Source organism: Trichinella spiralis (genome assembly GCF_000181795.1).
Source record: "Trichinella spiralis strain ISS 195 chromosome Unknown Scfld4, whole genome shotgun sequence".
Lineage (NCBI taxonomy): Eukaryota > Metazoa > Nematoda > Enoplea > Trichinellida > Trichinellidae > Trichinella > Trichinella spiralis.
In genome coordinates this window covers 10,517,698-10,652,678 of record NW_003526943.1, presented here as the reverse complement: position 1 = coordinate 10,652,678, position 134,981 = coordinate 10,517,698, and the positions used below count along the sequence as shown (strand labels likewise).

The 134,981-nt window shown below is 31.3% G+C and overlaps 34 protein-coding genes across 34 annotated transcripts in view; 13 read left to right on the top strand and 21 right to left on the bottom strand.

The window, feature by feature from the left end:
- The window catches only part of Tsp_06321 (hypothetical protein), a 765-nt gene extending 110 nt beyond the window's left edge, over positions 1-655 (bottom strand). The window contains exon 1 of the mRNA XM_003378378.1: positions 577-655. Within this exon, the coding sequence (XP_003378426.1) occupies positions 577-655 (79 nt within the window). The remainder of the gene's footprint in view (positions 1-576) is intronic.
- A 42-nt stretch (positions 656-697) lies between these two features.
- On the bottom strand, positions 698-1,376 carry Tsp_06322 (conserved hypothetical protein). Its single transcript, XM_003378377.1, has 3 exons — positions 1,308-1,376; positions 915-1,198; positions 698-878 (listed from the first exon to the last, which is right to left on the bottom strand). The coding sequence occupies exons 1-3, from the start codon at positions 1,374-1,376 to the stop codon at positions 698-700; spliced, it is 534 nt and encodes a 177-aa protein (XP_003378425.1).
- Positions 1,377-1,551: 175 nt separating this feature from the next.
- On the bottom strand, positions 1,552-3,277 carry Tsp_06323 (hypothetical protein). The gene is made up of 3 exons (XM_003378376.1): positions 3,222-3,277; positions 2,483-2,576; positions 1,552-1,722 (listed from the first exon to the last, which is right to left on the bottom strand). Exons 1-3 carry the CDS (start codon positions 3,275-3,277, stop codon positions 1,552-1,554), a joined length of 321 nt encoding a protein of 106 aa, XP_003378424.1.
- A 1,182-nt stretch (positions 3,278-4,459) lies between these two features.
- On the top strand, positions 4,460-4,935 carry Tsp_06324 (hypothetical protein). The gene is made up of 2 exons (XM_003378375.1): positions 4,460-4,566; positions 4,641-4,935. Exons 1-2 carry the CDS (start codon positions 4,460-4,462, stop codon positions 4,933-4,935), a joined length of 402 nt encoding a protein of 133 aa, XP_003378423.1.
- A 625-nt stretch (positions 4,936-5,560) lies between these two features.
- Positions 5,561-7,730, bottom strand: Tsp_06325 (enoyl-coa hydratase FadB1x). Its single transcript, XM_003378374.1, has 9 exons — positions 7,615-7,730; positions 7,445-7,554; positions 6,613-6,694; positions 6,413-6,540; positions 6,200-6,299; positions 6,017-6,121; positions 5,824-5,943; positions 5,683-5,750; positions 5,561-5,626 (listed from the first exon to the last, which is right to left on the bottom strand). The coding sequence occupies exons 1-9, from the start codon at positions 7,712-7,714 to the stop codon at positions 5,561-5,563; spliced, it is 879 nt and encodes a 292-aa protein (XP_003378422.1). The 5' UTR covers positions 7,715-7,730.
- Positions 7,731-9,749: 2,019 nt separating this feature from the next.
- Positions 9,750-10,234, bottom strand: Tsp_06326 (conserved hypothetical protein). Its single transcript, XM_003378373.1, has 2 exons — positions 10,164-10,234; positions 9,750-9,984 (listed from the first exon to the last, which is right to left on the bottom strand). Exons 1-2 carry the CDS (start codon positions 10,232-10,234, stop codon positions 9,750-9,752), a joined length of 306 nt encoding a protein of 101 aa, XP_003378421.1.
- Positions 10,235-11,698: 1,464 nt separating this feature from the next.
- Tsp_06327 (TRAP240 family protein) lies at positions 11,699-19,882 on the top strand. The gene is made up of 15 exons (XM_003378372.1): positions 11,699-11,831; positions 11,945-12,029; positions 12,837-12,929; positions 13,002-13,920; positions 14,110-14,215; positions 14,549-14,725; positions 14,788-14,927; positions 14,991-15,108; positions 15,259-15,607; positions 15,671-15,994; positions 16,058-16,463; positions 16,740-17,766; positions 17,872-19,130; positions 19,208-19,414; positions 19,469-19,882. The coding sequence occupies exons 1-15, from the start codon at positions 11,699-11,701 to the stop codon at positions 19,880-19,882; spliced, it is 5,757 nt and encodes a 1,918-aa protein (XP_003378420.1).
- Positions 19,883-21,009: 1,127 nt separating this feature from the next.
- Tsp_06328 (hypothetical protein) lies at positions 21,010-21,633 on the bottom strand. Its single transcript, XM_003378371.1, has 2 exons — positions 21,538-21,633; positions 21,010-21,126 (listed from the first exon to the last, which is right to left on the bottom strand). The coding sequence occupies exons 1-2, from the start codon at positions 21,631-21,633 to the stop codon at positions 21,010-21,012; spliced, it is 213 nt and encodes a 70-aa protein (XP_003378419.1).
- A 1,413-nt stretch (positions 21,634-23,046) lies between these two features.
- Positions 23,047-26,533, bottom strand: Tsp_06329 (putative E3 SUMO-protein ligase PIAS2). The gene is made up of 13 exons (XM_003378370.1): positions 26,499-26,533; positions 26,341-26,420; positions 26,094-26,190; positions 25,850-25,994; positions 25,646-25,783; positions 25,483-25,588; positions 25,303-25,367; positions 24,995-25,164; positions 24,726-24,859; positions 24,412-24,480; positions 24,032-24,147; positions 23,847-23,991; positions 23,047-23,747 (listed from the first exon to the last, which is right to left on the bottom strand). The coding sequence occupies exons 1-13, from the start codon at positions 26,531-26,533 to the stop codon at positions 23,047-23,049; spliced, it is 2,001 nt and encodes a 666-aa protein (XP_003378418.1).
- Positions 26,534-28,992: 2,459 nt separating this feature from the next.
- Tsp_06330 (conserved hypothetical protein) lies at positions 28,993-29,386 on the top strand. Its single transcript, XM_003378369.1, has 2 exons — positions 28,993-29,238; positions 29,303-29,386. Exons 1-2 carry the CDS (start codon positions 28,993-28,995, stop codon positions 29,384-29,386), a joined length of 330 nt encoding a protein of 109 aa, XP_003378417.1.
- Positions 29,387-30,679: 1,293 nt separating this feature from the next.
- On the bottom strand, positions 30,680-33,855 carry Tsp_06331 (CD36 family protein). The gene is given in 11 exon segments (XM_003378368.1): positions 30,680-30,716; positions 30,793-30,990; positions 31,053-31,126; positions 31,268-31,386; positions 31,440-31,657; positions 31,722-31,791; positions 31,851-31,981; positions 32,000-32,211; positions 33,287-33,434; positions 33,502-33,662; positions 33,739-33,855. The coding sequence occupies 11 exon segments, from the start codon at positions 33,853-33,855 to the stop codon at positions 30,680-30,682; spliced, it is 1,485 nt and encodes a 494-aa protein (XP_003378416.1).
- Positions 33,856-36,691: 2,836 nt separating this feature from the next.
- On the bottom strand, positions 36,692-37,496 carry Tsp_06332 (putative ribosomal protein L14p/L23e). Its single transcript, XM_003378367.1, has 3 exons — positions 37,489-37,496; positions 37,341-37,410; positions 36,692-37,105 (listed from the first exon to the last, which is right to left on the bottom strand). Exons 1-3 carry the CDS (start codon positions 37,494-37,496, stop codon positions 36,692-36,694), a joined length of 492 nt encoding a protein of 163 aa, XP_003378415.1.
- Positions 37,497-37,814: 318 nt separating this feature from the next.
- On the top strand, positions 37,815-39,812 carry Tsp_06333 (signal recognition particle receptor subunit alpha). The gene has a single exon (XM_003378366.1). The coding sequence runs from the start codon at positions 37,815-37,817 to the stop codon at positions 39,810-39,812; it is 1,998 nt and encodes a 665-aa protein (XP_003378414.1).
- Positions 39,813-40,019: 207 nt separating this feature from the next.
- Positions 40,020-40,234, bottom strand: Tsp_06334 (conserved hypothetical protein). Its single transcript, XM_003378365.1, has 2 exons — positions 40,129-40,234; positions 40,020-40,075 (listed from the first exon to the last, which is right to left on the bottom strand). Exons 1-2 carry the CDS (start codon positions 40,232-40,234, stop codon positions 40,020-40,022), a joined length of 162 nt encoding a protein of 53 aa, XP_003378413.1.
- Positions 40,235-41,209: 975 nt separating this feature from the next.
- Positions 41,210-41,868, bottom strand: Tsp_06335 (macrophage migration inhibitory factor). Its single transcript, XM_003378364.1, has 3 exons — positions 41,753-41,868; positions 41,522-41,694; positions 41,210-41,474 (listed from the first exon to the last, which is right to left on the bottom strand). The coding sequence occupies exons 1-3, from the start codon at positions 41,858-41,860 to the stop codon at positions 41,411-41,413; spliced, it is 345 nt and encodes a 114-aa protein (XP_003378412.1). The 5' UTR covers positions 41,861-41,868; the 3' UTR covers positions 41,210-41,410.
- Positions 41,869-42,107: 239 nt separating this feature from the next.
- Tsp_06336 (macrophage migration inhibitory factor) lies at positions 42,108-42,617 on the bottom strand. Its single transcript, XM_003378363.1, has 2 exons — positions 42,478-42,617; positions 42,108-42,174 (listed from the first exon to the last, which is right to left on the bottom strand). Exons 1-2 carry the CDS (start codon positions 42,615-42,617, stop codon positions 42,108-42,110), a joined length of 207 nt encoding a protein of 68 aa, XP_003378411.1.
- Positions 42,618-43,734: 1,117 nt separating this feature from the next.
- Tsp_06338 (putative metallo-beta-lactamase domain protein) lies at positions 43,735-46,993 on the bottom strand. The gene is made up of 11 exons (XM_003378362.1): positions 46,966-46,993; positions 46,314-46,411; positions 46,117-46,190; positions 45,942-46,053; positions 45,764-45,880; positions 45,057-45,350; positions 44,906-45,001; positions 44,593-44,805; positions 44,359-44,521; positions 43,979-44,288; positions 43,735-43,918 (listed from the first exon to the last, which is right to left on the bottom strand). The coding sequence occupies exons 1-11, from the start codon at positions 46,991-46,993 to the stop codon at positions 43,735-43,737; spliced, it is 1,689 nt and encodes a 562-aa protein (XP_003378410.1).
- Tsp_06337 (cystathionine beta-lyase) lies at positions 46,924-51,520 on the top strand. The gene is made up of 11 exons (XM_003378361.1): positions 46,924-46,944; positions 47,691-47,751; positions 48,702-48,850; positions 49,718-49,821; positions 49,880-50,093; positions 50,220-50,351; positions 50,405-50,462; positions 50,536-50,613; positions 50,918-51,192; positions 51,244-51,296; positions 51,367-51,520. The coding sequence occupies exons 1-11, from the start codon at positions 46,924-46,926 to the stop codon at positions 51,518-51,520; spliced, it is 1,299 nt and encodes a 432-aa protein (XP_003378409.1).
- Positions 51,521-57,611: 6,091 nt separating this feature from the next.
- On the top strand, positions 57,612-58,715 carry Tsp_06339 (hypothetical protein). The gene has a single exon (XM_003378360.1). It carries the CDS (start codon positions 57,612-57,614, stop codon positions 58,713-58,715), a length of 1,104 nt encoding a protein of 367 aa, XP_003378408.1.
- A 4,270-nt stretch (positions 58,716-62,985) lies between these two features.
- On the top strand, positions 62,986-63,819 carry Tsp_06340 (hypothetical protein). Its single transcript, XM_003378359.1, has 3 exons — positions 62,986-63,042; positions 63,521-63,597; positions 63,621-63,819. The coding sequence occupies exons 1-3, from the start codon at positions 62,986-62,988 to the stop codon at positions 63,817-63,819; spliced, it is 333 nt and encodes a 110-aa protein (XP_003378407.1).
- A 5,279-nt stretch (positions 63,820-69,098) lies between these two features.
- On the bottom strand, positions 69,099-73,492 carry Tsp_06341 (conserved hypothetical protein). Its single transcript, XM_003378358.1, has 3 exons — positions 73,386-73,492; positions 71,133-71,249; positions 69,099-69,186 (listed from the first exon to the last, which is right to left on the bottom strand). Exons 1-3 carry the CDS (start codon positions 73,490-73,492, stop codon positions 69,099-69,101), a joined length of 312 nt encoding a protein of 103 aa, XP_003378406.1.
- Positions 73,493-74,795: 1,303 nt separating this feature from the next.
- On the bottom strand, positions 74,796-78,662 carry Tsp_06342 (conserved hypothetical protein). Its single transcript, XM_003378357.1, has 4 exons — positions 78,610-78,662; positions 77,974-77,995; positions 77,504-77,518; positions 74,796-75,011 (listed from the first exon to the last, which is right to left on the bottom strand). The coding sequence occupies exons 1-4, from the start codon at positions 78,660-78,662 to the stop codon at positions 74,796-74,798; spliced, it is 306 nt and encodes a 101-aa protein (XP_003378405.1).
- Positions 78,663-81,435: 2,773 nt separating this feature from the next.
- On the bottom strand, positions 81,436-83,568 carry Tsp_06343 (hypothetical protein). Its single transcript, XM_003378356.1, has 2 exons — positions 83,394-83,568; positions 81,436-82,229 (listed from the first exon to the last, which is right to left on the bottom strand). The coding sequence occupies exons 1-2, from the start codon at positions 83,566-83,568 to the stop codon at positions 81,436-81,438; spliced, it is 969 nt and encodes a 322-aa protein (XP_003378404.1).
- Positions 83,569-87,224: 3,656 nt separating this feature from the next.
- On the top strand, positions 87,225-88,420 carry Tsp_06344 (conserved hypothetical protein). Its single transcript, XM_003378355.1, has 3 exons — positions 87,225-87,249; positions 87,917-88,089; positions 88,142-88,420. Exons 1-3 carry the CDS (start codon positions 87,225-87,227, stop codon positions 88,418-88,420), a joined length of 477 nt encoding a protein of 158 aa, XP_003378403.1.
- Positions 88,421-88,665: 245 nt separating this feature from the next.
- On the bottom strand, positions 88,666-94,557 carry Tsp_06345 (conserved hypothetical protein). The gene is made up of 10 exons (XM_003378354.1): positions 94,526-94,557; positions 94,415-94,460; positions 93,222-93,369; positions 92,300-92,835; positions 92,140-92,275; positions 90,380-90,680; positions 90,021-90,160; positions 89,705-89,932; positions 89,462-89,638; positions 88,666-88,748 (listed from the first exon to the last, which is right to left on the bottom strand). The coding sequence occupies exons 1-10, from the start codon at positions 94,555-94,557 to the stop codon at positions 88,666-88,668; spliced, it is 1,827 nt and encodes a 608-aa protein (XP_003378402.1).
- An 8,195-nt stretch (positions 94,558-102,752) lies between these two features.
- Positions 102,753-107,387, top strand: Tsp_06346 (angel protein). Its single transcript, XM_003378353.1, has 5 exons — positions 102,753-102,956; positions 103,198-103,357; positions 103,886-104,121; positions 106,135-106,171; positions 106,273-107,387. The coding sequence occupies exons 1-5, from the start codon at positions 102,753-102,755 to the stop codon at positions 107,385-107,387; spliced, it is 1,752 nt and encodes a 583-aa protein (XP_003378401.1).
- A 760-nt stretch (positions 107,388-108,147) lies between these two features.
- On the top strand, positions 108,148-112,160 carry Tsp_06347 (ankyrin repeat-containing domain protein). The gene is made up of 10 exons (XM_003378352.1): positions 108,148-108,336; positions 108,398-108,584; positions 108,655-108,870; positions 109,529-109,718; positions 109,784-109,937; positions 110,165-110,317; positions 110,393-110,475; positions 111,215-111,324; positions 111,382-111,755; positions 112,056-112,160. Exons 1-10 carry the CDS (start codon positions 108,148-108,150, stop codon positions 112,158-112,160), a joined length of 1,761 nt encoding a protein of 586 aa, XP_003378400.1.
- Positions 112,161-112,530: 370 nt separating this feature from the next.
- Tsp_06348 (putative pre-mRNA-splicing factor ATP-dependent RNA helicase mog-4) lies at positions 112,531-115,472 on the bottom strand. The gene is made up of 11 exons (XM_003378351.1): positions 115,368-115,472; positions 115,168-115,296; positions 115,029-115,109; positions 114,554-114,959; positions 114,089-114,471; positions 113,962-114,046; positions 113,420-113,699; positions 113,187-113,349; positions 112,965-113,126; positions 112,761-112,907; positions 112,531-112,662 (listed from the first exon to the last, which is right to left on the bottom strand). Exons 1-11 carry the CDS (start codon positions 115,470-115,472, stop codon positions 112,531-112,533), a joined length of 2,073 nt encoding a protein of 690 aa, XP_003378399.1.
- A 75-nt stretch (positions 115,473-115,547) lies between these two features.
- On the bottom strand, positions 115,548-116,263 carry Tsp_06349 (putative pre-mRNA-splicing factor ATP-dependent RNA helicase DHX16). Its single transcript, XM_003378350.1, has 2 exons — positions 116,105-116,263; positions 115,548-115,724 (listed from the first exon to the last, which is right to left on the bottom strand). The coding sequence occupies exons 1-2, from the start codon at positions 116,261-116,263 to the stop codon at positions 115,548-115,550; spliced, it is 336 nt and encodes a 111-aa protein (XP_003378398.1).
- A 150-nt stretch (positions 116,264-116,413) lies between these two features.
- Tsp_06350 (putative pre-mRNA-splicing factor ATP-dependent RNA helicase DHX16) lies at positions 116,414-116,925 on the bottom strand. Its single transcript, XM_003378349.1, has 2 exons — positions 116,513-116,925; positions 116,414-116,483 (listed from the first exon to the last, which is right to left on the bottom strand). The coding sequence occupies exons 1-2, from the start codon at positions 116,923-116,925 to the stop codon at positions 116,414-116,416; spliced, it is 483 nt and encodes a 160-aa protein (XP_003378397.1).
- A 984-nt stretch (positions 116,926-117,909) lies between these two features.
- Positions 117,910-119,515, top strand: Tsp_06351 (hypothetical protein). The gene is made up of 6 exons (XM_003378348.1): positions 117,910-117,939; positions 118,308-118,328; positions 118,514-118,600; positions 118,864-119,042; positions 119,104-119,242; positions 119,321-119,515. Exons 1-6 carry the CDS (start codon positions 117,910-117,912, stop codon positions 119,513-119,515), a joined length of 651 nt encoding a protein of 216 aa, XP_003378396.1.
- A 293-nt stretch (positions 119,516-119,808) lies between these two features.
- On the top strand, positions 119,809-121,631 carry Tsp_06352 (putative transforming acidic coiled-coil-containing protein 3). The gene is made up of 7 exons (XM_003378347.1): positions 119,809-119,865; positions 119,921-120,013; positions 120,086-120,192; positions 120,258-120,378; positions 120,804-120,935; positions 121,115-121,225; positions 121,491-121,631. Exons 1-7 carry the CDS (start codon positions 119,809-119,811, stop codon positions 121,629-121,631), a joined length of 762 nt encoding a protein of 253 aa, XP_003378395.1.
- A 2,998-nt stretch (positions 121,632-124,629) lies between these two features.
- Tsp_06353 (phosphatidylinositol-5-phosphate 4-kinase type-2 beta) lies at positions 124,630-128,937 on the top strand. Its single transcript, XM_003378346.1, has 9 exons — positions 124,630-124,774; positions 125,198-125,295; positions 125,367-125,463; positions 127,297-127,452; positions 127,516-127,662; positions 127,736-127,774; positions 127,899-128,012; positions 128,084-128,384; positions 128,453-128,937. The coding sequence occupies exons 1-9, from the start codon at positions 124,655-124,657 to the stop codon at positions 128,677-128,679; spliced, it is 1,299 nt and encodes a 432-aa protein (XP_003378394.1). The 5' UTR covers positions 124,630-124,654; the 3' UTR covers positions 128,680-128,937.
- Positions 128,938-131,908: 2,971 nt separating this feature from the next.
- Tsp_06354a (putative integrase core domain protein) overlaps positions 131,909-134,981 on the bottom strand; it is a gene marked incomplete at its 5' end in the record, with an annotated part of 5,405 nt that continues 2,332 nt past the window's right edge. Inside the window, 4 exons of the mRNA XM_003378345.1 lie at positions 131,909-131,913; positions 132,055-132,136; positions 132,182-132,241; positions 133,703-134,981. The exon at positions 133,703-134,981 is cut by the window's right edge and continues 2,332 nt beyond it. Coding sequence (XP_003378393.1) covers positions 131,909-131,913; positions 132,055-132,136; positions 132,182-132,241; positions 133,703-134,981 — 1,426 coding nt within the window. The remainder of the gene's footprint in view (positions 131,914-132,054; positions 132,137-132,181; positions 132,242-133,702) is intronic.

Here is a 134,981-nt window from a genome sequence, read left to right as displayed (position 1 = left end):
CGTTGACGAATCAGATCGATCAAAATGAAATTTTTAGCCGCCCTGCGTTGCTAGGCACGGCTGTTTTGCTAGCTAGTGTAAGTAGTAAGCAGTAAGTGTGGTGTGGTGGGTTGTTCATGCAGTTTGATTGACATTGCGCAGAAAGGCGAGTCCAGCTTTTGAGATGTGTTCGAGCACGCGTCACATAGCATTCAGTTTCGAAAGTAAAGAAACGAAAAATTATAAGAAATTTTCAAAAAAAAAGCACGAGTTTTCTTGTTGTTTGTCTCCGGTGATATTTGAGTGTTTGTGTACGTGTGTGTGCGTGCATTATGTTTTCTAGAAAGCGCCTCAACTTCATGTTCAGAGCTGGATATGCAACGACGACGACAATGACGTCAGCAGGCCGCTTGGAGCGCTATTCCAGCTTTAATTTTATCAACCGTTAACGATTTTCGTTTCGATCGACAACCGGCCATTAGCACCGCTACGTCTGAATCCTCTTTTCAATAATTTTTTTCCTTTTTGTCAAACAACTCTCATTGGTTGACAAAACTCTTGGTTGGCCAATCAACACCTGCCGCCCTCGCGCTTTACCTTCTGTCAACTGGTTGCCAAGCGAAAATTTCTGCTCATTTCTAACCAAAGCCAGTGAATGTTGTTGTGGACGTGACATCTGAGTTCTGAAAGAAAGTTTTTATTATATTTGAAATATGTTTTATACAATTTGAATATTTGTCGTCAATGCATGTGTATTAATGTGAACAGCTTTTTTGATTTTATTCACTAGGATGATGTTCCTCAGTTGCGTGATTTTCAATTTGCTCAACAGATGGATTGCATGTTGCCGTGTGTGTGGAAAATTGATCCTGCTTTCGGCTTGAGGTCGATAAGCGAGACTGGAATGAATGAGCAATTGAAACGTTTTCAAAAACTTGCTAATGCAAGCGAGAAGAGAGAAGTTGATATTATTCGACCAGAATGTATTTATTGCTGTTATTTGGAAGAAGGCCTTTTGCCTGGCGCCTGGAACTTTCGTCTCAGCCTTAGATTTTGACAAGGTGAGCAAAGTTTCAGGTGTGTCGGCGAACAGGCAATATCGACTTAGAAAGAAAATCTTCGTGTCATGCTCATTCGTTTGCTTATTGGTAAGATGAAACTCAACTGTCGTCTGTTGTGTTGTTGTCGTTGTTGCTGTTTGCCCAATACTGTCCTTATGCTCTGGCGATCAGTTGTCAAGATCTTTTTTGTGTAACCTTGGCTGTTGTTTACTTTGCCTTTCACTCTCTGCTTTTCCAAAAGTATACACGACGAATAAAAAAGTAAACCGGGTCAGAATAGTAGTATTCAACACCATCGGGGCCAAGTGTTTCCGTTTTCTTTAACATTGTCTCCATCTTTGTTATTTCTTCTCAACCAAACCAGAAGTACAGACAACAACGACAACGACAACAATTATTACTATATTATCATTCAGAAATGGCTGGATAATATTTAAAAATCAATCATCAAAGAAAAATACAATCGAAAAAGACGAAGTGAATAGTGATAGCTGAATTGAAAATTGCTCATTCATTGCTTGCCATGAGTAATACAGTGCTTGTTGTTCGTTGGAAATCCTATGAAAAGAAGCGTGCAGCGTGTTGTTGACTTTGCTGATTGCTTGTGAATCGAGTTCCGTCGGCGTAGGCAAACTGCCGCTTTGGCCGAATCAATTTGCACGTCGATTTCAGACCGCTTTGTCTACAACTACAAAGATTTGCTCACCATTCGCAGGTCTGTTTCTCCGAGAAACGCTTCAAAAGCACCAATTATACTACACACGAATTAATCAGGTTACATGTCATTTTAAAAGCAAAAATATTAAAATAAAAAAAAATTCCATTCTAATACTTTTCTGTGCATGATCGCGATGTATTGGCTTAAGCAGAAGCAATTTATCAAATCAATAAACAAGGATTGCTCAAAATTACCATAACAACGATCAAAAAATATCCTGATCGAAAGAAGAATAGTGATCGACTTTGTAATCAAATATAGAAAATAATGGAGAATTTTATGCTCAATTGTAAGCACAACTGCATACATACAATTGTCGAACTTGCTAAAACTGTGCGAATCAATTTATCGAACAACAGAAATTTTTGAATGTCTACTGTTTGATTTTTAAGTTCAACAGAAATACTGTAGAAAAAGTTTTTTAGTCAGATATTTATGGAAAAAATTGTGCAATTTATTTGACAAAACACTATTTTAGCTATATGAATTTCACTGCAATAATTGTAAAATTTAGAGTTTTCAAACGAAATCTAAATTATGCAACTTATAATTATGTTTAATAAGCATTAAACACTAATCTGTAATTGATTCAACTAAATAAATGCATCAGAAATTAAATTATTTTTAAGTAATAATTGAATATATTTTGAATATTAAAAATGTTTTTGAAATGATTTTACGCAGTGAAATGAACTTTAATTATATTTTTTGTAGTCACAGTAACCCAAATAGTCGTAGCTGTTAATTGTTTTTTTGTCTTGCTTTGCTTGCTGTTTTCTCTTTTGACAGTAGTAATCTGTTGTAGATAAACTGACCAGCTGAATTAGTATTTTAAATATTATTTATTTAGCTTCATTATTCTCAAATTTAATATATTACATAGTATTACATAAATCAAACAAATACAGTAATATATTTCATTATATGCAATGTAAGTAACGTAATGTAATTTAATTTAATTTAATTTAATGAATTTAATTATTTGTTTTCAATTAATCTTTATTAATCTTTTTGAAATGATCTTTCTTAATAAATAATGTTTATTTTAATTGTTAAAAGCGTGATTGTGTTGTATGTAATGCTGACATATTTACATGTTGAAATTGTATGTTTGTCATTTTCCATATAGCTTTAAATAAACGTCTTTATTTTCTAGTCTGAATAGACAATATTTTAAAGTGAATTTATTTATACTTTTACTGACAAAATGTTGAATATTATGTTTGTTTTTTAGATAAAATGAGTGATACGAGTTCGCTGCACAGAAGAATATATGCAGTATTGAAAACATTTTTAAATGGTGCGACTGAACAGGAATTGACATCAGAATTTAAATACTTTGCTGGATACGATATTCCATTTGAAAATTATGGTTTTACGTCACTAACAGATTTTATGGCTACTGCACCGAATTTATATCAGATAAAATGGTATAAGATTTTTATTTCATAAAAATTTCAAACAATGCAGTAGATGAACAGTCATCATAATATAAATTGTTATAATGCAACTGAAGCATACCTTTTTTTATTAGTTTGTTATTTTTTTTAGTGTATTTTTGAAAATTTTAATTAAGGAATAAAATTTGTCTATGTAAATATATGAAATTCATTAGTACAATTTGTTCTCAACTGTTGTTTAACTGAGTTAACGTTTTTTCTGTAATTTATTTTGATTATATTAAAAGCATGGTATAAAATGAAAATAAAATTTAAGATTTATAATTTAGCGATGGATGATTTTGATTTATTTTTTTAAATAATGTATGTAGCATTGATGATGATGATGATGGTGATTAAAATTGAACAGTGAACTTAAACAGAATATTGAAATGCTTTTACAAAAAATCTTGTACATGTAGACAGTTGTGCATTTTTTGAGGACAGTTTATTTGTTTGAAAAATTTCTTTTAGTGATGTTGAAGGTTCGCTGTTGTACATTGCGAAGTCTGATGGACAGTCTTCATTAGTGGAAAATATCGTGAACCGAGAACGATGTAAAGATTATTATAAGAGAAGCCAATATTGGTATTTCAAAATTTTATAATAAATTTTTAATCATTTATTTGTTTTTAATTTTCAGCTGTGATTATGCACCACCGAAAAGGAATGCAAATGCGGCCAGTAGACCATCTGAAAGAGCAATTACTGAAACTGAAACTAATCCGATTGAACAACTAGAAGAACAGCAGTCGTTTTTTTAATGTTACTTTACGCTGAAGATGTTACACATAAAAAGTTTGTATTTTAGGCAACTCAGTTTGATTCCGGACAACAGTACCGTGGCCACCATTAAAAAAATGGGACCATCGGATGTATTTAGTGTTTTGAGGGAAATGAAGAAGTATTGATTTTAAAATTAAATTTAAATTTTTTTTAAACAGAGCATATATATATATATATTTGTTGTTTTCAGTTTTAGAGAGACTTTCTCATATGCCGATTTGGGCCACTATATTCATCCATATGAAATGCAGATCCGATGTTATGCCACTTTTCAGACTCAGTTTCCAGCCTCTATTCTTCACATTGAAACTCCATCATTATTTTCTTTGTTTCCGAGAAGTTTTGACAATGAAAGATGTTGTATGACACAGACACTGTTTGAATCAGTTGCCCATATGGATCCAGTTTTTATGGTTTATTTATTAATTTTTTTGATTTAGGTGATTTTAATTATCAGTATTTTTTTTGGATTTAGAATGAAATTTATTGTGGAAAATTGTATGCCGTTATGTGCAGAGAAATGCTTTGTCGTTGTGGTCTGCATGCGTGCAATGCAAGTACGTCGTGTTATCGTGGACTTTGCGTAGGAAAATTAGAAGGCAGCAGGGTGATGTTTCGTTTGATCGACTTTGGTTGTATAGTTACCGTTAGCTTCAGTTTTGTACGTCAACTTCCGGTGGAATTTGAATCGATGATGGCTTTGAGCATCGACTGCAAATTGGACGGTCTGGGGGTATCCAGTGACGATGGAAAATGGACTGATGGAACGATCAATTATGTGAAAAATGCACTTCGTGATAAATTATTCAACGCCATTGTCAAGCAGCAGTATTTTGCCGAATCCGACTTTGGATTTCTTCTGCCATTTATGAGTGTTGTTTTAAAAAGTGACGACGATTCTTTGGAAATTAATTCGAATCTGGTCGAAAAAGGTTTTGCTTCTATCCTGTGAATTTTGGGAAGGTAAAATTTGAAATCTATTATTATTATTATTATTATTCAGCTTAAATAACAGTAGATTAGAGTCCGGTGAATGATTTATGCCATGTAGATATTTATTTATCAGAATAAAAATGAATTCTTTTCAATTGTAATTGTTCGATCCGACAAATTTTTGGCGTTTAACGAATAATAATAATTAATAATAACATTCTGTTAATCTAGTGAGCAAACATGCTGCATAAAAAATGTAAATAAGATTTTTCCCTTCAATTATCGATTATATAAATAAATAACACATAATGAATAACTGTAAAAATGAATGTTACACAAATTTATATGCCAATATTATTTTATTGAATAATTCTTATTGCACTGTAAGCGTACTCTATATTTTTCATCATTGAAATGCAAGCTTGACAGACTGAAAAATCACTTTGGTTAGAAAATTGAACTGCCTGACAGCGTGAATTGAAATAGAAAAACTTGAATCTCTTAATCTAACTGCAACCAAATTCGCCAAGCTAGTGCCATTCAATTTCCAAATTTTCACTACCCAAAATAATCACAATTCTTTTAATGACGAGGTATGCAAGCGAGATTTATGCTAATTTAAATAAAAGAAGTGTAGGTGCTTTTTAAGAACCGGTGAATTGTGGTTTTCGTTTCTTCAAAAATGCATCCATTCCTTCTTTTTGATCTTCCTGAAAAATGGAATGCATAAAAAAAGTTAACCATCATCAGTTTATCATTTTTTCACCGTTGCAAATGTAGAGTTGAACAAATGACGTTCAAAGTCCAAACCGTCTTTCAGTGATGTTTCGAATGCTAAATAATATTTGAACATTCACAACTTTATTTTCATTTTATATTTTTTAGTGAACTTTATTTTCATGCTCACCTTTTTGAATTGATTTTTTAGCAATTGATACAATAATTGGTGATAATTTTCCAATACGTTGAGCTGTGGCAATTGCTTCATTGAGTACATTTTCAACTGGATAAACTTTGCTCACCAAACCTAAATGAATGCTGTAACGTATACCGCTACGACTAATAATAATAGCTCAATATATATATATATATATATATACCAGCCGCTTTCGCTTCATTTGCATTAATTCTTGCCCCACTAAGAATCATTTCCATAGCCAAAGATTTCCCTACGGCTCGAATTAATCTCTGAGTTCCACCAGCTCCTGAAGATAAAAAACAAAAATGCAATGAATAAAAAGCAAATAAAATACATTAAATTAAAAAATATTCACAATACAAACCTGGTATGGTACCGATGGTGACTTCAGGTTGACCAAATTGAGCATTTTCAGCCGCATAAACAATGTCACACATCATTGCCAATTCACATCCACCTCCAAGCTGAGAAAAAAAAATAATAATAAAAAACATCGCAATTCAAAATTATATCTACATATTTCATGAAGTAAAATGGTTAAATAAGCTTCGTTGAAATATAAACGTGCAAAACTCACCGCATAACCGCGAACAGCTGCAATGATCGGTTTTTTAAATTCTGAAACAGAATTCCACACATCCAAAGCGGTATTCTTGAAAGCATCGGAAAAGTGAAGATTTTTCATTTCATCAATATCAGCACCAGCTTCAATTATAAACTTGAATTAAACACAACAACAACAACAACAAAGTATAATAATATAATATTTTACACTACCAGAGAATGCTTTATCAGATCCGGTAATGACGACAGCTTTGATGGCTGGGTCATTTTGAAAGCCTTCCAATGCACAAGCGATCTAAATTATAGTCAATTTATAATAAGTTGTACTAAATTGTCACTTTAAGCAGTTAACACTGAAAATTTAATTCAAATGTAAGTTATTTTAGTGGAATTTCCACTAAAAAGTCGAAATGAACATGAAAATCAATTACTATACTGTTAAGATGTCTTAAAAACTTACAAGTTAAACAATAGCCATCAGCAAAATAACAATATAAATGTAGAAGATTATGATCTGCTATGTGAAAGTAATGACTCTAATGAACAATTGTAAGTGATATCAATAACAGTGATATCTATTAACAGATATTTTAATCGTGTTGCTGTAAAAATAAATTTGACTGCTAAAAATGTATTTTATACAAATTAATATACAAGTATGTGAAATTATTAACCATTACTGTAAAAACCTGTTTTCAGATATTATTATGTTGATTAGTAATCATTATGAAATTTTTATCTTACTCAACTTCAAATATTATGAAAAATTTCCTAAAGTTGTTTAAATTTTCATTAATCATGCCAAAATGTCAGTCTTATTAGTTATTCGAAAAATAGCTCCGTTTCGTTGACAAATTAATGCAAATATTGCTAAATGAGTAAAATTTGAAAAATAGCATTGCACTGCTTTGCATGAATACGTTGCTGATTTATGAAAAGATAACAGAAACAACGTTCAGCAAAAAGCAGTAGGCTGCAACAGTTTTCGATGTTAACAAATTGTGGAAATAATGAAATTTCAGTTGAAACAAAAATGAAAGCTCACTTCAGCAAACAACGGTTTGCAAAGTGCATTCAATTGCTTCGGTCGATTTAACTGAACGAGTCCAACATTTGATTCTTCTCCAACTATATCGCATTTTATGAAGGAATAATCTAAATATGCAAGCTGCAAGCAAAGAAATGCACAATGAAAGAGAAAACTTTTAAGCTGACTTGATGTGAATGTAGACCTTTTCAGTTGGATTGACATCGCCGTTTTGACAATACAGGAAAGATTTCTTGATACTGCCAGAGACTTATGAATGGCAAACATGTTCGAAAAACTATCTGTAATGTTTTTTGAAAATTCACATTTGTCACGATGCAATTAAAATGCAATAAGCGCTAAATTTCACGGTTAAACATCTCGATATTCAAAAAATGTAACGAAAAAAATACAAAAGCAAAAAATAAAAAAAATGGGTGGATTTTGAAAAATTCCGTGTGACGTTTTGATAATGCAATTCACACAAAGTGAAATTGTGCAGCTGACGTAGCACCCTTCCAACTTTTAATTATGTGAAGGTAACTTCTACAGTACGATCTGGCGAATATTTATCGATATATTAATCGTTATCACTGATTTATCGTTGTGTTGCAATTTTCCCTACTGTCAATTGAAGTTATTTGATTTTAGACTGTTTCAAGCACGTGATAACATTGCGTAAAGTAAAAAAGTTAAAAATAATGCAAACAATTGTGTAAATATTTTATTTATTGAATAAAAATTGCCAGCGATTTAATTAGGTTACACTGATGATAATTTACTGCTAAAGTAGCACTGTTTGTCTACGTGAACAGGTAGGTAGAAGAATGAAATTGAAAATATGATAACGTAAAATATAAATACTTTTATTAAAAAAAAACTTTGCACAAATAATATGAGTAAATTCATTTATGCTGTCATAATTTCATCACTTAAACCATACGGTCAAAATATTACAGTAATCTATTCTGTAATAGGTCAGAGGTGACAGGTTAATAAAACAAACGCACAGTTCGTATAATTGTACGAAATTATAAATGGATATAAATATGTGCATTAATTTCTGGAGCATTTTGAATTTCACATTTGAAAATAATTTTGCATTTTGAACCGTTTTGTAGAGTTACCTTGATTGTCATTTATTATGGTAAGCCTCTGAATTTCGCCCTGCGTATGGTCGCTAATTAAGTTTTTAGCAAGAAAGTGGAGATTATGATGTGCTTTAGTTCTCCACATTCGAAAACGTCTGCTCTGTGAAATGTCACATGTAAATTTAAATTCTACCAATGGCGCTTCTCTGGAGGATTGCCATACGAACGTTTTTGTACTTGTAAGTAATTGTTTTTGATTTAATTTATCTAATGTGCATAAAGTGGTCTTTGATTTGTGAAATTTTTTAAAAAAATATTTTCCACTTGTCTACTTCGAATGTGTTATTTGTGTGGGCGATACAGCTGTATTTTGTTTCAATTTTACTTTGCCGCTTTCGCGTAGAAATTTGTTCCGTCGAATTGAAAAGGAAAATGATTCTTTTACAATATTCGCAGTGGTGTGTTGAAAAATTTCAACGTTGAATTTATGAGTAAAATGCGCAACATTTTTGATCTTGGTGATCAAAATTTGATGACTTCCAAATTGTACCAGGCACGAGTGTAGTAAACTTGTCTTCATGTGATTTGTTTATCACAGCTACATCGTGTCGCGTGTTTCTGATGCTTTTATGTCTAATCTGTTGATGCAAATGTAGAATGTGGAGAAATTGTGCGTCTAATATAGGTGCGAAATATAGTTGAGAGCTTTACAATGGGGCAAGTGTAAATTTTTCAAATCTGTTTACCGCTTCTTGCTTGAACACAACACTGTGTGTGGTGGTTTGATTCAGCCATATAGCAGCTTTCTATACGACATCTGTACATCTGCTTAATGATTGCTGTCAGTTATGATGAGTCTCAGCAGTCGTCAGCGCAAATGTCTGAATAATTTTTTTTAATTGTAATCACGTGCCAGTTTATCGATAACTTTGTCTGCTTTGTTATTATTGTTTATTGAATGTATTTTCTGCTTTTCCTTCTCTGGGTGGAAGTTTGTCAATGTTACAATCATCAGTTTATATTTGTTTTTTTTTTTCATCCCGGAAGAAATTGATCATCATCATTGCTATTATTATTATTATTTTCACTGTACTGTGAGTGGGTGGAAATATTTAAATTTGTTGTTGTTTTTAATGTCGTCGTTATTGATGTTTATTTATTTACTTATTAATAATGTACAGTAGACTGAATTTAACTTGACGACAGATCGTTAAAGCCGTTCTCTTGGTAAATTAACGAACGGCCGTTTCGGTGTGTTCTTGGCCACATGTAACCCCGTTTTTCACGTCAACCTGCACTGCCTGCACACTGGCCTGTTTAGATAATGCTTTTCCAATTTTCCCGCTAGTAGTATTAGTGGTGGTGATGGTGGTGGTGGTGGTGATGGTGATGGCGGTGTATTGGCGTGCAATTTTCCTGTTTTCTTCACTCATCTCAATCACGCGCCATTTTTGCTCGACTTCATACCTTGAGGGTCATTGAACAACGAATTAATTTCAATATTACTTTATTTAATTTAAATGAATGTTTATTTTTTAATTTTAATTTTAATTCAATTATTGTTATCCAATCACAAAAATTCAAATACGCATCTTCGTGTTGTTGTAGCTTTTTTTTTAAAAAAAAATATTTCGTGCAAAACAAACAGTACAGAAAGTATGAAGATCACCTTCAACTTTGATAGACGAAAATGTTGTTGTTGTTTTCTGCAGTGCATATTTTCATTGTATGTGTGCCAGCTTTTTTTTGTCTCGTGGATTCACTCAGTGCTTAATCATCCGCTTCTAGCTGTTGCATATTTGCAACATCTTCTGGCCACCTTCGCGATTTGTTTGCTAAAAAAGCAAATAAATGTACGTTAGAAGATTGTTTTTTTGTTTGTTTGTTTTTTTCGGTTGAAAAAATTTCCCTTTTATTATTAATATTGTTTACAAAGAGATGGATGATTGCAGAATTGAAAATTTTTAATTCAATCCGCGAATCTTCCAAAGTAAACAGTTCTCTCGTCTATACTGACGTTGGGTCATTTGTTTGTTTGTTTGTTTGTTTGAAATGAAAATTTCTTTTTTATTGTGAATACAGCTGATTGTCAGTTTATATTTGTGTACTGTTTTTAAATTTAATATTTTTTTTCATATTATTAATAAAATGCTATAAAACGTTAATGTTCTTTTTGCAAAGGTTTATCAGATTTGCTTGTGCTTTTATTTTTATTGATCTCTCCGGTGTTTGGCGTTGCGAGATCATCGAGTTCAGTGTTGCTTAGTGCAGTGCAATTAATAATTGTTCGAATGAATGAGCTTGCAAATTTAGCCGCGTCGGGGATTTTTATAGCAACATACTGCCTATTATTGTTGATAATTATTTTTTCACCAGCCACCTATGCATGAAAAAGCACCTGTAAATTGTTTTCTGAATTGTGTTGGAATTTGCATGTTTTTATTTTTCATGTTTATGATGAACAGCAGCCGTGTGTATATTTTGCATGCTGAATTTGACATTTAATATGCTCAGATGATCTTCTATTGATGTATTTATTTTTTCTTAACAAAAATAAACGAACATTTTTCATAAATTTGTAATTTGTTGTTTACGTTGGATTATGATGAATGAGATTCTAATATATAAACTGAAATGAGTATGATTGTTTAATTGTTTGCGAATTAATTTTTATAATAAATTGTAGTTTTCGTCCTATTTTGTTTTTCTTCAATTGTTCAAATTTTAATAATTTTGAAAGCATTTCATTAACTGTTGTGCAATAATCAACATTGTTGGTTGCATTGATTGCATCGTACGTGAAAAGTGGCACGGCCAATTGTGAAATTTTATTTGTTGGCAAAGTTGTAAAATAATTTGTGAATATGTCTTTTTTTTCTATTGCTTATGTTGTGAAATGATAGAGTGTAATTTCAAGAATGAAGAAGGAAGAAAAGTTAAAAGGTTCATTTTATTGAATAATTTCACATATTAAACAGATTAAGCAGTGTTAAAAATATTTTCTATGCGTGTGAGAAGTTTATAATTGAATTAAAATTCAAAAAATCCAATAAGCTGTATGGAAAAACAAAATACTGCATATATAGAGGATGAAATTGAATTTAGACCGAATTAAACGGGCTGAAGTGGTGCCGCTGGTGTTGTAGCAATTCGTCCATTGTGTACGCTGATATTCCCGATGATGCCGTACTGTGCGGTTATGGACGTTGCGTTACGCAGGGATTTTTGTGCGTCTGGAGACGTGCACCACCAGTGCACTCGTCGAACAGAGTCGATTTGCGTCTGGCTGTCGAAAAAGAGCTTTGGATATTTTGGTACGGCGATGAGCCGGATTGGGCTTTACTTTGTACAGGTCTTACAAGTGAGTGTTATTATTAATATTTGTTATTATTATTATTATTATATATTAAATCATGTATTTTTTTAGAAATCGAAGAAGGTTCTTGGGAAAAAGGAGTCGAATATGAAACACGTACAATGCTTTTCAAAGCATTGCACAATCAGATTGACAGGTAAATTTTCATATTTTTTAACATTAAACAGAAACCGATGTTGCATTGATGTTAAATTATTTTAATTTTCTTCCATTTGCTGCCGTTCAAGTAAACTTGAATGAGAAGTAATTTGTGAAAGTAACAGAAATTTTGTCTAATCTGTTATGTAAATTATCCGAAGCTGTCAGTCTAGTTAATCACGGTTGGTGGTATTTTGTATTCTGTATTTTTTTCGTTGAAATTACTAGCTGCATGAACTGGCATTTTTATCTTTGAGCTGGTAAAGCTGGTGTCTACGAAAATATAAATAAAACGGTTGCTGAATTTTTCTTTGATTTGAGAAAAATGCAAGAACATTCTTCATGGCAAGGCAGTTTCAAATTCTTTGCCACATTTCAATCATTTTACATCACTGTCGTTGTTAATCAATAATTTTTCAACCAGCTGAATAAACAGACCAACGATAGGCGTGATCAAATAAATATTTAGTACTTTGCAAATTTGCTGCTGTGTATTCAAATTTTTAATTTTTATTTCCATTTGAAATGTGTAAAATAATGCTAATAATCGCTGGAAACATCTCATGCATACTTTTAATTGAAAGCTGTACTTGAAGATTAAACAAAGAAATGTACATCTACTACGTATATAATTAATAACGATAATTGTAGATTGTGAGAAAATCAGTTGACAAATAATCATTGTAAAATGTATTTTGATAATTGCAATAATTTGTTCTTCATTGTAAATATACTTTAATGTTGGCAAATTTGTGTTTATTTTTGTTTTAAATCCATTCCTTAGCATATATTTTCCATTTTGCAGGGTATTATTAAATGCAAATTTTTTGCGATTCGGAAACTGGTATGTAAATCCACTGAATTATCCCAAGACGAAAAACAAATCCAACCGTCCAAAGTAGGATTGAGTTCTCCTCTTTTGTTCTTAAATTTATTTCATTATTCATTCATTTGATTATTAAATTTTCAGATATGTGATTGCGTTTTCTTTGTCATTTTTTGTTCACGGTGAAAATAATGTTTGCGTTACGGTATCCGTGCAGAGGCATGTGCCGGTTTATCGACTTTGTCGTCAGTTGATGTTGGCAAACCGCAAGCTGCCGGTATTGTTGTCGCCGTGGTCGTTGAGCGGTGAGCTTGTTTTCGACCCGGACAAAGCGTCGGAGCCTGGCGAAAGCCAATTTCAGCAGCAGCTTTGGAAGGACTGGTGCAGATTTTACGCTTCGTTGGATAGTGGTGGCGCCGAGTCGACGACGGGCGTTGGCTCTGGGTCGCCGTTCAAAGAGGCGAACAGCAGCAGCAGCACCACCACGACCACCGCCGACAAGCTTCCCAAGATGATGGATGTGTTCGTGTGCGGCGTGCGTTTGAAAGTGCCCACACGATTCGTATGCGTGGTCGACCCTGACAACGTGGCGACCAGTCCACAGCAGCCTGGTAGCTTGTTAGCCGGCTTCAGGCAGTGGTTGTGCGAAAAGACGATGGAAAATTTGATGTGCCACCAGCGGAGGCAGAGCGGGCCGACGTCGCCGAGCGCCGGTGAATCCGATTCCTTCGGCTTGGCCGGCTCGTGGAACATCGTCGACCCTGGTCAGCGGGAACGTTGCTGTTGCAGTGTGGGTCAGTCGACGAGTTGTTGTGGCACCGGTGCCGCCGGTTCGGTTCGGTTCGCATCCAAATGCAAGTCGTCCGACGTGTCTCCCAAACGAGTTGGCTGTTTCCACAGGCGTGTTGCCGCCAGTCGGAAGTTGATGACGTCAGCCGGCTTGGATGGGTCGTCGACCGCGGCCGGAGATGACGATGACCAACAGCACCAGACCATGGTTGAGGAAGCGGGAACGTCGACCACGTCGGCGTTGCTCAACTCCACTACAACTGCAACAGCAACAGTAACTGCTACTGCTGCTAGTACTGCTTCTGCTGCTGCTCCCGTCGCTTCCGCAGTCTGTAGTTCAGCGTCCATGACGTCGTCAACGATGTTTTTGGACCATTGTTCTGCAGATGTGGTTGATTGCAACGTTGCAGTTGAGCCAAAGTCGAAAATGCGTCGATCGGTCGAACAATCTGAGCTGTTGCAGCAGCAGCAAACACCGGATCCGTTGGTCATACCCCCAAAGTATACTGGTCTGGAGTCGATTGAGGTGGACCAACGGTTATTGAGCATGAAACGGCGTTATAATGTCAGTACGAATTACGACACCGACGGCGAATTGCAGTTGATGAAATTGTCATTCTCACGATATCATTCTCATCACCAGGAGCAGATACATCTACTACATATACCGCAGCAGCAGCAGCAGCAACAACAACAACAACAACAACAGCAACAGCAGCAGAATCAATCGAACAGTTTTATTAGTCGAGTATCGTCGTCATCAGTGAAAAATTTCGGCAAACCGACGGATCAATTTACGGAAAAATTTTATCGTGCTTTGACCAGTTATTCGTGGTGCCAGGCGATGGAGACGAACCGAAAGCGTCGGTTTTTTGTTCAAAATGTCTTATTATTATTCTCAGAGGCAGTGTTGAACTGTCGTTCAATTGCACCGGTTGGACAGAGGCATTTGGCCCAATCCAACGCCAGACAAGTGGAAAAAATTTACGGGTACAAAAATAAGAATAAACGAAAAGATAATACGACAAATGATCATGATCGAACCGATGATGTACTAAGTGGTGACATGTGTAAAAGAGGTAAACCAGTGAACAGCGAATAATTATTATTCTATTATGAAATTTTATTCTGTATTTCGTAGAAGAAGAGAAAGCTTGTGTGAAATCAGACGCTGAATTCCAGTTGACTGACGACAGTTCTGCAATTGTTCATCATCAGATGATGGAAGAAGGACCATCGCCGAGTTCAGGAATCAGTGATTGTGAAAATGAAATACACGCGGTATAATTTTCACATTTTTGCAAGGGAATTTGAAAAAAAAATACTTTCATTTTTTTGTTTCAGTTTTTATCACCACCGCCAAGTTTGGGTACTGAAGAAGAAAGATTGAATGCAACCGAGAAAATTGTTGCGGTGAAGATGGACGCGACCAATCAGAACAACGAGCATGCTAATAGCAGCAGTAGCAACAACAACAACAACAACAACAACAATAATAATAATAACAGCAGCACCACCACCACGAGCAATAGCAACAACGTAGCTGTATTGAGTTGTAGTCAGCGTTCAAGTGCTAGTTCGGCATATCCTTCATCGACGCAAGTGGTTGCAGTCGCTGGTGCGGTGGTTGACCATCTGGGCATAATCTACCCGACGCCACCGTCGCAGGAGGCGTTGCAGCAGCTATCTCCGGAAAGCCATGCCGGCACCGGCACCACCGCTGTTGCCGGCACTCAAACCGGCGCTTGTTCCAGTGGATCATATGGACAGGGTTCAACAATGAAGGCGGCAAGCTATCTATCGGGCTGTCGTGATTGTAAAGATGCTCCTGAAGTTCAGGTTGTCATTCCATACATGCTGGCGTCGGAGTTTTTTGGGGCGGTTCCGGCTTCGTCGCGTCGGTCGGCGGTTCGATTCGAAAAGATACTCTGTTACAAGCCGAGCAGGCTCCTGCCGGCGTTGTATCACCATCACCACCACCACCACCACCACCACCATCACCATCACCATCACCAGTCTGCCAGCGTCAGTCACTTGGCATCGTTGCCCACATACGGACTGGCCGCTATTCCTCATCACTCTTGGTCGAACTGTGGCTCTTTCGGGTCATGGTTTGGTTCGTCGTCGGTGCGTCTAGGCTCACAGGCGTCCATTGGTCTCGATTCGTCGTCTTCCGCAACTGGTCGGTCGATTATTTCAGCGCCGGCTTCGGTACGTTCCGTAGCTGAACCGTCTCCAGTGAACAACAATCCTCCGTCAGTTTCGTCGCCTCATTTTGTACGGACACCTCGTACTCCTGGTATGGAATTGGCCAGTCCGATGTCGAATGCATCGTCAGCATATGCAAAGTATAGTTTGTTTGCAGTTTAAATTGTTGTTTTTTTTTGTTAACATTATTGTTATCGATTTAGGAATCTCAGCAGTATTGAACCTGCGAGTTCAGTGCTGCATCCCGAGGGTCACAGTCTCGTGATGATGTTGCTGCTGAGTGACACGTTTGTGCATCTGTATCGAGACAGTAATTTCGACTCTTGTCCACTGTGCGTGTGCAATATGAACATACGCGGTTTGGAGATGGGCCACTACGTCAGTCTGCGCAGATGCGACGACAACATGAGCGTGCTGTACCATTCGTCGGCCCGGAACACGTTCACTAACAAATGCACTTGCGGCTTCAGCGCCAGCCGGCATCGCTATTTGAGTTACAAATCCGGCGTGTTCTACGAAGACGAAGACGACGCTACCGGAGCCGTGTGGGAACGTCTGACCGCTTCCCACTTGGAAACGGTGCCATTTTCTCGCGAAATTGTCGAACTGGTTCGTCACCAGAGCCTTCTGCAAGATCTCACTTGTTCGTTGATGCTTTTCCGGACGTCGCCGTTCGGCTGCTTGAACGCAGAGGCGTCAGGGGCCATCGGTGGCGGTGGTGGTGGCGGCGGCGGCGGCGGCGGCGGTTCCTTGTCGACGTCGTTGTTATCCGTGACGTCGTCTTCTTGGTCGATGTTCGACGATGTGGAAAAGAACATCCCCCTCGGCTTGCCGAACGTCGTCTACAATGCCGTGGAGTTGCGGGATTTCACTGAACTGTGCCAGTTGGCGTTGGAACAGTCGATGCTGTCGCTCGACTGTAACAACGTCGCTTTGTACGTGGAACAGGTGCCGGCTGCTAAACGATCGGCGACGTCGTCGTACATCAACGGCTGGGGCTACGCGAAAACTGTCGAACCGTCCAACAGTCTGGAAACGATGGCTTTGTTGAGATCTCTGCTGCCGTTGTTGCAAGAATCATTGCAAAAGCCTCGCGGCTTGTGGCAGGCTAAGCACAGCGTCGAGGGTCCGCTGACGTGGCGTCAGTTGCACCGGAAATGCACCCACCGGCCCGGTAGCAACGGTCGCGAAGACCTCAGCGGTCCCGAACCGATACCCGAACTGTTGGTCTGTTCGGATCGCGACTGGATTCAAGTGAGTCCGTTCAGCATCCGCCTTTGGGACCGGATGTGCTTGGAGCCGTTCACCCAACCCAAAGATGTCGCGTTCATAGCCGTTGTGCCGGATACCCAGTATGTTGTGCGCAAGGCGAGGGGCTTTTTTCGCGAACTCAGTCGCACCTACGAAGGCATGCGTCTCGGTCGCCACTGCCCAATCACTCGCGTCTTGAAGGACGGCATCATGCGTGTGGGCAAGACGCACGCCAAGCAGTTGGACCAGAAGCCGGTCGACCCTTGGTTCGACCGTTTCGAGAGTGCGTCCGACGGGCGCAGTATAATCGGTGCAAAGTTGAAGCTTTACGCTCAGGTATGTCGACATTATCTGGCGCCGCACATTTTCTCCCCAGTCTGGAACGCGTTCGATAGGTCGATATTTCGCGAAATTGGTCGCGAATGTCCAGCCTCTACTCCAACCACAACTTGTACCTCTTCTTCATTATCGAATGTTGATTCTGTTGGCACTGCTGTGTCATCCCAGTCGGCAGAGCTTGCGAATACTACTATCAGTGCTAGTGGTAGTGGTGCTAGTTGTGTTTCTGCCGGAACTACTGGAATGACAACAACCACTACTACTGCCACTGCAGTTACTACTGCTGTTGCGGATTCTTCCTCTTCAACAGCCATATCGTATGGTTTGAACAGCAACAACAACAGCAATACTAATAATAGTTCCAATAATAGCATGAATATGATGAATACTAGCAGTAGCAACAACAGCAACGACAGTCGTATGTCAGAGAGCAGCGCTAATGGCAACGATAATAATGGACTGTTGTCGCCGACATCTGACGGACCGAATTTTCCACACGTTGTAGTGATTTATTTGGTGAATCCGTTCAACTTTGGTCCTGACGATCAACATGTGAGAGATTTGAATCGTCTGGTCACTACTGGTTTGTTTCGCTGCTATTTGGAAATATTGCAAGAAGTGCCGGCTACGTTTCGTAGCAGCATGCAGTTGCAGATTATCCCGTTGCAAACTGTACTGGACACGTCGCTGTTGGATGATTGGGAATTGCAGCAGAACGGAATTGTGGACGAGGATCGTCGATTGAAGTCAATACCCAGAGCAGCGGTGAACAGCAATAGTAGCAACGTCGGCGGCGGCATTGGTCAGCAACGAGTGCCGCTCAGCTCGTCGACACACCTTCGTTCGTTGGCGTTGAACGTGTTCATGCAAATTCGAAGTGTTGCCTATTCTTGCTTGCACAGTTGTTTGCCAAAAGTGATGACCGGCTTCGGACCAGCGGCCAGCAGGCACGAGCTGTTGCGACGGAAGCAGAATTCGGCTGGCTTCAGACTCTTCTCAGCTCCGGTCGTGCTGGCACCGATCCAAGATCGTACCAGCTGCTTGAACGGTACCACTGGTTCCAATGGTTCCTTTGGATCCAGTTCGTCGAATTCCGCTTCGAGCTTTTGTGGTGGTGGCAGTGAATCGCGCGATGACCACGGTCAGGTGTTGTTCCTCGCCTACTGTTTGTCAGCCAAGCAACAGTGGCTCCTGTGCACGGTCACTGATCAGCAGGGAGCTGTGCTCGACAGCTGTGTCATAAACATGATGTTGAACAATCGACACAACGTCGTGAAGAGGGAGCTAATTTGGAGCGCGCTGCGGCGCTTGTGGGACTACGTCGTTGGCATACTGGCATCCAGTTGTCGACCCTGGCGTATTGTCATTGGTAGGCTTGGTCGTCTTGGCCATGAAGAACTGAAAGCGTGGGCGCATTTGCTCAGCAAGAGTCAACTGCGAAGCACCAGTCGCTTGCTGCGTGAACAGTGCGCAGTTTGCCAGCCGATGCCGACAATCTTCGAAACACCAGCCATATTGTCAGCATGTTTGATCAGCACCGAGCTGGATCCGAACATGCGGATTTTTCCAGACTCGTTTGTGCACGACGATCGGTTCGGTCAAGGTGCCAAACAGTGTCCACTTTCTTCACCAGAAGATGTTTCCAGTTCTCACATTATGGTCTTTCCTACATCAGCTTTGATACAGGTTTTTTCTTCTTAATTTATTTAAAAAAAAACTTTCCATCATTTTTATTCGATAATTTCTAATTCTGATCGATTCAGATCAGTCAGTGTTGCATCATGACCGGCGGTCTACCAGGTGCAGATGAGACGGATGGTGATTTCGAAAGTATTTGGAAAGATTTGATGATCAGTCCAGAAGGTGACGGTCTTGAATCAGGATTGAACGACATATTTGGTAGTATGAGTGAAGCGAATTTGATGAATGACAGTACTGTCGGCTTTGATGCCAATTCTTCACATACTCGGGTATGTCGTACAAGTTAGCTGGTTAGTTTTGAAAATTCAAATTTATTGTTTAAGGGACTTGGTATATCTGAATCTTCAGATGAGAGTATACAGTTGCAACCCTTGGCTTTGGGATTTTTAGTATCTACGGCACCGACAGGTCCTGTTCCAGAGTGGTTCTGGACAGTAAGACCGTCAGCCAGGGATTTGCTTCCGGTTCATTTGCGTTCAGCGCTTCACATACACACGTCTGGGGTGCAGCAAAGCGACGATCATTTGTTGGCCGGCGGCGCCAACCGGAGCACTTCGGGGACTGTACATCCGCTTGACTCTAGCTTGACGACAGATGTACTACGTTACGTGCTGGAAACGTACAACGCGTTGTCTTGGTTATGTTTAGACTTTAGAACCGGCGATCGTGTTAGCTGTTTTCCGTTGCACATCCAAGCTTTGTCAAGACTTTACCGCGCCATGGATGCTTTACTATGAATGAATGGATGGATGAATGTTGAAGCGTTTGTTCTTTTAAATTCTCCAATCGGACGCGGCAATGTTCAATGAAGCATCCAATTGAAGAGAAACTGAACATTCATTTTGTATGTAAATCGATTCCAGTTGTTATTGTTGTTCCAGTTATACATACATATATATATATATATATATATACATATAAGTGAATATATATATATATATGTTTGTCTATCTATCTATATACATTTTCCTCCCTTTTTTTCTTCATTGGAGACATGCAAGGATGCTGTCATTCATTTGACAATTATTTAATAATTAATTTTTAAGTATTGTTTGTTTTGATTGAAATGATTTGGTCAACAACGAACGCGGTGCATGCGCCGCACACACGCATATAATGCATACATTTATACGTACACACGATTACACGTCAGTGGCAGCAAAAAAATAATTTAATAATAATCATAACAAGCTCTATTTCATTCACATTATTCAGTGTATTGTGGTGACGTTCGTTTCAATTTGTACAAATATCGACGACGGGTGCGGCTGGACCATCAGGCCGACGTTGCTTATTTTTGCATATTTATTGATTTGCTTGTTTGTTTGTTTTTTCTTTTCAAAAATGCATTTCCATGTGTCATCCACCACCGAAAGCTTCTAGTAAAACGGCGGGTTATTTTCAATTTTTTATCCAATAATAATAATAATAATTAGTAGTAGTAGTAGTAGTAATTTTTGTTTTTGATTTCTGAACGTCGTCGGTCTCGTTGGTTTAATTGAATATGTTCAACTTGTTGCGCAGTTGCTCTTTTGCTTTTCCATTTTTTTTCTCCGTTTGCTGAGTATAGAAAAAAATGTTGATTTTGTACTGTGTTGTTATTTCATTTTTGTACCTTTTGAAACATTACTTTAGCCGTATTTTCTTTCATCTTTATTCTGTTTCCGATGACGATTTCGATGATGATGCTAATTATAATTATTATAATTTATAGCAAAAACAGTCTTATGAAAATGTACGTACATCTCTTCCCCCTGCCTCATCAGTTTTTTCAACTTCTTACCTACTCAGTCATTTGTTTCATGCAGTATCTTCTTTTTGCCGCTGACATATATCATTTTGTTCTCTTTCCCACGTTGAGCGCTCAAAATAAAAGGGCGATGCTGTTGCTTGCAGTGTTGTATAATTTTTGTTTTTCACACTCTACCACAAAGCCCTTGTACACTTTAAGCGCAAAAAGAACTGTTGAAATGCTGTTTAACTGAAAAATGCCAACAACAACTAAACTATATTACATTTTTATTTGTTAATTATTATTATTATTATTATTATTATTATTATTATTATTATTATTATTATTATTATTATTATTATTATTTTACAAATTAACTTGTTTTTATTTGTGATTTTTATTCTGTACTTAAAAATACTTTTCTATTCTATTCTAAATGCCTGTAAAGCAGTGGTTCCAAAAGTGGGGTCCAAGGACCACTGGGGATTCATGGAAGCATTGCTGGGGTTTCACGGAAGCATTTTCAGATGTCCATCCCTTCACTTTATTTAATTTCAATTGAAATTGCTAAGAACTGTTTGGCATAACGTCGATGCTTCATTTACACATTCAGTTCATTCCATTCAATACAACAACTACTCTGGTTCCAAGTCCCCTTACCGTACTCTCCCCTGTTTTCCTGCACTCAAATGAACTGTAAGGGGTCCACGGTAACATGAGGGTTACCGAAAGGGTCCATGGCCAGTTATAAAGCATACTGGAAAATATCCATTATTCGCTCTAATAATAATATCCTGCTTGCATAAATTTGCATTTTTTTATTTGCTCAATTTTGATCATCTTACTTCTTTGTTCCCACCCACCTTAACGTCTAAAATCTCTTTTTGCAACTGAACTTTAAGCAAACTTTTTCAACTAACGGATGAAGAAATATGAAGGATAAAATTACTGAAAATTGCTAGGCTATAAGGTCGGTCATTGAAGCCCTCAGTCAATCTCCTCACAGTTTTTTTATTTCAACGTGTCTGATTGGCTTCTCTGGCATGTTTTTTGTTCATTGAATTTTTCTCAATATTTCAAATTCTTCTTTTTTGATATTTATTCTTTCTTATACACATATAAATAGTATATATTAATTTATTTATACATTTTTTTCCGAATAATGACGGGAAATTCATGTTCACTTTACTGGTTTTTTGAACAATGCCATTTGTTGATTTTTCGCTTCTGCCTTGTATTTAATTAAGATGATATCATTTGATTCAGTTTGGTAGAAACTGTAGATTAGTGAATTTTTGTTTTACAAATTTTAATAAAAATCAGTATCATACATTTTTAGGTTACTTTATATGTTGTTTTTTGAGCATTTATTTTTTTGATATTTCTTTAATTTACATACACTTGATGCTGATAATTTTAATAACTGATTAATCTTTATTTATTTTGAGCCTTTGTTAGGTTCGTTACAGGTATATTTTACAAACAATAATACTTTCATTTTCACAAGATTGTGTGTGTTCATTGTTATTTATTTCAGTGCAAATCTTCAAAATGCTAATATAACATTTGTAAATATGCAAAATTATAATTTGTAAATATGCAATATGCCTTACTCAAGCCTTTCATACTGCTAAATACAGTTAGAGCACAGTGAACACGTATCATTCATTCATGTTTGTGCGCTTTAGATGATAAATAAGATAGATCGTCCGTAGACCGTGTAAGCATGGAAAAACGTTGTTTATGTTATTGAAAATTAATGAACTGTATGCGTCGGCTGGGAAATATAAAATACAGAAGAAAATTCAAAGTTCCTCTGTGATAGAGGTATACTGACATCGATTGCTTGAGGCTGAACGCTCACCTACTTTGGAGCGAATTCCACAAAGTCATTCGTATATGTTTTTCTGGTTTTTTACATTTATTTCATCTTGTTGTTTCTTCAGCTTTCTTCTGCTCAGATACCAACTAACTAGACACTCCACTTGGAGTAAAGTAAAAATGGAGTTTTTTTCACTTCATCCAACAGTTTATTCATAAAATAAAAAACGTCTGAAAATAATTCCAAGTGAATACAAAAAATAAAAGTGAACAAAAAATATTATTATTAAAAGAAAAAAATATTCAATAAAATGTGCTCCAGATCTACGTGAACTACGTTTCCAATTTTTATGGCCAAAAATATGGATTACGCGGTGGGTGGTGATACTGTGCACAAGGAGGATATCTGAAATCGGTCATTCCAGGTCTGATGTATCCGTTCCATTGTTCGCCGATAAATGGATTTCTCGGCTGTAGACGACAAGAATTCATCTGATCATAATTAAATGAATTGAAAGGTTGAAAATTGTTCACGTAGGAATCATACGGTGAATAGGGCTGCCAAGTTTCCGAAAGTGGGTATCTTTGATTGGCAAAATGATTCGCTTCATAAAGGTTCGTCGGCCTGAACGACGGATTCATCATCGGATGCTGCTGTCTGTGGTAAAATTCACGATCATGAAAACGCAAATTGGCCCCTGGATCATTAGGAAAAGAATTTTGAAAATTCCACTGATTTCCCCAGATGTCCACAGGATGCTGGTTGCTAGATACACTGCATGATGAATTGAATTCTGCACGAGGATTGCGCAACTGATACTGCCTGCTATTCGTATAATTATTATTCGATGAAATATTCACATTTTTTTGGGCAGCAATCATGCATGTGGATCTTGTCGGGTTCACCCGGTTGACAGTTTCAGCTAATAATTCAACTGTAGGCTTATTGTTCAAAATATCTAATAGTGGTTTTTCTGAAGTTTTCTCGCCGTTCACTGGCTTGCTGTCCAGTGTGAATGTGTTGCTTTGATTTTCGTTCAAATGTTCACCTAAATCCAGTTAAATAGACATTATTCTCAACTACAGCTACATAAGAAGCATGAAATTAACATCAACAATGGAATGTAATGACAATAATTTGAAATTACGTTCATTATTTTCAGCAGCACCAACAACGGCTGCAGCTTCAGGCGGCACACTTTCTTCAGTTTTAATTTCCACTAACGCTACAACAGTACAAAAGTACACTGTTGCAAATAAATGCAAAATTGCTTCGGAAAAAAGTAATGATAACTATGAAATCAGATGAAACAATAATTTTACATTTATCAACATCTGCTGAGGTAGAATTTTTCAAAATTTCTAAACGTGGAATTTTCAATTTTGCATCTGTATATGCTTTTGATTCAGTTTCACCATCATCAGGGCATGTTCTTCTGAGAGAGTTTTCTAAAAGAACAAAAAGATCAATATTGAAATATATGGAAATATTACACATAAAATTAAATATCACAGAATTATTAAGTAAAATATCAAACAAATTAAAGTGAATTAATAAAAATAAAAGCACCATTTCTCTTGCATAGCGCTTCAGTTCTTTATTGTTTCTGTTTCTTAAAATAGATGACAATTGTTGCTTAAAATTAAAATGAAAATCAAGAAACATTTTGTTTGGCAAAATTTGTTTGTGCAAAAAATAAAAAGCTGACTTACTAATTGTAGCACCTTTTTCACATTTTCCATCATTGGATGGAATTGGTTCGACAGTGAGATCTACAATTTCTAAAATATATTGCCATTTATAATAAATAAGTAATTATGTGAAAATTTCCAATCCCAAAACATGTGCGTCAATGCTAATATTTAAAAGAACAAAAAGAAAAATCAGCTAATAAGAATAAGTAAGTATAATTGTTAAATTAATCAATTAAAAAAAGAATATCCACAACAATGTCAATGCTTTGCAGTATAAACTGAATTGAAAAACATGTTTTAATGCAGACTTTATGCAAAAAGATCAATTTTACCATTGATTTGTGCAGAAGTTCCACTATTCAACATTGGAGCTAAATTCAAGGGTGCTGGTTTCCAAGTGCCGTCGTTGAATACGAACACGTCAACTACATTTTCAGCTGTACACTTCAGAATATCCAATGTGAACCTAGATGTACATCATCAAGATAAGATATTAATGCATTAAAATTTGTCTTCTGCATTGTAAATGTAAAATAATTGAAAATTATGCAGAGGAAGATAGGTACTGGGCAATAAATAAATAAATAAATAAATAAATCACATCTCATACAGATCAATGCATAAAAATTTTCGATGCACCACTCGGCGACATATGGGGCATCTTAAATACACTTTGCCTTTGGAGAGTTGTAAAAAGTTGTCTACATCGAAACACTGTGGATGAGTACATTTCATTGAACGACAAGGATAAATCAAACGCTTCCTGGATAACTAAAATCATTTAAAAAGAAAAAGATAAAAATTACAAATTATAACTCATCAAAATAGCTTCCCTAATAAAGTATTTAATAATAAAAAATTGAACAAATCAAAAAAAAAACAATGTAATATTTCATATAAAAAACTTACTGGACATAAAAGAGAAATTTGAATTGATGTAGGCAAAATATCACCGTCAACACAGTTCTTGAACACTGAAAAATAAATAATAACACAAACAATTGCAATAAATAAATATTTGAAATGAACACAATTTTCATGTAAAAATTAAAAATACATATATATATAACATCAATTTGAAATACTCACTCAATTTAAGCGTATCATTTGGGAAAAATCGATGTTGAGTGACAATAATATTCCGCAGATTTTCGGCATTTTCATATCGCAACAGTTCAACAGTAAAATAATAATTCTAAAAAATGTCGATTAAAACTTTTATTAATTTGATAAAAAAAAAGGAATATTATACTTTGTATTCGGCATTCACAGTTGGCCAACTGAATTGCAAAACGTGAACCGCCTTGGACAAATCCAAAAAGCAGGTAATATCAATAGGCTCTTTGCGTCGCCCAACAGGCAGAGCGGTTAATTCAGAACGAACGCACAGCTTTGAAAAAAAAAATTTTTTTAATTATAATTTGTTTTTTCTGAATGTATCAAAATTAATAATTACTGGCAGCTTAACCATCTTCCCGTCGCAGAGAATTTTAATGTTCAACGGAACAGTATCCCAAGCGTAACCTGGGGAAAATAAGGTGGCCAAACGAAGCATCACTACCGCGCGCGGTGTGTATGCATCGCTTGCACCAGCAGGTCCGCTAAAAGTTTTGAAAATACATTTTTTTTAAATTTTGATCATAAAAAAAGTGACAGATCAAAAATGAAATTTCAAAAATTCTTACTATATCTCCAACAACTTTTGGACCCCTTTCTTGGTTGCAAATGACACTTCTCCCACACATTCACAAGCTAATTTGTTATGCTTGGCATGGCAGGGGCAAGAATTGGAATGAGCTTAAAAAAGAGAAATTAAAAATTTTAATGCTAAACATGCATTTATAAATTCATATCAACTTTTCCATTCTCAACATGAATATGTTATATATGTATAAATTTTCCTTGGAGAAAAGTGTTGAATGTAAATAAATAACTAAAAACACTTACGAAGATTTTGCAGTTCAACCAAATCGCCAACAAAGTGAAAATTGTGCAGTTCATTATTCTTTGGTATTTTATTTCTATCTCTGAAACAATGAAAAAAGTAACATCATTTCCAGTTTTCTGAATACAACTCCAAAATTGAAACAAATCAATAAAATTACCCTTCAACATAAATTTGCATATTATATAGAGACATCTCTCTCTCTCTATATATATATACTTGTCTGTTTATCGAACTCTCTCTGAAATTCCCCTTTGCTTATCGTAGGCTTCAATTATTAAAACATGCAATAATAATTGGAAAAACTTTGAAACAAATTTTTATCGTAAATCGTAAACAAACCAAAACTATCATACATATTATAATAATCGGCAATGAGTACAGTAATACCATTATCAAAATAATTCATTTTTTGAAAATAAAAAACTGTACAATTACAATTTTTCATCTATTTTTTCCTCCAAAAGTGCAAAACTGTTTTGAAAATTATACAAAAATACTTGTATAACATCTCATATTATCTTATAAGTTGGTATTATTATGTTATTTGAAATTTCAAATTCAATGAGCACAAATAATAAAATGGAAAACTCTGAACCGTAGAACTTTCTCCTGCAACAAACTATCAAATGTATTGAAAATCAAATTTCATTTCCATTTCAACGTCGATGAAACCGTTTCAATTAATATGTAAGTGTACTTTTAGGGTTTGTTTGATTTATTTTACAAAATCGCCTTAATTGATTCATTTTATACATTTATTACTAAATACATTGATTTTGATTAATCGAATAAATTGCAAGTAATATTTATTCAACTGCAACTTCAAGAAAGCACCATTACTATTACAATAACAAAAAAATAACAATAAATGAGATTTATTTTAGATCAAAAAATTAAATAATTTTCTTTATAAAAAATTAACGAATACCAAATAAATAAATATATATATATATATTTCCAATTAAAAAGGTAAAAATACTTTTATAAAAACAAATTTGAATCAAAATTTTAGAGGCATTTCTGATTGAATTTAAATAAAAACATCTTTTCAAATCGCATACATCCAGACAAATAATATACTGCTTCTTGAATACAGGTGGATAAATAATGACAATTATAATTACTAATAATTGCGCAAATACTCACCTTGAGATACTGCAGGCCATAATTGATGAGAAACAGACGTTTTTGTCAGTGCAATCAATTTGTCAACAAAAGTGTAAACGAACAAGGCTCTTTTGAGGCACGTGTCAAGACTTCATTTGATTATTAATTGCAATTAGGTTTAAACTGAAAATTACTGTAAGTTGCGCAAATGAATAAAAGAAAATAATGCAATTAAAGTGCAGATAATTTCTATTTACAAAAACATTATCAAAAGCATATTATTATTATTTTTGTATTTACACATTCTCATATATTAATTTTTTTGTTTGCATATTTTCATTTTTTAATTTTTTTTGTTGAAGTAGAAAATGTATTTTTTTGATATGTGCATAGTTTTCAAATGTTGAATATCGTTCCATATTTTTAGCTTAAATATCTGTTTTTTCTTAATGCTTATTTTCACAAATTGGAAATTTCTCGAAAATAAAAATGCTCATGAATTTTGAAAAATCCACTGCTGAAATTAAAGCCGATTTGTTTTCACATTCGTGGTGATCATTTGTGATTTTTATTCGTCACTTGTGTCAAAATTTTTTTGAAAGTTTTTGATTTAAATTAAAAATTAAATAGAAATTAAGATGAAACGTTTCTTAAACATGAAAAATTTACATTGCTGTTATAGTTGAATTTTTTTCAAAACTTTTTTTAATAAAACAAAATATAAAATATAGCAATCAATATTATTTGTACTACATAAATAAGATTAATTTTTTTAAATAAAATGATACTTTTTAAAATAATTGTTTCAATATAAATTACATTAAAAAATATTCAGTAATTTGTATAGCAAACAGATTGTTTTTTTTTGTTATCTTGAATCAAATTTAGCAGTAAAATAAAATAATTATAATTTGCTAAAAGCGTTTGTCTTATTAAATGTAATTTCAAAAATAATTTTACCTACGAGTAGGGTCAATTTTATACAATATTCATGTACAATCTTCATGTATATTTTGAAATTGCTTTTTGAAGTATGTAAAATTCGAATGGAAATTTGGATAATTTTTCTTTAAAAGTAAGCATTTTTAATTTAAAATTAGATGCACTTGCATATAAATGTAAGTCTATATGTGCGTGCTTATGTGAATAATGCAATAACGAATTCTTTTTGAATATTTGCCACAACAGCTAGCAAATGGAATGTAAAAGAAATTAGCAGATTTAACGCTACGTATATAAAATGGAAATTTTTCATTTTGCTAATTGGTATCAAACGAGCAGGTTGTAGTTAATAGTTGCTAATTTTAGCAGAATAAATTTACGTAAAGATAAAAATCAAAGTTTTGTAAATTTATTTTCAGCCCATTATGTAAAAGAATATAGTTCCAAAATTTTAAACCAGCTGCACTGGAGTAAGTACAAAAATATTAAATCAGTCGCTTAATATTTGACGTGCACGTACAGTCCAATTATGTGTACATGTATATAAGTTGATTGATTTTATTCATCGAAAACAAAAATTATTCATCGTCAATCCATTCTTCATGAATTGCATTTTAAAAATTTTCGTTGCCGTTTCACTTTGCTCTTCTGCACTGTATGCAGATCAATCAGTATTTAATATACATGAAGATGATGACGTGGAAATGCTAGTGCAACAATATGTAAAGACCATGAATAGTGGAGCTGTTAATGCACTTCTGGTCAGCTTGGATGATGCCAAGGTTCGAATAAAGGGAAGACATGCCGTCTATGATGTAACTTTTACTGTAGAAATAAAAGAATGTGAGGTAAGAAAAATATTGCACGCTTGGAAAATTATTCATTTTTTTAAAAAAATATTCTCATATTTAGGGAATTATCTGCTCAGTAGAGGAAAAAGTTTGCCAAGGCGACCTCAGCCATGCCAAATACAACAATTTCATCGTCTGTGCATGATCGATCAATCATTTGTCTGTGCCAGACTCTGAAGTTCAAAAATTAGACATTTCACTTAAATTATTTTCATAATAATAATAACAATAATAATAATGTGGTCATTAGATAAAACATTTGAAAAATATCTACAAGAATTCCACAAAATTGTACTAAATATTTTTATACAATAAAAAATTCTTGACATTCATGATGGTAATGTTATTTTTTTAATGTAAAACTTTTAAATTCAATGAGTATTATCATTTGCCGTTAAATTAAATAAATTTTAATTTTTCGAGCTCTGCAAGAAGACAAATACAGTAAAAAGTAAAAATAAAATAAGAAACTTACTTGTTCATTTCTGGAAATGAGAAAACTCAAAAAGTTTCCGAAAAAAATAAAACTATTAAATCAGATAAATTGATGATAATGTGAATTTAAAAATAATATAAATTTATTTCATGCAAAATAATTCTCTTTTCAGAAGACAGTTTTTCAAATCAAATCAACTGATATTTTTAAAATTTTATCACTTTTTGAAAAAAAAACATACCCTTCGTCTGTTTTGCTTGTAATGCTTTTTTACTTGGGAAAAATCTTTTTATAAAAATAAAATTCTCCTGATCGAGAAGAATTCTTTGACAGTGCACTGCACTGTACTATATGAATGCCTGTAGGCCATCAATCAATTAATACATATATAATATCGATATATTTGCACAGAGGATAATTTTTGACGATTAAAAAGTTTTCTTTGACAAAAATTCTCACATTCAAAATAATTAACTTTCTAACTTTAAAAAGATGAATAAACTGCTTCTTGAAATCCGTTCCACTCTGCTCAAAAAGAGTAAAACATAAAGAAGTATAGATGATGCACAGAGGCGCAAAATGAAAAGATTCAAATAATGCTACCCGTTTGTTCACATCAATAAGGGGAAAATATAAAAATGAAAATACAAAAAAAAGATAATAACAGCATGGATGACAATAAAATACAGAGATAAAAAATACTCAAGAATTCTGGATTCAAGTGGAAAATTAAAAGCCTCTCTATAAAAAAAAGAGATCAATTTCTGGGCAATACATCAACTGTAACTTTTCATGCGCATACAGTTTCAACAGATGTAAAATGAACGAAAAACGAATATTAATTGAAATGTAAAAATAATAGTAATAAAAATAATAATAGTATCCCAAAAAATTGACCCGAAAGAGGAAATATTATATATAGCTTTCACGCGCGATTGTATGTAGCTCGTCGATTTACACTAACCGGCAGGAACTGCGTTTCACATATTTCACCAAAAATTTTCACACAGAATCAGATTCCATTCTCAATTCTCTTCTCCTATAACAACAACGATAAAAGTAATATAATAATATTCAGCTGGAAAAAAAAAGAAAATTAAATAACATACATATACGTGTTGACGGCAAAAAGTGAAACAGTAAGAACAATGATGAGCGTGCCAAGTGAAATTAAAGCGTAAGCAGAGCCGTAAGCAAGCTTCTGCGGTAAAAATAATCGATGCCACAACGCTTCACGAGTTTCAGCATTCAAATACGCACTTTCGTTGAGCCAAAAAACGGGAATTATTGCAGATTTGAATTTTTTCAACGATCTAAATTATTGAAAGCACAAATAGAAATTTCGTTTGCTTTTCATTTTATATTAATAATTTACGTGAAATCGTTATCACGCACAGCGGCTACATTGATCTGCAATTTACGACGAAATGATATTCCAATACCAGTTATCTAAATTCTCAATTAATATCTTTTGCAATATTCCATTATACTATACTGAAACAATTGTGAAATTGTGATATTTCAACAATTGAATCGATATCAACAACAATATGGGAATTTGATTGAAAAAAAACGATAATAATTAAATACCGGCTCAAATTCAAGTATAGTTTTGTGTTGTGCAGGATCTGGATGCATTCCGTAAACGGATTGTTGAACTTCTTCTGGAGTGAACAAAAAATGCGGAAAGGACAAAACTATCGGTGCATCTGAAGAAGCAATAGTAATTTTCAGCAATAAAATAATCATTTTCACAACTTACCCTTCTGGCACTTGGATATGTTGAGCAGACCAGGAGGCAAACACGCCAGACCACTTTTACTGTCAGGAATTTGTATTTTTGGATAATAAATATCAGTGGGCCAGCAGAAGCCCGCATTTTCAGATGTTGTATCATCAAGCGCATCTTCAGGTATAGCAAATTGTAATGTGGCTAATTTATCCACCATACCATCTGAATCGTATCGAACATACAATGAACTAAAATTTAAAATTAAAATCAATAAATAAAGCAACATTCTTTATTTACATTTATTTCTATTACCGGCAAAGATCAGGTGAAAACAATTTTAAAATCTGCGATCGATCCATAAATGGAGGATATACTGAACCATCTGGAACAGAATCATAAAAATATACAAATACAAATGGAATGCATGCTTGCATGGATTACCGGAACCATTGATCATGTTCGCCCATTCACTATTCCAATAGTTTACAAAAGTGGACCCTTGGAACAGTTCCATTGTTCCTTTTTGAGTCAAATTCATCACACCTGAATTGATCAAATATGGACCGTCGTAGCTGTAATTTTTTCCATACATGAAACCCATGCGGTCGGGAAAGTCGAAATCCGGTGCAAGCCAGTGCATCGCCTTGGCCATTGAGAACAGTATATCCAAATAGCCGGTAAAAAGCAAAGCATCCACTGAACGTGTTATAAATGCCCCTTCGCCTAAGCCAATCAAGCCGAAAGAAATGAACTTTTTCACTCCAACTGGAGTTCCACTCTGACGTAATTTGTGAAGCAGAGTCTAAAAATAAAAATAATAATAATTTCTATTATCATCAATATGACCTATTAATCTATTATATAACAATTCGAATTCTGCAATTCATGCAACTCTGCTATCTGATATCGAAAATGTATTTTTTTAACAAAAAAAAACAAGCTTCCAGATTTTCAATTTGAAACCGCTATTTTGAGATAGGAAATTTGAAATAATTGAAAAATCAGTTCAATGCCACTGTTCGCTTCATGGCCACAAAACCAATCCAAACTTCATTGTAATGGTAAAATAAAATGCAGGTTACGATTTTGAAGAAACTGATTATATACAAATTGAATCAAAAAGTTTAATAAAAAATATACAAGTCAAATACTATATACTACATGAAAGGGTAATTTGATTAAATGTTAATTTGAAAAAATTATTAAACAAAACATGTTCCATTGTCTAATATGTCGCAATAATTACAATACACTTTGATAAACCTAACAAAAAAAAGTACACTTTACCTAAATGACAATTCGACTTATCATCATATCATGATAAAACCTTTCAGAAAAAAGTAAAATAATTTGTACGATAATGAAAAAAACATATACACAGAAAAAAGTGAAATTTAACGCAATATATACATTTTTAATGGATATATTTTTTTTAAATATTGTTTGTATAAAATGAGTACAAATAATGTCTGGTTTTCAGTTTTTCAATTTTAAAATTAGCCATTCCATGTAGGGAATTGCATTCAATAATGACACTTGGTATGTTATAAGAAAAGACGAATGAATTTTCATAATTGAAATAAAAATAAATTACAATCGCATAGCATAATTAAACGCATTCTTTGAAAAAAGTTGACATTTTTACTTCCTTAGAGGTCATCAGAAAAAGAAGTAACTGTGAATCACACGCTTCAGGGTCAATTTGTAAAATTTATACAAAACGAACATCTATCCTAAGGCTTTCTGTTATTAGACATTAAAAATATGAATAGTAAGAAAATTATTCCATCAAATCTGTACATATAAAATACAATAATGTGCAACAAGTCCACTATGAGCAAAAAAATAAAATGCTAATCAAAGAAAGACAAACTTACCCAAAATGGAACATTTGGTACGGTGATCAAATCATTCGGATTGCAAGATGAGCACGATTTTGTTGAATTAAAAGTGAACCATTTGAAATTCTTATAACTGATCGTACCATTATCATGATATTCAACAGCCATTTTTTTCTGATGTTCACTGAAATTAAAATAAATTGAAATTCTTCAGGCATATATAAAAATATAGATCTTTTAAGAATACTAACTCAAAGCCGTACGGGCCGACCTCGGAAAGCATCGGCTTTGCATAAGCCAAGGCCACTTCGTCAGCATTGGTGAGGTTGAAAAACCAAAATTGCAGGCTCATATCATAAGGCGGATTTTCCCAAAGCTTTGCCGTATCGCTTCCGTTTTCCAACAGCACTGCCTGTACGTGTACGTGTGTAAGAGAAAAACAATGAAAAGCAATTTGAATATCCTGTTTTTCATTTTTAACATCTTACATCCAAAACTGCATTGTGAACATAGCTTGGTGTGACAATGACCACACTGATGCCAACAATAAGAAATATTGTTCCCAAGCAGGCTACGGCGAGCAAATATTTTTGGTGTAGGTCCATTTTGAATTCAAAAATCCATTGTAATGAATTTGAACAGTTTTCGTCAGAACAGGTCAGTGAACCTGCCGCTGCAACGCACAATAAGCCTGAGCGTCAGTACAAATATTACAGTATCAAAAGGCAGGAGCGATCGACTGCGGACGTAAAAACTGAAGTTGAATTACCTTAAAAAAAAGAAATAAATAAACGATCAATCAAATCAATGTTTAATAAGTTTCTCAAAACAAGAAAGTTTCCCAAACAACATGCAAATTCACGCATACACATTTGATTTCTTCTGCTTTTACCAAATTGATAACATTTTTCTCTGAATTTTCAATAAATAACGCAAATGACAACATTTTTATCGAAGTTATTACTTAAACAGTTTACAAAAAAACTATTTTTTGATGATTAATTTTGAAAAAATACAAACATATGAGGAGAATTATCTTATTAGTTGATCTGCTGAAGAAACAGATTGAAAAGTTGCAAAGAAAAAAAGTTTCGATCAAACACATTCAATAAAAATAAGGATGCATGAAAATTTGTATAATTATCATAAATCTGCCATCAGGGACTACATTGCAACCATACTCGTATCGATGCAGATGTATTCGAAAAGCTTTTGAAAATGAAGTTGTGTTAAAATAATGGTGAGAAAAGAATTTTTGCAGAAAAAAGAAACAAAATTTAAGAGAAACTTTTTTCTATATACGTTTACATTTTCAAAATAAAGTGAAATAAAAATGACAAAAAAGTAACTGCTATTAATGAAAAAAAATGTTCCAGATAAAACTTGTAATTGATAACCTTTTCCAAATGAATTTGCCATTTCATGCAAATGTAACTTTTTAGTAAAAAATTCCAAACCAACAATGCAACAAAAATGACAACAAAATAAATTTTATACAGAACGTGATAAAATTGAAATATGCAAAACAATCGTAGATTACCATGCAGTGGGAATGTAACAAGTTGCACAAACGATGCTTAGTCATTGCTCTCTCTTTACGTGTAGCAAATTTGGCATAATATTTTTGCTTTGTTTGATACATGCGCGTAACAGATATCAAAAATTCAAAAATAAAAAAAATTATTTACAGTAATGACAAAGTACGTGAAATGCAAACGTGATCTTTCTTACCAGATATGAAATTTCAAAGTGTTCAACATTGTGATGCTATTCATAAATGAGTGAAACAATTTGAATAATAATAATTGTTTAAAACAATCAGACATGCTTCAAAGCAACGCAGTTTAAAATTAAAAAAATCAGCTAGCAACCAGCCGACTGAACGTGTGAATGAGTCAGTGAGTGAGTAGGAGTGATTCACAGAAGCATACTCGAGAACCAGTTCTGAACAATTTTCACGCAACATTGGAGAACAAACAACAAAAGCCCACGTCGACCAAATGTTAATTTGAATAAGCATATTTTGTGTGAAATTTAAATTTTGCTGAAAATTTCTCATTCAACGTTAGTTATACTTGTTTTTTCTTGAAACTATATTTACTTTCTTTGAAAATATTCAAAAATTAAACAATTACAAAGTAAAATTGTCCAAATGAAACGTAACAACAAATTGTTCAGATTTAATTTAATTATCGACATTTTCAAGTGGCAAGTTTTATTTGAAAATCAAAAAATTAATGTGCCAAAGTTGAATGGCAATATAATTATTATAAATTCTACCAAATAAAAATTGCATCCTCTTGAAAGAAGTTAAGAATAAAATGCTATTTGAAAAGTATTTTCCAATTTTGGGACAATTTCATCCAGTCAAACTTGCCACGAAAACTTGAATCACAAAATTTACTTATTAAAGCTGTTACACATTCCTAGAAGAATACAATGAACTTTGTGCAAACATGTCAACAACATGTAAAAGTTCCTATTCTACATTTTGAATTATTATCAAAATCCAAAAAAAGCAAAAAAAACATACCAAATTTAAAAAAAATTGAAATTTTCAATAAAACGTGAAGGATGTCTGTAAATAGTTTTCTTCTGAAAATAATTATTAAAATTTAATTGCTGAAAAAATGGATAATAAATATTGGTTTGCGAAAAAAACAGCCAAACGACCTTACGGGTAGGGTTTCAAACTTGCAATAAATAACCCATGCTATTTCTCAGTGGGATGAGTGGGGGAAAAAAAGAAAGCAAAATCAACGGCAGCTGCACGGATATTTCCAACACAACTGCTATAGCACAATTTTATGAAAAACCCAACCAAGCTGTGATGCTTCATATGACAGGCCAACTGTTAATATAGATTCAAAAAAAGGCAAATGTTATTATACTGCGTTTGGTTTTCGGATAAGTAGACAATTTGCAAAATCAGAGCAGCTGTAAAAACAAATCTCCTCTATTCTATAAGCTTAATATTTTCAACATTATACTGATACTTAAAATCTAGATTAAAATCAATAAAACAAAAAACCCGTAAAATAATTGAAAAATACAGTATATTTCCCAAAAAAATAATAAAAGAATAAAAATCACTCACTGTAAAATAAAAAAAAATTTCTAAAAATATTCCTATTTTTTCAACTTTTCTATTTCAACCAAAAATACTTCATTGAAAAATATACTAACTGATAAATTTGTACATTTTAATTGTTGCTACAGTAGTATTTGATAAATTAGTGAATGAAGGTAATTTTCCCTACAAAAGTTGTTGCAATTCTAAATTGGTGAAACAATTTGAAATGTAATATTTCCATTGTTGAAAAGTTTCTGATCAACTTGTTCACTACAAAACTCACCGCTATCGAAATAATATAGACACACCAAAGCATTACAATTTTTGTTTTATTCAAAGTAACTTGAGAATCAAAAAATGAGTAATTTTCAGACAACTTTCGATGCAGACTGGACAATTTTCGCTAAATCAGGCTTTGATTGAAGCCACGCTGGTACAGGAACCAGAACTTTGTTGCCCAATGGATTTTCATTCGCATCCAACAAAACGATATTGTTCGAGTCGGAACGAGGAACGCCGTGTCTAATTTGCGAATGGTGGGCCTTCCAACCGACTATGTAAGCGCGGCGGAGTTCTCCTTTGATGGCGACCAAAATTTTGTCACCAAGCTGACCGCGATTGGCCTTCTTGCCCAACCGACCCTGCCGGTATACTCTAATGCAATAGGGTGGCTTGCCGCCGAGCATCGCCTGCTTGCCCAAGTCGCTGTTGTCGACCACGCGAAATCTTGTTTTCAGATGGATCCAATTTAGCAGTGAGGTTGTGCTGAAAAAATCCACCTCCTACATTGGAAACTTCATCCGAACCAAATGAATGTATGGTGGTTTTCAAACGAAAAATGTTCTCGTACAACATTCGCTCAATTACTATTTTCATTGTCAAACGGTAAATTATGCAACTCTTCCAGAAATGGAAATTACAAATTTGAAATCACGTTTGTTCAATGAAAAAAGACAAAATCGAACAAAATGTATTCAGAAAAGTTGAATTATATTCCGATTGAAACAAATTTCTCACCTGAACTGTCTCTTGGGGAGGAACAGTCGTTGAAATAACGTCATCATCATCTTCAAACAGCTTTATTAATCTGCAAACGATTCAACTTTTACAAATTCCTTGAAAACAAAAGAAACTGAAACTGATCACTGTCAACTTACTGTTCAACCGTGGCATTTATAAAATCAGTCTATTCAAGAATCCGCCTACAAATGAACAACTGCTCGTTCAGTTTGAAAAAATGTACAGTACAAAAACAACAAAATAAAAATCAAGTTTTCAATGTCAAACATAATTTTGAAAAAAAATATATGAATAAATTGTTTTTTTGAATTATCGACCAAAACTTTTTCCCTCTTTATCTCATCGACTGAACATCGTACAATACTACAGTAACCAGTTGTTAATTCTTGATTTTTAGAACATCGACGTAATCGTACTGTAGAGCATTTTTTGTTTTTTTCCTCTTTGTCGTCTGTCGGATCGGTTTGACAAATGATTGAACATTTGTGCATTTTCACCAAAGGAGGCGTCGTGCTGTGGAACGTCGAACCGCCGTCGGAGCAGCTCAGCGCCGGCATCAACGCAATTTTGAAAACGGTCGTGCTGCACGAAAGAATGGACAAGGCGGTGCACGAGTACGGCGATTTCGCGTTCCACTTGTGCTTGGACAACAAATTTGAGCTCATCTATTTGCTGGCTTATCCGAGTGTTTCGCCGGTCGGCTATGCAGATGAATTTTTGGCCGAATTCGCCGACATCTTTGCCCAACAGTACGATCTGGTACTGCGGGACCGTGGCGCCCTGTTACAACGATGCGACAGTGATTATTTTGCCGACGTGTTGACGACATTTAACCACTTGACTCGCAAATTTTGTCGAATTCAAGACAACAAATTACCGGCAAAAACGATGCGCACGTTCGAACAATCGAACAAAGCGAAGCGAAACGCCACGCTGCTTGTTGATGCTAGCCAGAAGAAGAATAAGAAGCAGAACAACACCGCTAGCAACAGCAAAAACGTGAATTCGGCAGTGCCAGTGCCCGCGAGTGGTATTCCAACAAAATTGGATGCGAACGCGACCGTGGAGAACAGCAGCTCGACGGTGGTAGTGGAGTCGAAGTTGGCAAAAATGCGTGAGAATTTTTTGAAACGAACCCAAGCGAAAGAGAAGAAATCGAGTAGTAGTTCTGGCGGCAAATTGGCGGCGGATTCGACTTCGAAACGCAAAAAGGTCAAAGAAAATCGCCGTTGGGATGAAATTGGCGGCAATTGCCAGTTCTACGACATGAACGAGTTGGATTTCAGTAGCAGTCAGACCAATGCCGGCGATCCGACGGCAGGGGCGGCGGCGGCAGTGGATCCACTGTTGAACCGAGCGTCGATTGAAGAGCAGAGGCGTTACGTGGGCCAGATGCGTGGTGAACTGGGTGGTCTGAGTGACGACGACCACTTGGACGAGGAAGAGGACGACGAAAGATCGGTGACCAGTGGTCAAAAGCAGTTCGACAGCACGGCGGCCAACAACAAGAAAAAGGGCGGTGGTGGTCTTTTGGCGGCTTTTCAAAGTTTGGTTGGCAACAAGACGCTGACCGACGACTTGTTGCTCGGACCGTTGGAAAAGATGAAGGAACAGTTGATTGGGAAAAATGTGGCCGCAGAAGTGGCCGACAAGCTGTGCCAGTCGGTTCGCACCAGCTTGCGGGGCAGTGTGGTCGGTCAGTTCAGCTTGATCGCCGGCGTGGTCAGGGATGCGTTCAGGCAGTGCTTGGTGCAGCTGTTGCTCAAGCCCGAGAGGAACAGCTGCCTGTTGCGCGACATTTTCCAAGCCAGAGAATCTGCGCGGTGCTACAGTATCGTCTTTTGCGGTGTCAACGGCGTCGGCAAGTCGACCAACTTGGCCAAGGTGGCATTTTGGCTCAACGAGAACGGCTTCCGGGTGCTTATTGCCGCCTGCGACACGTTCCGCGCCGGGGCAGTCGAACAGCTCCGCACCCACGTCCGCTACTTGGACGAACTCCACCCGGGTCTGGTGCAACTGTACGAACAGGGTTACGGTAAGGATGCGGCCGCGGTCGCCGCTTCGGCCATAAGCTACGCCGAGGCGAACAACTTGGACGTGGTGTTGGTGGACACGGCCGGCCGGATGCAGGACAACGAGCCCCTGATGCGCGCCTTGGGCAAGCTGATCCGAGTCAACGAGCCCGACTTGGTGCTGTTCGTCGGCGAGGCGTTGGTCGGCAACGAGGCGGTCGACCAGTTGCAGAAATTCAGCCGAGCTCTGATCGACTGCGCCGCCGTCGACCAACAAGACACGCCCATCGACGGAATTATGCTCACCAAATTCGACACAATCGACGACAAAGTCGGCGCCGCCGTTTCTATGACTTACATCACCGGTAAGCCGATCCTTTTTGTCGGCACCGGTCAGACGTACAAAGATTTGAAACAGCTCGACGCGAACGTTGTCGTCAACGCATTGCTCAGGTGATTTTATATTCAAAAGAAAAAAAATTACAGTAATAATTCTTTATTACAACATCCATCAGAATTGCCCATTTGTGCAATAAATCAATTGTTGGCCAAGAATAAAAATTTTATTCTTTACTGAACATGAAAAGGATCAATGAAAATCTGTAATCTAATCAAAGTAATATTAATTTTTCAACAGATGTTCATCTGCAACTATATACAAGTTTCAATCTGTTTGTTTCACTTCGGAATTGTTATTTTCTTTGGTCATTTTAACGAAACCTGAAATAACTTTTCAAGTTATTATTTTCGCCAAAATTAAAATTATTATTTACCAAAATGCTCCGGATAAGCGGTAGGCAAAAGAGTAAACATGGCCGATGCAACCATTCCACTTACAACAATAATTACGGCTAGTTTTGAAACGTCAGATGGATGCATTTTTAAAAATTTGCAAAAATCACACAATTGAAACTCGTAATATAAGCAGTAAAAATACTCCACTGCGGAATCATTGTATACGGTATTTATATGATAAAAAGGTACAATTTACATATTCGATTCTAAAAATCATTATTCTTAAGAAATGTTTAGTCAGACTTGAAGATCCCTTTTGTAGGTGGACTGCATCTTTTTATTTATAATGATCCGAAACAATGGATGTTGTTTTATCAAGAACGGGGAATCATACAATAGCTGAATAGCGGTTCCAGACGTTTGCAAGGCTAACTTTCTTGCTTCTGTTCCCTCCTCCCTCCTCACTCTTATTTATACATGTTGGTTGACCTCATTCCGCATCTGATGGCTCAAATTTCCGAGGAAAAATCCAATTAAAATGGGTTGATTGTGCAACCGTTTAATCTGTGTGGCTCCGGTGATTGGTTGGAACAGCCGCGCTGCCAGAAACATTTCATTTTTGACAAGTTGTCAGTAACTGATCCCCGAGGTTGTGACAGTTATACAGCATGGACGCTGACCCTTTGACCGTTTCACTGCCATTCCATTGTGCACCGTCAAGAAAAACAAGGGTGTCAGCTTACATTGCGTCACCATTGTTTGGTTGCAGTAAACAATATTTTGATCGTAGGGAGTTTAAAAATTGATGAGCAAGTATAGAGAAAAGATTTCTCAACAAGTATCTATATCAGTTTATTCATTTGACAAATAGTGGTAATTAATGCTTTCAGTCGAGCCGAATTGAACTGGATACTTTTACTACATTGCAAAATGCAGACTGTTATTACTTATTAAATAAAAAGCAATTTGTTTACTTTTATTTTAAACAATTACAGCAGGATATACTAATAATTTTATTGAAATTAAATGTATATATGTTTTTTTAAGTAAATGTTGAATGTTATTTTACAGCTTCAAAATAACATTTTAACGTAAACTGAACAATTTCGCATCATTTTTTCACTTTGTAACATGTATATTTATTAATCACTAATTGTCAAGTTCATGCAAATCAATCGCAAGTTATTCAATTTCTGACTATTCATTAAATAAACACCCAATTTTCACCAATACCAAATCATTCACACTAAAAAAAATATACTGAAAAGCTACGGTAACATAAATCTAATTTTTTCTTTTCATCATCATCAATCAATTCGATCAGAATGTAGTACCGTTCCAACCAACATCGTCTCCGTTCAGATTGACGAAATGGATATACATTCTGAAACGATCTCTTTCGAAACATTGTCAATTGTTTGTCGCTATTACCTATTCTTTGGAATGCCCAATTTTTTGTTAAGATGATCAAACAGTTTGGCCGAATGATCACGATTTCTGCTTGGTTCTATTCCACCAATCGACATCAGAGTACCGAATGCAGCAGGATTTGTACTTCCGCCAAACGACAACTGCTGATCTGTGTTGATGTGCACAGCTACATACTGAAATATATGTTCATAAAATTCAAAGCTCGCGCAATATACGGCAAAAAGATCTTACACTTCCTGGTTTTGATAATATATTACCAACAAGTGCGCTTGTGCTGGACAAAAAGTCCGACGGAACATCGGTAGCTTTGATGTTTGTGTTCAGAGTAAAAATCGGCATTTTTCACTAACAATCGAAAATTTAAATTATTTGAAGCGCATCGAAAAAAGCTGATAAATATATTCCCGTGAAACCACGCTTATAATCAGAAAATGCACAAACTGTGATAATTACAGCATATTTTATTTTATTGGATACACAAACTGATAGAAAGGAAGTTCAGGAATAAATAAAAATTATAAAAGAAAGTTCATAAGTATTTAGCTAATATGACATTAACTTTCATAATATTCTTCCTTTCTAAGATCTACGCTCGCAGACAGCCACTCCATCCAACGTAAAAGCCGTCCATATTCAAGTACCGTATGTACATTCTAAAAAAGAAAAAGCAGGTTCATTTCTACATATTTTACTCATCAGTGAGAGGTCACAAAATTGCATCATTCTAATACACTTATATTTCTACCGCAAAGTGGGAAATAAATTTACATATGAGAGATTAAAATATAGTCCTGGAAGAAACTGTAAACAAGCTAAAATTCAAGTTAACTTATTTATTTTCTCTTTTTTACCAATGATTTTATATTTTTTTAATGTAAAAAATAAATTGCAGTTTAAGCGTATATTAAGATTTAAAGGAGTTATTTAAAGAACGTTTTACTTATATAGTGTCTCACCGTTGTGGAAGAATGCCTAATTGCTGATGTAGAAATTCACTCAATCTTTCGGCATATTGTGCATTTTCTTCTGCACTGATTCTTCCAACCGCTCGAACTACGCCAATCAGACAAGGATCATCAGCGCCGCCAAATTCCATTTTTTGATCAAGCAATAAATCAACCACCACTAGCTGTTCATTTAATGAAACGTCATAAAATTTCTCAGTGATTTAAAAATTTGTTAGTTATATGTAGTTCAGCAAACACCGTAAGGATGATAATTTAACTTTAATAAACGTTAAAAATGATAAATGAATTCTTCCATTAGTAAATACATAGCTATAAATGTTTTTTACAAAACAGTATTGAAAAATACACTAATACAGTGGTTCACGAACTGAGTCGTGATTCGTGAAATTGGTGGGTAGTGAGATAAGTTGTGGTAAGTCACGGCTTTCGAGGCAAAAAAAATCATCAACAAGCTAAACGTCTTCATAAAAGACAAAGGTCAGCCTAATGTAAATGAATAACATGACGCAGTTGGGTCACAGTTTGTACAGACGCCACTGGGCCATGTGCCGTGATAAAGGCAACCCGAAACGAAAAAAGCCCATCCTTCTCTCACTCTCATCTGCTCCATTATGAATAATAATGCATTAATGAACTTGATAACACCAAAATGCTCGAAGCAAATCAGTCTTTCGTGTTTAATAATGCTACGTGGGACGCGAAAACTAGTTGTTTGAAAAGTAGGTCACAGTACCCAGAACGCTGGAAACCACTGCACTAATATATTTATTGGATGCTATTAATGTATTTATTAGTTTCACCATGAACGTTTAATTTGTAATGCTATATAAATCGGATCATGTATAATATGACGCAGAATAGAGTTAAATCAAAAAAGTGCGATATCAGTGGAAATGAAATCAATATAAATGCATACCTCTTTCGGTTTTTTCAGCAATTCCGCCAACAGATCTGTTAGCAATCGGTGAAAATCTTTCGGTGCAGTTTTTTTATTTGTAATTATTGTGAAAATTGGCATTTCGAACGAGACAAGACAACTACTGACCTCCAGCTATTCTACTGTAATAGACTAATGCAGGTAAAAGATAATAAAGTTCAAGATTTCATCCTGTGGTCATTTTCATTCGTATAGTAAACAAATTTAAAATATTTCATGAAATTTATTTCAATATTTTATTAAAAGTTCATATTAAATAAATGTATAGTTATATATATAGATATATAATTTTTAAGCTGAACATTTTTCTAAGGAGATAAACTCAACGTTGTGCAGTCTTTAAGAATCTTCATGATCTTTGTTACCATACCTATTTTTCCCCTCTGAAAGACCACACGTAACTCTTTCTCGCTATAAACACTCAAAATCACCTCATTGTCTATGATGAGGTCATTGGTTCCAGATTTGAATTGGGATCGAAATCGACCAGTTCTACAAATCATCAGATTGAAAATAATCACATAATATGGATATTTGAAAAAATTCACTTACTCATACATTTCCTGCTGAATTTGTTCTAGCAAGCAATTTAAACCACCCTCGCAGACACCCACATCAAGAATAAACTCAACTTGATGTGGTTCCCATTCCATTCTTTTGAGCACTTCGTCGCTTCGTAATAGTTCTATACTTTTCAAATTTTTGTCAACAAATAGACTAGCTTGAAATATGTCTGGATCAACTGGATGATTGAAGTTCGACAATGAATCTTTCAACAACTGCGGCGACGTCTCGATGACGATAGATGGAATCGTGTTCACTGCCACGTTTTGTCCATTTCGAGGCTTCAACACAGGGATCGCTACAATAATAATGACAACAATAGCAGAAAATGCAAAATGAATTAGCAGGAATATGAAACAAAAACTTACACAGCATACGTTCGACTTTTTGCTTTAAAAATTCCATTTTAGAGTCTTCACCATGCACGAAAAGCACATGCCTGGGGTCGCAGTTTCGAATCAACTGAACAATGCCTTTGGAATCGGCATGCGCACTGAATGACATGTATTCCACAGACAATTTAACCTCCAACTGTTAAATAAAAGAAAAAAAAACTTTTTTAATTCGAATTTTACACTACTACCACCAATTGTCACACTTACTGTAGCGCCGTTTTCCAAATCCAACTTCCGCACTCCAGCTATCAGTTTTGATCCCACTGTACCTTGAACACAATAGCCAGGCATGATAACCATATTTTTCTCATTGGTAGCCCATTTTTTGAAAATTTTCAACGATTGTCCAGAATGTAACATTCCAGGAGTAGCAAACACAACCATTGGACCTGGAGTGTCAGCAAATGAATCTTCAAATGGCTAAAAAAATTAAATGTAATAATTAATGCCAGTATTAAAATAGCCGATGCAGTGTTATGCATATGTGTTATTACAATAAAAAATGCTTCCAACAACTTACCAATACATGCTTGAAGTCAAACATATTTCTTTTCACGAATGTTTTCTTAATTTTCTCACTTGTCCAAGTGACAAATAATTTGTAATAATCGACAGCCTGACAAAATCAATCCACTAATGCACGACACAACAGATAACAAAATTCTACTTACTTTTTCTGCCATTCCCTTCGATACGTAAATCGGAATGCTCAAATTCATACGCTCCCAGTATGATTCGAGCAAGATGCATAATTCTTGAGCTCGACCCAACGCAAAAACTGGAATCAAAACTTTTCCACCATTATTTATACAATCATGCACTTTTTTCAAAAAATCCCTTTCTCGAGCTCTTTTTGAATCACGAATGGTCGTCGCATATGTAGACTCGGAGATCAGCACGTCTGGTCTGCAGCGGTCAATTTCCGCTGGACCCAGATGTCGATCTGGTGTCATATTGAAATCCCCCTAAAAGCGGACAGCATCGTAATTCTATAAATGGTAATTCAATTAATTATGACTACCGTATATACAACAGATTCGTGACCAACTCTAATTTCAAACATTGCTGCGCCCAATACATGACCAGCATAATATGGTTTGATTCTCAATTGGTTGTCAACATAAAACAGTAATACATGTATACATACATATATACATACATACACACATATTTATTTATTTATCAAAATAATGTAAAATATAAGTGGAAAGTTAATCAAATTTTAAAAGGCTTAAATGTCCAGAATAGCATCAAAAACAACTTAATAACCTAATCACCAAACAATTCTTCAAATGCAAACGTTACACAACAGTTCATTACTGCAGTTTTACTTTAGCAATTATTGTTTGGCATAAAAATATAATTCAACATTGCATACCATAAGCTCTTCATGCAAGCTGATCGTTTTCACTTTGTTCATGCAATCTTTGATCATGTTTGAAGTAAAAATAAAAGGATCATTTCGATACTTAACTTGAACTTTCCTAAAATCTTCCTATAAAAACATAGCATTGTTAAATTAATTGTCACATAACAACAAATTAAATTCTTCTTACAAGTAACACAGGCACAATTGCCTTGGTTGGTATGGTCATGTAAATTGGGCCGTTATAACCAACCATCTCGGTCATGTAAGGCAAAGCACCACAGTGATCAAGATGAAAATGACTTAAAATTCATAAAAAAATATTCAATGCTCAAAATAATCAAACCTAATTCAAAATAATATACCTGATAATTACACAATCAATAAAGTCGTCCAATTTTCCTTTCTGAGTAATATAGCTGAAATCTGGGAATCGACGCTACAATATTAAGCAATCTTTGTAAATTATTATTTAAATAGAAACAAAGTTCATTAAATAAAAATAAAATATATATCAAAATTAAAATTCAAAAAACAAAGAATATTAAAAATGAAAGAATACTTCGTCGTTAAAACCCATATGCATTCCGCAATCTAGCATGACATTCTTTCCTCCAATAGTGACAAGAATACAACTTCGACCAACTTCTTGGCCTGCACCTGTATTAAAATGAAGATTATTTATTCATCACATTCACCCTTGTCATTCAATTGCATCAACAAAATTTTACTGATAGCAATAAGAATTTAAAAGCGTTTTAAAAGCATATGTGTAACTAAACATTTATTATAAATAAAAGTGATTGAGAATTACAAATATTGCAAGAAAATACATCAACAAAGATATAAAAATAAATACAACTAAAGAAACATAATCACATGCTATCAAAAATCGTTTTTCATTATTATAATATTGGAATAAACTGGAAAAAGCTGTTACTGAAATCGCTGTAGAACAAAATTCAAAAATATTTGCAAAAAACTTAATTTCAAGTTGAACAGAAGGTACAACATATTATTAGTCGTATTATTAATTTACTGGGTGCGAAAATTACATTCATCTGCCCTATCAACAATGTGTTTTATATGAATATAAAAATTTCCTGTGTTAAGTTAATAAAACGTAAAATTTAATACGTCAAAAGTTTCAAAACAGAAACATGAATAAATGTATGCCAGTCGCCAAAACTAATGTAAAATATATTAACACTAACCAAGTGGAACAATCTTTATCTCTGGCATGGTTGTGATAAAAATCCAACAATAACCTAAAAAATCTTCTTGAATACAAAGTTTCAAAATTACCTTTTCACCAATCTATACTGTACGTATAAAAAATTAGGTATTACCTTCTAAATTGAAGAGAAATGCTCTGACAATACAAATTTAAACCTTAAATATTTTAAATATATATTTTATCTTAATAACATCGCGTAAAATGTTTTATTATAAATAGTTATACAAAGATAAACATATGCATGATATTTAACAACGGAGTGTAATAATTGAAACATTTTCTGAATATACTTGATTACTGTAATAGAATATTTAAATTATCATTAAATAATGTTTTATTTGTTAGCATGAGATCAATTTAAAGTATTGTAAACTTCAAAAATATTCCTATATTTAAAATGGATTTGAGGCATTCATTGCATGAAATTTTTTTGTGCAGAATTGAAAATTATTGAAATAAATCAGCCAAGTGAAGTTGAAGTAATGGAATTCAATGATTCAATTTATTTATTCAGTTTTTCTTCTTATATGTCTAATATCTGAATTGAATAATTTCGTTTGTTTCATTCGATACAACAAATTTGGGGAAAATATTGAATGACTAAATAAATTCTACATTCATATCTTTATGATTACAGATCAACGTCATGTGTATACAAATCCACTACGTCATATAAATGTTCTTTAATTAATAATGTTTAAGTCCCTGTTTCATCATTTATTTAAACAAACAGTAGTGCCTATTATAAAGCACTTCTTTGACAGTTCTATTTAAGGTTATTTTCATTAATAAGTAGGTATGTTTTTTTTTTAATTTGCGCTTTATTCATTAATACTATTCTCAGCAGAAGTTGGTACGTTATTTTTGTCGAAGCAGTTGTACTTTGAATTATTCTCATCAGATATTATACAATTAGGGTAGAAATAATTAATTTGAAATAATTTGCATTTGTTCAGGTATGTATTTTTGCGTGTGTAATGTTTCTGTGTAATATTTCTCAGAAATAATTTCAAGTAATTTCAACAGCAGTTTAGTAAATGCCATGGAAACAATGTGATTAAATAAATAGTCAGTTATTTCTGAGCTACTTTTAAATCGAAAATTTTTTTTACATGTTAGTGTTGCTTTAACAGCAAAATATCATATTCATTTTACATTTTACATTTGTAGCATACATTTAGATTTGAATTTGGCATGACATTCGTAATGTTGATTAATATAATCAAAATGAAACATTCATTTATCACACTGTCCTTCTTTTTATTTCTCAGTAGTTTAAAATATGTAATTTTCAAGTTATCTGAAATATATGATTCATAATTTGTCAGTAATATTTTTTTTTGGTTATTCTTTCTCAGTATAACCTAAATAAATGTGGACTGCTGTCATGAAAATGTCAGTAGTATTTGAAATGAATTTCATCTTTAAAATTATTCAACAGTGTAATATTCAACTGTTTAGTGTTGAATTGTTAAACTGTTGAACTATTTGGAAATAAATTTTATGAAATTAAGTATAATCATGTTGATCATTTATGGAAATATATTAGTGAGTTAAGAAATAACAAGCATTGAAAAATGAATTATAAACTGCTATCAATTAACCTTACTTACTAATAAAAAATTGATTATATGAAACTTTTATTTTTATCGAGCGTTGAATGTACTGAATGTTGTATGAAACATAATTTGCATATCTATTCATTCCTTCTAGATTGTTGGACTTTAATGTCTACGTTTTCCCATTTTGCTACTGACGCTCTTCATGTTGGACAAGAACCAGAACAATGGGCACATCATGAAGTTGTACCTCCTATTTGTTTAGCCACAACATTTAAGCAACCTGCACCTGGTGAACCAAAAGTATGAATTTTTAATGATATTACGTTAGATGACAGTTTTTCTGTTCGATTTGAAATTATAGCGTGTTATTGAAATGTAATGCATTACCAAAATACAGAGTGAACTTTTATTTGCCAATAATATTAATGTCGTGTGAATTTAATCAATTCTGTCCAATATGCAAAATTTATTAATATTTTAAAGTTATTTTTCTGGATTTTCTATTTTGTTAATCAATTCATATTGTAAGTGATGTGATTAATATGCTAACTAGCAAGCTGCAAATCATTTTTAATTACAAGTGATTTATGACAAATATTAGTTGCATAATAATAATAATAGTATTGTTAACTGTTTGCATGCTTTTGTTCGTTTGTTTATCTTTTATGAATGTAAAGTAAATATGTTTTGCATGAAATAGTCAGTGTTCAATTTAATAGTATTGTGCAGCATAATTTATTTTATGAAGATTTGATGTTGATTTGAAAATTAACTTGCTTTCTGTATATCCATTATTATAACGATTTATTATTAGTTTTACACTTTGCTAATTGGTTTTTTAATTAGCATGTTAATTGTGCTTTTATTTCTTTGCCGATTAAATACTATTTACTTTAAAAAAAATTTAAAAATAATGTTTGCAAAATTGTACTTTAAAATCAATTATTTTTATTTCACTGCACAAGTTGCATTTAAAAAGTAAATCCATAAATCAATGAAAAGTGACTTAGACGGGTTAAGTAAAGAGCTTTTTAATTTTGTTGAGATTGTTTTTGCAATTTAAGTATCATTTGATATTTCTTTTTTTTTAATTATATGCTCAAATTATATAATAATTGTAAATTGATAAGAAAATTTTATTTGTTTGTGAAAATTGTTTTATTTTAGAGTTTCGACTATTCAAGAGCTGGGAATGCTACCAGAGTTTCTTTGGAATTATGCATAGCTTCATTGGAAGCAGCAAAGCATTGTAAGAAAGTTTACATGCATATGTATATATTAATTTATAAAAAATGTTAATGATTAAATTGGAATTAAAGAAAAATAAAGCTTTTCAGGTAGCACTTACTCTAGTGGACTTGCGGCTTCTGCGGCGGTTGTGAGCTTGTTGACCGTTGGTGATACTGTTCTTGCGTGCAACGACATGTACGGTGGGACGGTTAGATTTTTGAATCGCATCGTTTCCAGAGCTGGAATTAAATGCGTTCGAGCAATTCTCAGTGCAGAAAATATTGGAAAATTTATTGAAGAACATGGAATTAAAGTAATAATTTCTTCCTTATTTCCATAACATTTATGCATCATGCTTGACGTTGTATTGTTTGTTTCAAATAGTTTGTTTAGTTGTTTTAGCATTTATTTGTATTATTTATTTATTTATTTGTTATAGTTAGTTTGGATTGAGTCCCCATCAAATCCTCTTTTACGTATAACTGACATAGCAGCTGTCTGCTCTGAGGTGAAGAAGTTCCCCGGAGTTTACACAGTTGTGGACAACACTTTCATGTCACCATATTTTCAGGTTGATCTATTAGGCAAGATAACATTTTCGTTTAATTAATAATATGCTTATAGAGACCTCTAGATCTTGGTGCAGATATGGTCATCCATTCAATAACGAAATACATAAATGGTTCTTTTTTTAGATTTATTGAGCAAAACATTTTATTTTCAAAATGATCAATGTACATTTTCTTTTTTTACAGGACATTCGGACGTTGTCATGGGTTGTGTCTGTACAAATGATAAGCAAATTGCTGAACACTTGGAATTTCAACAGTTGGGTATGTGAAGAAATTTTAAATATTAAACGTTTAATTTAATTTACGTTTTACACGTGACAATGTAAAATTGACAACGTATTGAAACTGATGTGCGATAAGAATTTACATATACATATAATCTTTAATAAATGCATAACGTAAAAATTTTAAATAGTAATGTATAAAGTTCATATTTTAACAATATTTTTAAAAATAATATGCAAATAGTGCAAAATAAATTGAACTGTTTAAAGGATAGTTTGAATAAAAGAAAATATTGGTGGGTGATGTATTTGAAAATTTACAAATGTTGATCTAATTTTAGCCGTGGGTGCCGTACCATCAGCATTTGATTGTTTTCTGGTAAATCGTGGCATCAAGACGCTTCATATTCGAATGCAACGTCATTACGAGAATGGTCTCGCAGTGGCGAAATTCCTCGAAAAGCATCCTCTCGTGACAAAAGTGCTTTATCCAGCATTGCCATCACATCCGGAATATGAAATACACCAAAAGCAGACAAAAGGTATGAGTGGTATGGTTTCATTTTACATTAAAGGTGATTTGGAAGCATCGAAAACATTTCTCAAATCTCTTCAAGTAAGCTGTTGGTTTTATTTGCATCAACAAGCGTGAAAATTCATATTGCAGATATTCGCTTTAGCTGAATCTCTGGGAGGATATGAAAGTTTAGCAGAACATCCGTATATGAAATTTCTTTTTTGCTATTCCTCTCTTCCTTGCCAACTTCCTCACAACTAAAACTTTGTTTAGTGCTTTAATGACGCATGCGTCAGTTTCGAAAGAATCACGTGACGAGTTGGGCATTTCAGACAATCTTTTACGACTCAGCGTTGGCTTGGAAGATATTGAAGATTTGATAGCTGATCTTGACCAAGCATTGCAAGCGTCGCAGAGAAAAATTTGACGAATCATTTTTTTTGTTCTGATGGCAGAAAATGATTATTTGTTCAATTCATACGAAGCAGAAGTAAACGTTATATATGGTTTTGCATCAATCAAGAAATTAATCACTGTTGTCAGCAGCTTTCTATAATTTACAGCTTACTATAATGGCAGTTTCATATTGAACACTTTTAGGAGGCCATTTTTATCTTTTTTTTTAATAGCGCACATTTATATCTATAACTTCGATCAGGCAATATTTGGTTATTTTGCACATTTGAGTTTGCAGTTGGTGTATTCTGATGAAGCAGCGAATCGTAAATGAAATTACCAGGAACACGTGGAATGAACTGTTTAAATACGTTTGAAATCAAAATGAAACTGCTTAAAATAAAAGTAAGTAAATAAGAAAAGGCATTGATGAATTCTTTTACGTTTGAAATTTGGTGTTCTACAGTTTTTGTGAATCACTGATGATTTGAATATTAGCAAATATATTATACAGTGCAATGCATGTTGTTGTTTTTTATTTAAACTTGAATTTTGAAATTAACATATATATTGATTTATTTCACGGCGTTTATCATTTCATATATAATAGTGTTCTTCATGTTGACTTGTATATTATGATGCATCGATTTATTTTAGCATTGTATGCAAGATTTCAGTTTGATGTCGTTAATTGTAAATTGTTGTAGAAATCGAAAATGTTTGTGTTAAAAGAAAAAGTTACATTACAAAAGTAATGAGATTTGTTTTATTTAATATAATTTTCACATGTAAATGTAGTATTCAAACAGTCAAAAAAATGTTTTCAACAACAAAAATTGCATAGAAATTTTATAAAATTTAAATAAAATTTATAAATATCATTTTTTATAAATAAAATTCATAATTGACAAAGTCATAGGTTTGCCAGTTTTGTATAATTGATTGTTCCTTTTGTTATGAAAGGGAAAAATGGAAAGTGCAATTTTGCATTGCTATTTTGGTTAAATACAATGCGCACAGCATGAGAATGTAATTTTTGAAATAAACAAAAGTCATGCAAATATTAGTCGATGATTTCAAGTTTTTATTGAATTTAATTAATTGAACAGTGATCAAAATGTAAATGTAAATAAATTTATTTGCATCACATTATGCATTTCTGCTTACTTATGCAGCAAAATTATTTTGCATTTTACCAAAAACGTTAGCGTTGAATGGCAAATTATCCAAGTGAAGTAATTTTTGAAAACTTTCTATTTTAAATTTTCTGCCGATGCACAATAAAAGAATATTTTTTATATGTTACAAAAAAGAAGCGAAAATTGATTCTGAATAATGTTTATTTGTAGAATAGAAAGAATTCGACTGATGAAGCATTATTTATTGTTAGACTTGTATTGATTTCCTACTCTTGTCTTTGTCGCATTTTATTTCACCAAATGAACACACAGCTGAGCTGGAAATAAAATTTCAATGAATCTACTTGGTATTATTTATGCTAATGATAATGCCATTCTAGAGAACATTTGCTCAATTTAATTTGCTTCACAATTCGCCACATCTGAATGCAAAAATAATCGAGCGCGCTGAAAAGTGAGTTTTTTATTTTAAACTGTTTTTTAAACTAAACATTACTTTAAATTAACTTTAACTTTTAAAAGTAAAAACACTAGTTTTAATTTGAATATTTTGTGTGCTTTCAAATTAATTATCGAACGTTTCTTAAGTTGACATTTTCAAAATACAAAATAGTCTATTACTAATGTTAGTTGATTAATCGGTTTGCGGTTTCAAATAATTCGAATAACAGATCAAAATAGCTATTTTTTTTCCATTTGCGACTGTTTTCATTTTATTTAATTTTATTCATTACTTTTAAACTTTTTACATGTATATACGAATGAAAATAATGCAACATTGTGGCACATTATTGTGATATAAAAAATATCTGTGAAAAATTATCTCTGTTATCTTTCCTCGCGTCATTTGTTGAAATGCCACTGAAAAATGCTGAAAGTGGAAAAATAATTTAATTGATTATGGTTTTATTAACTTCTCATAACTCTTCAGTTGTTGAATAAAAGAAAGTTAACTGATGTAAGTTATGAATTTTATTATTAACAAAACTGACTGATCTCTTATAAGCTTCGTTTTGCAATTGATAATATTGCATGCATATTTTTCTTCTGTTTTGAAAAATTGTAAATATTTTGGAGTGTTATGCATTTCTCCCATTATACATACGCATAAATTTCATTTATTTACGTTTAATGCTACTAATATTTTTTATTGATGTAATATTTAAACAGTTGCAAAAATGGATAATTTCAAATTACAATATACTGTTCAAAGTTATGCGGCAACTTAAAAATTAATGTTACACCAGTGAAACGAATTTTAACCAAATCACATATTTAATAAATGATTAAACTGCATCATTTGTTCAAAATAAAATCATTAAATGGAAAATGCATGGGCAAGGAATGCTCTAATTTTAAGCTTTTGTAATAATTTTAACTTGAAGGAATTTTTTAAATTGATTCTGAAAAGTGATAAATGTGAATGAAAATTTATTATACCACATTTTATAATAAATACTATATTCTTTTTTGAAGGAAATATAAGCAACAAATATTCATATCTGTTTGTTTATAAAAGTGTGAAAATGAAAGTGATCGATCATCTTTTGTTCAATCATTGTTTTACTTTCTTATTGAACAATTGCAAAAAAATAAACTAATACAGAATATGGGAAGTAAAAATTATGCTTATTATTAAAGAAAATTGAAAACTTCATAGATTACCAAAAAACACAACAAATATGATATTCATTAAAAAGTAATTTAAATTTAAATAAAATTTAAATCATTAATTTTCCATAAAAGTATTTATATATAAATATTGATTCTGTATTATCGCTTATTATTGTTATTAATTATATCGTAATGAAGAAAAATTATTTTAATATTTTCAAAGTAGTTATTTTAAACTTATACAAAAATTCTTGCTAATCAAAAATAGATGTGACAAACATGAAATATTTTCCAAAGAAATGTTTTGTTAATATTATAATTTTGCTGTTTATAAAAATGACTGTTGCTAATAATAAATTTTTTTTGTTGAACATAATGTTCAAGTTGGATAAATAATGAATTAGATTTATGAAAATTCTGAAAACATGCCTATATAATGAAGTAAATGCAATAAAATATATTTTATCACATGATTATTGTTAGCAATATATAGGTATAGCAATAATGTATGTTATAGAAAATAATTATCATCTTTTTAAGTATATAGCTAGTAATAACAAGCAAGAAAGCATCTTTTGAATGTTATAAATAATCAATGTTTATTAAATGATTGGTTGAAAATGATGCCATTGCAACATTTCAAACTTGTTAAATATAATTGTATTATATATCAACAATTTCAAATTCATTGTGCACTTTTAATTATTGTATGATAATTAAGTAAATGTTCAATCTATTGAAAACATTGTGAGCAGTTTTGCTTGGTATGTGGACATTTTGAAGAAGCAATCTTTTTTAAAGTGAGTGAAGAGCATATATTTCAATATTCATTATCCGCGTTGAATTAGTTTAGCCAATGTGTAATAGCACTTTTAAAAGCAACACAAACTGCACTCATTAAGCTTGCTTCTCTGGCATATTAATCATCAAAATCTTTTCAAATCTAACCAGAACGCAACAAAGTGGTCTGCTTATGTATATCTCATCAAACATTTGTGTTTGTGGATGAAAACCTTCGCAGTAAGTTGTGTAGTGTGAATATTATTCTATTGATCTGAATTTATGAAAAACAATTTTGACAAACTTGCAATTAATGTATGAAAATCTTCATTTTTACATTTTTTGACTGTCAACATGCCAAAGGTGATGAAGTTTATATTCCTTGAAGCTACTTTATTTAATGGGAAAATAATTAAAGTATTGGTATTCAATTAAAGTAATAATTTTCAACTTATTGATTATACTGCATTGATTTTGTACAATTATTATAATTATTAACATCATTTGCAGTGTTCACCGGCAAAATATAAATCAAGAAATACTGATAACATTAAAAAATGAGATTAATTGCTAAAGTAACTTCAGAAAGCTTTTTTTTATTTTTAGTGTAATTTTTAGTAAAATACATTTCAATATTTAAATTATAACTAGCAGAAAAATTATTGATAAATTATTTCCTGCGGTTAGATTTACGTGTTTCAAACAGTCATATTTAAACAAGTATGCATTTAGAACAGTTTTATTCTTTGCAATGTAATGTCTTTATCCACCGTGTACTGTTCCTGGAAATTTTTGAATAATGCTTCTATTCGAAATTGTGCAGTAGAAATCGTATGCTTATTTTTAAATTTTGTTTACTACCATATTTTTTTCTATTACTCAGCTGCTATTATAACTATATAATAATACTAATAATTTATCAATAATTTTCTTATTACTTGGAATTTAAATGTTAAAATGTATATATATATATGCATGAAGAGCAATAAAATAAATGAGTCTAAATAGCACTGCTGTATTTTAATTTTCAGTTTTATCCATATATGCACATATGTAAGATTCTGTTTCATATGAATTATAAATTTTACCATTTGGAAGCTAAATTTTAATGAATTATTAATATATTCCAGTATATCTTTTTGTTCTTTACACATGTGGTTGTATTCTCTATACACTACACTTTAATTTTCAGTAATTTGCATTTTTGTTTTGATTAGCAATTTTTATGTTATCACTTCGCACGTATCACATTACGTGGTTTTTTTTAATTAAATGTTATACTTGACTGAAGTGGTATCAGGTATCTATACAGTAAAAATTATATTCTGTCATTTCATAAGCTAACTGTATTAGTTAAATTTATTTTCATAAAAAGCAATTTATTGAATTTTTTTTATAAACATTGCATTTTAAATTAGTTTAACCATTTTTTAAAATATATTTACTGAATATTAATTGGCAATAATATATTAACTGCGGAAAGTGCTGTAATATTTTAAATGAAGCTCCAACACGGATTTAAAGAAGTAAATAAGCATCTCTAAAGAAGTTTATAAATTATTAAATAGCAGTACACAAATTTTTTTTGAATACTTATGAGAATATCTTATGGAATTGTCATTTTATATGTAGGATTTTGTCTTTTTACACTTTTTTCTAACACTTTGCAATCTCTTGATGTTTGTTAAAAAATGATGCATATTTATCTTTATTTTTAATGAACAGTTTTTTCTTATTATAAAAATTCAATTAACGTGCATATCAAATTAATAACGATGCTATTCTTGAAAAAATTTACGTTTATACTGAAGTGATAATTTTATTAGCTGAAGTTTAAAATTTTGACTTTATAAATTGTATGTGGTTATAAATAATGTTATTAGAAATTTTCAATCATAAAGAGCAAAAACGTTTTATTAATATTAAATTACTTTATTCAAAAATTTATACATTTTGATGCACATTTTTTTTGTTCTCATTTTATTATTTAATTAATGGATGCAGTGTGCGGACAAATAAATGAGCCAAATTAATTTCAAGTGTAAAGTTGATTCGAATATTTTCATTTTAAATTAGTTGAAAATCAATAGATTGATTTTATTTTAGCACAAAATTGATCACTATTAGAAAGTAACTTGGAGCTTTAGCATAACAGCTTTGAAATGAGAAGAATCTCTTCTAAAGGAAAATTTTAATTGAAATAAATTTATAATAAATATGCATAACCAAGAAAACTTGTGAAATTTTTATTTTTTATGACATGATTTTCATTTTTTTGTTTTTTAATATTTTTCCTTTATATTTAAAATATAGAATGTTTTATATATTGATGAACAATTGTTTCACCAATAATTTATGCTTGAAATGCATTTCACATGCTTCAATTCATTTGTAATACAAAAGACAATAAAGCATCTGAGATTAATGAAAAATACGTGAAATCATTTATAGCAGAAAATGTTTCCACATTCCAAAAATACGTAATTCTGTACTTCAACTGTAAATTAGAGAAAATAGAAAAAGATTTGTCAAATATGTTTGTTTTTTAGAATATGAATAATTATGCCGTATTGAGTGTTTTTATTCATTATGACTGAAAGGATATCTGTCTGGAATGATACGAGCTATGTTAATTCTGTCAAGCCAAAATCAATTTCTACACTGGTTTCTATCACGTATGAAATTGTAATACCTACAGAACTTATTGTTGGCTTTACATTTCAACTTTGCAATTTGGCGGTTCTTCAGAATCATAAAATTAATTGCTTGGCATATTCATTCTTTTTCAAAGCACTGTCAGTGAATTATTTGATCAGCTCAGTTGTCCTGATTCCGAGCTTATTGGTCAAAATTGGTCATCTAGACCGAACATCATATATTATGGTATTTTACCATACACATCTTGAACAGTTCTTTGCTAATTTGTTCCTTTTCGGCGGAAACGTAATTTCAGTAGCCATGGCTGTTTGTCCATTGGTAGCATTGTATTGTCCATTGCGGCATCTCAACTTTGGTAGTCGAAAAAATTTATGGGTTGTGATCGCAGCTTACACCAGTGTCGCAATAGTGCTAATACCGACTACCATGATGAAGGAAGTGCAGAAAGTGACAGACAACAACGGATCCGTGTTCTACTTCACCGTCGATAATACTCAGGCTTGGGTACGCACTTCGAGATATATTGTAGCGGCAATTTTTGAAATTGTCATCATTCTTCTTGTGCTTATAATTTACGCATTAATTTTGGTCAAATATCGTCACATCGTTCGATCCAACGTTACTCAAGTGCATCAGAAATTTCAAACCGGTGGACGTCTACTTGCAAGCAATCATCGCAAGGCGACGGTCATCTGCTTGGCTTGGATTACGGCTTTTTTAATTTGCAATCTTCCAAGCGCCTTGATGGAAATATTTCACTTGATCTGTTTTGCGCGGAAAAATTTAGAAACGTTCAATCAAAGCAATGAGCGTATCACAATGAGGCTGGTTGTCAATGTGCTGTTGGTTTTCAACTTTACACTGTCTGTAATATTGCAATATGCAGCCAGTGGTCGATATCGGAATCTCATGCATAAATTGCTGAGATGCAGTTCAAAAGCGAAAGCCAAGCCTAATGGAAAATCTTATTCAATTACTTCATTGTTGTATTCGAAAATATATTCTCGTCAATCAGTAAAAACACTGCAAAACTAATACATTTCAATGCAAATTTATTTTCACTTTCCCATGCAATTAATTGTTATTGTTGTTGTTCATCAATAATAACATTTGTTGAAGGTGCTTTAAAAACAATTTAAATATTGCATATGTATTTTTTATTACATAAAAAAGTATTATTTGAATAATAAATTCATCAGAATCAAAATGCTAACAGTAAAATGCTTTCTTTTCTTTATGTCATCTCTTCTCTGCGGATCGTCAACTTTTATCCAAATTTATGAGAAACTTTCAGTTTGATGGTCCGGCGAAAGCACCTTGAATAGATTCTTTTATTAAATGAAAAAATACTTTAAGCAAATAATTATTACCTTCATGCCATTTTCAAAAGCTGCATTCAAATGGAAATCTTTTACCGAGTTTACAATTTCCCAAAGTCCATAAAAATCATATTCACACATAATGAACGAACGATTGATTGAAAAAAATGTTTCACCAGCTTTTTCGTTAGTAAAATTATGCTTTTCTGTAATGCATCATCTACTACAGAGCTCTTTATATAGTGTTCAGATTGACCTGAAATTTGTAAATAGCATTGTGGGCGTCTGATCAAATCAAAAATCATCAAACCTCCCACACAAATTGAAAAAAAATTTGTGTCAAACGGAAATCAATACCAGTTGTTTTATATAACTTTTTTATATTAAAATCAGGATTAATTCACTTTAGGGCAAATTTACTGACAGTTTTTTGTAAAAGTAAAAGTATATTTTGTGGAATTTGAACCATTAATGATTGTCAAGTTTAACAACAACCATGACAACTTTTTTTCTCTGTACATAAATCAAAATGACCTTTTCAATTTAATTTTCAATTCAATAATAAAAGGTGTCTAAATTTAAATTTATTTATGTTATAATTTAACAATTTATCCTGAAATCGACAATGTAAAATGAATCATTATCAGTTTGCTCACATTTTGTAAAATATTATATTGTATTGTATTGTATTAATGTTGCATCACAATAACAATGCTGTTGGTGACATGACAATGGTAGAATGTTATGATTTTTATTTCATTTACTATCACTGGTTTATTATTGCCACATCATTGAATGTACAAATTTCAAAATTCACTGTACTAGTGAATGAATTATGAAAGAGAAAATAATATTATAAATGTAAATAATAATCAATTTGATAAAAATGACGGAAAAATAGAATTTTCCAAATTGAATCTATATAAAACTTGGTGAAAACAATCAGCTCATTGCTACTACCCGTGGGCAAATTTCAACTTTTCCACTTGCCCAAGACAGCAAGTGAAGTATATTTTGCAGAGAGAAATTTTTGTTGCATTAAAATTATTTTATTAATGAAAAATTTTTTTACACAGCATTTTTTCTTTAATTTAGCCGTGCTTGAATCGAGGACTGCTTTCAAATGCTGAGCTGGCTTTTCTCGTTTCATTCAACAGTGGTGTCGACTTTGCCAAATATCGATTGTGTATTCGAATTGAATCCTTTGCCATGAGAAGTCGTTTCGGACTCATCCGGAGATTGAATATTGGACTAAATTGGCAACGGTGAAACAAATGAAAAAAATATATTCAACTCATCCCCTTCTCAGCTTACGTTCTCTGAAGCAATTCTGCCGTCTTATTTATTTCCTGCTCATGAACTGCCGCCACGTCAGCTTTACCTTTATCAAGCACGTCATTGTGTTGAGGCAAATTTTCTTTCTAAAAAAATTTTTTTCATTCCATGATATATATTAAATTTTTTCTGTTTTTTGTCAAAAAATTTTTGCTTTTCACTTACTCTAGGCTTAATGTATTCTTTGCATGTGATCAGTGATTCATAGTCTGAAAACTTGTTGGAAAGATCGACAGTTTGAAGTCGTGAGCTGCACGGCTGTGCATAATTCCAATCTGATGCTAATACATCATGCACTCCGGAATACGAAGGCGCTGTAATATAAAATTAATTTTTTAATTCTCATACATCAAGCTCAAACGAAGATACTTTCGTTAATATTTTGTTCTAGAAAATGAATTTCCAAAGATTGCTTTGTGTGAAGCATCTTGTAACCTTTCAAAAAGCTCACGAATTCATGACAATCATCACTGTCCAATATCATCTCGATAGTCTGCAAATTATTCAATAAAAATGTTTTTAGATTTGAGAATAAAAAATTCAAAACTTAAATCACAACATATGCTAATTCAGTATTATGCATCCACTAAAATTTTCATTTGCATGAAATAGAAATTAACTAATTTTTTTTGAAAAAACCTAAATCAGAACTGATTAAAATCCAAACATACAGTATTCTTCTCGTCACCAGAATCAAATTCAATTTTGACTAGCTTTTGTGAACGATGACTGATATCTGCTACAGAAACAGAAAGCAAATCATGATAGGATATTGCATAATTGATCTGAAAGGAAGAAAATTTTCAATTTACATGAGAACATGAAAAACACAAACATACCGTTTTGGCAGCTTCAGCACCGTAAATAGAAAATTTGGGATGCTGATTTATTGTTATGGTTACTTCTGAATTAACTTTCTGAAATAATAATTCATACTGTGTACTTTGTAAATAATTCAAACATGAAAGATAAATTTTTTAGTTTAACTTTAAGTTTTAACTTATTGATTGTCTGAATTTAAAATTGAACCTGTACACTAATTTTGCTGAAAATTATAGCTACTAAAACTAAAAAGAAAAATGTGCTTCAAAACAAAAATAGAGAAATTCAACCTTGATGTAAGCCTGAAATCGGTGGGTAGAAAATGCTTCCATTTGTCGTAATAAATTCAAATAGCGCAAATAAAAATAGTACAATTTGAACGCTGCCGAATCTTTCTTCACTATGAATTAAAAATTGATTAAAATTTAAATTTCATTAATAAAAATTTCAGTCAATCTACAGTTGAACATTGTCGATTCCACTGCCAGTCGTTTTTCTTCCTTAATAAGGAGTCGCAAGTATTTTTTAATTTCCCCACTTTGAACATTGTCCAATACAACTTTGGGCAAGAAAACAGCAAGACCATATTGCTTTCTAAAATTCACGAATTTTTCAATAAGGTTGCTATCAGTTTATTTTTTAGTTTCATTAATCATATTTTCGCTTTATCAGTTAGAATACATTTAAATTTTCATATATTAACGCACGTAAATTATTGTATGAAATTTAAGAAATTTTAAAGTAATCAAAATAGAAATTGAAATATTTGAATATTTTAATGCTAAATAAAATAAAAATATTATTATTAGATTATGAATTTTCCAATTGACAGAATGAGAATAGAAAATGAAAGTTCTTCTTACTCTGCTATCTTTAAAGGAGAATCAGAATTTTTGCCATGCTCTGAAACTGTTTGCAGAATTTGTATAGCTGCCAGACGAACGCACATGTCGTAGCGCATAGTATGTACATATCGTCCACTGGTGACATCACTTACACTCTAATAATATATAAGCATTTTTTGAGGCAAATGTGTTGCAAAATATAGCTTAATTTTTGCTATTTAATTTGCAACACATTCACATTATGAAGATTATTTTTTCTTTTCATTCTCTATTAAATTTATAATCTTTTCACGACCTTTCAAATAAACAAAATTTAAATACTGATTTCATTATCAGGGCAACAAATATTACTTCAAAAAAGATTATTAAGTCTCTAAAACATTATAATTATTAAACAACAATATTATATCCGTTTTATTCATTATATTAGCTGGTTTGAAATAAAATAAATTATATGAGTGCAGAGTTTGATAACGAATAAAATATCATTTTTAATTAGATAATTTTTTTGATTTGAATAAAATTAATTATTATTTACAAGACATTATTATAAATTATACTAACAGATTGATAAAAGTAAATGGCAAAAAAGGAATTTACAAAATTTTAATGTGGTGCATACAATGTTACCTGATTATACAAATACAAAAATGCATTTTTGTCAGCTTCCAGTAAGCTAGCGAAATCAACTGGCATGAAACTGAATCGAAGCAAGCATCGAAATTGTTGAGCGTGTACTTCAGACAATGCCTATGAAAATCAATTGTTGGAAAAGCCAATTTATAATTAATTCAATTTTTACTGGTGCCAATTTGAAATTCAATCTGAATTTAGTATTCTCTTAATTAACGCAGAATGTGCTTTAAAATTGCGCTCCTCTTTGAACAATTTGCACATGATATGTAATTAGAAAATTTATGAAAATTCCAATTGAAACTTTTACATTTGTTCAACATTACATTTCAGCATTCTAATATTGGTATTATGTGTTCAAGTTCAAGTCCATTTTCAACCACAAAATCCACAATTTTACAAAGCACTGTATTTATTATGCATTATTTGCTATTAACTGAGAGTTGTTGCAACTTGTAAAATAAAAAAATGTACAACTGAAATGATATCATTTTAAACAAAATCTCTTTTAATGAAAACTTCAACAGGTGCTTAAATTCAAGTAGATTATAGTGTATAAGTAAATCAATTTAATAAATTGAATAAAAGTAATTAATAAGCAGCTTCTTTTCAAATAGCTAATAATAAATTTCAATTGTCCTCTCAATTCGTCTAAAATATACCATTTTGAAATTACTTAGTTTATTATTTAAAATAAAATAGGGTATAAAAAATTTATCTGTTATATAAAATATTCATTGCGTATAATTTATTATAGTAGTGGTGAGTTTTACCTGGCAAATTTGCTTTTCAGGTTCTATAGTCATTAGTTTGGTTGTTCGTGGACCAACTGGATATTCAAAATTCAATGCAAAGTGGTCTACAAGTCGAATATTCAATTTTTCAGCTAACCGTACAAGCATATCCTAAAATGTTAGCCAACGATGACATTTTCATTGAAATGGAATATTTCGAGATTTACTTGTATTTTTGTTTCTGTTTCATAGCGAAATGATTTTGATTGGCCGTTTTCTAGATAAATTTTTATCACATGCTCTAACACAAGTGTTTGATCCATTTCTGGTTCTTCATTTTCTATGGATACGCCTTGGGCAAAATGGACGCGTTTCGAAGTGCGGAAGCTGTTGCTGTGCCTTAAAATGGACTGCCTGCTTTGCAGCTGCAAGTGAAATTGACTATTATTAAAACTGTCCATTAAAACTTATTCAGTAATCTAACCTTTCGATTAGGATTTCGTTCAATTGTATCCAAGCTGAGACTGGACCTGCAATAAACTTCATTATTGACGAAGCAGTAAATATGTGTTGTTGAAAATACGTTTGCGGTGTGAACTCTTGGATAGCTCGGAACTCGCTAATCGACGAAGTTTCACTTTCAACTGCAGGCAAATTGTCATGTTTTTCACAGCTCTTATGCAAATCTAAAAATATTGTTGCTGAAGCAGAAATTAAGCCAGTCAAAAATGCTAACCGTGATTCATTTCTGATAAATTATTGGTTTGCATGATTTGCTGATCACCACCTGTAGCACTGTTCGCTTGAAAATATTTTGCCTGTTCAACAATGTTCAGGCTATTTTTTAACAAAGATGCTGGAACTTTTGCACTTTCCATTTGACAAAACTTGCTCTCAGTAGTGCTGTTCGTTTGCTGATCACAAATGTTGTGCAAATTTGTTGTTGTGCTTTCATTTAAATGACTAAAAGTCACTTTTCAATTATGAACAATGAATTAACTCATTATATCTGAATTATCAAAAATTGTATAGTACATTAAGCTGTCATTTGTGTTCATCATAATTTTGTCGCATTCGTTGCATAATTAACAACTTAGACTAATTAACTTCAAGCAAAGCAGCAACATTGTAGTATACTCATTTGTACATGACATTCAAATGTTGTGCAAAAAGTTATTCAAATTTTACGAATATGATCGATCAATATGCATACGCCGAAGAATTCATTTGAAAATTATTCATCATCATACATTAAATGTGAAAAACAATGCATTTCTATATTGTTTTCTTTTAATGTTATTCAATGAGCACATGATAAAATTGTTACAATAAATAAATAATAGATGTTAAAAATGCTAAAATCTTCAAAATTATCTCAAATTAAAAGTTCCATTTGTTTTAATGAAATTTCAAAATTTTAATTCTGAATCTTAAAAATATAATTTTATAGCTATAATTATTTTAATCAATAGCTTATCCAAAGTATCTCGTGTTTAATGTAGATGGATACTTAAATAAGTGAATTTTCAGAAGCTATTGTAGCTATTCAAATTGTAAATTGAAGCAAAGCATGTCAACAATTATTCGTCAATTTTACTCAAGATAAAAATACACAATTTAATAAAAAATAATCATTCATTTTTAAGAAATGACACATGAAAATAGATTTGACTACAGTACATTGAACTGAATTACATATAGATTACATGCATACAATAGTAGATTGAATTACAGGAAATTTCTTAAAGCATTGAAATTAAATTTTAAGATTTATTTACAATTTGCATGTCTTTTAAACAAAGACGTACACAAAGTTTTAGACAAAATGAAAGTAAAAAAATAAATATATTGTACAACAATTATCATTAACAAAAATAAATAAATGAAATTATTATCAAGTATACTAGGTTATGCAAATTTAAGTAAGGCAGAAGATGATGAAGTAAAATAATTCAGTTTAAAATATGCACAGAAAATTCATAACGATGTAATCTTTGATATTGGAATAAATTTAAAAAAATGATAGTATAATAATAAATGTCTATAACCCAAATTTTTAGAAGAGAATTATTCAAAACATGAAATTTCAATTCAATCCTTTGCATTAAATGTACAGATAATGAATCAAATTTAAAGAGGTAAAATGCAGTGATAAGGGTATTGTTAAATTTTATTTCGTACAAATGACCAAATCATCAAATTTATGCATATCAATGAAGAAAAATTAATGAAGTACTTGAAGTACACGCATATTGTTTATCATAATGAGATTTGCAGCAATTTTAAAATCAGTTGCACTTTTTTATTTTACAACTTTTATGCTAAGCATATTAATGACTGCATTATTTTATTTTGTAGTAAAGCATATATTTTTTTAATACTGCAGCATTTTCAATTTATATTAATTTCAAAGCTGCATCCTCACAACGGATTATATAGATTTTATTTAACTTACATAAAAGATTTAATATATGAAGCGTTGTTTCAAAGAAAAGTAAATATAACTGAAAAATAAGAATATTTTCAAAAGATGAATCATAAAAATTCATTAAATTATTTAACAATAGCATAACATCGATATTTTGTTAAAGAAAAATTTATTTATGATGAAATATCCACAACTTTTTGATGCCGCGAAATTCACATTTCTTGTTTTACATGATAATACAAAAAATTATTGTGAAATAAGCAAATACAAAATTATTAGCATTAATCATAAACAATATTCATCGTGAATCAGTTACTTTGTTATTATAGCTATTTTAAATGATAAATGAAAGTTCAAATTTCAGAATGGTTTATTAATTTGAAATTTAAACAATTTAACATTACTTCTGAATTTCATTTTACAGACATTATCTAATTTAAAATTTGAAACTTAAAAAAATCTACACTTAAAATATTAGCATGTTTTAAAATTTTACTTATACTGACCAATTAGATAGATATTACATTTCATTTTTTATAAAAAAAGAATGAGAATATTTGTGAAATGATTTTTTTAATTCGGAAACATAGACAAGCAAATATTTCTTAATTTACTTTAGGTATAATTATGTAAAGGATTGTAAAACCCTGAGTAAGACAACTGTTTTTAATATTTATGTGAATCAGTCAAGTGACTGTGAGGAAATTTTTGATTTGTAATTGAAATTTAAAATTTCGAATGTACTCATTTGAAATTATTGTACAAACAAGCAAAATTGATTATGTCTAAAATTTGATTAGATGTAAATTTTTTTCATTACGAAAGGTTGTAAATATTAACAAAAGAATTATTTACCAGTGCTTGCTGAGCATTTAAAGTATCCAGCAGTTGCTGTGTTTATTAAAACAATAGGTAATCCAGTTATTGCCATGAAGTATATTATGCATATGATCGATAAGTTGCCTATAGATATATTTTGATGAAAAGCAGATGAAAGTATGCTAATGCGAAGAAATTAAGCTGTGTTGAAAAGCAGAATGCTGCTTCATAACAAAACTGCTAACATTTCACTCACTCAATATGAATGAATGATATGAAAAGCTTCATATATGCATGTGTACGTGTATATATATATTATCCTATACAAATGTGTTCATTAACATTTTAATATACGTTAATAAGTAAATTCGATATGAAAGCAACCATCGTAACACATTCTTATTTACTGATCTACATTGTGAAAAACAGAATGCTTCTTTCTCTTAAACAGAAAAAATTTTTATAAAAAAAGTTAATTTAAGTTAAGTTAAGAATAAAGTATTAATTTAATTGTACTATTAATAATCATAATTAAATCAGAGAAGATATTTCATTTCTAATATTTTGATTATGTGAAAAACCATGTAAAAAAACAAAAATATTAGAAAATAAAAATTGAAGTTAATATGGAAAATGACGGTTTGGAATAAATAGAAAAGGTCGAAAACAAATTTATAGCATTACCATTACCAAATGCTAAGAGAAAAATAAACGCTGACCATCACGTATAAGATTTGAATGTATATTTATAATCTAGATATTCAGATATAGATAGATAGATAGATGGACAGATAAATAGATGGTGGGATAATTTGCCTGTGTAAAATGTTGAACGGGGTGAAATGCAATAAAGAGCTCACCGGCTTTGTTAGCTGACTTAAAACACCGACCATGAGAAACAGTTCGCATAGGGTGGCTTAATTTGATATTGCATTCGGGCAAAGAAAAATGCACCGTTAATGATGAACAAGCTTGATCGACTGGAGTGTTCAGCAATTTTAATTCAATCGTCGGTCGAACTTTCGCCTGCCAGCTTTCCACTGATTTTCGGACGCCAAGCGGGGGCGTATATGCTAAAGCTGCGTCGACTTTTGTGAATAAAAGCACACAGTTGCGGTCCGTTCAAATCCACTTCAGGATCCAATCAGAGAACAGAAGGCGCAGACGCCGACGTTCCTAGTTGGCATCATATTGATCTGCGCCTGCTTAAATCCAAACGCATGTTTCCAATGGCTCTTTCTGCCCAGCAGGAAACGCCGGTGGATCAAGAACAGCCAGTCAGCTTTCTGATTAACAACTCTTCAATGGGCGTGTGTGTCTGTGTATGTTTGTGTGCATTTATTTGGTTCTTTAGTAACCCAACTTTACACACACACACACACACACACAGATATATATATATATATATAGTTATTTATTCATACTTATATTTACTTATGATTTTTCATTTCAAATATCGTGCTTCATTTCAATTGAAAACATCATATTGACAAAATGATGCGAAGCGCAATACATGTACCAATGAGCAACACTTGCCTTGTAATTAAATGTGATTCACATATATCAACACTTATTTACACACAGTATTTGAAATAAGCTAAATAATTTATTACAATTTATCAATGGTAAATTCACAATAAAAAGGATTTTACCTTTAATCTACTCCGGACAGTTAAATACTTACTACCACTGGTCTTACATTGTTTCAGTGCATCAAACATTTCATTCAAAACATTTGAAACACCAAATTAAATTGTATACATCCATTGATCCGAATATTTTTTTTTCATTCATCATATATTTCAAAAAGTATTTTACAAAGTATTTTTACCTTTATACAATTATGATATGATAATAATGATAGCTAATATGATTACACTGAATTTTTTATAGAAAAAAAGAAACATAAAAAATAATTGTGGACAAAATGTAACATCAAAATGAAATTTCTCCACATGAACGACAAACAAGTAGATAATTAAAGAAAATAAAATTTAACATACAGTAAAAAGTTGATGAGTGCACTTTTTAATGATTCAGACGCATTCTTCAGAGACTTATTTCGCTTCAATCAATGCAACAGATCAAGCAATTAAAACTTATACCAGCTTTGAATTTCAAAGTTTCCAAAGACATTATTCTATTCGCTCATTCAAATATTAAACTTCATTTTAAGATGTGAAGCAAATATTGCAAATAAATATTGCATGCAAAATGGCAATATGAACTTGTTTTGTGCACTTTTGTTATATTATTAATTTGCATTCAAAATCCACTATTTCACAATCACTGATCAAAGCATTTCAATTTAAATTCAACTATAATTTTAACTTTTCAGTTTTTATTTCTTTGGGATGCTAAAAAATAAATTTAGTTGGCAATAAATCAAATCCATAATTGGTTTGATATTGCACTCTGGTTTGCCGTGTGACAGTGTGAAACAACAGTTTTCATAATATGCTTAAATTGAACTTATAGCCAATTTATTGGTCACAAAACTGAATTATGCAAATTTTTAAGATAATCATTTTCTTTTCCATTTCTTGATTAACAAAATGCTGTGGATCACTTCTGGAACAAAATAGATCATTTCAGAAATTAAACAAGAATAAAGTTTCAAATCAAACAAACTTCCTAAATTACAATCTACACATATATGAATGAATAATACCATTTACAGTGTTTCAGTAAATAAAAAAGCGATCTATTTATTTATTTTTTAGATAAATAAATGATGAAATTTATACAAATATCAAAAATGAATCAGATTTATGTTGGAAAATCAGTGAATGTTTGATGAAAATTGCAATTTCGAATCAGCCATTCAGAAGTTAATCAACAGTCATTTCTTAAAGGCAGAAAACATAATAATAGTCCAGTAATAAAAACATCCCAGATAACAGAGTATACGCAATATGGTAAAGTTTGTCATAAAAATCAATTGATTACATCGAACTCAGAAATGTGTGTGTCAATGTGTATGTGTGTGTGTGTGTGTCGCATATGCGGCATTTTGTTTTTATTCAACGTTCATATTATTAAAAATAGTTCAAGTTGAATTTTTTCGCCATTTCTCAATACCTGTTTTAAATAATAATGCATATGTATTCAATATTAAATGCAATTTCCGCATTCTTATTCAACTATTTTGTTTATTTATGTTTTTTGCTTAAATTTCATTTGAAATTTTGTTCAGCAATAAAACAAAATTAGCAGTTATAACTATGCAATAACATTAATGCAAATACAGCTAATTGGTCTTGTTACATAATATTCTTAAGACGAAGCGCAAAAAATCATACAAATTGCATTTATCATTTATAATATTATGCTTATAAACTAACTATAACAAATTTTATGCGATTCATAAATTTATATGTTGTTTAAAACATTCCTTCTCAGTGAAGAAGTCAAATAATTCAGTATCTATCAAAAAATGTCGATGCTTTGTCGATTGCTGTCGTCCAGGAATTAATCAAGCGATATATTGAAAATTGTGGCACCGCTAATAGCTAATAGTTGATTCCTGCTCACATGATTGAACAGCTAGGCTATGAACAGTATGTGCAAAATCAAAGGAATCACTAATATAACGCTGTTATTAGAGTAGTGATAGTAATAATAGTAATAGTTAAAGTTATAGTAGGGGTAGCAGTAGTAGTAGTAGAAGTAACAGTGGCAGTGGTAGTGCTTATTTATCTTCAAGCTTATCACCTTTTAATGCCACGAGAACTGACTTCATATTGAATTGTTTGCTTGTTTCTATAAAAAAGATTAATCTTAATCATACGCGTACTGCCAGATAATATTTTTTAATTGCTTCAAAGATTACTGTAAGAAATTGAATCTTCAAGCTTCTTTTGTAATTTTTTCAAAAGAAGAAAAATAATCAATCAGAGAAGAAATTAATAACAATTCAAGTGAATAAAAGTGAACAGTCAATAAAAATACAAATATCAAACGTTGATCATGAGTTCAATACTATTATGCAATCCATATTATGCAACTGATGCGATCTGTTTGCTTTTTTTGTGGAAAATTAGATCGATCCAAAGAAAAAGTCTTATTTAAATTTCATGTAAAAAGAACCGTTGTCATGTCAAGTTGAATTCCGTACAGATGTCCATAAAATTGAACGCTTTAAAATTTAAATAATACCCACAATCTACTTAAATAATACAATACTTTAAATAATACACAATAATACAAATAACAAATGGATTTACTATTTTTTTTAATTTTTTCTTTTCTTATATAACTATGCGCAAAATATCCTTTTCTCTTTGAAATATAAAACCATATTTGTTTTGTGGTTTACTGGATTTTTAATTCTCAAAGAGTTTGTTGACTTGAGAAAAATTTCCACGAAAACTTTGCAACTGCTTACATTCTTCCTTCACATTTGATTATTGTTATGCAAAGAAATGCATTGTTTCCAAAAGCTCGGTAAATCAGTTAGTTTCATTCATTTTGAATTTTTGAATATTTTAATTAACAATAATGAAGAATAAACTTACTTGATATAATAATTTTCACCATATTCGCCAACTGCAATTTCATAACCGTATGGCATACCCAGTGAGCATCTCCACAGATGAGGAGGTGGTATCCAACTTGCAGTTTTTGAACTTTTGCTAAACCGATATCGTTATATATTTGGTCAGTATTTCATTTATCAAAAAAATTATCAAAACTTATCAAAAAATCATTTTATCAGTATTTCATATTTTCACTTCAAAATTTTTATATTAATTAAATTTAAGAGTGAAAAAAGTGTAAATATAACCAACTGTGGAGAACCAAACAGCTTGCCGTTGACATAGCAGTTTATAATTTCTTTGGCAAGATGATTTCTTATGCCATTTCAAGACATCAAATCATTTTAACACATTCATATTATTTCAAATCATATGAATAACATTATCACATTTATATGCCAATCATCAGAACAGCACATTTTCATATTTGTAATTTCATTGTATGAATTCGAATATGACGACATTGATTATAATTTGTGTTTTATAATTTTAAAAATATTATTATTCAATAAAGTATTCATCAAAAAGTGCAATTTATGCATGAAAATATTGAAATTTCAATCTAAGTATCCAACATTCATGAATATCAAAAATATGACATGTCAAAAATTGACATGAATAAAAAGAAAATTCAAATTTATAAATACATATAATTAATAATAAAATTGAATGGCAGTAATGTTTCATTAAAAACAAGCGATATCAACGTTTGTAAATTTAAAATTATTTAAGCTGCATTGCAGTTTTTGCTTTTGTAAAGCTTTCACATTCTGAGATGTGCAATCGATGAAAAATTTCTGAACAAAATCTGCTCTTTTCTCAAGATTATATTTTTAGCATTGGAAAATGACAGCTGATTTGCAGACTGTCAGAGTTCTTTTTTATTTCATATTTAAAAACTTTCACAAAGTCAACGGACATATCGCATTATCGTTAATCAATTTCATCAAAAATCACTTGCTTGAATGTAATAATGGAAAGATGTTATCTTGTAATATGTCCGTGCTTGTGCTTGCAGTATGCTTTAAAGAATAACGGAAGCTATTTATTCTATACTTAAAGAACAGAGGCATTATTTAAATTCCATATTTTGCCTGTAGTTTTTGGTTAAAATTGATAACTTCGCTCTAAACTTAAAAATGCATAATAGAAGCGTATTACACTTGTTGATTTGATTACAGCTTTAAATGTTTCAAGAAAAAAAATTTAAATTGCGATTTACATTTAAATTATAAAAATTTAATACACTAGTGGTCGATAGAAATAGCGGAGTGGCAACTGCTGATGAGTCTGTAGTATCGCAACAAGTGATCATCATCAATGTGTGAAGAAGCATTTTGCAATGGAAATGACAATTTGATTCACTGCTGACTGATTCAAATGTAATTTGTAAGTTTGAAAAATGTTTATTATAAAATGAAGATTCCATTAATTTATCTGAATTTGCTATTTATGAAAATAATCTGAAGAAAACAAACTGACAGAAATAAAATAGTTTTCTCAGTAAATTTAAATTTTGATACTGATATAAAAAAATAATTTTGCAGCTTTTGACCTTTCTTTACAAATTTATAATAAGTTTTCATTGCATTTATTTAATCATTTTTTATTTTTCCATTATCATGTAGAAATTATTGAAACATTTTAATGAATTTATAATTTTTAAAGTTTTGCAACGAAAAGTTTTGTGCATACCATTTTTCAATCATCATACTACTTTTGCTAAATAAAATAATTTTCTATGATTCTTTGGGCTTCAAGTTTTACTTAATTACATTTTTTACAATTTGATAATCAGAAATTTGAAAAATATAAAAACAGTTCTATATAATGGAAGTAATAATACTATTAAAAATTATCTTACGACCAAAATAATAATACTTTCCGTATAATTTACTATTTAACTTGCTTCACTTCCTTGAAGCGTTGAAAATTGTAATAAAGTTAATTGCTGTTACCAAGTGCAAGTTAATTATGTAGCCAAAATTTAAGTTAAAAATCTTATTAAAATTACTTTTTTTTCTTTTTCTTTTTTTGATAAATCAAATGATTATATATATATGCATGTATGTATTTCTTTTTCAATTATTATTGTTAGACATGACGAATATTTCATTAAATTTGAAAAAAAATTTGAATTCAGCTTAAAATTTGAAAATTATTAAATTTCAAAATTTAAAGTTTAGTAAAAGCTAGTTTAAATTTTTAAAAAGACAAAATAATTTTTCTTACTTTAAATAAATCAGGCGTTCGGTCTCATCTAGCCGACGAATTGTCCATTCATCTAATAAACCATTTTCGCTGACCACTGTTTGAAGCAGTTTCTCAGATGCAGGCATACTTGAAATATCTTGTTTGATTTTTTCACTATTTTTTACTTCACTATGCTCCATTTATTAGTATCGTTTTCTGATTTTTGACTGTTGCAACACTATTTATATTCTTCCTAAATAATTTTTTCATTTTGAAATTATTCAAAATATGCAACTTTATTGTTTCAGTTTCTATTACTACTACTCTACTAGTACTAGTACTATTTCAATAAAAGCTTCCTTGAAATTAAAATCTGTTCAAGTTTCATTAAACGAACATTAAATAATAAGAAAGAAATTCGATTATCAGATAATTAGCCACTTTTATCATTATGATTATACTGATATAGAAGGTTATTGGTGAAATCAATTTTTAACTTGTAATCAGCATGAATCTAACAATTCAATCCCGACGAAACATATCATTGGTCACGCACTATTTACTTATTACCGGACATTACTGCAAGAAGTTTCAAAAGTTGCATTTGATTGTTGAACAATGCAAAATTTCCATAATTTCAATAAATACCCTACTCTGGTTGAAATTGGAATTTCTAAAGTAAGCTTTTAGGTAAACAACTGTGAGTTTTCTTTCTGTTGCTGCAACACAACTGAAGAAGCTGCGAATGCAAGCCAGATGTAAATGACATGCTGAAGATGCACATGAATTGACGACGACACTGATGTGCGTGGTGAAGAAAATTTAGACTCTGTAAAGTTGAAAAACATTAAGTTGAACTTTATAAAATATGGCTTAATAATTGCAACCGGTTTATATATGTATGTCTATATAAAAATATATATATATAATGCTAATCTTGAATGAAAATTTGTTTTGTCAGCTTGTTTTGTCGACTTGTTTCGTAACTTGTATTTGCATTTCTGCCGGAAAGTGACATGTATTCATCGAAATGAACAATCGTTTATATAAAATTTTTTTATTGCCTTTTAAATTATATTTTAATAAAATTCTCTCTCCCTACGGCAATTGTGATTTGGCATCCTGATTAGTCAGTTTAACATAAGAAAACACGACCCGGATAAATTTTGTAAAAATTAACATTTAGAATGTAGCGTTCTAATGTGGGAAAAAGCTGATTAAGATTTTTTGACTGCAATGGTGAAGAATTTGCTAAATTGAATGAATTGTACAAGGATACATGACTTGAATTCAAAAGAGGTCCAATTACCTAATTTAGTTGGTGAAATGGTTGATGCTAAATTTTGAGGAGTGAGCTTCAACAGAGGGGTGGGGCAGCACGTGCTCGCACAAATCATTGTTGAAGGAGATGAAAAGCACAGATGAAATTTCGTTTCCCCGGAAGCAGAATCAATTACGCAACCGCGGGTCAGCGCGACCAACAAACAAGATGTTGCTTTTGCATATCGATTTGCCCGTTTCCGTTACTCTTCTATCAAAGAATCTCCAAGCTGGTAGTTTCGATTCCGCTTTTTCATTGTTATATTTTCCAGGCATTTTGTACTCTGCAAGCAACAACAACAGGCTGGTTTCCGTCAAAGCATATGCAGATGCTGGAGATGGATGCTGAAAAATAAATACCGCACCAACAGGTCACTCAGGGAAATATATTATTTATTCCACTTTTAGAAACAACAAAACCAATGCAAAAAAATAATTGTAATTCTCTCTCTTCATGATGTCGAACGTGCATCATTTGAAAAAAGCATCCATCATTGAAGTATTGTCCAACGGTTTATTTATTATTCTTGCATTGAGTTGAATAGAATTCAAAAAAAACGAAATAAATAAATAATTGTTTCAACAAGTTTATTTATATCATGCAAATTATCGAAATGTTTTCTTTGATTTCATCATCATCATCTTGTGCACAAAGTCAAATGAACAGTTCTACTGAACACAGTGGACTTTAAAACCAAAGCACATAATTAATTTTAAAGTTATTTTTCAAAAATACCTTATCAATAATTTCTATTCAATATTTTTCAAACAGCATGCGCTTTTACTTTTATATAAAAACATAAATTTTAATTCCAACTTATAATAAAACTGCGAAATAATTTTATTAAAATTTCTAAACATAATGAATCAAACATCATATTTTAATAACAGCGGAAAGAATTGGATAATTTCAAAGTTGATTCTGTTTTAACATTTTATATTTAGAATAAAATTTATGCAAAAATATTTTAAAACTGCCAGCATATTTTTAAATACAACAGTTGAAAATGTGAGCAGTTATTATTACGTTAAAAAGCTTTATTAAATAAGCTGAATTTTATTCGCTAATGAAAAATTAATTTTTTTAAAAATGCTTTTTCTCATCCAACTTGACGGAAAAAATTAATATTAGATTATAAGCAAATTCTGTAATCAATTTTTAAAATTCACTTTAATGAACTTAAACAGAATTTGAATTTAATTTTGAAAAAAGTAAAATGAATTAATTGAAAAAATTCATTTTATAAAAATTCAATTTAAAAAATGTAATAATTAAAATAAATTATAAACAATTTTATTCAAACGGTAATTTTCTTCTATTTTGCATTATGCATTTCTTGAAAATGATTTCGAATTATTCATTAAATTTCTCTTCTTTAAACATGTATTTTAAATCGTTAAATATCAAAAGAAAAATACCATTGTAAAATTAACAAATTTGTTATATTGTACTAAGATATATGGGAAATTTATGCTTATTAAAACTGATTCAGTTAGCAGAAGATGCATTGAAATAGAGGTGAAAACCCACCACTGCAGTATTCAGTGCATTATTCATATGGCATGAAATGACAAACTGCTAAGCTAAATTAATAGTGTTCTAAGCTAAGCTTCTTTGATAAGCTCAGTTAAAATACATAAAAATCTAAAATTTAACATATTATCTATTAATAAATTGCGTCCTCATTGGAACATGTGGTGAAGCTCCAGGTTACTTTGGTTGCTTACATCGTCATAAATCATTAACTTACATCCAAAAATTTGCCCTACAATGTATATTAATATGCAACGTCAAAAATAATTAGGTAACAATTTAGCGAGTGACAGATTTTGATACTATTATGACATTTACTTCTGAAAAGTATTATTCACTCTGCAGAAGATTTTATAAAATAACTGACAGTACTTTTTTATGTCTATCATTTACCATCAGTTTTGAAAAAAATAAGATCAGTGTGTATAAAAACTAATGGTCTTTAATAATTACTAAACACTTTAGCTGTGAAGCAACTAATAAACTATTCTTAATTTTTAGACGCTCTTAACGAGCTTTGAAAAACAGTATGTATTAGAAATAACAGTACTTCAAATACATTACACTATGCACTGTATATTAAAGTTTTAAGTGATGTCAGTTATTTAGTTAATTTTTCAAAATTAAAAAATTTTTATTTAAATGCATAAAAATGAAATCAACAGCAAAAGATAATATACTACAAATTTGACCGAGAGTTCTATGAATTTTAATTACAAAACTATGAATAATATGTCAATGGAACTATTTCATTTTTGATTAAATTTTTAAAAAATTTAAAAATTATTTTAAATTATTACTGTCATTATTATACATATTGCATTACATTTGTTTTGTCCCAAGTTTATTTCATTGGAACAACTGCGTTGATTAATTCTTTAAGTTACAAAGCTTGAAAATTAAGTCAGCATTAATTTCTTTTATTTAATTATACGTATAGCGTTAATTTGAAAAACTTTTCACTGTGCTCAAAATCTGTTCAACTTAGACGTAGCAATACAATAAGCACAGATGACATTTGTCAGAAACATACATATGCATCGATTTTTTAACAAGTTAAAAGCGTCTACTTTTATGATTTGGCTGACGTCAAAACACGATGATCTTAATAATATTAATAGTTATAAAGAGTCGCAAAATTCAAATGTCATCATACCAGACTTATTTTATTCAAAAATTAGATGGAAAAATATGTCAATAGCATGTATTGTTCTTTGTCTCTCAATTAAGCTATGTAAAATGAACATTGTATTCATAATCGCAACAATTTTTCTCAAATATTTAATACAATGCTTTATTTTACTTTATGTGACAACTTCTGTATAAATGTAAAATTAATATTGAATTGAACTTCCTCTGCAACTGCTAATTTTCACATTCACATTTCCAACTTTTATGTTGCTTTTATAAATAAAACTAAAAATATAGAGCGAAGATAATAATATATCAGATTTTGCTGCATATTATTCACTTTTGAAATCAACTTTCAATTAGTCAAAAATTCACAAACCTTCTGTTGCCTATGTTTTTACCATGACGTAGAAAAACTTCACGTGTAAAATGAAATATGAAATTATTATCATTGGTGTAATTAGAAAAATTTTACATAACTGACTTTAAGGTAATTTTATATTTTTCAAAATTTCAAAACGGAAATTAAAGGCATGTTTCTATATTTTGCGGATTAACTTGTAATTTTCTGAGCAAACTTTAAAGTAAATCGATTATTTTGTAAACACTGAACAGATGCAAACAAATAATCCACAAATTTACCAATATTTGAATTAATCCATTCCTCAAAATTCAAATTTATAAAAAAATTGTTTGTTAAAGGTTGATTTATTTGCAAGTTAAAATATGAAATCATTGCCGTAATTATTAGAGTTAGCCAGAGTTTTATTTGGAGTTGAAGTTATTAAGCATAATAAATATTGGAAATTTTGCTCAAATTTCTATTTCACGTTTTGTATTCACTTTCAAATATTAAAAATATGAAATAAAAAATAAATAGACCTTCGTAATGCTCCATTGTTAGTCTTCATTGCATGCTTCACAGAAGCCACTTGCACAAGGAATACTTCACGCAATCACTTAAATATTGCTAATCCTACAAAAGTAATAGCATAAAAATACAACATTATTTGCATTGAGTTGTGGTAAGCAACGCAATTTTGGGAAAGAATATTTTACTTTTTTTAATACAAAATTACACTTTACACTACACTGTTAATACAAAACTGATTGCTTTACGAAACAGATTTCTCAATTTTAATCTTATCTTCAGATTTGAAATTTATTTTCAAAAAAATTAATGGCATGCAAAAATTATAACTAAAAACACAGCATCATTACCTTCTTCAATCTAATTTAATTAAAAACACAGCGTGGTTTCACGGACGACAAAATAACTTGCCCCCAACTTCTTCAAGAGCATGCTCTTCAACGAGCTCAAACGACCGCATTTTAAAAAGTTTATTTAACATAAAAATCAAAATATTTTTTTTGCATTTTTATACTTAACATGATGAAATAAATTAGTTGGTAGCCAAGTTATTTTTAATTTAATTTAATTTAATTTAATTCTCCTTTTCTACCAGGATTATTATGCTATAAAAAATCTGACCTTATCTACCTTGAATAAAGCTGATTGATAGCATCATTTGCCATTTTGTTGAAAACAAACCTCACTAATTGCTAAAGTGTTCTGTTAGAGAGGTAATTTTAAAAATCAATATTTTGCTTTTTTTAAAATGCTGTTTTCATGAAGCTTTCATAAAGGCTTTCATAAGTATATTTCAATTACCTCAGAAAATATTCAACCTTAAGGTTTACTTGTCATACTGTATACGTATGAAGTAATCAACAACAACAACAACAGCAACCAGCATAACAAAAATATATGCAGACAATTTTAAAAATTAAATGTTCTCAAATTGCATTTATTCTGCTTAGATAAAGATTTACATTCATTGTGTAACAGATGGATAAAAAATGAAACATAAGTTGATGACAATCAATTATTCAACAAAGTTATGCATGGTGGTTGATTTAGACACTTGAAGCTGAAACCAACTGAATAAACCGTAAATAAAAATATTAATCAATTTGCAAATTTCTGTATTTACAAAATACTAAAAGCGTGGCAAAACAATGATTTATATTATAAAATACATTTCTAAAAGGTAAAACATCCCCTTCTCTATTACCAATATGATATCAAAGAAGCAAATGATTACACTTGTATTTGCATTTTTTAATTTAGTGATTAACAAAAGAGCGCATTATTTAATATTTTTTGGAAAATTTTCCATAAAAGCCAATCAATATTAGTGTTCACATTTTATAATCAAGTAAAGAAAAATTTAATGGTGGTGTGGTCATTATTTAAGATCAGTATGAAAAAAATGAAGATGTTCAATTTAAACTTGTCGCTCCATTATCCTTTAATTTACCACGCAAAGTACAAATTCATAAACAAATATGAATTTATTTTAATGCAAAGCAAATTTAATGGAAAAATTCATATTCGGAAGCATGATTTTTGTCTAATTTTATATATTTTATCAAGTGTTATATATTAATACATGCAAAGTGGGAAGAATTGAGAAAAAGCTTGTCATTTGAATCGAAGCTAAAATTATACGAAAAATTTTTAATTAATAAAGTTAGTTATCATTTTGTTAGTTGTATAAAGTATTCTTAATTCGAAAAAAAAGCTACTTAAGTAGTGCTTGTGAAAAAAGTGCTTAAAACTTCGATGAATTAATTAAATAGTACTGAAATCTTTTAATGATAAATTTTATTTCAACGTTATCAAATGCATGTTCACATTTTCAGATTTGAATATATACACTGCATTTTATGAATATTAAAACCAGTATGAGATGTGCAAAGAATTTATTTAATGGACATGTCCAAACCTCAAATTCATCCACTGATCAAAAATCAAGAGCAAATGTTGCCATCACATCAGTATATCACGGAATGCAATGTATTGAAAAATTAGTTGGAAGTACAAAGACAGTGATCTCACCTTTAAATTGAATTATCTTTTCCTTTTTATGCAGTGATGATTTCAAATGTATTTTTTTTCTATAATCAGAAAGTCTTTTAATGAGCAAAATAATTTTTTACTTAATATTACTTGAATAAGCAATAAGTTCCTCATGCGTGTAGATCATTGTCGATTATTTGATTAGGCTTCAAAGAATTGCAAAACTAAATTTAGAAGTAAAAATTGACTCATTTCAAAAACTTCACTCAAGTGGCTACATTGATTTCAACAACGACCACTGCATGGAAAATGCTTGGTTGAAAGAGGTAGAGGTAGAGGAAGAGACAGAGAAAGAGAGACGAGCAGACTAATAATTTTCAATTGACATTCAGCATATTTTCGATGAAAACATACTTAATAATAAATACATTTTTTTGTTAAATTTTATAAAATATTCCGCCTGTTTATTTCATTTTTTTCTGTTACATACAAAGTAGGATTTTAGCAACCTGAAAATAGAAAAAAAAATGCACAAAAGTCTTGTAACCTATCTTGCTTATTATGCTTATCATTGCATGCTTATTAGCATGTTTTTATAGAAACATTTGCACGCTAACTGCTATTATAATGACAATGGAACACAAAAAGCAATCATTCATAATAAGCAAGTTGTAATTAGTGACATATATTTTGCTTATGAAATTTATCAAATGTTTTTCCATTTATCATGGCATATTGAAATGATGAATTCACTTCAATAATAGCATAATGCAATTTTTGTTTTGCATGTTGTCAAAATTGGATTTGACTGAACGAAAACAAATAAATAAGAATTGTGTTGCAGTATTAAAAAAATATATATGCATATCTATTTATTTATATTTAAATTTTATTGAAAATTTTACTGTTAGAAAATTAAAAGTTGCAACTATGAAAAGGTTTCAATTTAAAACTGAATGCAACTGCATAATTTAATACTATTTTTTGTAATTCGGGCTATGTTTTAAGGATGTTTCTTTGTTACAGCTTTTTTGCCACACGATGCGTTCACCCTAACAGAATGTCTGTCAATGAGAATATTAAAACAGAATTTTTAATGCAATGCAGTTAAATTATGGCAACAACATTATTATTTTGTGAGCAAACATCAAAAATGACAAAAAAGTATTCATATGGATATGCATAATACTGTTGCAGTGGTAGCAATGGAACGCAAGTTGTTCAGTAAATGCAGAAGAAGTTCAAGAACATTTAGCAACAGTGGAAATTTGCTGCTGACGTTGTTCACGATGAAAATATTTGTAAAACAATGCTTTTACTTTTTCAAACCAACATTTTCCCAGATTTGTTTGGGTGAAGAAAAATAGCAACGCTGAAAAGGGGAAAAATGTTGCTTTCACTTCCCAAAAAATGTTGCGCAGTTGTCTGCAATTGCGCAAGTAGTAATGGAAAATGGCGACAAGGTTCGGAATTGTTTGGAGAAAAATGGTAAATATTAGAGGTATCATAATACGCTTTGCTATTGTCGAAGCTCTTCTTAATTTTGCAAGTGAAACTAGAACCGAGCTTTTGTGCTCTTTCAACAAAATAAGGACAATTGTACTGTATAAGGCAACAGTGGTCATGTCAAAGATCACGAAAGTTATCTGAAGCGTTACGTAAAATTTTTCAGTTATAGTTTTGAATAGGATGCAATTTTTTGAAATGCTGCTATCTCCAGATATCCAAAACGAAGAAATCCATGGCCAGGATGCAACGATTGCTGTAACGCATACGATGATAAAGGCGTATATGTTCGATAACCGATTGGTCGGCATATTTGGTCTTTTCAGATAAATTACCACTCTGAGCTGATCAACGCACAGAAATAGCATGAACAGTGTGATGAGCAACTGACCGCTTATGTAAAACGTGACCCATAAATTCTTGCGTAGACATTCCATTGTTGATGGAAATTCATTGCTTTTGGATTCTGTGATTTTTAAATTGTGAAGTATCATACTAAGACTAAGAAGAAGAATTCCAAATGAATATCCTAAAATCATCATGTCATTTATAATATTATCAAATATAAGCTGCATTCATTGTGTTGAAATTAAAATTTCAACAGTTACACGTAAAATCATCATAAATTGCACAAATGAAATCTTATTTTAAACTGAAATTGCAACTGTAACTTTAATATGATAATTCATATTATTTATGATATGATTATAACTCTAATAAAAGTGATAATGAAAAACTTGAAAAACTTGCATGTAATTTAAACATACAACTTCCTTACAGATAACAAGTATTTTCAAGAAAATGCAATCCTTGTTAATTTAAATAAAAAAGGACATAATTTAAATTATTGTTTTATTTCATCATATATCATAAATAAATTACAATTTTATTTTCAAGTAAATGGATGAAATTATTTTGAAATATAAACAGATTCATAAATTTATATTTTGACTTTGCACAATGAATTGCAATTTACATATTGTATTAAAATGCACCTTTTATTAAATTCAATGCATAAAATATAAAAATAATAAGAGAATTTGATAAAAATGTGAATAATGACAATGATAAATGAAGCAGCAATAAATAAAGATTAAACTGAGCATTTGAATAACAGTTTTTTACCAAAAATCATCATCATCAAATCGTTGCAATTAATATGCAGTATTAAAGGTTGAATTTCTGTTTAACTGACGCTGTAGAGATGTAATTATTGGTAGATTTCTTTGTTATGACGTCTTATATGACATCACAACGAAGTATTCCGTAAATTAGCAATATAATTAATATTCACTTCTACTTTTATAAATCTTAAAGTTTATTTCAGATATTAATCTTTAAAATTTTCCTCATAAAATAGCGTATTGTATGATCCAAATCACCATCAAAGTCATCGTTATTTATTCTTTAGAGTTTTATTTAAAATTTTATTTTGCTAATCAAGAGATGAAGACAGATTAGATTCAGTTTAAATATAAAGCAAACTGTAAATAGTCATTCTTTAGTTTAATCTTTTCCAGTTCTATTTAATTAAAATAAAAAAAAATTTCAGTGATGCTTTAGGTGAAGTTTATTTCTACATACTTGCTAACATTATGAAGTATAATTTTAATTGCTTTCATAGCACATCGCATTAATTTAATCAACAAGTAAATAATTAGTTAATATAAAATTATGATAAAATGAACAATACCTGTTATGTGCTTTTGATAATTTTTAGTGCGGTGCTTTTCAAAAATTCTCACTAAAATAAAAGCTGAATGGGCAATGATTGATGTAAAGCTAGCAAATGTGAAGGCGGATAATTGTATTTCACTTATAACACCATTAATGGCAGGAAACTCTTCTGTATTGTTGTCTTCGGTCATTTGCTGAATTGTCAAATTCTTAATGCTCTCATTTTCTAAAATGTGCAACACATCTCGCAGTAGTTTATTTCACATATTTTAAGTTTAATTTAAAAATGAATTTTGATGCCAATAAATTACCAAGGTAATTACTATCAAATAAATATTTTAAATTTCAGTTATTTCAAATTTTCATAATATTAATTTTTTAATCATTAAGTTTTCGAGTACTTTAAGCTGAATTTATTGCAAAATTACTTTCAAAAGTGTTAAATTTTGAACTTGTACAATAAAATGAACTATTGCTTTTTATATTATTAAATTAACAAAATTTGAAGCGTTGCAAAATGCAAGTGCATATTTCTTATATTACAAATAAAATAAAATAAAATAAAATAAGAAAACTGCATAAATGGCAGAAATTACATTTTTCAGACAGCATTTTTAAGCACAGCATTAGCATGCAATATTTTCTCAGTTTCATTACAATTTGAGTTTTATATATTGTTATATATTACCGTTAAGCATATCTGCAATGCCAGCCAACATTGTAGAATTTAGCAAAGAAGCTAAGAAACTTTCTTTCTAAATGCAATGCATAAACTGAATATTCAGTTTAGAATCGTTTACTGGCAATATGCTAACTGCACAAGGATCATATTACTTAAATAAGATAAATGACTTTGAATGTGTATTGCTTGCTGAAAGTGAACAATAATTGCAATGTAGCAACGAATCAGTTTACTCCATTATTTCTAAGATAAATTTTATCTAATCCATGCAAATCATTGCATGAAGAATTAATGATGCACCCATTGAGAATATTGGTTTTCAAATTTATGATGTCGAATGGAATTTCAATCATCAGTGATTTAGTTAATATACTTCAAGGAAAAAATCATCATGTTTTATTAAAATTTATTTTCTATCATCACAAAAAACCAACCAAATGATGCATCTGTCTGATTACCATTATTTTAATAAATAAAAATGTTAATCAATATGATGGATAGCCTTTTTGTTAAAAAAAATAAGGAAAAAAAATCAAGCTCCACTTCATTTTTTAAACAAATATAAATGATTTTTTTATTAATTTTTCATATCTTAATAAGTTATCTTTAAAGTGCTATTTTTTATATATTTAATTATGTTTATATATTCCTAACAATGAAAATTTATGGAAAATATTTTTACAAAAATGTCATTGTTAGTTTATTTTTAATTAAAATTTAGATTGAGAATCGAAAAGCGCAGACTTCCATTTACAGATCAAAACTTAAAGCCTTGAAGCTATTTGTACAAGAAATAAATTATTAAGTTACAAGACGAGAGATAGAATAAAAAGATGGGAAGAATGAAAGGAAACAAAAAATTCAATCTTATCCCAATGCAGCATTTCGTCTGCAATTTGTAAATTATTTTTCAAGCATCACAAATAGGTAAACTTAATGCCATCAAGTTTAATTAATTTAAATTAATTTCAAAGTTCTTAATGCTAATTACTATAAATGAAGTCAAGTCAACTTTGCTTTGCTGATCAGTGACTGACAATCTCATGTTACGCTTATATTTTCTGGTTCAGCTTTCAGTAAATGTTCATTGTATTATTATCACGTGTATATAAATTTAAACTAAGCTACACTTAGACGCAAAATTAGCTGTAGCAAGAAGCAAACAGTTGCCGGTGCAAATTCTGCTACATAATTTTTGTAATCTTTCTAAAAACATCTCACTAACATTTTCTGAAAGCTTTAAATGCTATGCAATTACAATCCAGCTTATTTTGTTGTCTCAAAGCTAAATTTCATTGATTATCGTCGTAACAATTCTATTTGTCGAATTTTGGGTTCTTTTTAATAGTCAGTTTTCTGATATTCAAAGCTTTACTATTTATGTTCGCTATATATTAGAAGTAGCATTAAGTAAAATTAAAGGCTGACTAGCATTTAAAAATTATAAGCTTATAAACAAATTTTCTTGCGGTTACATTTTTGGGTATAATTAATTATATTCATGCAACTGCTGATCAGATCTAACAAATTGGCTTTACTTTAAGCTAAACTGAATCGGTTTATTGCGTGTGTACTATTTAGCATTTTAAAGACCCTGTTCAAAAGTTTGTTTTCTATTAATTTATTTGCTAATTTGATGAATTTATGCATAATTTTCAGTAGCAAAAATTCATTGCGGTATAATGTCCCTTGCTTTTGAAGGAAAGGAATATAAAGTGAAACATACCGGCAAACAAAAGAAATATTGGAGATGTTGTAAAGTATATTTTCAGTATGCAACATTTGTCCATTGTTTATAAGGATTAGTTTAAATTGGGATAATATAAAACAGGCTACAGGGTGCAATGTTTACAAATTTAGAAGTTACGGATGCTATTAGTAAGAAATATCACGTGGAAAGGTGCCCGGTAGATTCACCATTTTGCTCAGCTTCATTAAAATAATTAATTATAATTAATTTAATCAAATAAATACCTTTATTGTAAATACCTTTATATAGTAATATTTTTAATATAAATATGAAGACATTAAATATCAGAAAACTGACCATTAAAAAGGAACCAAAATTTGACAAATAGAACGCATTGCAATGACAACCTGTAAAATTTGGGTTTGCAGCAACAAATAAAATTCATCGAAACGACAACTAATGAAATTTAGTCGACTTGAAAACCAATAAAATTTAAAACCAATCAAATTTCGTTGCGGCATGCCTTTGATATGACAAATGCATTTACCCCGCCAATAGGTCGCCAACCATTCCTAAAATAGCAGATCACATAAAATTTTATAATGCAGACATATTAATAGACAGAGTTATTTGTCATGATAAAAAACAAAATAAACCATGTAAGATTCATACATTTTAGGAAATGTTTATTTCATTTTTTAAAAAATAATTACAGTCCTATATCTATAATTTAAATAGAAATTTTTTATTATTTGGTTAACATTATTCAGAATTGTCTTGCTGTAAAATTCTGCGTTGATTTTGAAATCATTAATAATTGTTAACTGGAATAAAATGATCATTATCTAGAAATCTATTTACACGATTGGGGTTAAACAAATTGAGTAGTAGCTCTGTTTAACAATTACTAATATTGCAAAAGATTAAAAAATACCCATAGCTTTATCATTTTTAATTCTTGAAAAATTACCTCGAGCATGTTCGAAAACTAAATTACGGTTATATCTCATTATTATGCTTCATTTAAATTTACCGTAAAATATACTTCTTTATGCATAAACATATTGTGCGTATAAGGATGCAAGATTCAAGTTTATTTTTCTTATTTTTTAATTTATTTATAAATTAAATTTAAATTATATCATTTAAAGTTATTTTCATCAGCATTAGTTGTTTTCTTTTACTTCCTTTTCTGTTTAAAGTTAATGCTGTTGTTTTATCTTATGTATACAATGTTCCTCCTTTTACAAGCCAAATGCACAAGCACATGGACCTGGATATAGATGCAAATAGAAGTCTGCCAATGAAGTTGCTGTTACAACAAGTCCTGGCTTGGGCAGAGCAACTGCATAGCATTAACCAATAGTTTTGGTGGTCGGTTACTTTATACAGCTAGTCAATAACCGTGAAAGCAACAACATTTATATTTGTAATACTATGCTCGTGAGAAGGTTAATAAGTCTTTACAATTAAGAATGCTATGTGAAGTCAATGAGAAAAGTATGGTCCAAAGTCAACCATTATAAGCTACAATAATTCACTAGTGCCTTGTATATATTCAAAGGGTTTAACAGAGGCGAGTTTATATATGAAGTGCATAATTCAACAGAGATAAGACTTAACGAATTCTGAGCAAAAGTAAAATAAGATCACTCTGAGCAAGAGATCTAATACAGCTGGGGCTAAACTTTAAGCCCACATGTAGGTGACAATAGGTATTTTTAAAATTTGCATTTCCAAGGTAAAACGTAAAACATCAGTTAACTTTTAACATATATATTCAATTTGTGCACTTTCCTTAACATAAAATTGTTTGTGAAACAGCTTAAATTCGATTTTGATAAATTGATTCCACTACTTTATTTAGTTTTGCTTTCTGAAAAACAGCCGCATTGAAAGCTAAATTTCAGTTCAATCAACCGTTTTTAAACTGATAGCTATTATCAGTTAATGTCAAAATTTATAAAAATTTTCCAAAGTTGTTTGGAATTTCAAGATTATGTGAAAATTTCCTTCAGCAAAAACTGTCACAATTTATGAAATAATGCGGTGTCGTCTTGCAGTTATCAAAGGATGACAGCTTTACAATTGAATATTGTAATTTATGATGAAAACAGCAGTTGTTTATCTCATCATTAGTTTGACAACAGCATCTCAGCTATTTAAGACTGGGAGTACAAGCAAGCTTTCATTTTCCGATTTCAAAGCAACTCTGCTATACACGAATTTGATTTGAATTCTTCAATGGCGAATGCTTCTAATGATCATCATAACAGTTTAAGAAAAACCTGTACATTCAAAGCAACTTATACTGCAGACAGATATTCAATTTCCTCAAAAGTATGAGTAAAACTTTTCCCAAATTATCCAATTGAAATAAAATTTAATATAGGACAAATCAAGCCGTCAGAGCAGTATCACCACAAACACAGCTACAGACGTGACAATAAAGATGAAAAATCAAGATGAGCAAGCCCTCATTAAAGTACAGACAAGAACTACGAGCAAAAAATGGGTGGCAGAACAAAGAATTCCTATACCATCAGTTTCTGATAAAGCAGTTGCCAAAAAATGCCTTGATAAAGAACTGCCAGTGACTTTCTCTCCAAAATATAATACGCACAACTTGATGTATGAAAAGTTTGCCAAACGTTACCCGTCAAAAGATTAAACTTGAAAGTCATTGAAACACTTACACAGCAATATACACATCGTCAAGCATCTTTTAAAAGAATTTGCAAATCAAATTTTTGTCATATAAAACACGTTTTCGAGTGTATCAGTATTTACTGCATATATTTGCATCAATTCAAATTTATGCTGTATTTTTCATTTGAACATCATTTATTTCTATATCCATATTCCTATATATTTATCTGTTTCACCTGTACCCACTGGCAGTAAAAATAAAATATATTATACTTTACGTTTTTTTTGAATTAGCAATGATAAATTTTCAGTATGCTCAACCATCTCTTCATTTATCATTAAATGTTTTTCTATTATTAAGTTTTCTTTAAATAAAATCAAGGTAAATGCTAATTTCTGCAGATAATAATCATATAAGCTTATTAAATAAAAATTATCCTTTAACAGATAGCTTAATAATCTAATAAAAAGACGTCCAATAATTTAGAGTACAACTCAATAGGGAGCGACATTCATTTATTGAGTTCAGTAACATGATGTTCAAAATATAAATATTCACTTTAAAAGACAGATCTTTTTCACTAATTAATGCATCTTTAGATATATCTTTGTGTTAATAGAGCATATAGTTTTAAAATGGCTAAATAAACTCGCTTCAATTTTGCTCAGAATTCAGAGGCAGTAAGCAATATTGTTAACCTATAGTTCTGACAAATTGTCACGATAAGTTCCTAGATAGATGATCATTTGAAGTTAGCTAATAATTTACAACTAACAATTTAGAAAATAATATCAACATAATTATACAGTAATATTTGTATAAAATTGTTTCTTATGCCTTTTTCATCATTAAATTTATTGTTAAACGTATGTATGCTAATTTACAATTGAAAATTGTATTACACAGCGCTCTTACAATTATGTTTTTCTTAATATTAAAAATATTTCAACTGCTCAACATATATTAAGTTATATGTTGGTATGAATTTAGCTAATGATAAATTTGTTATGTTAAACAGTAATAATAAAAATTTAGTTTTGATATAAAGTGCTCAGCGCTTACCTAGACTTTCCCAACAATGAAAATATTTGCAGCCTTTGTTTTTCCCACACATAAAATCTGCCACGCATTTCTGAAGAGATGGTTTTGCTAGAGTGCATTTCTTTTTTAAACAAATGCACTTGATAGAACAATCACCGTGATCTTTACAAGGATCACCTGGTTCTCCGCCTCCTGGCTCTAAAAATTTAAAAGGTATGCTATTCTAAACAAATAATTTAAACGGAAACTGTTATATCTGTAAACCTCCTTCCTTCCAGCAAGTTCCAGCCTTGCAGACATCCTTTTTATCACAATCGCTATCACTTGAACATGTAATTTCAATTGAATACCCTTTTACACATGTATTCGCTGTAACTTTTGAGCACATCTGCGTGGCGCTGCAGTCATCTTGTGTATTGCAATGACCATCAGGCTGCTGGGTATTCTGATTCTGATCTGGTTGCTGCTGATCAGGGGTTTGAGAGCTTGCTCCTGAATTATGCATATACATACATACATACATATATACATATGTATATAATGAATTATCTTTTCAAAACAAAAGTCAACACTTAAATACCCGGAGGACCCCAGCAGAAGCGTGCTTTGCAAATACCACTTGGACATTCTTCATTGCTATTACATTTCTGAGTAGTAGGTTCCATGGACTGACATTGACCAGATACACAAAATAGCGATTTGTTTCCGCAGTCTGCTTGACTTGTGCAAGCTAATTTTAAAAAAGCATACCAACAATGAAAAAAAATTAAGAAATTTTCAGTTGCAAATTAAAACATGAAACTTAATTTACATAGAAATAATTATAACTAATAGCATTATCATTTTATGTAAGTTTACATAATAAATTTCATTAAATTTTGCTTAAATAATTAAAATATAAATTATTATTTAAAAAATTCTTGCATTTTGAGTACAAACATTGCTTTACATTGGCCGTCTGTTGCAGCATTGTTTTGCCCATTAGATCCACTTCCAGGTTGGCTGTAATCAGGATACATTTGAGGATTGTAATACTGAAAACCAGATTGATCTCCTATATTTCCATACGTATAAGAAGGTAACTGTTGCACAATAAATGGAGACTGCTGATAAAAGCCACTAGGATACGGATTACCGTATCCATAACTACCGTATCCATAACTGTCATATCCATGACCACCATATCCATATCCTAACCCTCCATAACCACCATAAGTGTATCCATCATAACCCCATTGCGCTAAATAATTTAGTACAGATTAAAAGTCTTTGAAAATTTCTACTAAACAACAATTTGTCAGTTGTTTAATTTAAAAACAATATAGTGTTATAAAAAAGGTGAATATGTAAGTAACGTTTTACATTTTTAACATTTTAAAGTAATGTACATATGAAAAAGATCAGATGAATGAGGCAAAAGAAAGCATTTAATAATTGCAAAAAGTTAATAATATTATAAATAATAATACTCCATACATTTCCTATAAGATCCTATCTTCCTATAAGTAAGAGATAGATTTAAGTTCCACTGTGATGAAATAACTATCTAGTTAATAAAACACCGTAAATGAGAGTTACAAAAAAATATGACTTTGGCATGCATCATTATTTGTTAAAAATCATGGATAACCATTTATTAAAACTGATCTTAAATAATAACATAAAGTTGTTTAAATGCTTAAATTTTATAATATAATAGTTAGTACCTGTAGAACTTTGAAATTTAACGCTCAGAATAAATAGAAATATGAACACTTTCATGATATCATAACAGAACGTATGTGCGTATCATTTACGAAATTGTAAATTACTTTCGTAATACAAAATTGTATTTTATCAGCTATTCTGAATTATTTAAATAAATCACTGCAAACAGCCACATTCTAAAAAGCAAATATGAATTAGTGTATTGCATATAGAATGCATATTCTTTTCATTCATAATTTTAGGTGCTGTTGACAATATGATCATTATGCTTGCTTCGTTGAAAATGAAAAGATATAAAAGACGGTATAAAAGACAATAATAAATAGTAAATTAATATAAAAGACAGTAATTAAATAAATTTACTTATAAAGTACTCAATGAATGGAGCATTTAATAAGAAAAATCCTAACCATGTCGAAGCAAGTAAAGCGTAAAAATTTATTTATTCAAGAAAAGCGTCTTAATATTTTTATTTTTTTAAAATCAAAGCTGCATCAATTATTCGTGCAATAATATTTTATTTACGTCAGCATTATCTGTTGAAATGCAGCTAATAAGTAAAAATGACAATATGCAAATATGACAAATACAAAATGCAGTAATGAAATAACAAATGAATTGAATATTTCTTGTCATATTTAAGATTTAAGTATATAATAAAGAACAATTTTTTATTTTTAAAAATATAAATTTTTCACTACAAAAAAATATGACGAACATTCCAATGCAATCTACAGTGGTGCATATTGGTAATATTAAAAGTATATCATTTCAATAATTGAAACATCCCGTATTATGTGTAATATAGATAAAATTATTTTAAAAAGTGATTATTTTAAACAATTCTGATCATCATGTATTTGATGGGAAGTTGTTAGCAGTCTTATTGCCTAATGAATTCAGTCTCACTCGTTGGTTTATTGTTTGCGTCGAAGCGGGCTGAATCTTCTTCGAGCAAATAAATTGGCGCATTTGATAAGTAAATTGATTACCCAGTCGAGTTTCAGTAAAAATAAAAAATACAGCAGCAAATGGAAAGCAAATTGATTCGGATATCCAAGAAAAATCTCTCAACTTCAAGCCTTGCTTGGTAAAATAATAAACAATTGTAAAAGTTACAGGGATGCTCTGCAAAACGAATGTCATTAAAACCATAACTGACACCCGTTTAGTGACTGCCACGGCACGTTTGTAGCGCACAGTTGAAGCAACTAGAGTATTTTTATGATGCTTCCACAGAAGTAGATATATGCAAAGAAATATGAAAATAGTTAAATAGCCCATAAGAGCGCAAAAGAAATGAAGAACAACATTGTAGGCAAAAGTGACGACTGAAGAAAAATTGCAGCCGGGTCTTGAAAGCAGCTTATTGGAATTCAGAAATGCACTTGTCCACAGCCATACGGCAGATAATGCGGAAATAACTGCTGAAAAAATTAGCTGATGCATTACTGTTCGTTTTCTTTCTGATTTCAGTTTTGTCAGGGAGATCATTGTCAGCAGCTGATCGGTTGATAAAAAAAGCATGCAAAAGTTGAGAAACAGCACGCTTGGCATGTACAAACTCATCCACGGGCTGCTTAGCAAACATTCAAGCGCTGTTTGTCGATTTTCATAATAGTAATAAATGCGATTTACATATCGTAGCAGTAAACTTAACGAAAAAGTCCCAAGTCCAACAGAGTACCCTAAAATGAATCAATTTAATAATATATATATATATATACTTTTGTTAATGAATGTAATATAAGTGATCGTACATTATTAAAGCAAGCATTACATTGCGCTTCCCTTCAGATAATTTTCATAATCTCATTGTAATTGCAGTTTGATCATTTTGACAGAATTTAATGCAAATGAAATAAATTTCAAAAATCAGAATAAGCAAATATACTTTCATTTATGGATGAAAATATCAAAATGCTTCATTTTTATTTAATCGTTTCATTGAAAATAAAAATATTTCATATTACAAAGAGCATATCACCTGTAATGTAAATTTGATATTTCTTTATTTCTTTCCATTCCAAAAGCCTTATTGTAATAAAGATGCAATGCAGAATAAGGGAAATACCATTCAAAAAAACAAAAAACCAGTGGTATAATAATTTGTATCTGTCGTCTGGAATGAAATCTAAAGTGTTGTTAGCATGACTTTCATCGTGATTTAGTATAAACGAACTGGACATGGAATATTGCTTCTTTGGTACATAGACGGTATTCTGAAAGTTGGAAAATAAACTGTTTCATAATAATCATTAAATCAAAATTATAATAAACCAATATAAATATTGTTAAATAACCAATAAAAATAATGTCATAATTTTGTGTTTTACGAACAAATTGCACTAATCTGAATACAGGAATAATTGAGAAGCTGCTGTGTATAAAAATAAATTGATGATAACCAGTAACAAAATTCTTCATTATATGTCAAAAGAAAAGAAATTATTTTTACAGAAAATAAGCAAATCAATTATAATTTATTTGACATAATCTTATGATATAAAAAATACTGAAATTAGTTGAAACAGAAAACTAATTACAAGGAAAAGAAAAGTATTTCTAGAGGAAATTATTTATTTTTATTTATCTTCGACAACAGTCAATTTTTTTTAATCTTGCTAATGTAATGTTCTCTTTACCAAATTTAGATGAAGCACAACAACTGTCTTCTCAAAAGTGTTGATAAATTTAGATCAAAATGTCATCAAAAATTAAAATTTATAATATTTTAAAAAATGTTTCATTATAATTAGTGTTGCAAACGATAAATCAAACAGTTACTTTTTTTCATTTTTCTATTTAAATAAGCTGATTTTCATTTTATGTATTTATTTATATTCAGCTGTGAGCATTTTTTAAATGTTTCATTAAGTTTCTGCTAAAGTGACATTTTTTTATTACGATGGCATCATAAATATTACCCCAATTTTAAATGAAACATAAAATAAGGCACAAAACAGATATTATTACAATCAAAAATACCATTTCAAAATCAACTTTTGAATCTTAAAGCTGACTTTTGAATATTCTGTAATTTAAATAATCTTCAATTGCCTGTCACAGCATGCAATATGCTTATAATTAATACTGCAGTTAGCTAAATTAAATCAAATATTAATTACATAAATTTCTCTAAAAAACAGTTATGCAAATTACAAACGCTATTTAATGAATATTCTGAGATTTGTAAATAATACATCAGAATTATGAAAAATATTTAAAATTTTCTGAATATAATTGTTTTTCTTTTTAATAACTTACCTGATGGATACAAATTACAATTTCAGTTAGAATGCTAATGATTAATCTGAAAAATATCGAATTTCATAATATTTGTATCAAAAATAATATTTTACATTTATTTATGCACACGTACATATACGTACACACACCCGCCAGCACATGTGTGTACGTGTAAGAGTTTAATTATTTACTTAAGGGCTTGACAAATTTGCAAACAATTACTTACTTTTTGCAGTTATGTTAAAACAAACCAATTATGTATTATCTTCACCATAAGCATGCATTATATCTGTGTCGAAGAAATGAAGAAAATATGGAGTCATTACGCTTAGCAATAACAAAGGTATATAATTTGACAACTATATGCCACACAATAACACTTAACAATACATTTTAATTAATGCATACAGTAAAACTTAGCATCATTAATTTTACTTCTTTCTATCGAATATTATACACTTAAGTAGTTATTGCTGTCATAAGCATTATTGAACAATATAATTGTACCCAACCTGCGCAATAAATCTCACTGAAGTTTAATTTATTCTAAGATATACAACTTTCACTAATCAAACTGAATATTAATAATAGGCGGAAACAATTTTCAATAATATTTTAAGAAATGTTTATTATATATATATATATATATATATATATAATAAAATATATATAATATATATAATAAAATTTATTCATTTAATTAAAAATCCTTTTTTTGATGACTCTATTTACTATACATAAAAGCAAATCTAACGAAGCATTTGTTTATGAAAAATAAAAAATTATGTCAGTAAAATGAAAATTGCGATTTTAAATTTGAAAATTTCAAAATACAGTAACTTTGTTGTGAAATGATGACTAGATGATAAGCAATAAGTTTATGATCATATTGCCTGATCAGATTTACCTAAAGAAAAATTTTTATACAGCTTGGTGTTTATATATTTGTGTCTGGTAAATATCAAAAAATTTGATGAGAGATTCCAAGCCTTATACGTCTATTCTACTATATTTTTATATTAATAACTGAAATTTTTTAACATATATTATGCTAAAAAAATAATTATGAAACTCTAGTTGAAAAATCATGCCGTAGTAATTTTGCATATTTTCTGCTGTTATAAAACACTTTGTAAATAATTACTAGTTTGTTTATTGCTTTACAATGTTAAATGATGCTTGGATTTTTAAATAAGTTATTTTCTTTTAATTTAGATAGATTTTATCAATTCTTATAATGTCAGGCAAATTTCCATTCGCTAAGCCTTTGAATTTAAAATCTGATTTTGCAGCAAATGAATAAATGCAAAAAATGAAATGTAATCAAATTTTAAAAAAATATGAAAGCAAAAACTTGTAATGGGTATGCTTTTATGTATTATTTGTTTGACTTAAAAAAGAATTTCAAATATATTTTGATAAAATATTTTTTTTAATATGCTTCTGGTGACAGAAGATCATTATAATGGTAGATGCTTCATAAGTAAATCCAGTATCACAAAGTTAGCATATTTGTAGTTTTTCTAAATAATTTTATGAAATTGAATTTTATAAAATAGATTCACAGAAATTGCAGTTATGTGATGAAGCAAAAAAGATGGTGTAAAATGATTTAGCCTAATAAACAATTCTTACCACTGCTTTTTCTGCTGAATTTGCCAAGAAATTGCACTTTAGTGATATTTCAAAATGAAAGCTTAATTAAAATCAAATTTTGTGCAATCACAGCTTGCTCAATAAGAATTATAAAATTTTTGAAAAAGAAATTATTCAAGGTACATACATCACCTGAGGAACTAATGAAAATGGAAAGCCTTTTAAAAATAATCTTATGATCAATAGAGTGGCCTTAAATTGTTGAGTTACGCAAATTTTATGCTTTATTAATTTTCATTTTGAATTTTAGAAGCATAAAATATGTTTTTTAACTGCTTAGAAAATTTGTTGCAACTACTATGTAGTAATCAATTCAGATAAGTAGAAAAAGATCAGTTTCATGCTACAAAATTGGCATAAATCAGTGTATTTTAGAAAAAAGATGCTTGATTAAAACAAAGTGGTGCATAAATTTTTGATAGGCATTAAGTGTATCCTTGAGAAGCGGTGTTTTTACTAATAATATTATTTCATGCCATAGTTTAAAAGTAAAAATATTGACAGTTTCTTAAACATGGAGCTCATTTATTTATTTCTTTTGTAATAATGAACAATGAAATCATGAAACAGAAAATATGCTTTAATGCTTTGCCATTAAAGCCAAGCATATGATAAATAATTTACAATTGATTTTGTAATACTAACATGCAATTTCATTCGTATTGTTCAAAAATTTTTTTAAATTTCAAAATATCTTAGAATTACGAAAGGATTGTTACTTCCTACATAATTATTACTTGTTACAGTTATTACTTCAACAGATGTTAACTATTAGATGTAATATTTATTAATTAATCAGTTATGTTGCATTAGAATATAATTATATTTTTAATGCCAAATTCGAGCAAAAATTACTTATTCTACTTTTACTAATCTTATTTTATCTATGCAGTTTTGATTTACAATTCATGTTTGATGTTTTGTTTTATAGATTTTCCTTCATTTTAAATTTGTAAAAAATAGTGCATTATTATTTATCTTATTATAAAAATATTATAATCACTTAATTAATTTTTAAGTTGTTTTTGAATTAATATTATTGTCATTATAATTAAATGGAAATTTACTATCTATTAGAAGTGGAAACAGTTATAATCCTTCTACTTTCTAATGACATACTGACATAATAATAATATAACATGAAATATGCTTACTTGTTAAGTGCAGTTTTAAGATATGGTTCTACTTTGCTGTTGCATTGCTTTTGATGAATTTGCGGCTTTTTTTACCTTACTTAATACTATTTGATGAAACAAATTTATAATTTTTTTTTAATATTTTAATGAAAGTCATTAAATTTACAATATTTCATTTATGAAATTAAAAATCAAAATTTAATTTTTTAATGTTAACAGAAATCACATTATAATTACTTTAGATTATTAATTAGAATTTTATAATATTATAATATTATATGGTGATCAATTTGTTAAATGTAAAACGCTTTATCCTTATTCAAAACCACATCCGTGTTCAAAATCATACATTTTCTTCTTAACTTCTTGTTGTAACGGTTGCAAATACATTTTTATCTGTAAGCATTATTGCCTATGCCCTGCATAACGGTGTAAAAATTGCTATCAGTAAAATAATATTTTGATTCTGTGAAATTGAAGAGTAGCAAAAGCATAAATTTGTAATAACTTTTATTTAGAAAAAATTCTGGTTGATGTAATCAATATACAATCAATGATTTGGTCAAAATTTCTTTCATAAGAAAATTTAAGAAAAGCATAAATGGCACTGTTTAATAAGCTTTGCCATTTGACAAGTAAGCTTGCACGAGCTTGGCAGATGGTCTTTCTTGATCTCAATCTCAATCAGCTGGGAAAATTATATTTATTGACCAAGAGACGTTTTGCCAAAGGGGATTATCCACGATATTACTATTAGAAAAGATTTCCGCTTACAGGGCATAATTTGGCGTATTCATAAACAGTCTCATTTGTTTTTCTCGACATGATGTACCAGACGAGAAAAAGAGTGAGATCTGTTCTTCACTTACTAATATCTATTTTATATCGACGTTGGCTAATAACAATCACAACTAGCTAACTGCAGCTAGATGTAATCGCTCTTGTTGCCACTTGTCAATAATTTTTCTTAATAAACCAAAAACACGGATCAATGTCGCGTGCCTTACATTGAGTCAATTTCCGCCCTCATTGGTTATTACAATTTTCCCATCGTGGAACTTCTTTTCTTTTTTACTCTGATTGCTGATTTTATTGCCATTAGAATGGATGTGAAGTTTGAGCTAATTAGGCACGGTTATCCTGAAAAGCCCTTCAGCTTCTGTTGGCGATGTTAATTTGAATTGCCATCCTTAGCACACACTATTTACCATTTTTAGCTTTGAAAATTGACATATTTTTGATTATTAATTTATTGAATCTAACTAACTGCAGAGATCGAACTTCCTTTTATTTTTACTTGACGAATTCTCAATTCGTACGTTATATGTGAACTGATTGCTAGTTATTTAGTTATACAACGATGAATCTTGAACCTTGCAGATATTTTAAAGCTCCGTTTCAAAGGTAAGCTATTTGTTATTGTTGTTATTCTTAATGAATAACATTTTATGCATCATCTGATGCTCACATTCGATGAAGCATAGATGCAAATTAACATCATCCGTCTAAATCTTGCAAACACAAAATGCGCCGCTTCTGCAAATATCGATGAAATCAATATTGCATTTCAGCAATGATGTAGTATATAGTGATTGACGAAAAGGTCAAAATCTATAATTGATGCTCCAAATGCCTGTTGAGTATTCCCTTGAGAAATTGCGGAGTATTACCAGACGGCACATAAAATTGTTGACTCCCTACAACTGCCTTGGTGCGAGGATGAAATAAAATGTTTGGTACTTGATTATCTTTATTGAGCAGTTTATTTGGTAAATCAGAGATTGGAATTGTAGAAAAAAATTTTCCCGCTCCTGAATCATTTTAAGACATTTACAGATAGTGTTGTAATGTGCATATATTGTTTTGAAAAAAGTTGAAATTCAATTTAATTCACATGGACGTAATTTTATCATCAACATCTGACAGTGCCTCTTTCTTTGATATTTAATTTCTTTAACAAAGTGGCAAAGTTTGAACATGACCGAACAAAGTCAGGCGGTTTTTTATTACTGTTCTTCCAGCCGGTAATTTTTTTTCTCTTTTCTGTTTCCTCTTTTAAAAGTAACGGAATAAATTTTTGACTTATTTTTGATACTTATTTATCGAATCTTCTCTCTGCATGCAACAGTATTTTAATGCATGCTTTTCTTTGTACTGCTTCAAGTACATGTAGGTGGCATAAATTGTATTTTTTAAGCAAAATTGCTTATTATTTTTGTGATGAATTTATGTCTTCTTGAAATATTTTTCTTATTAACGATTTTCATGGTTAACTTTTGTGCAAGTTGAGAGGATAAAAATATCTTTAGTGAAAAATTTGAAAAGCGCCTTATAAGGAAGCGAATATTCAATATCTTTAATTTTAAATTAAAGAAGAAATTATTTCAATTGTGACTTTTGGAAAGTTACTGTCGTGCCAAAATGTTGTTTCCTCCTACGGGTTTGCATGACAAGAATGAATTGTTAAATCTATTGATAAAAACAAATTCAATAATTCCATTTAACTGTTTTCAATGCAGCTATTGTTTTTATGACAATTAGCTTCCTTGGCAATTTGAAAGAAAGAAAATTTCAATCGCATACATGGTCTTGCTTTAAGCTTCAAAGAAAGGGTGTTGACTATTTTTAGAATTACAAACTGAATGTAGCTATTAAACAAATATTAGCATAACTTCTATGACTTTAATGTTTGAAATACGTTTTATTTAAACTAAAAAATGTTGTAATATGAAAGCAACAAGTGTGTATAAGTTGATTATTCAGAAATTTTTGATTATTTTAAAACTTGTTCCATTTTAGCGCCGTAATTGGTATTTTGCTTAACTGAAATTGACAAAATGGTTTCCTTTTCAACCTATGATTGATTTACGGGTGGAGTTGTGAATTTTTATTATTTTACATTAAACTCTTTCATTTTGAAATTGAAAATGAAATAAATGAACATAGGCCATAAATTCTCATCTCTGACTTTTGTTTTATTATAAATTTATAAAGGTACTTGCTTAAATGAAAATAGAAGAATGTTATTCATATTGTAAATGCAATAATTTGTGCATTTCATAATGAGAAAAGAAACGTCAGAAATATTTAAATTGAACTGCGATCAATCCTTGAAATATTTGAATGAGAAGTGATAATACTTGATTTGAAATTTGGGTTGTGCATTGATCATTAACCCATTTTGCATGAAATTTACAAATTAACTTCAAACCGACTTTTGACATTGCCGTGCATAAATTTTGCATATCAGTTGAAAAGATTGCATGCATGATGTGAATTACAATTTTACCATGTCATTAAAGGTCTATTAAAACGTCAAGTACTTTGTAAAAAATTGGTTATACTATTTTAAAAAAGCCAAGCACAGCAAGTTGAAAAATTAACTTAATTAGGAAATTAAGAGAATTTTATAGTTATTATAATTAATTTTTTAATGCAATAAAATATCAAAAGATAAATGAAGGAAGACAAAATTACGCGCTTTTTCATTTAGCATCTTCCGTTGCAAATTTAGCAGCTTTTTAAACAAGAAAAAAGAATGTTTTAAATTAGCATTCAACAGGGCAATTTCTTGACTTTGTTCATTGTGCTTTGTGCTATTTGAATGCTTAACGACTGCTTTTGAATTCTTAAAATGAAGGTTGAAATGAATATTTTAAAGAAAACATATTGGAATATATGCCATTTTTATTTGATTTTTTACACGCATCGACAGCTTTTTCATCTAATTTAATGGAATTTTTCAAGCGAATCAGTGTAATAGATACCCAAAGATGCAATTAGCATGTTTTACATTTTACTTCAATTGTACCTTACACTTCAGTCCATCTCTTGAATATTTAAGCTTTGCAATATCTTTGTAATCTTATCTATCTACTTGTTTAAATACAATTCTATTATCAGTTAGAGATAAGTATAAGAATTTGTATTTATTAACTTTAAACTATTTTATTTGTCTTTTGTTATTAAAGTATATTTTAAATTGCTGTTACTTGAGGATAATTAATGAAAAATAAATGAATGCTGCATTGAATTAGGCAGCCGTTTTAGGCGGATTGTTGTTCATCGGCAGAGAATTGGCTAATTGAGTTTCAGAGTGTCATTTCGATTTTATTGCTCAGAAGAAATTTTATTAAATTTTATTCGAAAACAGAGGTCAATTTTCACATGTCTACTTATGCTGCATTTACGCTTTCATTAGAAACATTAATAATTAATTTAAGCTTTGGCCTAAATTCGGCTAAAAGAACAAAACAGTTCAGTCGATGAAATTGGTTTCATTTCAAAATAAAATAAAATGCAATAATTCTAAAGTATTTGAATTTTGTACATTCCGTGTGGTTTATTAGTTGAAAATTTATTCTAAAAGGTACTTTTAATTTATTGTCAATTTTCAAAATTGTAATGCAATAAAAAGGTGTTTCATTTATTTTAGCAATGTATCAGTATATTATGTTTAAATTTATTTTTACAAAAGCATGTTTTTGAATATTTTAGCAATATTTTCCGAAAACAAATAAATTCAATAAATGTAGATACAACTTAAATTTATAATCTCTAAGAATTATCTTGCTGTTGCTGTGATAGTACCTAGGCCTATCAGAGGTTATTGTTCAAAAATTTTTATTTAACACCATAGAAATACGTATGTAAAAACAGTTTGCTTTTATATTAGCAAACATCTTGATTTAATGTAGTGTTGAAAAGTTTTACGTGTATTGAATTTCTCGTTAACCAACAATTTATATAATGGAATAAGCAGTTTATATATTTGTTCAGATTGTCGAATTGTTGTGAAACATTTCCAATGCACCAACTGAAAAATTATTTTCATTTTAAATCATATTTAAATCTTTTATAATCTTTTTTTTTCTTATAGTATTGCAAAAATTGCATTATTTATGTGAAACTACAACTCAGTCAATCAATTGACTTCAGTAATCAGTAAAAAGCCTCTGTCTATCCTGGCAATTGCATCATCAAATGCGGGACACTGATATTGAGATTAAAAATCTGCACACATATATTAAACTGAGTATTAGCAAAGCTAAATGTTCTTAATTCTTCGTAATTCCTAAACTAATTTTCAATATTAAATTATTGCGAGTGTTGATTATTTAGCGAATGTTTTCTTCACTTTTGACTGAGGTATAAAATGTAAATGTTCAAAAATTATTTATTGACAGAATAGCAGTGTGACTTTTAAAATTTATTTAAATAATTTTTTTTTGTAATTTTACCTAAACAAAAAAATTCATGTTCTATTTTTTCCAACATTTGTATGGGGGAAATTTGCTTCACAGTATTGGAATAAAGCTCCCTCATTGAGGCTATATATATAATAGCTTGGAGCGTGAAAAGAAAAGTATAATAAGAGTGTGAGATGAGATAAGTGTGAAAAGAGAATTTCGTAGAGTTTATTTTGAAGTTTAAATTTAAATTTTGTCGAAAGCATCTGTCGACCTTGACCGTTGTGGAAAAGTCTTGAGAAATCTTCAGTTTTCCACTGTATTGTATGTTCAAAGCTGTTATTGTGAACAAAAGTTAAATTTTAAACCGGCAAAATGGCAAAAAGTGGAACATGCAATGTCAAAAGTGAAAATTATTTCCATTTAACCAGGACGAATACAACCCCAAGTCATTTCGGCAGTGATATCTTCTCGCTCCATTCTGACCGCTGCCCTTCTGCTACGCCACGTCGGGTTCGAAATAATCAAAAATCTTCAATCTTCGCTGCAATGGAATCTGAATTCAGACCTTCAATGAAAGTAAGAAATTCCACATTATTTATTTATTCAATTCTATTATTATAATTATTATTCCATTTGAAATTTTATTCGACTTTTCTCTTATTAATGATACTATTATATTTAATTAAATCAACTATTGAAATTCTTATTCGTTGATTTTACTGTATATCATAATGATAAATAAATTTTGTATTATAAAACATGGATGTGGATGTGTTATATATATATAATGAATTTTTAACAAATAATTTGCATTTAGAAATCACCTAGTGCCAATTTGAATACCAAAGATCGTCTTTTTGGAACAACAGACCAAGAGTTTACCCCACGACGTTCTCGTTTGTCTGATACATATCGTTCATCTGTCTTTTGTACGCATGACCAAAAATCTCCTGTTGCAGTTGTCAAAAAAGAAGCAGGTTCGAATTAAATTTTATCATTATTGAAATAAAGAATCTTTTCAAACTAACTTTATTCATTCAGATTGTTAAACAAAAAATTTCTTCAATTAATTATTCATTAAATGAGCAAATAAAACTTTTAGATTATAAAAATTTTGCAATAATACTAGTACAAGATTATGTTTTCATTTTAATATGACAAACTTGAAAATCTCATAAAACGGTCGTTTTTTTTGAATAATAATAAATGTTATCGTAAAATTTTCATGTTAATTTTAACTGAATTTATTATCGATTGTGAACTTGATTTTCAAGAAGTTGCTTTTTTCACTGCCTTTATCGCGGTAGATTGTATGAAAATTTTCAAGGTTACTTGAACTTTCTGTTGCCGTAAAAATGAAACGAGTTTCAAAAAAGAAGGCCAATTGGTATAATTGAAAATATTTTTAATTTTTAAAATTGCTCATAAAACTGATGCAGTTTATTCAACAATTTCGACCACTTTGGACAGTTCAAAGAATTGGTTTGAAAATTGCTTTTTTTAAGTGGTAGTGAAGCATAATGGCAATTTGAAAAGAGCATCCGAAGACGATGATACCATTGACCAAATGGACGGTATGTTCAATGGGGACTTGTCCAAAAATGAAACTAGTGGAAGTGAAAATGGCTTGACCAAAATTAGCTTCTCGGATGCAAATACAAACGACACGAACAACAATTTCAATAAAAATGAATTTGAAGAGGAAAGTTTTACAAAGAAACCAATTTCGCAAAGTGCCAGGGTTCGTCAGCCACCGGGTGGCTTTTCCAAGGGTCTTTGGTGAAATGTGAAACTTGAAAATTATTATTCACTTTTATTATTTTTTTGTCAATTTTTCTGAATTATATATTACATACAATCAAATCTACTTTACGTTTGCAGTTTTATTCTTATTTTTAGTTCGTTCCTTTGATCAATATGCAGGAACTTGGATAATTTGAAATTTCAAATTGTTTTACGTTTCCCAATTTTCAAATTAATTTCAATAAATTCTGATTTCATCCAATTTTTTTGATTTTTACAAATAAGTCATGCTTGCATTTTGTTGAATTTTTTATAAAAAAAAATTTCATTTATTCACGACAGTATTGAATTTCTATGTCAATTGTTTATTACAATTGTAATAATTAATAGTTATTACAATATCCACACGATAAATAATTGAATGTAAATTCTTTTGTTTTAGACCTACATGTTAACATAATAATTTTTGATTTATTTAACCGTTTAAATTGTCAAACGTTCACATTTCGATATTTATTCTTTATCTTTTGAAAATTTAAACTTGACTAAAATATGTTACAGTAAATCATTTGTATACAAAAATATTTTAAACAGTTTTCATAGAATGACAGAAATTTTTTTATTTTAACAGTTGAATGAATAAAAGTGAATAAAAAACAGAATTATACGGTAAAATGTTATTTTGTTTCAACGTTAAAATGCATTTCTTTGCAAAGTTTGCAAAGATTTATTTATTGTCAATTTCAAATTAAAAGACCATAATTAGATGATATTTTGAATAAGTGATGTATGCAAAAAATTTAAATTATAATTGCTGCAGTTAAATAAAGATTGCAAAACTGGTTCAACATGACCTTCAGCTTTATTTTTAGTTATTGACTGATTGATTGATTGATTGATAACAAAAATTGGTTTAATTTTAATTTGCTTCAATGCAAATATTTGAAATTTTCATTTAAATTGTTAATGTAAAAGATTTTTATGTCATAAAGTAAGTCAGTTTGAAAATTTTGAAACAGTTTAAATGAACAATAAGAATTAATTTTTCCCAACGTAACCATCCTTCTAATCTGTCAATTTTTCAAAATTACACAGAAGTTATTAATTTTGTTTATTTTATAAACTGCCAAACTGAGCAATATACGTTGATAAATATAATTTTTTAACGTTCATTTTGATATTGAAAAATAAATACATTTTTATGATTTGTTTGTGTATGAACTTCAGATGCGTGGAAATGCCTAATTAAAGTGGATACTGTTAAATAACGATAGGATATCATTTGAAAATTTGATGAGACCACGGCCAACACCATTTGATGAGATCTGCTTCATTGTCCTCTATTTACAAATAAAATTTAAAAATTAGTATTACCTGATTTTCATTATTACTGTGTAAAATGTGTCAACCTTCTCAAACTTGAAAAATTAAAAAGTAAATTTGAAATTTACATTTCAATGCATAAAATTGCATTAACTGATAATTAAGTTTCTTAAATTTTAAGGTTAGATTAATTTAAGCTTAATTTATTTTTCAAAAAATTCATAATGATGCGTGTATTTTTATTATAATTATGGACTACTGTTGTTCGTGCATTTGAATTTATTTTACCGATGATTATTTTGAAGTTGTTGTTTTGTGTTGCTGATTGATGCGCAGTCGATTTATTGCATGTATAGCAGTAAAAATCGATGGTACGTTTTAATAAATTTTATTGAGGTGTTAATTGAATAAATTTAAACTGATAATTCAGTCAGCAATTTTCCATGCTCGATTTTTTAATGCTAGTTTAGGATAATTTGTGAAAATTACTTCAAGTTTTATTGTATATTTCATGGAAGAAGGATGTTTTTTTGTGTTTAATTTATTTTCGAATCAGTTTTGTTCGTATGTTTTATTTTGCATTGAATGAATGCATACGTATCGGTTGTGTTTGAAAATAGTTGTATTTCGTTTATCATTTAAGCATATTCATCTTGTATTGTATATTTAAAAAAATTGATAATTTCAGCACAATCGACAGTGCATAATTGCTAAAGGAGGACGTTGTATTTTGAATAGGTGGGTTAAGAGATCGTGGTGATGTCGTCGGTGGATGATTTGCTCGAAAATGAAATACAAACCACCGGCAGAGAGTACCAAATTTCAGCTGGCAGTGCGGGATTCAGCGTCTGCTCGTACAATGTTCTCAGTCAGACGTTGATCAGCACGAACAACAACAACTATCGACGTTGCAATCCTCAACATTTGAACTGGACGTACCGTAGGAATTGTTTGGAAAAAATGATCGACGAAATCAGTGCCGATGTTTATTGTCTTCAAGAAGTTGATGAAGCCGATTTGAAACGGTGGTTTGTACCGTATTTCTATTACAGAGGCTATTCGACGATTTACAAGCAGAAAGGCGACCGACCCGATGGAATTCTGATCGCCTGGAAGAGGAGTGTTTTTTCAATGGTCAGTGTCAAAGGTGTCGAGCTGACCATTCCCGGGAGAATTGTCGTCCCGTATCAGATCGGCTTGATCGCATGCTTGCGCATCCGAGCCTTGGACGCACGTTCCGACTTGACCGAAGCTCAGCGTACTGTTGTCGTGGCGAATACGCACCTACGGGCGGATCAGATTAATGGTGATGTGAAATTGATTCAACTGGCCATACTTTTGGCACATGTGAAAAAATTGGCCACAGTAGAAGATGGGAACAGTGGACAGCGCCAACAGCGGGCGGTGGTCATGTGCGGCGATTTCAACTCCACCGCTTTGTCTCCGGTGTTGTCGTTCATTTTGAACGGGGTTCTGTTTTATCCGTTTGTCGACAAATATCACGTATCCGGCTATTTTCGCAAAGTGGGCTCTGGTTTGCAGTTTCCACTGTTGCCGCCAGAATTGGGAATCGACGAAAGCAACTGCTGCTTCAAGGAAGACGCCCAGGCCACGCCCACCACGACGCATGCTTCTTCGTTTCGCAAAGCTTCTCTTGGTCACACGTTTGCGTTCGACTCGGTTTATCACTTCAGCGAGCACGAAGAGAAAGTTTCGTTTGCCTCTCCGAATCATCACATCGTCGATCATATTTTCTACTCGTCGCCCACGGACGAACAAGCCGCGGGTTCGGTTCCAATTGGTCTCCTGGAATGGGTACGCCGGATCGATTTTCGCTCATTTCAAATGGACAAACTGAACAAATCCATGCCAAACAGCATTCATGGATCGGATCACTTTCCAGTTGGTGCTCTTTTCAACTACCTTCCAATAAATAAATGAAAATTACAAAATAAAAAACAAATACCTTGATCAATTACATTTTATTATCATGAAACAATAATTTACTTTGATTAGATTTGAAAAATATAACATATGTGTATATATTTGAAATTTTCAGTTGATACATTTAAATTTATTTCACAAATCCAAGCATTTCAAATGTGACAAGTGCTATTAAAATCAGTAATTATCGATTGCAGCACCTATTTATTCGTGCGTGAAGTTCCATTTGGCAATTTGTAAACAGCAAGATTTTTTTTATTTTTGTATGCATAAAATTACAATTAAAATTGTAAATGCAAATTTGTCAATTTTTGATTCTTCTCTTATTGTTTGTTCAAATTTAAATAAGCAGATTGTGTTAAAAAGTTGAATTTGTTCCAATTGGATTCGTCGCACAATGTTAATGATAATAAGTGTGCAAAGAGAAAAATGCATATCCCCCCATTTTAATATCTTTTCCTTTTTTTTTTCTTGATCGTTGATTTTTATTTTTCTGAATCACTTCTCAACTTAGCTATGGATGAACAATTTCCAACGTTACGGCGGATGCAATTGAAAATGAATGACTATTCGACAAATCGCTGTCGACCATTTTCTCCTGGTCAATTGACAATATGAATGCATCCATTTGGCAGCTGATTGAACTTTCATGGACAAATTAATATTAAATGCCTGGACCGCAGAGCTCACCGATAGCTCGTGCAGACGCAAAAGCTGCAGCTAAAGTGAAGAAGCAGAAGCAGAGTGGCAGTTGAACATGGGCAACACACCGACAACAAGCGCCACTGCAAATTTAGTCATTGGCATTAAAAGAGCCCAAGAATCGCAGAACAGCAAACTTTACCGTCTGGTCGATTACAACGGCGAAGGTGAATTGATCCAATGGATGAAATATTCCATGTCGATTGGAGATTACAACATACTGGACGGTCTGATCGAATTGAAGGTGTTGAATTTTTTGCGTTATTTAATTTTTATTCCACCTTTACAATGTACATCAATTTAAGATTACACCGTTCCTGTATGGCGGAGGCAAGGGCAAATTGGTGCCCATATCGGAATTGGTCAAGATGCGCAACGATGAACGCAACGCTTTACTCAGCACATTGCGCAGGAAAAAGGGAAAAGGCAAAAGCGGCCCCAACATATTGGAAAATGTCAATCAAGACAACATGCAAGGCGACATGATGAAAGGTAAAATTCTACGCAAAATACCAAGCAAACAACAAGCATCATTTTTGCATATTTTCCATTTATTTTCTAGCTTTGAAACGTCTCGACGGAGGAGGAGGCAAACAAGGTGGAGCTTCTAAATACAGAGAACTTTGCTGGGATATTTCACAACGCGGTGCAATGGGTGAAACATTGGTTCACATATGTCTCCTCAACGGAACTCATCTGCACAATGAGGTAGCTAAAATATTGATAAGGACATTTCCGAAATTGGTGAACGACATCTATTTGTCAGAAGAATATTATGGTAAGCTTTGATTTGCTGATAAAAATTATCCTCAATAAATAATCATTAAGAAAATAATGATTCATTGTAATTTTTTCAACATCATCAGTTTCTATACTTGAAATTGTTTAAATTTAAATATTAATTCAATATAATGCTTACAAAGAAGAATATTTTCACAATACACAATAGAAATAAAATAGATAACATTAGAAAAATAAACTTTCCATCTGATTCTTTTTATTTCAATTACACAAAGGACCTTTGAATAAAAATCGATTGTTTTCATTTTTGAAAGAATTCATAATTCGAAATTCGCTTATGATTATTGGTACAACAGGTTTATCAATTGATCGGTTCCGCTTCAACAATTCAAATCAACATGTTTTGAATGATGCATTATTTGTAAAATGGATAACAATTGCTCTATCACAACAGCTTGCCAAATGTGTATGCAAATTCGACGTGACAAGCGATATTCTTTGAGGATAATTATTTAACCGATAAGGAAAAAAATTTTCATCTGTTAATCAGATTGCCAATATTTTATTATAACATTTATAAATTTCATTTACATTAAAAGGCAGAATAATTTCTTTTTATTTTTTTAACAAATTTTTGAAGTAACGCAACTTTATTTTTATATGATGAATAAAAACGTGTAATCATACAATTTGAGGCCAATCGCCGTTGCATCAAGCTATCGTTAACGAAGATATTGCAATGGTACGATTTTTACTGCAGCATGGAGCTGATGTACACCAACGTTGCTATGGTGCATTCTTTTGTCCGGATGATCAAAAAGAAAGTCGAACAGATTCTTTGGAACATGAATGGGTTGACATTCATCAAAATACAAATTATGCAGGGTAGAGATTGTAAATGCAGTTTATATTTTGAAATTGGAAAAAGGTGCTTGTATTTATTGTTGTAGGCGAACATACTGGGGTGAATATCCATTGTCGTTTGCCGCTTGCACTCGACAGCCGGACTGTTGCCGCATGCTGAAAGCCGCAAAAGCTGATCTAAACATGCGAGATACTAACGGAAATACAGTACTACATCTGATGGTCATTCATGAATTGCCAGTATGTTTGAGACGCAAGTAACGCGTTGTGCGGGTGATCATTTGTTTCAATTGTAGGATATTTTTGATTTGCTTTACAAACTGGGCGCGAAATTGCACATAAAAAATAATCAAAATTTAACACCTCTTACATTGGCAGCAAAACTTGGAAAAAAGCAGGTAGTTAGCAGAATTGGTTAGCCAAGAAATAAATAAATAAATAATGCCGTTGCTCATTTTGAAATTCAGATGTTCAATCATGTTCTAAATTATGAAAAAGAAGAACTCTGGACATACGGATCAGTGACATGGATTGCCTATCCATTGTCGAACATTGATACAATTGAAGAACAAACTGGCGATTTGATGCCCATCAGCGCTTTATCGCTGATTGTCTTTGGAGTACATTACTAATTATTGCATCGATGTGAAAACTTTTGCAATTTTCAACATTCTTTTTTTATCATTTCATTTCAGGAAACAAGCTGTCATTTGCAATTAATTGACGGTTTGATTGAGAATGTGTTAGAAGCAAAGTGGAAAGTTTTTGGCAAGAGAAGGTAACGACAAAATCAAAAATATGCATAATAGAAATGAAACTTGGTTTAGATTTGCTACGCAACTTTTCAAATTTATCATATATTTTGCTTTTCTCTGTTCCGCTGTAGTTTTACGTCCAACAACATACAACAGTATGAAAAATTATTGTTCAGCCATTCAACTTTAGCATTGCTTCAGCATTATTATTTTAGTTGAATTACCATACTTGGAAGCCGGAATGACACCCATGAATATAAATGTCACTTGTTGTCGACTACTCAAAATATATGATTATTATGATTTAGTAATAATATATACTTTTTTACTATTTATTTTTTTCAAAATACAACATTATTTTAAAATTTTAGGCTCGAGTAATTTTGGAAATTTGTACAATATGCGGTGCTGTGATGTATGTTATTGGCGCAGCCATTCAGATAAAGCGAATCACTTGGAAACTGTACATAAAAAGTTTGGTAATGATTTATTAAACTGTTATTCAGCTGTTGAATAAAGAAACATCTTCATGCATAGGCTTCTTTTCCTGGACTTTGTTCATTCTGGATATCATTTCTGTTTCTGCTTCTGAGCATCATATTTCGCTTGACATGCTCTTACAAGGCAGAATTTTACACTTCCGCTTTGGCCGTATTGATGTCTTCGTTTAATTTTTTATTTTTTCTGAGGTAAGCTTACATTTTTGCCCAATAAGAAATCTTATGAAACAAAGTGAAACATCTTTGCAAACTTGTACTGTAGATCAAATCGATTGGTTGGTCCATTCGTCATTATGTTTTACAAAATGATGGCTGGTGATGTATTTCGATTTTTATTAATTTACGTGATCTTCTTATTTGGCTTTTCTCAAGGTTGGTAACAAATTGATTAACACTGATAAATATATTTCAAAAAAACAATAATTGTAGCATTTTTTATAATTTTTCTTGGCTGCCATCGTGGAATGAATACGACTGAAATATTAAGTTCAAGCAGTGAACGCATGCCGCCACCGGATACTCTTGCTCATCCGTTGGAAGCGATGGCTCGTCTTTTTATGGTCAATGTTGGTGAATTTCAAATTCTGTACAAAGTTCTCGACACTTGTCGACTAGCCACTCTTGGAAAAGTATGGCTTGCAGCGTGTTCAGTGCAGTGGATTAATTCGAAAACTGCTTATTTTAAGTTTGTTTTCATCTTTTTCCAAATACTCGTCTCACTTCTGCTGATCAACATGTTCATCGCATCAATGACACGGACATATGAAGCAGTGAATGAAACCCAAATGGAATGGAAAAGACAAGTGATTGAAATTTTAATTTGTATTGAATAAGCAGAAATTATAATTATAATTAACACTATTATTTTATTTATCAAGTGGGCTCAAGTGATTCTGATGCTTGAACAATCGATCAACCCAAAACAGAGGCTAACCGCGCTTTTGAAATATTCCAGACCCAAAGGAATCGACCGCAAAAGAAGAGCATTCGTTGTCATGACTCGTTGTGTCAAAAAGGCAACCTCACCCGTGAATTTTATTTATTTCAAAAATTATACCATTTGTCATTTTTTATGATAAAGCTTTCTGTTTTTGTATTTTCAGGACGAAGAAGAAACAGAGAAAAATAAATCAAAGTCCCAAACAGCAGATGTTTTAGAAAAGAAGAAAATTGCATACAAAAAAAATCTGGTGAATAATATGTTTTGAATACGACTATTAACAACATTATTATATAATGGGTTTTAGTGGAAATTTTTAAAATAAAAAATTTGCATCAATTTTCAACTTTTCAATAAACTTATTTTATAAAATTTGAAACAGATCGTTCATCAATAAATTAACCTTCTTGACAATTTTCAAAATGTGATTTAATAAAATATTTTTTTATTATTATATTAGAATAAACAATTTATTTCTTTATGAATAATTTTGAAATGTAATAAATATGACTTTGAAAACTCACAGTCTGTAAACAATCGATACATCAACAGCACACTTTAAAAAATATTATTTTTACATAATTTAACCATATTCTTTAAATAAATATAAAATGTAAATATACAAAAGAAGACGAAAATCAACGCCTCAACTCTTCACCAGTCTTCCCGACAATTTTTGGCAACTTCTTATTAGTTGTATCATCCACCTCCCTCTGTTTGTAATAGTGAGGAGCCACTTCCAAAAGCCAAGTATTTTCTATTTCAATTATCTAAACATAATTTTTTTATAAATATCTCTCGGTAGAAGAACTTTACAACAACAATAAATTGTTCTCACTTCTCGCATAAATTCTTTAGATGTAAAAACCAATTCATGATATAGAACCCATCGCGGTCGATCTTCAAAAAGACTGCTATTCGGATGTATGTAAACTGTATTGTGGTTTTTCACCGTCTGATAATGTCCACTTTTCGACATACGAGCGGTGTGATAAAAATATCCTGCTGTAATAGCCTTCAAAAAAATATTAATATTTTTCAAAAAGAATGATGATTTCTTTTTCATATTTACTTTCCGAATAGCGACAGTATCTGTAGGATTTGATTCAACTTCAATTTCAACTCGATCTACTAGACCTTCCAATTGATCACGAACATCGCGGGCTCGTTTCATGGATCGATGTTGAATAAAATTTTCGAAACACCACTGAATTGAATAATCCGTATCTTTCCACTAAAAAATTGAAAATATGAATAACTACTAAAAACAAAGTAGATGAATAACTGTTGAAACCTGATTGTAAACGTTGAGCAAAGTTAGATGATCACCTCCAGGAACCCAAAAACTTTGCCGAGCAGTATCCGCATGCACAATTTTATCTTTGGGTCGATAAAAAATTGCCGCATTCACGGAAAGCATACCACAAATGGTCAATATTTCTTCCGTACAATGATATCTGTTGAATAAATTAAAATAAATTATCCAATTATGACCATTTTGGCAGCAATTCTTATTGGCCAATTTACTTTTCTGAAGCCATCAACATTTTCGACATCATCGGATCACATGGAAATTCAGCCATACGCCGGCCAAGTTTGGTCAACTCACCACGGTGATTCAGAGCACCCAATGCATACAGCTGCTCCAGAGCCAAAACGAGAGCTTCTTGAGGAGGTGGATCAAGAAAGTCAAAATGAATAAGGTCATGAATGCCAAGTGATTTCAACATTAAAACCACGTTGCCCAAATTGGTACGCTGAATTTCAGGCACTGGTTGATCTTCCAACTCTTTCTGATACGCCCAAGCTGTATAAAGACGAAAACATTTTCCCGGACCGGTACGTCCTGCACGACCAGCACGTTGATTTGCAGATGCCTAACAATTTAACATATATTAAAAAAAAATAAACTTATGCTTTGGAATGCAACGTTAAATATATTCGAGAGGAATTCAACAGGAAAAAAGCGCATACTTTGGATATTGGAACAACGTGCAAAAATTCCATTCCACGTCTGAAATCGTAACTGTTCTGCTTGCAAAACCCTGGATCTATAACGTAGCATATACCATCAATTGTGACTGAAGTTTCAGCAATGTTTGTCGCCAACACTACTTTCCTCGCTCCTGGTGGTGTTGGCTCAAAAATTTTCGCCTGAAAATCAGAAGGCAAATTTGCATATATCGGTACAACAACCAGTTCTTTCATTTTTGTGCCAATTTGACGGCATCGCTCTTGCAACGCTTCCAATATGGTGTCTATTTCTTCTTGGCCAGTCAGAAAAACCAAAATATCCCCCGGCAGGGGTTGGGTGAGGTGTATTTGTAAAATGGAAATTATACACGCGTCGATGTAGTCCGCTTCTGGAGCTTTTGTATAGTAAATATCCACTGGAAAACGACGACCAGGAATACGAAAAATTGGTGCATCGTCGAAGAAACTGCTGAATTTTTCTGCATCCAAAGTGGCACTGGAAATCATCAATTTCATATCTGTTCTGAAGCGAGCAATATCTTTAACCAAGCCGAACAAAATATCTGTGTGCAAAGTGCGCTCGTGAGCTTCGTCAATAATAACCACTCTGAAATGAGAAATAAGAAGATAAGTTTTGATCAATTTTATTTTGTTATAAATTTTATCAAAAATTTATTTACGAATAACTCTGCATATCTGGCTCGGAAAGAAATTCCCGCAGAAGCATTCCATCAGTCATGTATTTGATTACTGTCTTTTCTGAAGTGCAATCCTCGAAACGAATACTGTAACCAACTTGCAATCCAAGCTTGACGTTCATTTCCGTCGCAACTCGAGCAGCAACGCTCATAGCAGCCACTCGTCTCGGTTGAGTGCAGGCGACTTTTTTCCCATCTTTACAGTATCCAGCCTCGTACAGATATTGAGGAATTTGAGTTGTCTTGCCAGAACCCGTCTCACCCTCGATTATCAATACCTGATGATCTTCAATTGCTTTCAGAAGATCCTCACGAAACGGATACACTGGCAAAGATCGACGTGTTTCTTCAACACTTTGTCGTTGCTTTAATCTAGCTAATTCTTCAGCATTTTCCTGAAATTTTGTATAATTGCATTCAACATTTATTTATTATTAATAATGGTAATATATTGTAAAAATTACTTTTTCCTCTGTGCCCGGTAGTTGCAGAGCTTTCACAAAATCAACCGTATCTTCCAAAACGAGAGAAAAATCTTGCGCCATCTTAATAAAAATTATTATTATTATTATTATTATAAGCTCAACTATTAAAAAAATTTACTTTTTGTTTTGCATCTTTGGCACCATACTTGAAAAGAGCATTCATCAATTTTTCATCTTCCCATTTACGCTGTTCACTTCCTGGACCTTGTTCTTTCTCATCTATCTCAGTGTACTTTTTTGGAATCTCCTATTTCAAAAATATTAAATCGTATAAATCTGTTAAATTTCAAATCGAACAACTCTGTTTAATGAACTTACTTTCACCTGATCCGGCATGTGATATCGATCCGCTTTGACAATTAAATCTGCTTTTTTATATTCTGTTGCCAAATATAGCACATTCTTCTTGTACTCCAAATCCATTTTTTCACGTTTTGTTAGTCTTTGAAAAAAAACAATAAATTTTCATAAATACAAAAAGTAAATAAAATTCCACACTTACTTTTCACCCGCAAAAAGACGCAATTCATCATCAATGGCCAATTGCAATTCTTCAACCTTTTGTTCTTCACGTTTTTTCAAATATTCACGTCGTGATTTAATTCGTAACTGTGGGACAATTTTCTGGCGATCTTCAGCTTCATATTTCAAACGTTCCGCTGCTTCTTTATAAGCCTAAATTTAAAATGTCATATATACAGTTTATCTCATATGAAACAAACATCAAAAATAATTATACGGTGAGAATTATTTTTTATATATTTTTATTAACTTTAACAAAATAACTAAAACAACAATATGCAATTTCATGATTTAATTACACTTTTGCACTAAAAATTAAACTTGAACATAATTTACTCTTACTGTAAATACCCTCCTCGTCTAAAAAGTGTTCACGTTGCAAATGCATTATTGTAAAAAGCGAATTTTGCAAAGTTTTCCAATTAAAAAGAAATAAAATCAGATTCCTTTCCGACAGCTTTCTGAGTATAATTACAATTATTCACCAACATTATTTATCATTCAAACAAACTTAAAAGTGTGAATACCAATACCTTTTTGTCCGTTTTTTCGAGGATATTCCTAGTCTTCTCTTTATCCTTCTTTTTAAGTCTCTCAGCTAGTGCGTCTCGCTCTTCCAAATCACGAAGCCGCTCGTTTTCCATTTTGTCATATTCCTCTTCCGCATCAGAGGATAGTACAACTTTCTTCATTTTCGATTCTCTCGATATAAACCTACGTATACAATGAAAAGTAATTCCGTTTTAAAACATTCTTCCAAAAACAAATTGAAACCATTAAACCGAAACTAAATTAAATTCAAAGCTACAGAAACGTATTTATTATGACTGAGCATTACCTTTTCAATATTTCAACAACATACCAAAGTATTCGCACATAGAGTAACAACGTATTAAGCGAAATATCAATATACTGAAACAAAAATAATGCAGTTCTCTTACCTTATCGATGTTTCTTCATCACTGTCGCCAGCATCGACGTTCCTTTTCCTAATATGTGAATGTTTTGCTTTTGAAACTTTAACACTGTCGTTGTCACTGTCTTCATCTGACAAAAGCTTAAACGACTCATTCCAACGTTGCAACTGTCTAGCTTTTTCCTCCTTCAGTCGATTCAATTCATACGTTGAAGGGCCACTTGCGACAGCAGGCAATTGACGAGGTAGTTTTGCAAATAATTCTCTGGCAAATTTACCGAACGTTTCATCAACAGTTACAGTTTCTGTTGCTTTGACTTCGCCCAAAAAATCATCCACATTAGAGGAACGCTTGGCTAATGCAAGAAGAAAATCGGCAATATATCGGTCGCTAATTCCAATTACATCATGAAGTTTGTCAGCTATCCATTGTTCCATAGCTTCTTATTCTTAAATGAAAAGAATGAAAGAGTTTTTATATCAAAATCTGCCACTTTAAACAGGAGTAACGAAGACGTCAATTCAATTTTTCAGTAAAATTCTCAGCGATAATGCAAAAGTGCCAACTACTCAAATAGAAAAAAAATAAACTTTCAGTGAAACAGTTTTCGAAAATAAACGCTCTAAAAATCAAGCAACACTACTGAAATTGTTTACCAAGCACCTATATTAAAATCATAAACATTGAATATGAACACCATGCTACACTTCGGCATGCATTTAAATTGAGCTTATAAATTAGCTCCGTGAACTGGAACATAAATAGTAAGATCACTAAGCAATGATATTTTCATTTAAATTTGCGTTTGTTATACGAAATTTTCCTTCAAAATAATTTTCATACACTTTTAAAAAATTTATAAAAGTTACTTTCAGATATTAGTTTTACATTTAAAATTTAACATTTACCAAAGATTACAAGAATTAACTACGAGAAATACAGTATACAATTAGCTTGTTAAGTTCGATTGCAAAAGTTGCTTTTAAATTGATAAAATGCTCCTAGCTGAGAGAGAAAACTGCAATTCAAAAATTCAGTTGTAATATCTTTGTCATTTTATGAAACAACTTTCTACTTCTTCTTGAAATTTTGCAACACTGCAAGTAAAAACAGTTGTTCACTTATTAAGCTCATTTCTTTCTTATTTCTTTACTCCTTTTGTTAAGTGAACGTTTAAAAATTACCAAAAATTGTTTTAAATAAATAAAATTAAAAATACTATAATATATTTTTTACTGTAAAAGTTTACTGCTTTGTAAAACTTGATATGAATTCAAATTATTGCTGTAAGGTTTTATTAAACATTATTATCTTGATACTGTACCTATGAAAGTTGACCTCATATTTGAACTTGAAAAAGTGGACTGCAACTGGTTTCAGCTGTTGATAAATTAGCTGTTTATTGTTGTTAACTGTTCCATATGGATGCAGAAAAGGTGCAGCGAAAGAATGTAAATATGGATTATAATATTTTCATGTACATCAAGCATTTTATGTAAAATATTGTTTTAGTTATTTTTTAATAATAGATGTGATTATTATTATCAGTAATAAATTTATATCTTGTTTCTTAGACATTTACTTAAATATGGCTTTCTCTGCGTTTTTCTTATAATGCTTTTAAAAAATTTTAAATGTATTTTGACTTTTATTTTTTGTATTTAGGATATTCACATGCAATAAAGCTGTGAATGCAAACTTTTTTAATACTTTATTTTTCTTCTGGTTATATTTAGGGAAGTCTTCTTTGCATATTTTGAAAGAACAAGGCAAAAGATGATAAAATTATGAAATTAATACGTTTTTCATTTTGAATTAGATTTCACAATTACTACCACCGGTTTGTAGTTAGACGTTAATTTTTCGTTGTTGTCATGGTGTTAGTAAACTATTTTGGAAGAATACTTCCTTCTGTTACACAATGATGATAATATATAATGCTTTTTGTTGTTTAATTGCGTGAAGAGTGAAATAAATTTTGTTATGTACAATTTTGATTTATCACTTTTTTATTGCAATGTTCAGGATAGTACATCGCTGCGGCATCCTCAGACAGCGGTTGTAGAACCAACGTTTCGTCGATCAGAACGTTCTTCTTTGCAAACCGTTATGGTAAATTGTTTTGAACAGTCTAATCGATGGAAAAATTGCTTAGAGCTGAGCATTTGATTCAATTTAAATGAAGTTTTTTTTTTGAAATTTGCTTACTAATTTTATTCTGTTTTGCGTTATATTAAGTGGAGCGATAGGATAATACTCACGCATTTGCACAGTTGAAATAAAAATTAAATATAATTGATAAATTGTTTTTTTTTGTTTTCATCTCGTTCATTCAGTCTTTCCTCTGTTGAATTGTGAGTTTTTGCTTGATTTAGGTTGAAAATTTGAATACCGTTGGTGTTAGTTCCGAGCAACAGTTATTAAGTTTGGCTTCTTTTGTTGACGCTCAATGTCCAAAAGCAGAAACGGTGGAAAATGTGGTACTTTCAGAATGCAGTTCATCGCCTGCAAATTTTAAAGACTTTTCATCAGATTCTGTTTTCACAAATGATCTGTAAATTTTGTTAATGCATATGTTAATTTCAATGAAAAATCTTCTTTTTCCATTTCAACAGAGCATCGTTCAGTACGCCTTCATGCCAACGTGTATCGACCTGTACGCCTGCAACTGTGGTTCGCCGACGATCACCCCGACTAGATATAATGAAAAATGGCATTGCATTGGAAAATCTATTTAATGCAGTTGTTGACGATGTATGCTTTTTTTCTGTTAAACAGAAAGCGATTTTTGCTTGTGTATAACGAAGAGATGTTTGATTTTATGATTCATAGAAATCAGCGTCTGATATGGAAAACGAGTACAGTTCAATGAAAGAACGTTTGATTGATGAGATTAATGAGCAAGCTATAGAAATTCAAAAAGTACAAGATGATATTGCTCGCTGGAAAGAGCAGAATATGATGAAGAAGAAAACCCGTGATGAAATACAATGGTGCTTGATAACTTTTTACTTGATAATTAATTAAATTCTGTTATTCATTCATTCATTCATTCATTTATTGTAGCACTATTAAAAACTACGAAGACAGGCTTATTGAAGCGTCCAGTAAGTACTTTTTTATTTTTATTTTCACGAGCTTTTCTCTGTTATGAGTGAATTGGAACTTTGATTTTTTCAAAGGATAATAATTCACTGTTGTAAACACTTTGATGATATAGTATGTAAAAAGAGTAAAATGTTTAAAAGCAATTAATCTTGATTGAATAATATAAATATTTTATAAACACTGTTGTGGGAAATTGTAAATTTCTAGAAGAAATGAACTCCATCACGAAAAATATGGAATATGTTCGTGTGTTAGATGATCGTAATCAAGTACGTTTATTCATATTATTTAATTTTGAAAATAATTTCAGTTGTATCATTTCAGATTTTGGAAGACTTAATATCAGCCGAAAATGTTATTTCTGAATTGCAAAAAAGATATGAAAAATTTTGTCTCAGTTATAAAAATTGCCTAGAAGTATGTTGAATTTTTAAATAAGTATTTATTGTTTTTTTGTAAAAATTTCAACTCTTTTCAATAATATTGTAGAATGATGCAAAGCTGAAAGCTTGTTTAGAAGAGGGTAGGAAAAATTTTTTACAGTCGACAAACCGAATGATGCAGCTGAAGGAACATGTAAAAGAGTTGATGAAAACGTAATTTTCTTTTTGCTTTGTTGATTTTATTACAAACGGATGAAAACTGTTTATTTGTTTTTTAGGGTGTTAGAAAATAAAGATGAAGCAGTAGTATCACAAAGAGAGGATTTGGTTGCTTTAACGGCAGAGGTGAAAAAAAATGAATTAGCCGTCCAAACATTGAAGGAAGATTGTGATCAAATGGTGAATGAAGCATCAAATTATTTGCTGACATTCTGTCGTTTTCTATAGCAAGTATTTTTATTTCAGGATAAGCAAATCCAAGAGTTGGTGATGTTGTGTGATGAACTAATAAAGACCAAATCGAAGAAAGCCGATTTTTAATTTTACAAAAATTTGCTACATTTTTAATGTTTACTTTCACTTCGTGGAACACTGTTATTGATTAATAAATTTTTTCAGCAGACTTTAGAAATTTAATTTTTGTTCACAATTTTCTAGATTATTATTGATCAATTGTTGCGAATAAAATCAAACAGTTTTTATCAATTAAATAATTGCAACGATCAATCGATTATTACAGTAAAGCCATCCGAAAAATATTTGTACTTTCAGCTGGATTACTGTGTTTCTTGTCAGTTTGATATTATTTTTTGAAAATATTTTAGTCCAAAATGGTTTTTCTTTCCTGTGCAAAGTGGTTCCCACGACGATTTCTAAATTCACCTCATCCAGTCGACTTTCCACTGCCAAAACGTACACGGTGGTTTAAAAGACAACGGGTTTTCCGTTTTACTGGGGTGAGAAGTGATTTTTCACCCCATTCTATTCTTCAGTCTAAAAAAATGTTTTTCTTGTAATAGACTTAACAAAACTTTCCTTATTTTGACCAGTAATTTCATTCTGAATAATGAATGCAAAATGAACATGCCAAATTCATATTATTATAAATGCGATGTTTTGAATTAAAAGATTTTAGTGGTATTATGCAGATGCCCGAGACAAATATTCTCCAGCATTAAATCATTTGCAACATGCTTGGCAAAAGATGACTGAACATCGAAAAGATTTGCCAGAAATGCGTAATTGGGTACTTTTTTTATTATTATATTTTTTGTTTATTAATTACATCTCTCAATAATCTAGTATTATGAAAAACGTGTTCAAGCTGCTGCAAATGAACATGGAGTTTCTTACGAACAGCTGAAAGAAAGTTTAAATAAAGTACGTGATAGACTGAATAATAATCAGCGTCTGATATGCTAACACTATTTTTCCAATGAAAAGCCATGATGGATAACAATTTCAGTTTATATAAAAAAGAGTGATTGTGGCAGTTTCTGTTTTTATTGCAGGCAAACATCAGATTGAATACGAAAATGCTCTCTTTGCTGGGTAGCAATGAACCGCGGTCTTTCAAAAGCCTGATGGATGTTTGCAAAATGATCTCTCAAGAATCTGCCAAAGTTCCCACAAATACATCATCCGCATTATAATTTTATTTTTTTTGTTCTAATTTAATGCGCATAACAAATAAATAAACAAAAAATGGCTACAAAAGCTAATTGTGAGATTTTTTTGCAAAAATTTTACATTCGTGATGTTTGCTTTGTTTATCAGAAACATTTATTTCAACAAATAATACTTTTCATGTGAAAACAACTAGTTAGTTTGGCAAAGCATGTGATTTAATTTCAATAAAAGAAAAACAAATTTAACTGGAATAGAAAAATAGGTTTAAATTATTTACATAATCCAAAAAAATATTTTCATGTTTGTTGCTGATTGTTTTGAACAAAAAGTTTTCTAATAAATGACGTAATGAAAATGGTTTGCAATAAATTGTTTCGTAGAAAACCTTTATTAAACAAATTTCAGGTAGAACTACGGGAAGTTACTTTCATTTTCAAAATTAAATTAAAAAAAATTTTTGTTGAATGGTGCATCATTTAATAAAAATTATCCATTTTGTTTATGCTCTGGATTTTATTACGCATATCTTGAGAGTGCTTGAGAATGTACATTTTCGTTTGCAACAAATTGCGCAGTTTACATATTTGTGATAATTTATTCTGAACTGATATTCTTGTATTTGTTTTACGAAAACATCAATCAAAACACACAACATTTATATGATGAAAACTAGTTGAAAATTACTTTCTGGTAAAAAATAACACTTGATACAGTAATAAGACAAACAAGAATAAATTTCTTTAAACTTTTAAACGACATCTCAAAGAAATATTTTCTTTCATTTTCAATAAAAATTGTTATGCAGATTTATCGATTGTTATACAATTGCGTGCTGCATAGCTGCATTTCGCCTTGCTAGTGACCAAAGATCGATTCCCTTACTCCCTTTATATTGGCGTTGGTCTCGTGCCAGTCGACTGGTTCGATCGTCTGCGCTAACAACCAATTAGCTAACAAGAAGTCTTCACCATAACAAGATTGGAAATGGAAATGTTTCTTGCAAATTGACTGGCTGGCAAGATCGAATTGGTAAACATAAGAATTTTCCGTCTCTTTTTATCTCTGTGGTATTTTTTTCATTTATTGTCATGTTGATAGCATTATAGAAAGTCGGTTACGTGATTCAATCATTTGATTACGTAAGAAACTGCATGTTTGTTTTTCTATTGAAATTTTAATCTTCCACTAAGTAGCGTGTTTCATGAAGTAAAAGTCGGCTAAAGCGTAACATTTCACAAGCTTTAAAGATTCAATGGAAGAGCGATTGATTCAATAAAAAGTTTCTTTTTCAATAGAATTTTTTTCAGATAAGACACAAAGTTGTTAAAAAGTATATTTTAATATCAAATTGTTTTTTTTTAATTCGATAAAACATGAAATGAAACAACAATGTGCGTTAGGCTCTGCTTAAAAAATAGTATGCAATTAGGTAGATGTTAAACGCTTTATTTCAGAGCAACTGCAAGAGCAATGCAAGCAACTCTGAAGCAACTGAACTGAAATTATTGCATAAATAAAGCTACATATAATCATATTTATTGCTTATTTAGCTGTCAAAAATTAATCATGTTTCAATAACTAGATTTGCATTGATTGCTTTAATCTTATTTAATGAACGATTGGTCATGAAAACATGTCAACAATGGTTTTTCAAAACAAATTCATTTTATTTAATTTCAAAAGTGCACTGTTTTATAGTTTATTTTAAAGATGATGTTAATGCAGTTACGATCCCTAACTGAACTAAACTCATGAGAAAAAGTGCTATCAATTTAGAATTATATTTATGAGGAAATATTTGCTACATATTTCCTTCTTTCGACAGTAGAATCACTTTTGCAGTGCAAATTCAACTGACAACATATTGCAATATTCATTAAGCTTCCGTTTTGTCCTGATTTTTGTCAAATCCAGATTATATTTACAACAACGCAGTATAAATTGTTCAACTGATAACTGATGCTGATCATTTGAAATTTCTCTGTTTAGTTTTAAGCATTCTGAAGTTTTACTGAACAACAGGATGAAGGTTGTTAAATTTAAAAGCACATTTTTTAGTGGAAATAAGTTTTTGGAAAACCCAACTTCGAAGGTATATTATTTTGAATTTCTTTTTTATTGCAAAAAAATAATTTGTTTTATTAATAAAAATTGGAACCTGATTTTAAATTACCGTATGCCGGTAAATACCGCTCCACTGTGACCTAGGTGGTGTTAAGTGAAAGTTGTTCAGTGGTGATAGAACTGTTTATGTTTCCATTATGAATTGAATGAAATTGTGTAAATTTTGCAAATCAGTTTTTCAATTGACAAAATATCAGCAGACAAATGCATTCGTATAAGTGAGCAAACAGCAAGCATGCATGGCAACACCTTGCAGATTATTGAGTAAATTGTGTTCGATCAGTCAGCGGAAAAGCAGTGTTATTCGTTTATTTCATTGAAGATTGTTGTTCTACTGAAACATTAATTCGCTTAATTAATAATTGAAGTATTTTATTATTATGATTGAACATTTTTGTTTTAAAGTCGGTGTTTCACATTTATAGTGAGCTGATAGTTTTTGCTCGATGATAGTTGCATTCATTTCCTTCCTGATGACGTGATCTGCCGTCGATGAGTGAAGCAGAATGATTTACTATTGTAAATCGACTACGCTGCTCAGTTTAATCGAATCCGGTCATCGTCACCAGTCGACGACACTGCTCTTACTGGCTTTTCCCCACTTGTCTTTGTTCCTTTTATTACTGCACTTGAGGCGTTTAATGTTCAGACGTTGAAAAATTGCTCCGCTTTGAATTTAAGTGTGCACGATATACTTGTTACAATAACATGTTAATACTGATTTCAAAACGCGAAAATTGTTGACAAGCAACGTGCAGAAGTTTGAAAATTTTTCGTGAATTATGAATCAAGTTTTTTAATTAATATTTTTAAAGGAGAAGAATTTTGACGAATTTAAATGATTGAATGTTTATTGTTTGTCAGTTTATGGTTAGTTTAACTGTTTTAAATTATTCTCTTGCAGTGCTGTCACACGTCAACGATGATGAAATCAAAGAAGAAGATGAAACATAAGCCTCGACGTCCAATTGTACCGAAATGGAAGCTTTTCCGTTCAAGCGACCCTTTCCTCAGCGTATTCATGTGGGGCATCAATCACACGGTAAGCATAGAAGTATTTTTTTGTTGGCTTTGAATAAATGTTGAAACTCATTCGAAACCACGTATAATTTGCAAAATGCTTGGAAAAATTATGATCATCATGACTGGAATTTTGACAATTATCCAATACTTGCAGAAAGATCATTTCTAATTTCAAAAAAAAAACAATTTGCATCTTGAACATTGAACTGCATGATATTAAGTTAAGAAATATTCTTTTGGTAATTCGATTTTACATTGATTGTTCGAATGATTTCAGAACAGTTTTATTCATTGCTATTGCTAGTTGATAAAAATGGATTGATTTATTGTTCAATTGATCATTTTAATAGCAAATAATGGTTGGTTAACTTTTGCACAAATTTTGTGTAGACGTTTTGTTGAATGGTCATATAATCATTATTATGAATTATTACTTTTGCAGATAACCGAATCCAGTCACATTCCACCTACTCGATTATTGATGCCCGACGATTTTAAAGCTTTTTCTAAAATTAGAATCGACAATCATCTTTTCAATAAGTAAATTTTGTTGTTGTGATTGTCAGTGTGGAATTTCAGAATAAACAGAAAAAAAAATTATTTTTTTCTAGAGAAAGCATGCCAAGTCATTTTAAAGTGAAGGAATATTGTCCAAACGTGTTTCGAAGCATTCGTGAAAAATTTGCTATTGATGACGATGATTATTTAGTAAGTTTTCTTTTCTTTTTATCGTGCCAGTAAAAAAAAGAAAAATAAACGTTATTCTGGGTTGTCATCTTAGAAATGATGATATAATATTTATTTTTTTTTAATTTGCGCCTGAATCATTAATCATGAATATTTATTATTGATTTAAATCAGGAAAATTTATGACTAACATTTTAAATAGATAGTTGTAAAATTTTGAAATTATTGAAAAGTTGAGTTTTGAAAAAAAAAGCAAAAGGTAGTTCTTGATTTTTTGACGTCACTTGAAATATTATTTGTATACACGATGAAGCTGTTTGGTGGTGATGTCTGTTGTTTGAATCTTTTTTCACTGCTGTTGATGGCAGCTTAAGAACGCAAGCATATCTTTCACAATGCAGGTCATGTGTAGATGAATCTATCACTTTCCAGTTAAAGACATTCCAACTGCTGGAGTACTTGCTGTTCAATTTGAAGCTGTCATTATTTTAATGTCTAGTTATTTTAATTTCTTATTCTAGAGTTTCATCAAAATGTAGCTTAATATTAGGTAGTAGAAAAGAAATTATTATCAGTATATATATAAGTACATTTATTATACAAATCTACATTATGCTTCTTGCATGGGATGGGCCTTTAATTTTATATTTCTGTAGGATGTTTTTAATAATTTGATTGGCAAATCTTATTTCTTGTTTTCTCTGTGGCTTGGGTATCTGAATTGGAGTAAACACTGCCTGTTGATCACAAGATTTCATTCAGCAAATGGTGAATTAATTAAGAGTGATTCAAGGCGAAGTAATCAATTATCAACAAGGATATATTCAAAAAAAATAAGAACGTATCTTCTTTTATTTGTCGATTGAACATAAATTTCACAATTTGGTCTATTCAAACGCAAACGGATGTGAATTTTAATTGAGGGAAAATATGAACTTTATTTCTTTAAGTCTTTATTTATTAAATTTTATCTTGTTTTTGGTAAAAGTTGTTCCGCGTATTATTTTCATTGATTTCATTCATTGCAAGCAGATTAAAGCGGAAGAAACCGCCTTTTAATTACACCAACATCTCGGTCCGCTTCAGCAGTTGTTATATGAGGCATTTTTTTCTGAAATAATAATAATAATAATTACTTTGATGAAAAAGAAATTTATTGAAGTTATAATTCAGATCATGTTTTTCTAAAACTACACACAGTTGGCGTCAGCAAGCGTCAGGAAAGAAAAAAAACGGAAAACAGTTGTGCTTTATAGTTGATAATAGCTTTTTTTTAAATTCATCAACCATGATTTATATTGTTTTGAGCAGTTTCAGGTTAAATTTTCAAATTTTTGGCAGTTTTTGATGGAACGTGATCATTTTTGACGTGTTGAGTAAAATGTGTTGTTTTATAAGGAAGTTTAAACATTGAAAAAAAGATAATTGAATTATTCAGAATTTAATGAACATATATTGCTGTTGATGGATGAGTGATTGAGCAGGTGAAAGCTGAATTTATTTATTGCAAAGCAAAAATAAAGTTACAGAAATGGAAAATTGACAACAATTGTGTGCATGTTAATCCATTCATTCTGTCGATTATGAATAAGTTCTTGTAATTCTGTTTCTACGTTTGTCCATTTGTAATTTCATTGATAACATTCAAGCATCAGTTTAAACTTATTAAAATTGAATAAATTTATCATTTGCTTAAAACCACATTGCATGCAACGTTGTGATAGATGCAGTTTGTCGTGGAATTTATGTACATTATTTATTATTAAATAAATAGGTATTATATATTTGTTTGATTTGTATCAAAATTAATTGAAATTTGAAAAAAATCAAAGGGTAATGTTTCGGATTTTTTAGAAATCTCTTACTAAACACGAGCCTGTGGTGATGGAACCGAGTGGCCGCGGTGGCGGTGCTCGAGTATTTGTTTCGTATGATAAGCGATTTTTGATCAAGACCCTCTGCGCAGAAGAAGTTGCAGAAGTGCACTCCATATTGCAAAAATATCACAACGTGAGTATTCTAATTTTTTTTGGTTTTTTTTTCAAATTTCACTTATTTACTCCTTCTGTGTAGTACATTGTTGAGCATCATTCGAAAACGTTGTTGCCACAATTTTTGGGAATGTATCGTTTGACAGTCGAAGGGGCCGAAACGTACGTTGTGGTCACGCGAAGTATTTTCAGTCGCAATTATGCAATAACGAAAAAATACGATCTCAAAGTGATTAATTAATTCATATTTATTCTATATGATGTTTCTTTTTATTGAATGATTTCTTTTTTTTTCTCTGTAGGGCTCTACTGTTCAAAGACAAGCAAGTGACAAGGAGAAGGTAAAAATGTTTCTTTGATTATTTATTATTCAAAATATATTTTATTGGCAATTTTCAGTTGTTGCATGTGTTTGAATTTTTGGTGGTAGAATGGATAAAATAGAAATTTTTCTTTTTTTTCTAGGCGAAAGATTTCCCAACTTTTAAAGATAAGGATTTTTTGGAAGAAAAATGTCGTCTGTATTTGTCGGCTGATTCCAGGCAGAAATTGATGAGCATGTTAACGTCAGATACTGAAGTATAAAAAAATGCGTTGTATATAGAGCATGTTTTAAATTTTAATTGATTTGATCAATTTTTTTGTTGAAGTTTCTGGCTAGCTTGAATTTGATGGATTATTCATTGTTGGTCGGATTGCATGTGTGCGATCAAGAGCAGCAACAGTTGGCGCCCAATTCTCCAAGGCGTACCGTTGCCGAAGCGGTCCATTCGCCGGGGGTCTGTCCCGATTCCAGCGAGCTGGAGAACGCTTCGGATGGTTCCAACGAATACGGTAGCCAGCCGACACCGCCCGAATCCCCGGAGCCGAGTTCTGGTGCTTTTGCACCATTTTCCGACTATCCAGAATTGAAATTGGACGACGAATTCTACGCAGTAACTGCCACACCAGGTATGTAGAAGGGGACAAGAAAAGAAGATTTAATATAAAGTTAATGATTTTATAATTTTCACATACAGATGCACCGAAAAAAATGATCTATTTCATCGGATTGATTGATATTTTGACTTATTACGGGATGAAAAAGTTAACTGCTACGGCGGCGAAAACTGTGAAATATGGAGCCGAGGCCGAGATCTCTTCAGTACGACCGCAACAGTACGCCAAACGCTTGGTGGAATTCGTCAGTCGAGCTTTTGCTGACACTGCTGCTTCTCCACCCAATTCTACCGAAACGGCAGCCTAACAAGCTCAAGCTCATGCTTAATTTTTTTATTTTTTGCATTTCTAATTAATTATGTATATATATAATTTTGGTGCGTTAGTATATTTGTATATATCTATCTATCTGTGTGTATGTGTATGTACGAATTCTTCATACTAATCATCACTGGGAGCTGTGAAAAAAATATTCTTCCTTCTTTATCTCACTATTTTATGTCGTGATTTTTACTGTGCATTATTTTTACATGCATAATATGTGAAATCATATTTTTATTTTGAAATTATGAACAAAAGAGAAATAAATTTTTACAACATGAATTTGTCTAATCTCAACCGTTTTAGAAATTGCAAAGCTATCTATATCTCAGATTACATTTTGCGGAAAATATTAAATACGGCAATCAATCAAATTTGAAATTTCAATTTATTTACAAAGAACTATTTGAAATGCTACCACTGAAAAATGAACGAAGAATCTGAACCACACAATTCTTGATACTTAAATTTCAAAACTGCCCTTCGTTTGTCGATCAGCACACACAGTTCGGTCGATATTTTTAATTAGTTCTGATGATGGCCGATTATAAGTGCAACGATTTGTAGGTGAAGTTACAATCACATGTTTTGCTGATACCCAAGTGAAAATAAAAGCAGAAAAACATGTCATTAAATAAACTGACGTCTATATAAATTTTACTATTTTATGAAAACTCTGCTTCTTCGTCAAATAGCAGTTCTCATTCACGTCTACTGCTAATGAATGAAAAACCATTGCAAAATGACAGTAAATTAATAAAAATCAAGTTTATTAGAACAAAATTTTTAGTATACTTTAAACAATTATTTTTAATATTTGAAGATGTTGGGGAATAATTGTCACATCAGTATTTATAGATGCAAAACTTTTGCAAAATTAAACCAACGAAACGCGGCAACAGGTTCTTATTCATATTCACAAGATCACCAGAGCAATTAAACAGACAGATGTAGCAAATGACAACAAAATATTCAACACAGAAAAACTTAGAAAAATGTTTCAACAACACCCACATGTTCATAAAAACTAAAAATGTTTACTATTTATGTACATTACCGTAAGATATGATCAAGTTGCAATAGTATATCAGTTTTTATCCGACTTCCGTCAACGATGTTTTAATATTTATACTACTGTTTGCTGTTCTTTGATTGTTTTTTTAATACTAGATATGCAGTGCTCTGCTTATTTATGAACATTCTGGACAAGATTTCTTCTCTTCCTTTATTGTTGAACAAGAAGAACGATAATTTATTTATATAATAAAGGAAATTAATAAGATATAAGATTCATTTATTCCTTTGTAATAGAGGAAGTAACTTTGCATCGATAAAGTAAAAGAAATTAATTTAAATTGACATAATAGCAAAATTCCAAAAGTCGCTTAAAATTGCATCGTCGTTTGAAGTTATTTCAATTTTTATTTTTAAAAATTATTTTAAATAATTGTTTATTGTAAAATTTTAATTTATTGTAACATGCATAATAATTGTATTTGCAAATTGTACTTGCTATTCATTTTTTAGAGAGAAGTCTTGTGTAAATATAACGCACCCTGTTGATGGTTGTAAGTTGTGTGACGGTGAATTGTTATGTAATGTGACGTTTTTGGTGTAGTGGGTATTTTGATGTAGTTTGCTGTAGATATTATGTAGGTAAGATGAACATTTTTCATCTCTTTTACAAATAAACTGCTCTAATGAATGGTCATTAATTTTTGATATACGTTTTTTGTTTAGTTTGTCAGTAGTTTAATGTAAATGATTTATTTCATAGGTTAAGTTAATATGAAAGTAAAGCATAAATTGTATTACTAATTTTACGAAATAAAGAGTTTTACATTCTTGTTTTTCATATGTTTCGTATATTCTTAACGAAAAATTATCATGAATTGTTTATTTCTTTTTTTCAGATTATTTATTTAGTTTAGATTTTAATGATAGACTTTGTTTTGACAAGTATTCAACTTGTATACTATATTCAGCATTTCGATATATTTACATGATATATGTCTAGCATTCGTACAATGTGTATTATTTTTAATTACAATATTTGTTTGCTTCGGAAAACAGTTATTTCATTACACACTCATTGCCCATTATGTTCCAGATAATTGTATTGGGTGATGGTGAAACAAAATTTTCTTTGCATGCATTTTGAATATTTTTATTTTTAGAAAACAAATGGGAACATTGTGATTTATTGATTTTTGCCATGCAAAGCGCTGTTCATCTAATGCTTCATTCTTATCTTAAAGGTGAAGGTTGTATCATCCATCATCATCTGCAGTGTTTATCATGATATTTAGTTCGAAAACAAAAAAAAACAAAGAAAGTAACTTAGCCAGTGGAATGTTTGGTTCATTTTTCTGTCGAATTTTCCCACACACCTGTGTAGTATTGAGAAGTTTGCACACAGACGAACTTGCTTAATATTTAAAATTGTTTTTTGAAATATTCGGACATTATGGTGCTGATGATGTACGTATATTGAAACATTTAGTGATACGATTATTATTTTTTAATTTCAATCCAAGTTATCAATTACATGTATATTGTTTTGTTCAAAATTGAAAAATAGTCTGATTTCAATTTTATATTCCTTCTTCACATGCATGATATTTATATGTATTATAAACTCAAATCAAATCAATAAATGTGAATGGTGAGAATAGCTTTTTTTTGCATTATTTAGAAGAATCATCAGGTTAGTTCATAGTTTCTTCGCCGTTGGTAATTTGGTCAGCATACTATTTGAAAGTATTAAAAGCATTTTTATTTTGCACCAAACAAAACAAAACAACAGCACAAAAAGTTTTATGAAGTTAACATTAAAATTTTAACTTTTTATTCTGCACTGCTGGTTCTCCACCAAAGGTAGTTCGTTTAAAACCTTCATTCCTCCAATCGGAACCTCCTCTGCCTTTGCTGAAGCCTCCTCTTCCGCGATCGAAGCCTCCTCTTCCACGATCGAAGCCTCCACCACGCCCGCGCGTTCCATTCGAATTCTCTCTCCAGTTGCCTCTTCCGCCTCCAAAACCACCTTTACCCTGATTATTTCCAAATCCACCTCTACTTTTATTATCGCCAAATCTACCTCTGCTTCTATTATCGCCGCGGTTTCCACCACGCCCTCCTACGGCAGATCCTATAATGGCACACAAAATGCATAAAAACACATCAACTAACTATTTACATATTTTGACAAACAATTCTTACACTAAAATATAAATTTGCTATACAATTATAATAATATTTTAGTATACCAGAAATTTAGAGATGATTTTTATTTACAGTTGTTAATGAATTATTATTACACTAAATTAATTGAAAAATTACTCAGATAACTACATGTACTAACCTCGTCCTCGGGGTGCAGCAGCTCCAGGAGGTTTTGGTAAAAAGCGTTCAAGAGGTAACAGTTTATGTGGATCAATGTAAACCTAAAAAATTATATTTACAAACAAGTACAAACAAACAAAATATACCTTATCATCTTCTTTAAATGACGATGCTTTTATATCATCCGATAAAGTAACTGATATGCACTAAAATTGTTAACGTTAATTTGACAACAAAAAAGTTACGCAAAATGCAAACATTACGTGTCCTCTGACATTGCCGAAAACATCGTCCACTTTCCCAATTTGTTGTTTGTTTTCAAAATATAAAGGTGCGTTAAAATAAGGAATTTTTTCATTTGTACACTTGCATATTATCTTATCCAAACAAGTATGCGTAAACTTAGCCAATTCTAAATTAAGAAGTGTTGTATACGAAAATATTTTAAAATGTTTTAACTTTACAATAAATTACAGTTTTAAAAATAATTAAAATGCGATCAGTACTTAACGATTACCAATAAAACTAAACAATTCTTAGAAATGAAAATGTAATTGCAATGTAATTGAAAACGTTTGCAAAATTTCACACATAACAAAAAATCACACGTCACATCTACTTCATGTTTTATTTCAGTCACGTAAAATTTATGGAAAATAATGGAAACTGATAAGCAAAAATAAAAAAATTTTCTGACATGATATGTTTTGCCATTCTACAAACGAACTGCAGAATTGCAAAGTGGATTTCATCATTGAACTTTTAGATGAATCCAGTTAGAATGCTACATTACAAATGCATGATATAAAATAAACAATTTATAATATGAAGCATGAAGGTATACATAAAAACGTATTTAATAACATAACTTTTTTAATAACTGTAATTTTTGTGTATTTATTTCACTTTACCTACAACAAATTCTGGCGGTCCTGTGTCAAATGGTCGAGCACGATTAAAACCACCACCTCTGTCTCTGCCACGGTTTCCACCACGAAAATTGCCTCGATTACCGCGGAATCCTCCTCGTGAATGGAATGACATTTATGTTATTCAACTCTTTTCAGCAATGCTCAATTGCACATTTCACTTTTACTCCATACTGTAATTTGGACATTTAAGAACAATTTTAAAAGTAGTTTTAATAATATTCAATTTATTGAGCAAACATTTAAATAATTTAAATATTTTACTTAAAATATAATAGCCTATGTACAGAATGCATTCAATTTGTAGAATCATACTGTAATTATGAAATGAAAAAATTTTAATTTATAATAAAAGCAATGCATAAATGCTTAATAAAATAGCTGAATGCTTTAATTATTTCCATAAAATTTATTTTGTAAATAATTTTTATAACAATTTATTGTGTAACGAGCGAAACAACAAGTCACTCGTCTCCGATGTTAGTGGACTGTATGTCTGAGTTGTTATTGCAAGGCCGGGAGTGTCCAATGTGTTAGACAATCCGACTTATAAGGCGAACTACTAACAACGACAAGCCACGACACTATCTCGCAAGCAACCACGCAAAATCCCCTATTACGTCACTTCCGGGTCTACCGTATTATTAATGACACTCAGGTTCTCTGTTGAATACAGACCCCATTTCTGTCGTCTACATCCTCCCCCCCGGATGGGGGTGTCTTACGCCCATCACTGACAGTTGCCGGTTCGAGTTGAACAAGCTTCGCCACTGGCCGCGTGATCACGTTGTTCGACGTCCGGATCCTGGCTGATCTCGCTATGCCATCGCTGCCAAAGTGCAATTCCGTAATCACGCCGATCGGGCACTGGACTCGCGGGATGTTGTCCTCCAGGATCAACACCAAATCGTTCACTTCTGGCCCGGCTGGGGAAGATCTCCATTTCTGTCGCTCCATCAGTTCCGACAGATATTCTCGTCTCCAACTTCGCCACCATTTCGCGAGGAGCTGCTGACGGTATCGCCATCGGTCACTCCATTGCGGGGGGCCGCGTCCTACTGGCTGCCATTCTGGGTCATGGGCTTCAACTGCCGGGAAGTCCACGTACGCACGACCGGTCAGCAACTGAAACGGTGATAAAGGGTGGCGTTCGTGGTCTTCATCCCCCACGAATGTCAGTGGTCTGGCGTTGAGGGAGGCTTCTACTTCACAGAGAGTTGTTCTGAGTTCTTCTTCATCAAGAAGCGCCTTTCCGAGGATCTTCCGCAACGATTCCTTGATCGAGCGGACGAGGCGTTCCCAGTAGCCTCCCATCCACGGGGCTCTCTCCGTGATGAATTTCCAGTGGATGCGGTGGCCTACCAGCTCACGCTGGACTCGGTCCACGTCCACGTGTCGCCAGAGTTGCCTCAACTCTGACGCGGCGGCTTTGAAGGAGCGGAAATTATCCGATTGGATAATCTCCGGTCTTCCTCGCCGGGCGATGAACCGCCGGAGCGCTTGCATCACTCTGGCCGTCGTCATCTGAGGGACCAGTTCTAAGTGCACTGCCCGGGATGCCATGCACGTAAACAAGCACACATAGCACTTGGAAGTGGCCCTTTTTCCGACACGAATGAGCAATGGCCCCGCGAAATCCATCCCAGTGTGAGCGAAAGCAGCGGCTTCGACCACTCGACTGGATGGCAAGGCCGCCATTTTCGGCTGAATCGGTCTGGCCATTGCACGCCGACAAGCAAAACAGTGCCGGATTACTTTCTTCACTTGGGTGCGCCCTTTCAACACCCAATATTGCTGTCTTAAGATTGCCAGCGTATGCGTGGTCCCAGCGTGCAGCTGCCGTGCGTGGCAGCGTTTAATCAGACCCATCGTCAGGGCGTGGTCTCCAGGCAGGATCACTGGGTGTTTCATGTGTGATGGCAACTCTGCGTTCTCCAGTCTTCCACCGACCCGCAGGAATCCTTCTTCATCCACGAAAGGGTCCAGTCGACTGAGCCGACTGGTCGCGACGACACGC

Excerpts from the sequence above, each read along its gene's own strand:
- Tsp_06348 (XM_003378351.1), bottom strand. The coding sequence starts at position 115,472 with ATGGATTTGGAGTACAAGAAGAATGTGCTATATTTGGCAACAGAATAT. Across the intron at positions 113,700-113,961 it reads AACTTCAGTCACAATTGATG|CTTGGGCGTATCAGAAAGAG; the intron begins GTATATGCTACG and ends GTCTTTATACAG. Across the intron at positions 113,350-113,419 it reads ATGTTGATGGCTTCAGAAAA|ATATCATTGTACGGAAGAAA; the intron begins GTAAATTGGCCA and ends TTTATTCAACAG.
- Tsp_06334 (XM_003378365.1), bottom strand. The coding sequence starts at position 40,234 with ATGCATCCATCTGACGTTTCAAAACTAGCCGTAATTATTGTTGTAAGT. Across the intron at positions 40,076-40,128 it reads CGCTTATCCGGAGCATTTTG|GTTTCGTTAAAATGACCAAA; the intron begins GTAAATAATAAT and ends AAGTTATTTCAG.
- Tsp_06323 (XM_003378376.1), bottom strand. The coding sequence starts at position 3,277 with ATGCTTCAGTTGCATTATAACAATTTATATTATGATGACTGTTCATCT. Across the intron at positions 2,577-3,221 it reads GACTGTTCATCTACTGCATT|CTGGTCAGTTTATCTACAAC; the intron begins GTTTGAAATTTT and ends ATACTAATTCAG. Across the intron at positions 1,723-2,482 it reads TAACAGCTACGACTATTTGG|ACAAAGCGGTCTGAAATCGA; the intron begins GTTACTGTGACT and ends TTGTAGTTGTAG.
- Tsp_06335 (XM_003378364.1), bottom strand. The coding sequence starts at position 41,860 with ATGCCGATTTTTACTCTGAACACAAACATCAAAGCTACCGATGTTCCG. Across the intron at positions 41,695-41,752 it reads TATTATCAAAACCAGGAAGT|TATGTAGCTGTGCACATCAA; the intron begins GTAAGATCTTTT and ends CATATATTTCAG. Across the intron at positions 41,475-41,521 it reads TTGGGCATTCCAAAGAATAG|AATGTATATCCATTTCGTCA; the intron begins GTAATAGCGACA and ends AGATCGTTTCAG.
- Tsp_06353 (XM_003378346.1), top strand. The coding sequence starts at position 124,655 with ATGATGAAATCAAAGAAGAAGATGAAACATAAGCCTCGACGTCCAATT. Across the intron at positions 127,663-127,735 it reads CGAAAAAATACGATCTCAAA|GGCTCTACTGTTCAAAGACA; the intron begins GTGATTAATTAA and ends TTTTCTCTGTAG. Across the intron at positions 127,775-127,898 it reads AAGCAAGTGACAAGGAGAAG|GCGAAAGATTTCCCAACTTT; the intron begins GTAAAAATGTTT and ends TTTTTTTTCTAG.
- Tsp_06326 (XM_003378373.1), bottom strand. The coding sequence starts at position 10,234 with ATGCACTGCAGAAAACAACAACAACATTTTCGTCTATCAAAGTTGAAG. Across the intron at positions 9,985-10,163 it reads ATCTTCATACTTTCTGTACT|GTATGAAGTCGAGCAAAAAT; the intron begins GTTTGTTTTGCA and ends ATGACCCTCAAG.
- Tsp_06325 (XM_003378374.1), bottom strand. The coding sequence starts at position 7,714 with ATGTTTGCCATTCATAAGTCTCTGGCAGTATCAAGAAATCTTTCCTGT. Across the intron at positions 6,300-6,412 it reads CAGCTGTTCGCGGTTATGCG|CTTGGAGGTGGATGTGAATT; the intron begins GTGAGTTTTGCA and ends TTTTTTTCTCAG. Across the intron at positions 5,944-6,016 it reads AAATGAAGCGAAAGCGGCTG|GTTTGGTGAGCAAAGTTTAT; the intron begins GTATATATATAT and ends GCATTCATTTAG.
- Tsp_06340 (XM_003378359.1), top strand. The coding sequence starts at position 62,986 with ATGTGTTCAAGTTCAAGTCCATTTTCAACCACAAAATCCACAATTTTA. Across the intron at positions 63,043-63,520 it reads CCACAATTTTACAAAGCACT|CTAACCGTACAAGCATATCC; the intron begins GTATTTATTATG and ends TCAATTTTTCAG.
- Tsp_06330 (XM_003378369.1), top strand. The coding sequence starts at position 28,993 with ATGAATTGCATTTTAAAAATTTTCGTTGCCGTTTCACTTTGCTCTTCT. Across the intron at positions 29,239-29,302 it reads TAGAAATAAAAGAATGTGAG|GGAATTATCTGCTCAGTAGA; the intron begins GTAAGAAAAATA and ends TCTCATATTTAG.
- Tsp_06333 (XM_003378366.1), top strand. The coding sequence starts at position 37,815 with ATGATTGAACATTTGTGCATTTTCACCAAAGGAGGCGTCGTGCTGTGG.
- Tsp_06342 (XM_003378357.1), bottom strand. The coding sequence starts at position 78,662 with ATGCGGTCGTTTGAGCTCGTTGAAGAGCATGCTCTTGAAGAAGTTGGG. Across the intron at positions 77,996-78,609 it reads CTTGAAGAAGTTGGGGGCAA|GAATGGATTAATTCAAATAT; the intron begins GTTATTTTGTCG and ends TTGAATTTTGAG.
- Tsp_06343 (XM_003378356.1), bottom strand. The coding sequence starts at position 83,568 with ATGACCGAAGACAACAATACAGAAGAGTTTCCTGCCATTAATGGTGTT. Across the intron at positions 82,230-83,393 it reads TTATCAAAAGCACATAACAG|GATATTCATTTGGAATTCTT; the intron begins GTATTGTTCATT and ends TGATGATTTTAG.
- Tsp_06336 (XM_003378363.1), bottom strand. The coding sequence starts at position 42,617 with ATGGAATTTGGCGGCGCTGATGATCCTTGTCTGATTGGCGTAGTTCGA. Across the intron at positions 42,175-42,477 it reads TTAGGCATTCTTCCACAACG|AATGTACATACGGTACTTGA; the intron begins GTGAGACACTAT and ends TTTCTTTTTTAG.
- Tsp_06332 (XM_003378367.1), bottom strand. Across the intron at positions 37,106-37,340 it reads CTCCCCAAGAGACAGTTCAG|GAGGTGGATTTTTTCAGCAC; the intron begins GTGAGAAATTTG and ends TTTCCAATGTAG.
- Tsp_06331 (XM_003378368.1), bottom strand. The coding sequence starts at position 33,855 with ATGGACCTACACCAAAAATATTTGCTCGCCGTAGCCTGCTTGGGAACA. Across the intron at positions 33,663-33,738 it reads TTCACAATGCAGTTTTGGAT|GCAGTGCTGTTGGAAAACGG; the intron begins GTAAGATGTTAA and ends GTACACGTACAG. Across the intron at positions 33,435-33,501 it reads GTCGGCCCGTACGGCTTTGA|TGAACATCAGAAAAAAATGG; the intron begins GTTAGTATTCTT and ends TTTTAATTTCAG.
- Tsp_06327 (XM_003378372.1), top strand. The coding sequence starts at position 11,699 with ATGCCGTACTGTGCGGTTATGGACGTTGCGTTACGCAGGGATTTTTGT. Across the intron at positions 12,930-13,001 it reads AACAAATCCAACCGTCCAAA|ATATGTGATTGCGTTTTCTT; the intron begins GTAGGATTGAGT and ends TTAAATTTTCAG. Across the intron at positions 17,767-17,871 it reads TTCAACAGCCATATCGTATG|AGAGCAGCGCTAATGGCAAC; the intron begins GTTTGAACAGCA and ends GTCGTATGTCAG.
- Tsp_06351 (XM_003378348.1), top strand. The coding sequence starts at position 117,910 with ATGGATGCAGAAAAGGTGCAGCGAAAGAAT. Across the intron at positions 117,940-118,307 it reads AAAAGGTGCAGCGAAAGAAT|ATTTCACAATTACTACCACC; the intron begins GTAAATATGGAT and ends ATTTTGAATTAG. Across the intron at positions 118,601-118,863 it reads CTTCTTTGCAAACCGTTATG|GTTGAAAATTTGAATACCGT; the intron begins GTAAATTGTTTT and ends TGCTTGATTTAG.
- Tsp_06322 (XM_003378377.1), bottom strand. The coding sequence starts at position 1,376 with ATGGAGACAATGTTAAAGAAAACGGAAACACTTGGCCCCGATGGTGTT. Across the intron at positions 1,199-1,307 it reads AATACTACTATTCTGACCCG|CATAAGGACAGTATTGGGCA; the intron begins GTTTACTTTTTT and ends TGATCGCCAGAG. Across the intron at positions 879-914 it reads CTTCTCGCTTGCATTAGCAA|TCTCGCTTATCGACCTCAAG; the intron begins GTTTTTGAAAAC and ends CATTCATTCCAG.
- Tsp_06338 (XM_003378362.1), bottom strand. The coding sequence starts at position 46,993 with ATGCCAGAGATAAAGATTGTTCCACTTG. Across the intron at positions 45,881-45,941 it reads CAATTGTGCCTGTGTTACTT|GAAGATTTTAGGAAAGTTCA; the intron begins GTAAGAAGAATT and ends ATGTTTTTATAG. Across the intron at positions 43,919-43,978 it reads ATTCAGCAGGAAATGTATGA|AACTGGTCGATTTCGATCCC; the intron begins GTAAGTGAATTT and ends GATGATTTGTAG.
- Tsp_06328 (XM_003378371.1), bottom strand. The coding sequence starts at position 21,633 with ATGCTTTATAACTGGCCATGGACCCTTTCGGTAACCCTCATGTTACCG. Across the intron at positions 21,127-21,537 it reads GGAAAACAGGGGAGAGTACG|TTAAACAGCATTTCAACAGT; the intron begins GTAAGGGGACTT and ends GGCATTTTTCAG.
- Tsp_06347 (XM_003378352.1), top strand. The coding sequence starts at position 108,148 with ATGGGCAACACACCGACAACAAGCGCCACTGCAAATTTAGTCATTGGC. Across the intron at positions 109,719-109,783 it reads CAAAATACAAATTATGCAGG|GCGAACATACTGGGGTGAAT; the intron begins GTAGAGATTGTA and ends TTATTGTTGTAG. Across the intron at positions 110,476-111,214 it reads AAAGTTTTTGGCAAGAGAAG|ATCAAATCGATTGGTTGGTC; the intron begins GTAACGACAAAA and ends CTTGTACTGTAG.
- Tsp_06344 (XM_003378355.1), top strand. The coding sequence starts at position 87,225 with ATGCTATGTGAAGTCAATGAGAAAA. Across the intron at positions 87,250-87,916 it reads ATGTGAAGTCAATGAGAAAA|ACTGGGAGTACAAGCAAGCT; the intron begins GTATGGTCCAAA and ends CAGCTATTTAAG. Across the intron at positions 88,090-88,141 it reads GATATTCAATTTCCTCAAAA|GACAAATCAAGCCGTCAGAG; the intron begins GTATGAGTAAAA and ends AATTTAATATAG.
- Tsp_06324 (XM_003378375.1), top strand. The coding sequence starts at position 4,460 with ATGAAATTTATTGTGGAAAATTGTATGCCGTTATGTGCAGAGAAATGC. Across the intron at positions 4,567-4,640 it reads CGTGTTATCGTGGACTTTGC|TTTTGTACGTCAACTTCCGG; the intron begins GTAGGAAAATTA and ends CGTTAGCTTCAG.
- Tsp_06346 (XM_003378353.1), top strand. The coding sequence starts at position 102,753 with ATGGCAAAAAGTGGAACATGCAATGTCAAAAGTGAAAATTATTTCCAT. Across the intron at positions 102,957-103,197 it reads AATTCAGACCTTCAATGAAA|AAATCACCTAGTGCCAATTT; the intron begins GTAAGAAATTCC and ends ATTTGCATTTAG. Across the intron at positions 103,358-103,885 it reads AGTTGTCAAAAAAGAAGCAG|TGGTAGTGAAGCATAATGGC; the intron begins GTTCGAATTAAA and ends GCTTTTTTTAAG.
- Tsp_06350 (XM_003378349.1), bottom strand. The coding sequence starts at position 116,925 with ATGGAACAATGGATAGCTGACAAACTTCATGATGTAATTGGAATTAGC. Across the intron at positions 116,484-116,512 it reads GATGAAGAAACATCGATAAG|TATATTGATATTTCGCTTAA; the intron begins GTAAGAGAACTG and ends TTTTTGTTTCAG.
- Tsp_06341 (XM_003378358.1), bottom strand. The coding sequence starts at position 73,492 with ATGCCTGCATCTGAGAAACTGCTTCAAACAGTGGTCAGCGAAAATGGT. Across the intron at positions 71,250-73,385 it reads GAACGCCTGATTTATTTAAA|CAAAAGTTCAAAAACTGCAA; the intron begins GTAAGAAAAATT and ends ATATCGGTTTAG. Across the intron at positions 69,187-71,132 it reads GGTGAAAATTATTATATCAA|AAGTGATCCACAGCATTTTG; the intron begins GTAAGTTTATTC and ends ATTTTGTTCCAG.
- Tsp_06329 (XM_003378370.1), bottom strand. The coding sequence starts at position 26,533 with ATGTCTCTATATAATATGCAAATTTATGTTGAAGG. Across the intron at positions 24,860-24,994 it reads TGCATTGATCTGTATGAGAT|GTTCACATTGGATATTCTGA; the intron begins GTGATTTATTTA and ends ATGTACATCTAG. Across the intron at positions 24,148-24,411 it reads TGAAAAAGGTGCTACAATTA|AAAACTCTCTCAGAAGAACA; the intron begins GTAAGTCAGCTT and ends TTGTTCTTTTAG.
- Tsp_06349 (XM_003378350.1), bottom strand. The coding sequence starts at position 116,263 with ATGAAGAAAGTTGTACTATCCTCTGATGCGGAAGAGGAATATGACAAA. Across the intron at positions 115,725-116,104 it reads TCGAAAAAACGGACAAAAAG|GCTTATAAAGAAGCAGCGGA; the intron begins GTATTGGTATTC and ends TTTTAAATTTAG.
- Tsp_06352 (XM_003378347.1), top strand. The coding sequence starts at position 119,809 with ATGAACTCCATCACGAAAAATATGGAATATGTTCGTGTGTTAGATGAT. Across the intron at positions 120,014-120,085 it reads GTTATAAAAATTGCCTAGAA|AATGATGCAAAGCTGAAAGC; the intron begins GTATGTTGAATT and ends ATAATATTGTAG. Across the intron at positions 121,226-121,490 it reads TGCCAGAAATGCGTAATTGG|GCAAACATCAGATTGAATAC; the intron begins GTACTTTTTTTA and ends TTTTTATTGCAG.
- Tsp_06339 (XM_003378360.1), top strand. The coding sequence starts at position 57,612 with ATGACTGAAAGGATATCTGTCTGGAATGATACGAGCTATGTTAATTCT.
- Tsp_06337 (XM_003378361.1), top strand. The coding sequence starts at position 46,924 with ATGCCAGTCGCCAAAACTAAT. Across the intron at positions 47,752-48,701 it reads TATAAAGCACTTCTTTGACA|ATTGTTGGACTTTAATGTCT; the intron begins GTTCTATTTAAG and ends CATTCCTTCTAG. Across the intron at positions 49,822-49,879 it reads AAGAAAGTTTACATGCATAT|CTTTTCAGGTAGCACTTACT; the intron begins GTATATATTAAT and ends AGAAAAATAAAG.
- Tsp_06345 (XM_003378354.1), bottom strand. The coding sequence starts at position 94,557 with ATGTGCTGGCGGGTGTGTGTACGTATATGTAC. Across the intron at positions 92,276-92,299 it reads CTAAACGGGTGTCAGTTATG|AGCATCCCTGTAACTTTTAC; the intron begins GTTTTAATGACA and ends TTCGTTTTGCAG. Across the intron at positions 89,933-90,020 it reads CTTCTGCTGGGGTCCTCCGG|GAGCAAGCTCTCAAACCCCT; the intron begins GTATTTAAGTGT and ends TGCATAATTCAG.